At 42.6% G+C, this 121,571-nt stretch overlaps 3 protein-coding genes and 1 long non-coding RNA gene across 6 annotated transcripts; 2 read left to right on the top strand and 2 right to left on the bottom strand.

Moving 5' to 3' along the window:
* The first annotated feature begins 3,481 nt into the window (after positions 1 to 3,481).
* Positions 3,482 to 8,532, top strand: NANS (N-acetylneuraminate synthase). The gene is made up of 4 exons (XM_057414279.1): positions 3,482 to 3,705; positions 3,971 to 4,125; positions 5,180 to 5,446; positions 6,597 to 8,532. The coding sequence occupies exons 1-4, from the start codon at positions 3,606 to 3,608 to the stop codon at positions 6,804 to 6,806; spliced, it is 732 nt and encodes a 243-aa protein (XP_057270262.1). The 5' UTR covers positions 3,482 to 3,605; the 3' UTR covers positions 6,807 to 8,532.
* On the bottom strand, positions 8,030 to 13,629 carry TRIM14 (tripartite motif containing 14). The gene is given in 9 exon segments (XM_057414276.1): positions 8,030 to 8,216; positions 9,008 to 9,072; positions 9,074 to 9,176; positions 9,178 to 9,366; positions 9,368 to 9,507; positions 11,490 to 11,717; positions 12,627 to 12,681; positions 12,683 to 12,711; positions 13,504 to 13,629. Coding segments are annotated over 9 exon segments (1,122 nt in total).
* Positions 13,630 to 20,042: 6,413 nt separating this feature from the next.
* On the bottom strand, positions 20,043 to 102,580 carry RNF38 (ring finger protein 38). Of its 3 annotated transcripts, none has more exons than XM_057414266.1 (12): positions 102,067 to 102,580; positions 66,373 to 66,443; positions 48,769 to 48,962; positions 42,998 to 43,211; positions 41,369 to 41,536; positions 37,296 to 37,466; positions 35,353 to 35,514; positions 32,631 to 32,737; positions 31,219 to 31,303; positions 29,619 to 29,740; positions 28,059 to 28,158; positions 20,043 to 23,514 (listed from the first exon to the last, which is right to left on the bottom strand). In XM_057414266.1, the coding sequence occupies exons 1-12, from the start codon at positions 102,578 to 102,580 to the stop codon at positions 23,452 to 23,454; spliced, it is 1,971 nt and encodes a 656-aa protein (XP_057270249.1). In that variant the 3' UTR covers positions 20,043 to 23,451. The 3 variants fall into 3 exon arrangements, with proteins under 3 accessions (XP_057270249.1, XP_057270250.1, XP_057270251.1); XM_057414267.1 differs by lacking the exon at positions 102,067 to 102,580 and adding an exon at positions 68,828 to 68,844; XM_057414268.1 differs by lacking the exons at positions 66,373 to 66,443; positions 102,067 to 102,580 and adding an exon at positions 49,277 to 49,295.
* A 2,694-nt stretch (positions 102,581 to 105,274) lies between these two features.
* Positions 105,275 to 106,023, top strand: LOC130601887 (uncharacterized). The gene is made up of 2 exons (XR_008972759.1): positions 105,275 to 105,484; positions 105,827 to 106,023. It is a non-coding gene; the product is annotated as an uncharacterized LOC130601887 (long non-coding RNA).
* The last annotated feature ends 15,548 nt before the right edge of the window (positions 106,024 to 121,571 follow it).

Raw genomic sequence — 121,571 nt, 5'->3', positions numbered from 1 at the left:
CTGTGATACTGTAACTTCATTTGCCAGCTCCTTCAGGACCCACGGATGGATTTCATCAGGTCCCATGGACTTGTGCGCATTCAGGTTCTTAAGATGGTCTCAAACCTGAACCTCTCCTACAGTGAGCCTAAGATCTTCATTCTCACAGTCTCTTCATCTGTCTTTCAAGACCTGGGTGGTGTGCTCAGACCATTTGCCAGTGAAGACTGAGGCACTAAGAACCTCAGCCTTCTCCAAATCCATGGTAGCCAATTCTCCTGACAGCTTCCAGAGAGGGTCCATGTTGCCTTAGTCTGTCTTTTATTTGCTGCATACCTATAGAATCCCTTCCTGTTATTTTTCACATCCCTAGCCAAGTTTAATTCTAATTGGGCCTTAGCTTTCCTAACTTGGTCCCTCACATCCTTGACCACATCCCTGTGTTCTTCCCAGTCCACCTGTCCTTGCTTCCACCTTTTGTAAGCTGCTTTTTTCCCCTCTAAGTTTCCTCAGCAGCTCCTTATCCATCCACGGAGGTCTCCTGGCCCTCCTGACACACTTGTCGGGATGCAACACTCCTGAGCTTGTAGCAGGTGATCCTTAAATATCAACCAACAGTCTTGGGCCCCTCTGCCCTCTAGGGCTATATCCCATGGAACCTTACTAAGCAGGTACCTGAAGAGGGCAAATTCTGCTCTCTTGAAGTCCAGGGCACTGAGCTTGCTGCACGCTCTTCTTACTGGCCTGAGCATCTCAGACTTGACCATCTCATGATAGCTACAACCAAGGCTGCCCTGGAGTGTCACATTTCCAACAAGCCCATCCCTGTTGGTGAGCACAAGGTCGAGCATGGTACCTCTCCTTGTCGGCTCCTCTATTACTTGCAGAAGGAAGCTCTCTTCCACACAATTGAGGAACCTCCTGGATTGCTTGTGCCGGGCCGTACTGTCCCTCCAACAGATATCAGGGTGGTTGAAGTCCCCCATGAAGACAGGGGCCTGTGAGCGTGAGGCTGTTCCTATCTGTTTAGAGTGCTTCATCCACAGAGTCCTCTTGATCAGGTGGTCTGTAACAGATCTCCACAGTAATGTCCCCCATTGCTGTTCTCCCCCTGACCCTGATCCACAAACTCTCTGTTGACTGATCACCTGTCCCCAGAGAGAGTTCCATACTTTCCAGCCTATCACTGACATAAATAGCAACTCCCCCTTCCCGTCTGCCTGGCAGGTCTTTTCTAAAGAGCCTGTAAACTTCCATTCCAACACTCCAATCATGGCAGCCGTCCCACCATGTTTCTGTGGTGCCAATGATATATCCCTGTAGGGGTGGGTGCACACATCTCTAACTCCTCTTGTTTATTCCCCATACTACAGGCATTTGTATAGAGGCATCTGAGCCGAGCTCCAGATGAAGCCAGCTCATTGGCTGGAGCAGTTGATATATCTTTGCATCACTCTTGAGTGTTTATTACAGGTGGTGGCAACTGACTGGAAGTGTTGGGGTGGAATGATGCTCCCCTCCCCTATTACATGTAATTTAAACCTTTCTTGACCAGCCTGGCAAGCCTCCTGCTAAAGCAGTGTGCCCACCAGCTCCACCAGCCCCCAGTAGACCTGGCCTACTAAATTGAGTCCCATGTTCTAGATACCCAACCCCCTAACTATGGCACCACTGTTCTAACCATTTACTAACCTGGCCAATCCTCCTAGCCTTTTTAAGGTCCTCCCCTTTGTCCTGGATGATTGATGAAAAGACAGTCTGAGATCCAGAGCCCCTAACCACCTCTCCCAGGGCTCTGTAGTCCTTAATGTTCTCTGGGCTACTGCTATCTATGTCACTAGCACCCACATGGACCACGAAGTGGGTAATAGTCAGTGGGACTTCCTAGACCAGGCAGCCTCTCTGCAACATCCCTGATCCAAGCCCCTGGAAGGCAACACACCTCCCTTGAGACTGGGTCAGGCCATCATATGGGTGCCTCTGTGCCTTTCAAAGTAGAGTCCCCTACTAGTATGACCCGCCACTTTTTCCTGGCAGCACCAGTAGAGATCTTTACCAGACCATCAGCCAGTTGTTCATGTGGTGAGTGTGTTTCCTCATTAGCCCCCTGCAGAACTGTGAAGTGATTCTGGGTGGGGACAACAGATTTAGGAGGAAGCCCCTTAATGTTAGTTGTCCTCTTCCTCTTTGTGTGTGTTGTGGGTTTTTTTTTTGTTGTTTTTTGTTTGTTTGTTTTTGTTTTTTGTTTTTGTTTGTTACTAGTTCCTATCTTCCCGGGTTAATGCCCTCCTTCTTTCCTGCATGAGCTACAGTGGACGCTTGAGGCCCCTGCACAGTTGGGCCTGGAGCAAGCATTCCTGCTTCCTCTCAGCTTCCCCGACATCTTGCAGCCTGTTGACAGCGTCCCTCAGCTCAGTCCCTGCTGCAGGAGGACCTCCACCAGGGCGCACCGAGCGCAGCCCTGCCCATTGCGCACCCTCCCCTCCCCAGACCAGTGCAGGCACTCTCTACACCCCGAGCTCTGCGCTGCAGCCTCCCCTTTCATCGACTGGCTGGTGCCGCCGTCGCCACTGCCAGGGAAGCCACAGCACAGCTCCCAAAGCGAGAGCGGGCCGAGCTCCGGGCCCTGACGGTAGCGCTCCCTGCTCCTCCCCCCCACCCTGCCCACGCCCACTGCCGCGCCCCGCTCTCCCTGGCCGGGTTTTCCCCGCTCAGGGCGGGGCCGTCCCTCCTGGCTCCGCCCCCTGTGAGTCCCTGCTCTCCTCAGCGCAGCTGCGGCTCCTGGCAAGGCGTGGCGAGGGCTCGAGGCTGCCTCGGTGGCTGTCCGCGGTCAGAGCTGAGGCGCCTCCACGCTGAGCTGCCGCGCCCTGCAGGGTTGAAGGCTGCTCTCTGGGTCATTTTGTATTTCCGTTTCTGGGGCACTGTTTTCCAGGTGCTTATTCAATATACTCACACAGTTTTTCAGAGCGACAGATCTAGTCAGGAAAACTTCTGTTTGTGGTATAGTAATTCTGTCCTGCAGGAAGTATGTGTCAAGAAGACTGCTTGTGTGACTGAAGTGTTTTTTTTTATTCAGCAGGGAAGGTCCCATCTGCGGGTAGTTGCTGTCTCTGGTAGTACCAAAAAGGAAATGCCATGGCCCACAAGCTCATTTTGAAGCTAGAGAAGCAGTGGAGCTCACCTGAGCTAGGCAGCTGTACCTACAGCTTGACCAGCTATGGCTGGGAGACCAGAGAGCCTGGCTGGAGACAGGGATCCCAGTCAAAAACCTGTGTGACATTTGCTTTTGGAAGTAGAGGTTTGAAAGAAAGCACTTTGGTAATACTTCACCTGGAGGGAAATGAGAAACTAACCTCCTTGGAATAGTAAATATTACTCCAGGAGCTACTTGGGATATATACATGTGTGTTTGTGTGTATATATATATAGGTATACACACATACATATGTGTGTGTGTATATATACATATATATATATGACCTACTAAATTTGGTCATCTAAATTTGGTCAAAACTAGATTTGGTTTTGCTGTTTTGAAGGGTTGTTTGTAACCCAGCATGGTAGTTCTTCAATTTTGATCCAGCTGAAGTGGTGAGTTGAAATGCAGTGATGTCTTTTCCTTGCAGATGGCTGTGGAATTTTTACATGAACTGAATGTTCCATTTTTCAAAGTAGGATCAGGAGATACAAACAATTTTCCCTATTTGGAGAAGACTGCAAAGAAAGGTATGCATTTTCTTTTGAGCTGCCCCAGTGTGCCCCAGTAGATCAGTTATTAGATATTTCCTCCAGCTGATTTGGGGAAAAAAGTCTAAAAATTCCTTTAGAGGAAAATCCCCCTCAGACTCAGGGAGGCAGGGGGAGGGGGAAAGATTCACCCAGCTTTCTTTCCTCGTTTAACTGAATTAATTTACCTCAAAATTTTAATTTAATCTTATATAGCTTTCTGACAGACCTAGGACAAAACATGTACATATTTTCTAATGGGTAGGTCGCCCAATGGTGATTTCCAGCGGGATGCAGTCAATGAACACAATGCACCAGGTTTATGAGATTGTGAAGCCCCTCAATCCAAACTTCTGCTTCCTGCAGTGCACCAGTGCATACCCGCTTCAGCCAGAGGATGTCAACCTCCGCGTTATATCGGTCAGTGAGTAACCCAGAGTGTGCCCTGTGCACGGTACCACTTTTACTGAGATCTGGATCTTAGGCATGCTGGAATTTGCCTCTTAGAAGTTAGAAAGATGTGTCATTTTCCTGTAATTCATGCAAGTGCTGAAGTAAAGATACCCACTGGATCCTTTTTTAGCAGAACTCAGCTTTGAGGAACATTATAAAGGATATTACCTGGAGTATTCACAACTAAACAGAAAAATATGACATATGGTTATGTCATATGACAGGTCAGCTGCTGGCAGTGCAAAGAAAAATTATGTAGACTGTTACCATTAAGAAGGTGCATGGAATTGAGAACATAATTTTAAACAGGGAGCTAGAACAGAAAACTCTGTTAAAAATTCTTCGTGTGAGTATCAAAGTAATGAAGAAAATGGATTAGGCCCATGTATAGTTTCCTTGGCTGAAAATATTTCTTGGATATGCCCAATAAAAATGCAAGGAAATTTTCCAAAATTGGCCAGTGTTCAAGCACTTGCCTGTCTTTATACACATATAGTCTGTTATTTTTTAGTAGAATTTTTAGTGACTGCATTTAGTTGACTTTATGATTGAGTGACTGTCCCTTATGCATGGGTGAAAGGATTGCTTCAGATTTTAAATATGTGGTTGAAGGAGTCTGCTTTGGCTACAGGTTAAGTGTAACCGGTCCACGGGTTTGTGGATGAAAATAGAGCACTACTCTGTCAGTGTAACTGACAGTGATGAAAGTTACATTTTGAGCCTTTCAGGACCTGGAGGAGTACAACTGAATTAAAAGGAAAAGCATAAGCGAAGTTGTAGAATAAAACACACCATCTTTTCCTTGTCAGCACTGAATTCTTAGTGAAATTCTTAGAACATGATGGTCAGTAATGCAGTGTGACATGTTGAATGCAAGAAAGATCAATTTTCAGCATAACCAACTGCTTGGTTTGTGGCACAGTAATTTGCCATGGTTTTTATTGCAGTTATCGCTGTTAAATTTGCTTTGTCTTTGAAATTGCTACCTTGGTAATTCAGATCAACTCTGTCACAATTCAAGGCCTATCAGTCAGCTTTTCCTGATATCCCCATTGGCTACTCGGGGCATGAAACTGGCATCGCCATTTCGGTGGCAGCAGTTGCGTTGGGAGCTAAAGTGGTGGAACGCCATGTGACTCTGGACAAAACATGGAAAGGAAGTGACCACCAGGCATCCCTGGAGCCAAACGAATTGGCAGAGATGGTGAAAGCCATTCGTACTGTGGAAAAAGCAATGGGATCTCCAGTCAAACAGCTACTGCCTTGTGAAATGGCTTGCAATGAAAAGGTAAGTTTTGATTTGTTTCATGTATAGCTGGAACTTACTTAGACCTGTGGTTAATAAGTCTGTATTCAGAAAAGCAGCTTGCTAATGATTTATTGCAGCAGTGTTTCTGCCTCTGCAATCAGAAATCTCTGCTCTGCACCAGCAGCTTGCACAGTGCTTACGTTGAATCACTGAAGTTGGTGCAGACGTGTCATTTTCTAATGAGTGTTTCTGCTAGTCATGAACTATTTTAATCAAAGCATAATGTGGTCAGTTTTCATTGTAATGGAGTTCTGTGTCTGTCATCCAGTAGTTAACTTAGTTGGGTAGAATCATGGAGTCATTTATGCTGGAAGAGATGTTTTGAGATCATTGAGTCCAACCATTGCCTCAAGACTGCTAAGACCACCACTAAACCACGTCACCTCTACATCTAAATACCTCCAGGGACCGTGATTCCACCACTGCCCTGGACAGCCTGTTCCAGAACCTGACCACCCTTTCAGGGAAGAAATTGTTCCTAACATCCAGTCTAAACTTCCCTTGGCACAGCTTGTAGCCATTTCCTCTTGTCATATCATGTGTTCCTTGGGAGTTGAGACCAGCCACCTCCTGGCTGCATCCTCCTTTCAGATTGTTGTACAGTGATAAGGTCCCCCCTGAGCCTTCTCCAAACTAAACACCCCCAGTTCCCTCAGCCATCCCCCATCACACTTGTGCTCCAGGCCCTTCACCAGCTCTGTTGCCCTTCTTTGGACCCACTCCAGCACCTCAATATCTCTCTTGTAATGAAGGGCCCAGAACTGAACACAGGATTCAACGTGCAGCCTCACCAGTGCCCAGTACAAAGTACTTGGTAATAGTCATATTGGGTCTCTGTGACTGTGTATGAGCTGCTGTTACACTAAGCTAGAATACTAGTTAGTCTAATGAGATTCCCTCCACTCTGATTCTGAAAAATTCCAGTGATCCATTATCTGATTTCAGAAAGAGAGCCTAGTTACAGTGAGGTTACCACTCAGCCTTCATTTGGAATAGGAGTTAATGAGGAGGGCAGTTCTATACAACTTCTTCCCAAGTAACTGCAGTATATTCCTTAGCCTTTTTTGCTATACTAAGCCTAGGAATGTGCTTGACTTATTTTTTAATCTTCTGTTTTCCTCCCCTGTAGCTGGGAAAATCCATTGTGGCGAAAGTAGCAATTCCTGAAGGTGCAGTACTCACACTTGACATGCTGACAGTGAAAGTGGGAGAGCCCAGGGGATTTCCCCCAGAAGCAATCTTTGATCTGGTGGGCCAGAAAGTTAAAACAAATATCGAAGAAGACGAAACCATCACTGAGCATGCAGTGGAAAATCACATCAAAAAAGTAAAGTGCTAAATCAGAGCACTCTATTCTGTATTTCATCATATATATTTAAGTATAGCAGCATGGTAGATTAGAAGGAGTGTAATTATGAGGATTGAAGCAGGTTAGAATTTTCAGGTTCTCAAGTTTCTGAAGCAAATGGAGATAAATTACAAAGGGCAATTTTATTAGAAATTGTATAACATTGCGTCTAGAAAATACTGTGCTCCACCTTTCTCCATTCCTCTTAACCTAGGTTAATTTGGAGGTTTGCCACATGTAACACCACAGTCTGCTACTGTCTAGCTTCCTGTTCTGGTAAGAACACAGTAAACCATGGTAGTTTTGTCTGCAGTTTGAGTTGTTCTAACTCTGTACCTTCTGGTGTTCCTCTCTATTTCTTCCTCAGCCTGTGATAGCAGCATGCTAGTTGGAGTTGAATGGAGATAGATGAAAGTTTACATATGCTGAGACAGTGCAGCCTCATGGATTTTCCTTAAGCCTTAAGATAAAAAAGTCTTGAGATAAAGTTGTGGGTTGCAGGAATCTGAACACTGGGGATAATGAGCTCCTTGAGAAAGCTGTGTTCTTAAGAGACAGTACCCAGAAAGGAGGCAAACAGAATACGTAGAAAGGTCCCATTTAAGGGGCAAGGAAAGAGCCTTTTTGTAGTTTTCATGAACTGAAAGGCATGAGGACAAGCAGACAGATTAAGGAGGGAAGAGTAGATCCAAGATGGATCAGTGGAAATAAACTTATTGTACGCTTCAGAAACATGTCAGAAGCATCTGTTGTGAACTGAGTGAAGCCTGGAATCTTCAAATCAATTTGGATACCTCTGGGGATACTATGTTGGGGCAGCTTCTCTGGTAGGAAGCCAAAGGCTGATGAAGATTCAGCAGCTCCTTTCCTGGACTAAGCCAATACATTGGGTTGGCTTCTTTCCCCTGAGCCTGATTTTATAGGCAGCTGAAGCTGGATGCTTGACCAGATTACATAACTGAGCTTCAGCTTGTGGTCAGTGCAGCTGTTGTGTTCTCTGTGTCTGCAGCACAGCTGCTTTCTTTTCAAGTATGAAGTGCAGTCCTACTTCTGTCAGCTTGCTGCTCTTCCCTTTGTCCGGGAAGGAGCCCTGTGACAGCAGTTGAATCTCTCAGCACTTTTAGTACAGAGATGCTTTGGTGTAATTCATCTCCATTTTTCTTTAGTGGAATCGTTTACCTAGTGATGGCTATTTGGAACTTGCTACCTCTTGGTCATGAGTCGATGAAGTGTCTTGAGTTTGGTGGTGGTGTTTCTGTGCCTGTGAGCTGTTGACTTTCAAGATGTTTACCCTTCTGCAATTCCGAGGAAGCTGTGTTTGCATCTTTAAACTGGGAAGCAGGGATCCTTTGAGTCATGTGCTTGACCATATGTGAGCTCTGACTGATGCAGTATGCTTGCCTTACATTAAGAAAACTGCTCAATTGTTAAATGATTCTTTGTTTGTTTCAAATTGGAAAAATAAATTTACCTTCTAAAACAAGGTACTGTTTCTGTGTTTCAGCCTATGGTCAGACCTTGCCTTTGCCAGCACCAGTACCATGGTTTCAAGGTCTTTAATATTTGAATACTGTCAGGATTAACTGACTTGCTTCAAGCAGCAGGGGTTCTTCACTCCAGCAGGGCTGGTCCTAGAGCCTGCTGTAAATGTAGACAGAAATGTCCAGGAACTTTAATAATGTACTGGGGAAAAAAATAAACTACCCCTGTACAGAAACTTGGAGCTGTCTCCTTTTATGTGAGCATACCCCTGTGCAGTTGCAGTTAAAGAGCCTTTGCAAATAGGACACACAAATAAATGAATCACTGACCTAGTGTTTTAATTGCCCCTGTGAGTCCTCCAGGCATCTCATCTTCTCTTGGGCATGGTACATGATTTCCTCATGCTTCTGCTCTGTGCAGGAAGCACAGGGCTATTCAGAGGCCCAGTTCAGGGTCTCTGTCGCAGGACCAGCTAGCTAATGGCTATTGAGCGGGGCTGCAGAAGCTCCTACTTCAGCTTTATGTGAAGGGACCATTCCAACAGTTGGTGCCAGTCTTTGATTTTTATGAGATGATATTTAATTATGAGCTAATTCGCTCAGTGCACTTATTATCCAAATCTGACCTTGTCAGCTGTAACAATATGCAATAATATTGTTACATTACTTATACAATATGTTACTATATACAGACTTGAAGCCTGAACTGACCTAACTGCAGATCCTTCCCAGAGCCTCAGGACTGGGTACGTGAGTTCTGTGAAGCTGCAAGGGAAAGGTGTTCAGGTGAGCCATGCCATCACTGACATTGTAGAATGAAAGGATTCCTGCTTCATAATCCAGAAAAACACCAGTGTGATTGGGATCATCTCCGATGGGGAGGGATTCTCTCCCCCTAGTGAAATGCCCAGTATGCAAACTCAAAGTTCTTAAGGCACGAGGATGCTCTGTTCCAGCCGCATTGGCAGGTTTTGGAGTCTCCTTTCCTGTCAATGGAAGGGTAGGCTGCACCAGCCCGCCCTCCTGCTCCAATGTGGAGCAGGTCCACTTCCCAGTAATGGCTCCCAGAGGAAGGCATCCCTGCTTAGCACTTGCCATAACTTACTGAATCTCTGGGGACCACAAAGATAGGACAACTTCCTCCAGTTACAGCTTACTGTCATCAGACAGTCATCAGGCAGTTACAGCGTCAGGTGAAGGCTGTCATGCTCCTAACTGCACAAAACCAGGAGAAAAAGAAATCTCTCATGAAACTGAACAAGTTTGAAATGACAGTCACACAGGACAGGTCAAAAAGCTACAGGACTTTGAAAGAGATTTTTCTTTGAAGATGCTGTCCTACAACTTCAATATTGAATTGCCACATGTCTCACACAGGTTTTCCTTTCCTATACCTCAATAGTTTACTGTGATGTCATATGCTTTCTGTTTTCATGTTACAGAAATAACCCCAACATGATTTGGCAGCCTTAAACAGCCCCCTTCACTCTTTCTGTCAAGTCTGATAAAACCAGTGTCGGATACTTAAAGGACATAGGTTTAATAAGGTGTCGTGGTTTAAATAAGGACATCTATTTTTTCTTGTAAGTGAAATATACAAGACACGACAGAGAGGATCCCCACCAGAACCCACACACCACAGAGCAAGGGCAGCTCCACCACTAAGCAAAGACCGTAACAGGCAAGTCTCGCTGTGTTCAGTCCGCCTATTAGCTCGTTAGACTGCACATTAGCTCCTCCTGCCGGGAGAGCAGGGGCTATGTCCGACAAGAACCTAGCGGCTGCGGTTGAGGCAGGGTCTGCCAGCACACTGCAGGATGGAAATGAGATTAACCCATTGGCTAGGACCCTTTGGGGAAATCCCAACAGTGGAAAAATAAAACCGCTTAAAAGCAATCTAAAGAATAAAATTCCAACCTCACACACACAATCTCTCCAAATCCAGGAAGAGCTGTTTCCTGTGTGTAGGTACATTGCTAGCACACACACAGAATGCTAAGGCCGCTCACAGCAATGTGTCGTGGTTTAAAACCAGGCAGAGGGCTCCTTCACTCACTTCTCCCTCCCCCCCCCCTTGCCCTCCCTCTACTCCCAGAGGGATGGAGAGGAGAACTGAAAAGAATGCAACTCCCACGGGTTGAGATAAGAGCAGTTCAGTAACTAAGGTATAACACAAATCACTACTGCTACCACCAATAATAATAATGATAAAGGAAATAACAAGGGAAGAGAATACAACACCTCAGCACCAGCTGACCGATAACTCACCCCCCCCAGCCTGACCAAGCACTGACCGATACCTCCTCCAACCCTGCAGTCTCCCAGCCCTTCCGGCTAACTCCCAGTTACATCCTGGGCATGACGTGCTGTGGTATGGAACACCTCTTTGGTTAGTTTGGGTCAGGTGTCCTGTCTCTGCTTCCTCCTGGCTTCCCCTCCTCCCTGGCAGAGCATGAGGCTCACAAAGTCCTTGGCCAAACCAAAACATCATTGTTATCAGCTCTGTTCCCGAGCTGAAAGTCAAAACACAGCACTGCACCAGCTACCAAGAAGGAGAAAAATGACTGCTACTGCTGAACCCAGGACACAATGGAAACTTCCAAGTCTGCTACAGTGCAAGGATGTGAAAATGTACCACAGGCCTCCCCATGAAGAATGGGATCCTTTGGCTTCTGTCAGGGCATAAGCACATGGCCACACACCCTTCCCAAAAAGGGTGAATGTCATTATCAAAGAGAAACTGACATTTCCCTGTAGGCAAAAGGAAAAGCACTGCCCCCTCCACTAAAATCATGGCTATTGCTCAGGGTGATTAGGATCTCTTTCTGTTAAAGAAATCAGACAATTTAGGCTTCCTCCTGCTGTTTCCAAGTGGGTTGCCCTTCCTCAGACCTTCGTATTACACTGCAAAAAGGAAGACCTAATACAGGTCCTCAAGATTGAAAGACTCATGTGACTCTCTTCCATGTATGTTTAAAATTATTATGAATTTCATACAGACCTGGAATCAATGCTATAGCAGGAACACCTCACAGCTCAAAAATCAGGAAACGAACTGGTTCACCAAAATACCAACAGAAAGAACATTAAAAAGCAGTGAGAAAGACGCTACTTACATTCAGAAGGATCTACAGAGAAGGTGACTAGAACAGTTTACTTTGAGAATAAGAGGTAGAAAGAGACCATACAATACCACCTCCAGCAACTGAATAGGATCAGCATGCTGCTGTATTTGTCTGGTCCGATGTGAGAAGGCCTCTAGGGCTGCAAGCTTCTCCTGACAGGCCTCCAGCTGCTGTTCATGTGTTTCCAGGGCTTGCTCAGACTTTACATCAATGAAGTGTGCCAGACTTCCTTCTTCCCAAAGAAGTAACTGGAGCTCAGTTACTGACAGCTGTCTTTTGCTCATAGTGGCATGTGCCTATAGATGAAGCAGAAAAGCATCCTTCCATACTCAACAGACTATAACCATTTCAGGCATTTATCTCCCAGGCTTTCAATGTTATGTTTTGGTTGGATTTTACTGATTTGAAAGATCTCTTGAGAAACAGGTGCTTGCCCTTTAAGGGAGTGCTGCCAGGATTTACCTGGTGATGTCCTGGATGGAAAAGCTCGAGGGCAGGTTCCAAGATGTTTAGCTATGCAGAAAATGCTGTGTTCAGCCAGAACGTAACAGGGTCGGGTATTAACTGCTAAAAGCAGCAGACCTGGTCCTTCAGCACTAACAATTTGCCTTCTTTTAAAGCAAGCTATTGAGAGGGAAGGTGTAGAAAAACTTCCAAAATAAAGTAACATCAAAGCATAATGTCCTAAACTTCTGAAGAGTTCCCACCAGTTCTGACCAATTTTCTGTAACAGAGATCCTTAGAGATCTTCCTTAAAGCAAAAGCCATTTCATGATCTATAAATGGTGGAGCTTAGCATACCTTCCCATTCTTAAGACAGAATCAACAGAGCTGTGGTGTTTACTCAAATCTGAAGCCACACTATTCACTAATGCAGTTCAGTGCAATGCAGCTTACATCACAGAAGCTGAAATAACATCCATAGCTGGGGCTATTTACTATTCATCACTATTTATTATTATTCATCACCCAAAAAAATTCCGACATTGTTCTTCCAGAGGTGTTTGGCTAATCAGGGTGTGAGAGCCAGGCTTCTGGAGACTCTGTTCCTCTTCTCTCCTTTTGATAGCAATATGTGGTGATGAATACAGGGAATACACTCTTTTCCTGAGAAGCAGTAGCTCTCTGGGTCTTTGAATAGCTATAGAGAAAACAAAATGTCTCTCCTTGGAAAATGACCAGTGGAAAAGCAAACCACGCTTTACCTTCAGATCACCCTGCTCTATGCTCCTTCTGTTACCAGCTTCTTGCTCTGTTTGCTAGATCCTTCAAGCAAAATGCCATGAGCTCCTACACAGCAACAAAATGAAATCAAAATGAAATAAAATAGTTTCCTGACAACACCTGTAAAAAACAGATGTCAGTATCCAGCTGGCTTTCCATACAGAGAAGTATGTCACTGAAACATTCAGTTTATGAGGGCTGTTAAGGCCAGTAGTGATGAACAGGAGGATTTTCACACTTCATCTGCTCCTGGTGGTTAAACTGTTAACATTCAGAAAGCTGTGCAAATTAGTACCACCTTCATAAGGAACAGGGAACCCTATGATGAAAACAACAAAGACCCAGGCAATGCTGCCCCATGCCCTCCGTGCATTAATGTTACAACAGAGCCTCCCAGTAAATACGAGATAAGCCAGCTCCAGAGCTGTAGCTGTTGCCAGTGTCCTGTTCTGCAGCTGGGACCCAGTCCAGAGCATCTGCATGCACAGGTACCAGCTTACTGCAGCAAAGACTGACAAATACCACAAAGCAAAAACCAAATCTTTCTTTTTTGCTTGTAAAACACATCATGTCAAGCACTCACTCCCTCATGACACTGGCAAATACTTATGCCAGCCCCAAGCATTTCTGGCTAAGCATTACTTTCCTTTCAGAGGTAAATGAAAGAACTGCTTCCTACCAGTTGAGACACTGTGTCTGCAGCACTGGCAAGCCACCCATGTCATTCACCATGAGGAACCAGCTCCAGAAACATGCCTTTAGGGATCGCCTACATGCCCCAACTCCTTCAAGTGAAAATGCTGTACAGGCAAGGATTTCTAAGAGATGAGACTCCAGTCAGGCTCACAGGACACATACCAAGTACACAGCATGCTGACCCCATGTCCTGCATTCAGGAGCACAGAGGGTGTCCTTCCAGTTGATTTTATTCACTCTTGGACCCAGGCATGAGCAGGCTGATGAACCTTGCACAATGGTTCTCATCTTCTTAAGCATCCACAGCTAGCATTTGCTGAAAGCACCAGGGAAGACTGTCACATGCTGCCTGGCTGGTGTCACATCACTGGGGCGACACAGAGTAACTGCTCACAGCAAACAGAATCATTGGTCAAAATACCACCTATTGGGCTACTTTTGGTAGTTTGTGCTGAAATCTCTGCAGCACTAAGCCAGTAGATGTCAGCAGATCTCTTAGAAACAGCGTCAGAGAGGACACAAGTTTCTAAATCCCGCTCACTTCCTATTTTGGTCAGCAGCAGCATCTGCTCCCCTGTTCAACAGCCCCCCAGGCAATCAGCATTAACCCTTTGCAGAGGGATCATGCAGGGAAGCACTACTTTATTCTGAGTCAAGCAAACTTTCAGGAATCTTTTGTATGTGTCTGTATATTTCCTGTAATCTAGTTTTATGTAGATTAGAAAAAACATGTTATTAGTGCTACATCAGTTCAATTTTCATGTTCAAGTTTGATTTTCCTGAAAAACAATATAATTTTGAAGGTCCTAATTCTGCTGGTACTGGAGGTATTTTGTGTTCTAGCTTTTCCATTAAGTAAATGAAAGCAGGAATTCTTCTGTGGCTCAATTGCTCACTATTTCATTTAAAAATATGGGAAATCATTCTAGGCTATCAGAAATGTATTGGTGCATAGGTTTCTTACTAATTTTACTAAGTAAGATAAACTCTCAAACGTCTACCTTTCAAACTGCTTTCTGCAACATCATGGAAAGATAGCGTGTGTTATAAAAGAGAATTAGGACATTATGAAAACTTTGTATTTCTTGTAGTGTTTCTGAGTTGGTTGCCTACTAGCAGACTCCTTCAACACACATATTTTAAAACACTGAAAATCAAAGTATCTCTGACAAATAGGGATGAAGAAAAGCAAAGGCAATCCATTCTTTTTACGCCACAATTGTTAATACTGATGATAGACCTTGGGCTGCCCAGTCCTCTGAGTCAGATGACCAAGACTGCAGGAACAGTGACTTTCCATTTGCGGGCACTGTACAGAACCAGTTTATACCGGCTGAATGCTCACAATCCATGTGGCCTGATGGGATTCATCCCAGAGCGCTGGAGGAACTGGTGGATGTTACAGCGGAACCCTTCTCCATCATCTGCCAAAGGTCTTGGGAGTCTGGGGAGGTCTCTGCTAATTTGAAGTTGGCCAGTGTTACTCCAATTTACAGCAAGGGCATGAAGAAAGGCATAGGAAACAACAGACCTGTTAGTCTGACCTCAGTACCTGGAGAAATTATGGAAGAGATCATACTGGGTGCTGTTCAAAGGCATTTAAAGGACAATGCAATCCCCAGGCACAGTCAGCATGGGCTCACAGTGGGAAAGTCCTTCTTAATTAACTTGATACCCCTCTACAATAAGGTCACCCATGTAGGGGATGAAGGGAAGGTGGTGGCTGTAGTTGTTCTGGATTTCAGTAAGGCTTTTCATCCTGTCCCTCAGAGCATCCTTCTGGGAAGCTGTCCAGCTGTGGGATGAGCAGACTCATGGTGGACTGGCTGAAGGTCAGGGCCTGAAGGATTGTAGTAAATGGGGCTACATGTGGCTGGCCACTGGTCACCAGTGGTGTTCCTCAGGGCTCAGTTCTAGGGCCAGTGCTGTCCCAAGTTTGTATCAACAGTCTGGAGTTGCACATACTGTTAGCAAGTTTGCTGATGATACTAACAGAGGTGCTGTTGGCTCTCTCTCAGTATAAGGGGCCTTGCAGCAGGGATCTAGATAGATTGGAGCATTCGGCAATGAATGAATGGGATGAAATTTAACAGGTCCAAATTCTGGATTCTGCACCTGGGACAGAGGAGCACTGGACACAAGTATAAATTGGGGGAATGGTTCAAACTGCATCAGAGGAGATTCAGACATTAGGAAACATTTCTTTACAGAGAGGATTGTCAAACACTGGAACAGGCTCCCTAGAGAGGCGGTGGATACCCCAAACCTGTCAGTGTTGAAGAGGCATTTGGACAATGCCCTTAACAACAATGCTTTGACTTTTGGTCAGCCCTGAACTGGTCAGGCAGTTGGACTAGGTGAACCATGTGGCAGAAAGGCAGAGCTGTCTGCACACTGTAGAGTCACAAGCAGACAACTTGGCAGCAGTACTGTCCTTAGCTGTGTCTGTGCTGTGCACTCATTGCCACAACTGCCAGGAAACTGGTTCAGCTCAGCAATAACCAGTGACCCTGCCACTGCTGAGGGGCAGCACTGTCTTGAGATGGGGGAAGGCATAGGGGAGAAAGGATGAGGGCATGCAGAACTCACTGTACTGCTGACAGTTTTGTGCTACGGTCCTAAAACTAGATCAAAATGCAAGCATATCTTTCCATTTCTCCTTTCTGTAGAGCCACCTACCCAATAGTCCATGAACTGACAGTAGAAATTCAAGCAACCAAGCTGTCATATGTCAGCAACAGACCATCTGTTTCTGACGCTCTTGCTGAGATTTGCCTTCTCAAGGGGGATGCAAAACCCATCAGAAGCAAAGTTATGCACTCACTTTGGAGAGATAACTCCCAAATCCCACTTCTGAGGCAATCCCCGGAAAGGCAGGCTTTGGTACACATGGATTCCTAAGAAATACCCTCCTTAATCAGCATGAGCAAATCTTGTGTGTACTCCAGGTTTCTGATACCCTGGGAAAGATTTACAAGGCATATAATGAGTTCTTTTCTTAACAGATTAGGACAGATAATACCTCTTGCTTCAGGCATGGAGTTCTTGCAAAAATCACTTCTGCCTGCTGCCACGGAATGAGCACTGTGTACAGTTCTGGTGTCCCCAACATGAGAACAACATAGAGCTGTTTAAGCAAATCAAGGGAAGGCCAGGAGGATGATTCCAGTATGAAGACAGGCAATAAACACCGTGACAGACCGCAAAACATGCCCCTTCCGCAGTACAAACCATACAGTTTGTACACATAGTACATGGTGAGTTTAGATTAATTCTGTTTCCAGAAATAGCAGTTTTCTGTTGCTGGGAAGACTGCCTAATCCAGCAGAGCTCACAGGAATTGGATTTGGCTGCTGCCTGTGATTAACCTGGTGCCCAGAATCTCGCACAGGCCGGTGCTGCACTACAGAAGTTGTTTGCAGCACACACACATTTGCTGGAGTTGTCAGCGAACAGCATCCAGAGAGAAAGGGACAAAATCCTGGTACAGAGGCAGCAGGTAAGCTGATGTCAGCTTCACTTGGGCTCATCTTTTAAACTAGTTCTGCAGGGCTCAGTTTTATGGCCAGTCCTCTTTAATGTTTATATAGATTATCTGGATGCAAGAGTCATGGAATCACAGAACCAACTAGGCCGGAAAAGACCTTTGAGATCAAGTCCAACCATTCCCCAGCACTGCCAAGGCCACCACTAAACCATGTCACTGAGGGCCTCATCTACATGGTTTTTGAACACTTCCAGGGACAGCAATTCCACCACTGCCATGGGCAACCTTTTCCAGTGCCTGACCACCCTTTGAGGAAAGGAACTGTCCCTAATACCCAGTTTAAACCTCCCCTGGAGGCCATTTCTTCCTCTCCTATCACTTGTTACCTGGGAGAAGAGACCACCCAACCAGTTTTCTATCCATCTAATTCTCCACTCATCCAACCTGGATGTAATGTTGTAGCAAACAGTGCTGAAAGCCTTGCCACAGTGGGGACAAAAGGCACCTCCATTCTCCCTCCAGGCATAAATCCAGCTGCTTTGTCACAAAAAAAGCATGGTAGAGGCAGACACAGTCTGCATGATTTACGTTTGGTAAATACATGACAACAGCACCTCCTCTTTGATGTGCAAAGAAATATGCGTTTGGAGGAGTTGCTCCATAACCTTCCCAAAGTGAGCATGACCAACCTGTAGTTTCTTTGAGCATCAATCCAGTATTTTCTGAAGGCTGGTGGAAGGTTTGACATTCTCCAGCTGTTTGGGACCTCTCCCAGTCTGTGAGATTTCTAATTTGACAGGGAGCTGTTTAACAAAAGGCACCCTCAGATGCAGCACATCTGGTCCAACAGATGGGTTGTTGTGGTGGAGAAAAGAGTAACATGAAAAGTCAGCTCTGTTTGGCAGTCTGAATACCTTGCTCTTACTTGGATTTCCCTGGAAATTGGCAGCACTGCATTTTGACTGTCCATATTTGAGATCATTCCAGAAAGAAGCTCTCAACATAAAATCCCACTGCTCTGTTCAGGGGAAAGAGGAGGAGGACTTCTTTGAAGACTTTGATATTGTACCAAAATCTGAACATTTTCCTGAGACCTCATTAAGGCCAACTCTTTGCAATCACAGGAAACAATGTCACATAAACCCTTTCATAAAGGAATTTAAGTTCTTAAAAGAGCTTCTTAATCTCACTATTCTAGCTGGAAAGCTGTTTGGGACATTTTTTCTAATTTGTCTCCTAAGCATACACACACACACACACACATAACTTGCATCCATTTGCTTTTGGACAGACACTGTTCCTTAGCTTACAGCACTCTTCTCCCTCTTTAATGTCCAGTCTCAATAATTAATACATAATGATTTTTCTCTGTCAGTATTTATTCTGTTGAACTGGAGCACAAGATTGTAGCTTTGGCTACATGTATGTTGGGTTCCCTATTGCTCATAGCATACAAGCTTCCCCCCAGTCTCAGTTTGCATTACTTGGCTGCAGATGGCCAGTACTGTGCATGTAATACTGAATACATACCATGACTAGGTAGACCTTGAAAATACACAGAAGATAGACACAGAATTTATGTGACATTTGCAGATCATCAGTATTTGCATGTTTGCTCTATACCTTATATTTACCCCACAAGAATCACCAGGATATGTCAAACACACATTTAAGTTCACTGCTAACCAGGAGGAGCTGTGGTACCCCTTGAGAGTAGAAAGGCCTTACAGATTGACCTGGGTAGACCATAGAGCTGGGCAATCACTAACCATAGGCAATTTAACAAGGGAAAGTGCCAGTTCTCCCCCTGGGATGGGGTAATCCTGGTTATACACAAAAACTGGGAAGTGTGAGCCTGGAAAGCAGCCCCATGGAAAGAGATCTGGGGTTTGGGTTGATGGCAAGTTGAATGTGAGTCATCAGTGTGCCCTGGCAGCCAAAAGGGCAGCTGTACCCTGGGGTGCATCAAGCACAGCACAGCTAGCTGGTTGGTGGAGGTGACTGGCCACCCTGCATGGCACTAGTGTGGCCTCATCTCAAGTTCTGGGTACAGCTCTGGGTGCCTCAATAGAAGGACATCAAGGGCAAGACTTCCAAGAAGCGGCTGAGGTCACTTGGTCTGTTCAGCGTAGAGAAGGCTAAGGGGTGACCTCATGGCAGTCTACAGCTTCCTCAAGAGGAGCAGCAGAGGAGCAGCTGCTGATCTGCTCTCTCTGATGACCAGTGATAGGACACAAGGAAACAGAAGGAAACAGCATCCAGGGGAAGTTCAGAGTGGAAATGAGGTACAGATTCTTTACTGAGAGGGTGGTTGGTCACTGGAACAGGATCCCTAGGGAAGTGGTCCTGGCACCAAACCCGTCAGAATTCAAGGAGCATCTGAACATTCTCAGCCATATGGCTTAGTTTTAGGTAGTCCTGAGAGAAGCAGAGAGTTGGGACTCAGTGAACCTTATAGGTCAATTCCAACTTGAGCTATTCTAAACTATTCACCACGAAGCCGTGCTCTGCCCTCAGGGCCTTGCCGGTATCAGGTGTAACCAGTCACCAGGCCTGTCATGTTTCATCATTGTCACTGAGGCCCTACAAGCATCACCGACACCAGTGGATCTTCAAATGGGTCTGAGCACCACCATCACCTGCTGTTGAGGAAGCTGTATAAATGAAAATCTTTTAAATAACTACATTCGTCAACATAATTTACATAATCTCATTGAAACCAAAACCAAACTTCTTGTTTCATCACCAGCTTTGTGTGGCCCTGGCTAATGAAACTTCCTACAATTCGGTTTCATCCTCTGCTCAGGATGCCTTTTTAACCATTGTTATGGCATTGCAAAGTGTAACCTGTGCATCTTCAGCTGAAAAGACAGCCAAATAGTAAGTCTAAGGAGTGCCTCAATTCCTGCACGTTTCCTTTTGACTAGTAATATCTTCAGAAAGCTGATGGTTTAGGCAAGACTTCGAGTTCTAGTTTTTTCACAGTTTCAAGAGTATGGCACGTTATATGGTTTTCTTATGATCTCCCAAAGAGGATTAAAAAGGTCTGTCCTGCACTATGATTAAGGTGGCAGAACTTCCCTGTCACGTGTCTGTGGCCAATACCTGGAGTTGTGCGATCATGCACAGACAATGAGAGCGAAGAGAGGAAATACCTCTCACTGTGCCATGACAGTGCATCTCTTCCTAAGAGAAAGAACAGGACAGAGCTGTGTAAGTGTACGTCATACATTTATTACTGAACAACTCTCTCAACTCCGAAATTGGGCACAGGGATTAAAAATAATTCATTGCACTACCTAGTAAAGCATTACTAGTAACTCTCATAAAAAATGTACAAATTTTGTTAAAAATTTATCAAGCCTTCAAATGATTTGGTTACAGATATTTATAATACATTTAAAACTACATGTTAAATGACACAACAGCATATGATTTAAAGAAAACACTTGACAAAATACTATTCCAACAAAACCCATAAGCTATCATTATCATTAGCAAATCTGAAATACACATAGGAAAATGAGGTAACAACGTACCAAAGGAAAACAACACAGCTTTTACAAAGGCCCAAAGATAACTCAGTCAAAAATGTGTTGTCTACAGTTAAAAAAGTTGGTAAATCTCATCCCAAGAATTACACAACGCAGTAACACTGTGAAATCACATTCAGGAGCCTGTACAAAATGGCATACAACAAAAAGGCTTTATTTTTTTTTTTGTAAAGCCACAAAATGAGACATTGGAATTATCTGTAGGCCTTGATATCTACCAGAATGTCAAACTGGCAGTTTATGAAACAAAAACAACCCCACAGCAGTGACAACGTGATAAAGCAAACATGTTACAGTTTTTCTCGTTTTCATTGGGAAGAAAGAGCCAGCTGATGGCAGAAAGGCAACAAACACCAGAACAGTGTTGCTGAGTTTGGGGGCTGCCAGGCACGGTGTCAGGCTGTGGCACTGCACACAGATGTGCGCAGCACCTAGATGCGCACCCCCCTCCCTCAGCAGCAGGAGGACGCGGCCGTCGCTTCCTGCGCTGTCCTGAACATCCCCATGTGCTGCCGCTCGCACACACCAGCCACAAGAACCAAGTCCACAAGCATCTGCAGGAGTCCCACACAAACCACAGGACCCTTCCAGGAGAGATGAGCCATGAGAGGGCAATGATTTATTTCAGGGCTTTACCAGCTTGGACCCTCCATCTCCCACCACCTCACAGGGTTTTAATGGGGAACGAGGGACATCACACACCAGGATTTCTCCAATTCCAGAGAGAGGACCACTTTCCTTTGGCCACAGAAAAATGTGTCGTGTTCATCTGTATCTAGCTTAGAACAAGTGGCCTCTTTCCATGCTTTGAACTGACTACCAAGCACAGTCGTGATATGCTGAAATCTGTACACACAGAACTTCCTCTTTTGTGGTTCTATAAAAAAGCCCAAGTTTTGTAAGACATATGTGGCTTATGCTTCTTAAACAACACAATTTTATATTTGTTAAAAAAATAAATTCTATTACATGTAATTTAACCTGCTATGTGTTACTGTGAAAAGCCTGTTCTTTAACTCCACTGCAGTAGGGGAGAAATTCTAATACTCTGAAGTTCACGTAACAGTGTTTTTATTTATTCAGTGTTTTTAAGTATGGACAGGTTTGGAAAGACTCATTGGTTCTGAGAACTACCTGCTAACTAAACAGAAGGAAGAGCATCTGAAACAGGGCAAAATTGTGCTTTCGCTTTATCTGCACCAAGAGCCGTGGCTGGTCTGTAGAATCTTCAAAGAGGGATATCAGCATGGAGAAAATCCAATGCTGTTTGAATTATAACGAATACTAAAGCATAGCAGCATAAAAAAGCATAAGAAATGATTAAGAATGGATGTAAAGCTGAGTCTGGTAGCAAGATGCAGCCATACTGCTGATTGTGCCGCTTGCAGTGTTGCAACCCAAGCAATGACGCTATATTTAGGAGAAGAATTTTGTCATTAAAAGTGCATCCTTTGAGTAGGTATGGTACAGGCAGACCTAAATGTTTTGCTAGAACATATTGATGATGTTCACAGTCTGAATGTTATAAAGGAAGCTCTTATGTTTTTCTGCAATAGCCCAAAAAAGGATTATTCAGAGCACCTGAACAGAAGTTAGCACCTCCTGTTCCACAGCACTGTTCTAGAAGGTGCTGTTCCAATTTTCTCCTACAGCGGAGTGCTTTGGAAACTTGATTGCAAAAATAAAGGGAAGTCCTTCTTCACAGTACACTCACTCATCATGAAATAAGGGCAGGAAGCAGCATCATGGCAACTGAATTCTGCAACTAGTGACCAAAACCCATCTTCTTCTGTGGTACAATGAAGGAAGTAAGAATTTCTGCTTCTCTGAGAAAATGCTAAAAAAGTTTTATTTTATTCACAAAGCTGCAGAAATAAAACTCTAACCTTTTACAAGTTATTTTAGTTGTATACAAACTCCCTTGTAAATTGCAATGAATGTATGCGATTAAAGCCAATGTTTATAAGCTAAAAGATTATGTTCTTAGCAAGTACAATGGCCAAAAGTGAAGAGCTGTTGCATAAGACCCTCAGTCCTTTCTGCTTCCTTTCATGGAGGAAGCACGTAACTGGCAAACCCAGCTGGAAAAATTTAAAAAGACAAAAGCATTAATATTCATTTTAGCAACTGAAGGTATTAATATTGCTAAATGATTTGTGCGATATTGCAACTTTATATTGATAAAATAACTTGTAAATAAGCTGTTTAAAAATCCAAACTTTTAAACGTACACTAATAACCCCAAGGTCACTCATGTATGAACAATCACTGCGCTCTTTAGTGGTACACATTTAAAGCCTCCAATGAAGGGGAAGCATAACAGCTGTTGGAGTAGTAGGTAGAAAGGTCTTTATACCTGTAAGTACATTGGAGAGGAAATACTAAATGTCTGTAATTGCTGCACCCATCGCACTCAGTGTGCAACTGCAAACACAAGGAAAGGAACCAGTGTACAGTACTAGTACTGTTTAAATAACACACAAGATTATACATTGCAGCATAATTATTACTACACACATACGTTCTCAGTACATGCTGGTATATAGGTTCTCAGACACACGTGCACACTCAGTCACAAGCATGTGCCACGCACCCTCTCACAAGCAAACACACATTCGCACCATCCATTCCCACTCACAGTATCTGAAGGCTCTATATAAGGTAGATTGCTATATGGTCTGGAGCTACCACTTTTTCTTTTTTTTTTTCATACAAAAGTACATGCTAAAAGATCACATCCACAGTAATCTTGCAGCAACACTCGGAATGATCACACAAAAACCAGGGAATGTTAGTGCACACACAAAAGTAAGCTAAAAAACCCAACCAACCAACCAAACCCAAAAATAAAAATCTTTGGAGTTCCACTCACTCTGTTAGTATAACAATCCCATAACTGTGAAGACTAGTTATAAGCTTTATAATTGATTAAGTCACACAGTGCAAAGTAAGGTCCATCAACCCTTTTGTGTAAAGGGCAGGATGGAAGCCATATGGGTAAGTTCAATAGATAGTTCGTATATACACGTGACAGGAACACCCAAACCAGGTTTGTGCTCTTAAGATTGGTCATTCTGAATCACGGTGCACTTCCGAAGCATCAGCTCTACAAATCGGGCAGGTCCGATTTGCCTGCGAAAGCAGAAACAGAAGACAGTTTACTGCACCGGCACACACTGTTGAGGTGATCTGTACATGACACTGACATCTGCGAGCACTGAAAAGCTACTCAAGAGTATGTAAAACAAAAGCATAATTAAGGTATGATGAAGTTTGCCAATTCAGAATTATGAGTACAAATAAAAGTGCCTTTTATCTTTAAAGTTAAAGCAAAAGAGCAAATGAGGCTTCATGTAAGTGATGGTGAGTTTATTCATGCAGATTCTTAGTTACAGTATATTGCAATCAGGTGGCTGCAACTCAGAAGATTACTATGTCCTGCAGAGAAACCCATCAAAACCAGACTTGGGGTGCAAATCAATGTCATATATAAGGGTGTCACACTGTCACAAGCTCTACTGATCAAGGATCACATCTCTTTGTACCCTACTCATTCAGTTATTCTCATAGAAACACACCACATAGACTTGGTCAAAACTGAAAGACCAGGGGCAAAGTGAAAGGGTTTTGGTAAAGAGAAAGGGAAGGGGAAGGAGGAGGAGAGAGAAGACAACCTGACGGAACAGGTATTCAGATAATACACACCATGAGGCCTAAACTGAGCAAAGCACTCACTGAAAATACATCCTGTGACCCCTTTACTTTTATAGCTTCCTTAAAATGATAAGGAAAACAAGAAGTAGCATTCCTTAAGCTACAGGGAAAGTATTTCTGCCTTTTCATTCCCCTTTTCAAATAAAGGCTAATTTCATTTTATCAAATGGTGAGAAAAAGCCCTAAATAAATATGTAACATATTTGATAAAACATTTCCTTAGTGAAGGGCTGAGTGAAGAGAACTACTCCCTGTCCCAAATCCCTTATTTTTATAGTTCCCAGAACTGCAGGACTAACCACTGTCAACTCCATTTTTTTCCAACATGGCCAAAGTTTTCAGTGAAGATACAAGTGAGAGCATCAGAAATGTGGCTCTGCAGGCCAGAGTTCAGAAACCACTGTCACAAACCTCAAACCCAAACAATAAATTCCAATAAAAGTAACATGTTATTACTGAAAACCATTATTTAATGATGCCAGTTAAAATAAGGATGTATTTTTTGCTGTCAATTACTACTGTTATTATTGTTTTACAGTTTATATTGTAGTTATTACTTCATATTTTCTGTAAAGCATGAACTCGAGAATCAATTCAAAATTCTTTTCTGGCTCTTTCACTAGCAGTTCTGAAATTACTTGAGGATGATGCCATTCCTTGGTGACCACTTTGTGTTCACATTATCCCCAATATAATGCAGCTAATACAGTTTTTCAACTAGAAAGGCATATTCTTCAAAATTCAATGGAGTAATGAATCAAGAGGTATTTGCTTAGATAAATAATAAAGTATCTACCACTTGTAGCATGAAACAGAGCATTCAGTAGGAGTAATGTCCTGCCAGAAATAAATCCACTGTGCCAGGGTAAAACAACAGACACTGCAGCACTGCCTGTTGAATAACTTCTCAAGAACCTACATGAACACTAGGTTTAAATATAGCTGCATTCTGGTGCCTTTCATGGAATATATTTCCTTTTCCTGGCATTTAACATGACTCTTTGGTGCAAAAAGAGGAATGAGATGGACATAATACTGTTATCTGACCTTCTAACTAGCTATTCTGCCAGGCAACTTGACTTTTATACTGCAAGAAGAGAGCTGCACAATGAATTAACCCAGTTAATTATAAAACGTGGCTCAAGTGAACCATATTTACAATAACGAATCTGTAGGGCTACTAGAATGCTCTAAAAAGCATTGCACTACTTTGGTGTTACTGTCTTTTTCACATATATATGTACAGCACTTCCTAAAAGAATGTGAAATACAAAGGCAAGTTGTCTTTGTTCTCTGGTTTTAAACCCTCAGGGTGATGACAGGTCAAGTTATCAAGCTGTCCTTTTGAATGACTAAACCTTACTTTACAAAAAACAGATTTCTGGTGTATTTATAGTTAATTAAAGGATTTAGGATACTAACAACCAAAGGCTGTGAAATTTAACAGCTGATGGTACTTTGAAAAGCAAAGGGATAACCTCCCTCATGTTCATTTTGTTTCCTCCACTGTATTACATCTTCTCTCACAAGTCTTTACCCTTGCTTTAGGAAAGCATAAATTAAAGTGAGCAATGCACTGTGGAAGAGTATCTTCTCTCAGTTCTCACATTACCCAAGCAGGTGGTACTGTTCACAGGGCAGATCAAACTTTTTATGCATCAACAAGCCACACACTTAATTGTAAGCAAGTTTAGACATAAGATGTAACTAAAATAGGCTGGTGTTATAAGTAATTTGTTATAATCTGCAAAGCAAAATAATCTTTATTTCTATACATCACCTTCGTACCAATGTAGCGAACCCATACATTGTAAATATATTGCCTCAGCAATCTTACACTACAATGCTTTAATCTTGTCTAGCTTACCTTGCATCCAGCTCTGGTACAAATGTTGCCAAGGCAGGCAGTTTTAGATGGGTATAATTGCACCCATTTAGGTTTAGATTGTGTATTATTAAATTCGTTGCTCCACCTAGCTGACACTAATAGTAACAGTCTTTCATAGAATCACAGACTGGTTTGGGTTGGAAGGGATCTTAAAGCTCACCCAGTTCCAACCACCTGCCATGGGCAGGGACACCTTCCACTACACCATACTGCTCCAAGCCCCATCCAACCTGGCCTTGAACACTGCCAGGGATGGGGCAGCCACAGCTTCTCTGGGCAAGCTGTGCCAGGGCCCCACCACCCTCTCATGGAAGAACTTCTGCCAAGAGCTCATCTCAATCTCCCCTCTGTCAGGTTAACACCATTCCTCCTTGTCTTGTCCCTACAGCCCCCTGTCAAAAGCCCCTCTTCAACTTTATTATTATTTATTATTGTTGGCCCCTGTAGGTATCGGGAACTGTTCTAAGACCTCCCCAGAGCCTTCTCCAAGCTGAACAAGCCCAGCTCTCACAGCATCTCTGTGGTCTCTTCTGGACTCACTCCAACAGCTTCATGTCCCTCTTGCGTTGCTGGTCCAGAGCTGGATGCAGGAGTGCAGGGGGCGGTCTCCCCAGCATGCAGCAGAGGGGGAGAATCCCCTCTGTCGACCTGCTGCTCAATCTCTGGGGATGCTGCCCAGCACATGGTGGGGTTCTGGGCTCAAGCACACACAGAAGCCGAGTCATGGGGAACCTCTCACTGACCAACACACCCAAGTCCTTCTCCTCAGGGCTACTCCATTCAGTTTGCCCCATCCTGTGTTTGTGCTTGTGACTGCCCTGACCCAGGGGCAGGACCTTGCACTTGGCCTTGTTGAACTTCCTTCTGCCCTCTGTAAGCCTCTTTTTTTATGATGCATTTTCCTCAGCAGCTCTTTGTTCCTTCACGCAAGACTCCTGGTGTTCTTGCCCAACTTCCTCTTTCTCAGGATACATTGATCCTGAGCTTGGAGGACATGATTCTTGAATACCCACTTTCTCGGGCTCCTCTTCCATTTTATATCCCAGTCTTTAAAATCCTTCTCATATTTCTTGATATCTTGTTAGCCAAAAGGATGCTGTCAATATTGGTGTTTTTTTTTTCATTCCCTGTATATTTTAGCGTATGCCCAAGATATGTGTTTTCTGGCTTTTATGAAGCCATAAAGGCAAGCATTTTTCTAAAACAATAAACACTGTTTGTCATTCTCTAGGGACTGTATCCTGTATTAACACAGGATCACCGCAGTTGCAAATGTTTACACAACAAACTACACACAGATTAAACTAAAGCTAAACACAGTAAAATACCAAAAAAAGATGATGCAAGATGAGAATCAATACCTTGCTGAGTAGATCTAGCTAATGAAGCTTGTAGAGATATCTATGTACCATCATGAATGTAACTGTATTTCCTGTTCTTCGTACCTTCTGTGCTGTTGCTGTTTCCTATCTCCTCCTGCTTGGTTGCCCTGGCTCTAGATCTTTTCCACTCAAACTCTCTTGGAAGGTTATGTCATAGTTTTGTAATGCTGTAATTTCTATTTGTATAAATTACATTTCTATACATATGTATATATGCATAACACATACACACATAACACATTTGCCCCAGCATGTAACATTAATAACAAAATGGAGGAGGAAGGTATTAGTGTTCATTTTATGATTCTTGCTATGCAGAACATGTAGAACAGTTTCTGTGATGATGGTGGCTCTAATTCGTAATTCCTATACTATGTTATTGTTCTGTTTTCAAGGCTTCCTTAATTTCAAATATTACCTGAATTCAATTATTGCTTTGTGCAAACAGAAAACAAAAAGATCAAAGAAAATCATTCTCTTCATATTCATTCTTCCTTGAGCCAAAAATTATAAAGAAGCACTCTTTACCAATTGTTATAAAAAGATCATAAGTAGACAGTGCTTCCACTCTGTTGGCATTTCTAGCCTAAGCATCGGAAAACTGAATCAAGATAAAGTGTAACAGCAAAATACCCTCCTTTGAACATAAAATTCCGGTCCCATAGGGATTTATTTGTCTATTTTTTCCTTACCTTCAGCCATTTATCAACACACTTGGCATGGAATTCGTGGTTACAGGGTAGGACTCGAAGTAGCTGCCTTGACTCAAAATCACACATGCACACCACACACCTAAAATAGACAACAAAGTTCAAATGTATCTTGTGAGAACAATGAATGTATGTTCCACAAAACCTTACAGGTATTGCAACATGGGTAGCTAGTTACCCGCATCTGTGGTTAACGAAGTGTAGTGACAATCTAAACTGAGAATTGCTTTATTCTATTTCCCTTCCTTCCCCTGTGCTTTTGAATCACAAATCAAATATTCCTGCTCAGAAGAGCACACAACAACCAACAGAACAGACATGTAATCAAAATTCAAACGGCAGAGATAATGATCTATAAAGTTCACTCCCTACTGATACTAGTAAGTCACACTGAGAGTCACTGAAACTGGAAAATGAAACTGGGCCCCTCACTACAAGAGAGACACTGAGGTGCTGTATCGAGAAGGGCAACGGAGCTGGTGAACAGCCTGGAGCACAAGTCTGATGAGGAACAGCTGAGGGAACTGGGGGGGGTTTAGTCTGGGGAAGAAAAGGCTCAGAGGGGACATTATCACCCTCTACAACTGCCTGAAAGGAGGATGGAAACAGGAGGCTGCTGGTCTCTTCTCCCAAGGAACAAGTGACAGAACAGAAGGAAATGGCCTCAAGGTGCACCAGGGGAGGTTTAGACTGGATACTAGGAACAATTTCTTCCCCAAAAGGATGTTCAGGCATTGGAGCAGGCTGCCGAGGGCAGTAGTGGAATCACCGTTCCTGGAAGTGTTCACAAACCGTGTAGATAAGGCCCTCAAGTGACATGATTTAGTGGTGACCTTGGCAGTGCTGGGGAATGGTTGGACTTGATGATCTTAAAGGTCTTTTCCAACCTAAACAATTCTATGATTCTATTTTAACATACGCTAATTTCCAGGTGACATGTCTAGTATGCTGAACAGAAACTCTAACACCTGTATTTTATTTTAAATCCCAAGGAACTAAACTGAAACACAGCTAATAATGTGAGACTATATAGAGGTTTTAAAGTAAGGCTAAATAGTATTTGATCTGAAAGCAATCCAAGAGAAAAAATATTAAACTGCTTACTAACAGAGAATCATAGAATCACAGAATTGTTACGGCTGGAAAGGACCTTAAGATCATCCAGTTCCAACACCCTGTCCCAGGTAGGAACACATTCCACTAGACCAGGTTGCTCTAAGCCCCATCCAGCCTGGTGTTGAACATTGCTAGGGATGGGGAAGCCACAGCTTCCCTGGGCAACCTGTGCCAGGGCCTCACCACCCTCACAGAGAAGAACTTCTTCCTTATATCTAACCTGAACGTCCCCTGTTTAAGTCTGAACCCATTCTCCCTTGTCCTACCACTACAGTCCCCGATGAGAGTCCCTTTCCAGCATCCGTGTAGGCCCCCTTCGATACTGGAAGGCTGCCTGTAAAGCCCTTCTGGCTTAGCTGAGGCTGCAAAATAAAGAAAACATAGCCACCTGAATTATAGACCTTTGAAAGAGATGAATGTACTTACAAAGTCTGTTCTGACTGGTGGTTGTTTGGATTGAACCTGTAGGATGGAAGCTGTTCAATATCTGCCTTTGTCAATCCCCGTGGTTTGGCTTCTCCCAGACGTTCTGCCAAATTCAGAAGGGCCTGCAAAACACAGAAAATGCACATTTAAACATCTGCTGCTTAGACAGGCTCTGGTCTTACTCCAGCCGGAGCTGCCTCATGACCTCAGCTGGTAGCAAAGAACAGCCGTCTATCAAGAAATGTCAAGAACCTTACTTCTCCTCTACAACTCAAGCCCCATGGAAAGTCTTTCAGCCATCCAAACTGTGTAAGATGTTCTCTTTGTGATTTCATAACCTCCAGGACTCAAATTCCAATTAACACTGTGGCTGCAAGCACAGCTTGGGAAATGCTTTGGTTCTGAAGCACCCCCCACCCTGCTATGAAATTAATTGTGCTGATAACCAGAAAAAATGAGCACATTTTCTTCCTAAGAATATATGAGTCTGGTCTTGTGACAGAAACAAAGAATTTAATGTGACAGGTTCCGATTCCCACTTTGTGTCTTGGGCTACTGAAATGAAATAGGGACATTTTATCCTGAATCTGGAAAACAAATACATGCCATCAAACTTTAAGCACTTTTTTTTACTTTATGTTCATTGTCTATAAGCCAATCATTGCTACCAAAAGCCTCTTATGTAAATAATTTGCACTCTGTCATGTATGTAACTTGCACTCCTTCACAAGGGACCTAGGAAAAATATCATAAATGTGATGGAGAACAAGGCACAGAAAAGTTAAAAGATTTGGTGAAAACTGCAGATGGTAGTGATCACAAACAGATTCCTACTGCTGACAAACCTAAGGTCCCAATCCTTAGAAATAAGATGCTGCTGCTTCTGAGCTAGCACAGAAGTTATTACAGAAGTGCTCATCATTAAACTGAAAATGTGCAACTACACAAAGCTCTTAACGGGAATAAAGAGATGCAAAATTAAGGGTTGGTGACAACTGTTCAAAGAGGAATCCAATAGAATCCAATAGACTCAGAACCAGCAAAGACACAACAGCTGTAACTGCCCCATAATTACAGAGGATATTGAAGAGGGTTCTACATCTATAGATGTGAATCAGTGTACCCTTCTGAGGGACAAGAAGGAAAGGCATTAAGGCAGTTTTGCAAACACTGTATTTAGATTAATCAATCTATAACATCGACACCATTCTGTATTAATACTATTATGTAAAGTTACACACTTAAAATCAGTAACTTACCCTGTTCTTTTGAAAGTGTTTCACTTCTGTTTGGTATTTAAAATCAACTAAGACTTAAAAGTAGAAGAGTAGCATGTAGTACATAAAAGCTGAGCAGTTTGAGGATTGCTAGCCCGGAATGGTAAATTCTGGGAAAGAGCAACAGGCGAAAAATAAAGCTAAGCACTTCTAACACCCAGTATTGCAAAAAAAACTGAAAGGATTTTTTTTGATTTTGTTTTTACAGTCACTATACTTACTGGAAAGACAAAAGTAGAATTAAAAGCAAAATATAATAATATTTTATGTATTGCTTTAGTCAACATTGTTTCATTAAAGGTAGCTGTAGTTTGCACACCAACCTCATAGTTTTCTACCTCTCCATCTTCCACATCCAACTCAAAGCTGAAAGCTGGTCCAACCGCAGGTGGCACTGGAAGCACTGATCTACCATGAGAGCAAACAATCAAAAGATTCAGCACCTTGCTGAAGGAATGCACAGAAACATCTGGCAGAGGTAAGGTTACCTTACTGATCCCTCTCAAATCAGCAAGTTCTTAGAAACGGTAAAAATGTTAAGTTTGATGCGAATAATAGACAAGCAAGAGTCAAAGAAAAAGCTAATTCTGCCACTTTTTGATACTGGGAGTGCTGCCTTTTTAATTGAATATATGTTCCAGATGATACTTCTAACCAGGCTCAGAGTTATTACAAAACACTAACCTCTTGATTATAACACATTAAGGAGAGCTAAACCTGCCGTTCTGGCTTTAAATATATTTTATTTCTTTAAGTGGATAAAATACCAACAAAGAAAAGGAATTCTAAGTTTACTTAGCTCTTCAATACAAAAGCCCTGCAACTTCTGTAAGCCTAAAAACACACAATGAAGATAAATAGCATATACTACTGGACCAACTTCCATACTGAAGGCAAGCACAAATTCAACTCACACGCTTCTGGTTAAAGCAGGATTTCTTCAGAAAGAGAGGCTAGAGATATATTTTCCTGTGTTATTTTATTTTAATCTTATTTTTATTCAACGAGTGTTTCTACCACTGAGGATAGTACTGTGGGTCAAAATTTAATGCACAGACATACAAATCACAAATTCACAGCACTAAAATACACTAAAATCCCACTGAACTCATCAGGAATTACTGTGCCACAACATTTCATACTTATTTCCAGAACAGAAGAGAGTAATACGTATCATGTTATATACCCAAATCTCTCCCTTCCCCCTCTTCCCCTCCCCACCCCAAGAGTCTACCATAACACACTATGATTAATTCCTAAATGCTAACTGTCCTGAAATTTTTCCAGGAATGGCTAATCGGAGGTAAAGCAGAAATTCAACAGCTCTAAAAGATCAGCAGTTTAGCCTAACTGGAACACATCATAGAAAGCTTTCAGCCTTGTATTTCATAATTAAGAAGCAAACCAAAAGATTTATTTTGTAAGTGAAGGATCCTAGGACTTTATCCTACAGTCTAACCATGCCTCTGTAATAAGAGTATCAAAGAACAAAGTTTTGAAATGTGCTGAAGATTGTACAAAGAGTTCAGAAACAAAGAGGCTGGTGTGCCTCAAAAAAGGGTGAATGTTATTCGAAACAGGCTGAAGAGCTATATAGAAATGGAAGTTTTCCTCCTTTGTGGGACAGCTGAACTTTGCCTGCTTCTGGTAGAGTCCAACCATAGAACATCCCAAGACTTGTTGGAAGTCAAGTGACTTAATAGCCTACATGGAAGCAAATATACTTTGAACTTACAGCACGTAAGGTAATAGGCTGGGATGGTAAGGATGTGGTGGTACTGGCTGCTGTGTTCGGTATCTGCTGCGTCCTGTGAGCCTTCGAGGCATGAACGGTGGGTAAGGCTGCAAGAAAGAAGACAATAATCTTCAAATGGAACCTATGAAACTGGAACTTGTGTCCAGTTCTGGGCTTGCCAGAACACAACAGACATGGACATACTAAGGAGGGTTTAACAAAGGGTGACTAAGATGGGACCGGAGCATCTCATGTATGAGAGCTGCAACTGTTCAGCCTGGTGAAGACAAGGTTCAGGGGGATCTCATCGATGTGTACAAATAACTGAAGGGAGGGTGCAAAGAAGACAGAGCCAGGCTCTTCAGTGGTGCTCAGTGACAAGACCAGAGGCAATGGACACAAACTGAAACACAGGAGGCTCTGTCTGAACATCAGGAAACATTTGCTGCCCACTGAGTGGTGGAGTCTCCTTCCTTGGAGACCTTCAAAAGTTGCCTTGGGCAACCAGCTTTACCTGACCCTGCTTGAGTAGGGAGGTTGGACCAGATGACCTTCAGAGGTCCCTTCCAACCTCAACCAGTCTTTGAGTCTGTGATTCAACATTTTGTTTTCCTAATCACGAAATAAAATGAAACTTGAATACTGAAATCCACTTCAATAAAGCATTATTAAAAAAATCCAGCCTCTGCTCAAATACTAAAGAATCTCAGCCTCAGTTTGAAACAACGCTCACAAAACATACAATCATGCCATTCCATATGAAAAAGTGGTAATTCACAAACCCTAGCTAGCTCTTGTGTGACAGTCCACATGCAGGATGATTTGGGAAACAGGGCTTGAACTGCTGACTCCCTTCTAAATATAAAAGCCCAGGTTTTAGATCTGGTGCTGTTCCACAGACTTGTGCATGAGTGGCTGAGTAAATAAGCCTTTAAGAAGATTTTCAAAAAACCTCTTAAAAAAAACAAACCAACCCCTTAAGTGTTATGCAGTGGTGTATATTTACATTTATGTTACAGAAGGGCTGAAGCCTTTCAAGTATACGACGAGAGTTTAATCAGTACAATTTCTGCAGCTGGCCAACACCTAAAGAGACACTCAAGGCTAAAGCTTCAATGTACTATTTCCATGGATAAATCAGTGCTTTTTTTGCCATATTTATTTTTATTTGCATGCTAAGCTCTTTACCTGTAAATTGAAGTTTTCATTGTAAGTGCTCAGAATTCCTTGCATTACCTACTAACATGGGGACATGAATGGCTAAAAAATTTACACTTGAATTCCACTGTATTTCCCCAGGAATATCCAAAATACCATTTTTTTTTATAATTTTTAAAACTGAAATTCATGTACACTCATATCAAACTATATTTGAAGGCCTTGAGACTTTGGGGTTTTTTGAAACAAAGGACACTAGAAGTCTACTAACATGCACTTCTTCCGTGTTTGAAATCTAAGAAAATGCAAAAGCCCAACACCACCAAATGACTAGCCTAAACCCTCCCTTAATGTTATAATGGAAATATTAGTAATAGGTAGCCCATGTCATACATAAAATTTACATATGAATATAAACACACTGCAAAAAAGCATGGGTCATCTTCTTAAAAGCAAGGTCACAAACTAGACATATCAATTTTACTGCTTTTATGGATTCTGCAATCCAAAACCAGAAACTGTTGTATTCACTGAGTGAAGAGGAATCAGAAATGCAGCCATCCTACCATAATTTTAATAAAAATACAATTTCATAAAGATTCAGGATTGCTTTATAAAAGACCACGATTACTGGTAATACACCTCTATTCTACTCCCTAGTGATAAACAAACCACAGCTGAAGCATCAGGGAGGACAAATGCTACATAATCTGCAAAAAATGGTATTGTGCTCTTTATCTACTTTAAAGACTGAACCTGGAAATCAAGAAAGCCTCACACCAACCAAAATGTTTGTGATCAGACTGTAATTCATCTAGAAAAAATGCTGAATAAAACACAAGCCTTTATGAAAGTTCTTAAGTGCTTTTGTCTCCAGAGTGGCTCACAACGACTGAAAACTTCACTGAAAATCTGTACACCTTTAGTTTAACAGTGAGCTAAGTATTTAACGGTGGAGACTTATCTGAACCTTTATGAGGGCTGCAGCAAGCATCTAAGCAGGTTCAGTGATTTCAAAAACACTTAATTAAAGAGAAGTTATCTATATATCCTGTAGCCACGGGGCTTAAAATTTCATTCTCACTTAGAATTTTAAATCACAATATGCCTTAAAACCTTTTGTTAACTTTATGCACTGGTCAACTTAATGCAGTCTACATTACGGAAGCACTCTGTACCAAACACTTTGAAGAAGAGCGATTTCTAAAGCATTCTGGATTCTCTGACTTGTGGAAACACAACATACAATGAACAATTAGCTAGAAGTGACAGCAGCTTTTCTAAACTCCACTAATTAGTTTCTGCAGTAGAAATCCTGGTCTGTGTGGCAACATGGAATGCTTTCTAAATAACTGCTATGACACTCTGCAGGTAATATTATCAGTAATCATGTCCTGGTGTCATTAAGTTACCTTTGACTTGATTAAAACTGCTTATGCTACGCAGCTATAGCCAATAACAGAATACACTGCAAGAAATGCCACTTTTGAACATAATGTACCATAGAATAAACATCGTGTCAATGCAGAATGAACAATAATGTAACTCAGAAAACAATACTTACAACACCAAATGACACCTCCTGGTGTAAGGGATCATGGGTTAGGAATTGGAGAGGAGCTGAAGGAGGCAATGTTGGTGGATGGGCCGAAGGAGGGTATGTAAAACCTCCTACAGGAAGATGTTCTCCAAGCAGTTCCACTTCATTTTCTATCCTTTGAAGTGGCTAAAAGAAAAAAAAAGAGAGGCTTTCTTGCAATAAGGAAGATGCATTTTTCCTGAGTAAAAAACTGCAATCCTAGATGTATACTCTGAGCTGCTGTGGTCAATATTATAAGGCAACAAATAAATAAATGAAATTTACAGGTATAATTGTACTCAGTTTCACATAGTAACTCTGTGAATAATTCCTGTGTCATTAACACTACCAAAAAGCAAAGATAACACTACATTTGATGTAAATTCACCTTTTTGAGCTAGCCATGCTTATAGGCCAGGAATTTATACAAGCTAGCAAATACAGGAGTGGCTGTAATTTCCTGTGTCTTGTATTTTTCAGGAAAAATATTTGCTCTCCTTCTTGCCAGTCTGCTCTCACTGTACAACCGTGTGAGAGAAAAAAATAAACAGCCATAGACAAGAACTGAAAATGTGCCAAAAAATCTGAAAAGTGGAGAGGAAACATGGCAGGTCCAGTGGATTAAACTGCTGATGATATTGAACAATCAAGCAAAGGCTTTCCTAGGAGGATCATGCAAGCAGTCCTATCAAGGACATGCAGTCCAGAGGTTTCAGAAGTGTGAGATTCCAGTTCAGTATTGTAATCTAGTCAACTACAGTACATCAGTCAGGCCCAAAAGCACTCAAGAAATAACCACGAATTATCAATGTTTCATTAATATACCTTTCTCTTCCTGACTGATTTCCACCATTTCAAGAAATTCAGCTAAGAAAGCCTAACCAAAGGAATATTCCGTTTCCCTGCCATGCAAATCAAGCTTTAAACACAAGGTACTCTTAAACCATTAAGACACAAGTGTTTTGACAGAGCTAGAAGTTGACAGGCAAGCCTAGTCAGTAACCTAAGTAAGCAACCCAAGCTAAAAGCTGAGTTAAACCCCATGCATTTTCTAAAAGAAAGCCTTATAAAGATTACCACTGAAAACTATATTTTTCCAGCTGTTCTCACATCATCACAACACAGTGATTATCACCCTAAAAACACCTGAGGCACGGCATGGAGAAGTCTCAGCAGTGTCTGTAAATGACAAAGAAGCTGTTTTCTATTTCTTAGTGAAATACTGGCATCTTCTAGTCAAGAGGAGCAAATAAATGGACATGAGTATACAGATAACTTCACAGCAAGAGCTGTAGGCCACAACTGAAAGTCTGATCACCCCAAAATCCAACACAGAGTCACATTTTCTCATATTTGTCTTTATCACTAAGCCAAGTCTGCTTAAGCGAAGGCATCACTAACTCTCGTAAGTGGAAAAAGAGAAAAAAAACAAACCCAAAACAACAAAAAGGGAAAGGGATACTGAAGGCTTTTTAATGTCTGGACAACACAAGGTCATAATGTTCTAGGAAAAGCACTGATAATTTAAAAATTAACTAAGAATACAGAAAAAGCATGTAATGAATGCAACATTCTGTGCTTCCATCTCTCTCTGCTAAGCTTTTCTCTGAGACCACCACTGCACTACACGACCTCCTCTGGGCTCTCTTCTGCTTCCTGGGAAAGAAATACTCAAAGGAATGGTTGGTGAAGCAAATATATATCCTTTTAATAGAAGTAAACGCCTATGGAGAAACAGCTGATGAAATCTGCACAGAAACACTGTGAACTTTAAAACTGTTTTTCCATCTTCACACCAAGTCGTTACAGACTTCCTAAGGATGCACAGGTACAAAACCCCATTACTTTAAACAAAATCCTTCTGTTTCCTCACCCAGGTATTGAGTCCTACCAGTTGTACAGAGAGGTGGGTAAGAAGCTTTACTTACCGACCGTGACTGCTGTGCTTGAAAAGGAACAAACTGTCCTGGAGGAGGCAAGTGAGGAGGGTGGTGTGGAGAGATGTGAGGAGGATGCAATAGGAATGGGTCGCTAGAAATGAGGGGTGGAAATGCTGCATATGGTACAGGTAGGTGCTGGACTGAGCATGCCTGAAGCATCTGAAATAAAATGAAAACAACATATTTTTGTCTCTAGCACAAACATCCCCTATAGAACATTCTTTATTCTGTAAAGATATCACTAAAACAAAGCAGTTCTCTTGCCTCCCTGGAAAAGCCTCCACTGCATACTTAAATAGTAACTCATTCAAATACCCAGTGACTACTGCAGAACAGACTCTGGAAGTACCAAAATGTGACATCTGCTAGATGCAAAGTAACTGCCCCTTCTCAGAAGGTACAGTGGGAATTACGGTTTTCAATACTCCCAAGATTACAGAGACTTGTAAGTGATGAGCAGATACATTTGTCCTAGCTAATGTTATTTTCCTCATGTATTACCTTCAAGATGACATGCCGAAGCAATGGCCTTGCAACCATGTTAAGCTCTTTACGGAGCCAAGAGACTCCCAGCTGCCAAGACTGTGCTTTTAAAGCTCTGTTGCCCCACACACTAAAAGTAATTCCTAGGATCTGCTCAGTTCTGCACTTTGAGGTGAGTCCCATGATCTGAAGGCAGCTCCCTAAGTGACAGTCCTTTTTCTCTCCTCTTTGACATTCCTCACACAAAAGAAACTTTGGGCACTGAAGTCTGAACACTAAATGAACGCACTGCAAGGGAGCAGAAATGTGCTTTGTGGAAGTGTTCGGTTTTACTTCCAACTCTAGATACGGAGGAGCAAGAAAAACAGCATTCGCTTTTTCTTGCTTTTTGATCCATCATCAGCATGTCAGGCATTAATAAGACACCTGTTATCAAAACTTATGAAGAAAGAAAACCCAGCACTGACCTGCCATTTTTTCTTTTTAGTCATGTCACACAAAATATGTCGTGCATACTGACTGTAATGGCATAAAATGGTAGAGACATAGTTTAAAATCAGATTAAAGTAGTAGAGGTGGAACCATCACCTCAATTTACTGTGAATCAAACATAAATCCTTACATGCACTGAAAGAGTTGCAGGTTAATTTGATCTGACTACTGTTGTTTCTTAGATACTTCACCCTCAGTTACTAAGTCATTTTTTTAAAAAAGAAACACAACAGGCAAGTGCTTCTGTTATTAAAACACATTTTTTATTGTATTTAATTAACTGAACTTTTCTCTGAAATTGTTGAAGATGAAGTTGCAGGTAGAACACCACATAGTGTTCTTTAAAACAGAAGGCACTCTGAGGAACATATAAAAATATGTTGCATCCCAAGATTCTGTATGGTGAAGATGATCACCATAGCTCAAATATATGTTTGGAATGACCTGTGCTATGGCCATGGCACTTTTTAAGTTTGAGCAAATGAGACTGCATTATCTTTGAAGTGTAAAAAGATGAAAACTCCTTGTTTATTCATTCAGGCTTTTGAAAAACTTGTGCTGTTTGAACATATGCTTCCAAGAAGTGTTAAAACTGACAAAGGTATATCATGAACGACATTTGTTTATTTTATAGTTACATATGCAGTGAGAGAGACATATATTGTTGAAGTAACAAACATATACTGGGAAGTTCACAGATGAAACTGGTGAGGAGGTTGACATGCTGGAGGACAGGGCTGCCTTTCAGATGGACTTCTACAGGCTGGAGAAACTGTTTGACAGGAACCATGTGAAGTTCAAAGGCAAATGTGAAGTCTGGCACTGGAAGAGAATAACTCCATGGAGCAGGACATTTTGAGAGTGGTTGGTGAGCAGATTTGCAGGAATATAGGTTGAGTTCTCGTGCACATGTCAGTACAAGAACACAAGAGCCACAGCATACTCCTGCAGGCCTGCTGTGTGCTGAGCGGCATTACCAGCAATGTTGAGTGGTGGGTCCAATGAAGTGATTCCACACCTCCACTGAGACCTTGTGAAACTGTATCTCAAGTCCTGAGTTCAGTTTTGGCCTCTCCAGTGACAAAGAAAGACACTGACATACTGAAATAAGTCCACTGAAACAGCAGCATGATGCCCACAAACTTGGAGCACACTGCATAAAAGAGGCTGCAGAACTCATTTGTTCTGCTTTAGAAAAATAAGCAAAGACTTTACCATTGCCTTCAGCTATTTCATGAAAGCAGATATGCATAACCTGACTACCTCAGAGAAGGATGAAGGACCAGTGCAACCAAGCTGCAGCAAAGAAAATTCAACCAGATACACAAAAGAAAATCTTCACCACAAGGATAATCCAACACTGGAGCTGAGGCTTTAGAGGGGTTGTGAGTTCTCCTCTCAACAGGTGACCTTCAGAGCCCCTCCTAACTTACACTATTCATCAATTCTGTGACGTAACAGAAGAAAGCATAGAGTCTGCCTGCTGATCCTACATAAACTCAACCTTAATTCTCTATAATCACTTGTACAGTATCCAGTCTCTTAACACACTTGATTAACTGTTGTACATTCAGTCCAAACAACCTGGTTAGAGCTTTACTCCTGTGTATTGAATATTAAAGGACAGCTGTATTGCTGAATTCTAAAACATTTTATGAATTACACAGGTAATATACCTGTTCAAAGCAGGGGGTAAGATTATTAGTGTCTGTTGTTTGTATTTCTCTAAGACCCAGAGTAATTTTAGCTTTTTCTCTGCTGTTACTTTTTAGGACATGTCGCCCTTTTTCCTTTCTGAATTCATTATGCAAGTACTGTTCTAATCTCTGTGTAGCCAGTCTGAGATTGCTTTGCTTCACTAACACCACCACTGAACAGAAGAAAACTGTTGTCTCTCTTCATTCTGTCTCAGCGGCACACATTGACTCATGTAACAGATCTTCTTGCATTTGAAAAGTAAGGGGAAATATTGCCCACAAATACTCCAGACTGGCCAGCAGTATGATGCAGACCTTGTTGTCTGCAATAGACATTGGAGGGTATAAATGACACTCATGTGGATAAATACCTCCCAGACAAGACGAATGCACATTACACTCACTCTTCAACGAGCAGCTTACAGAAATAGGTGATCCCATCAATGGTTCTGTTACAATGTCACAGGCTTGTTCATGCCCTCAGGTCACAAAACATGCAACAGGAAAACTTCACTGCTGGCAAACACATAGCTGGCAGAGATGAGTGTTTGTATCAACACTGTAAACAGTGACTGGCACTATATATAGTATTTATGTATGATATTACAGATTTATGTTAGAAAAAGGAGGGGGAGAGGGGAAGCAAGCCTTCCAGTAGGTTCTGCAACTTTCATTTGTACTGCTGAAACTTCTCAAGGTACACTCTTCATCTCTGTGCCTGGTACCCCTTAATGGTGACATTTCCACAGAATGGTAGCATCAGAATGCTATGACCTGGAAAGAGGTTACCTCTGAGTTGATACATAAAAAATCCTGAGAAAACACTTCAAATTATCTCAAATTTAAATACGGCAAGTTAGTGAGTTAAGGCACTATATTTTGTTCAAGAGAAGCACAGAGACACATCATTATTAAAGAAAATTTTAAATTTTAATTCATTTTATGGGAGCATTTTGAGTAACAGAAGAGCCCTTCTCATCTTTAAAGTCATATCTTTCAGGATCTTACTACTTCTCAGAAGAAAACTGACTTTTGAATATCAGACCTTTTTGTATATACCCAATTCCTGAACAAGGTCTGTAAGGTAAGATTTTTTTCTAGGTAAGCTGCCTAATATAAACCTTAGAATCCTTCCTCTTACTATCTGAAAGAACGCAGAATAGCTGCTGCTAAGAAGTCATTTCATAAACTACCATTTAGTTTGAATTAAAAACATCAGGACTCTATCCTATAAACAGTCATACTGTATAAACACAGTGGGCAAGTACCATATGCTTACCAGCTCTAAGGTCACCACAATTTACCACAGGGGGACAAAATGGCTATTTCCAAGACAATTAAAGCCCCACAAAGGTCTAAGATTAAACATAATAACAGAGACCCACTTACTGGGGGAGGCACACTGCAAACTGGAAGGTGCTGCCCACTGAAAACAACTGAGCAGCCTGGGACCTGCTGCGTGCTGCAGGCTGGGATGTGCTGGCCTGTGCAAAGAGGTATCCCATGTGGAGCCACAGTGGTCACTGTGTACGAGACAGGAACTGTGCCCTGATGGATCTGCAGCAACAGGAAAAAAATTTTTCACGACTTACTGTAAACTCTTAACAGTGTTGTACAGCATACAGTGCAATGCGGGGTGCCATTCTGAAACGTAATAATAAAAAATGACCTCTCAAAATACCCTGAGGTATAAAACATCACCATGGAAGACCTCAGTTAGTCTAGAAACACTATCTGACCATGGATGGTGCCTGGAAGTTAGAGGAGGTGGGATGGAAAAACAGTTTATCCAGCCTGGTTGTGATGTGATCTTGCTGCATAAAGGAAGAACACAATTTGAATTTTTGAGATGCTGCAGCAGTAAAATCATTCACCAACATGTAAGGCTGTGAGATGGCTTGAATGGAGTCAGCTTCAAACCTTGCACTTGGTCCCAAACACAAATGCTTCCCTACTGAGATATGCTCTGCATGCATAATCAAACACACCTGCACTGAACGCAAACCAGCTTTTAAGCAGGGCTGTTGAAGTCACATTCCAAGCACACGCAGTTTGGGAAGTGGATGTCCAGATAACCAGCTCTAGTTCCCAGATCATGACTGTGTAGCAACTAATGTACTTTTGCTGCTGCTGATTTGATGATTTAACAAACAACAAAGGTTACCTCAACAGAATCAAGGAATCAACTAGGTTGGAAAAGACTTTTAAGATCATTTAAGTCCAATCATTAACCTAACACTGCCAAGTCCACCACTAAACCATGACACTAAGGGCCACATCTGCACATCTTAAATTCCTCCAGGGATGATGATTCCACCAGTTCTGGGGCAGCCTGTTCCAACAGCTGACAGCCCTTCGGTGAGGAAAATGAAGAAATACCTTCCTGATATCCAGTCTAAAACTCCCGTGGCACAGCTTGAGGCTGTTTCTTCTTGTCCTATCCCTTGTTCCTTGGGAGAAGAGACCAGCCACCTCCTGGCTCCATCTTCCTTTCAGGCAGTTGTAGAGAGCGATAAAGTTCCCCCCTGAGCCTTCTCTTCTCTAGAGTAAACCCCCCCAGTTCCCTCAGCTGTTCCTCTTCAGACTTGTGCTTCAGGCCCTTCACAAGCCTGCTGCCCTTCCCTGTACCTGCTCCAGCACCTCTTGTAGTGAGGAGCACAAAACTTCTATTACAGGTTTTCCATTTCAGAATTTTATGCCAACTGCTGTTGCAGAGAGAAACTGATTATTTTCTGGACCAACCACATATCTCATTTTTCACGGAATTTAAGGAGGAGTTGATTAGGCTTGGACAGCTAACTTAGTTATGCAACAATATTATCGTGAGCTTTGCTATTGTGTAGACAACCCATTATATGCATCAGAAATTTTACTTCTAAATATTGCATTTTAGCCATTTAAACACTACTAAGCTAAGGAAAGGTATTTCATGTGAAATGGAATACATTCTTAACTATTTTATCACACCTTTATTGCATTAACGTAGCTTCAGAAACCTCTGTTCTCTGAAACGCTCACCTGATCATGAATGTCAACCATCACTGCATTCTGCTGTGGTGGGTGAGCTGCTGGGTGCAACAGACGAGGAGATACATTCGGTGGACGAAAGGCTCGAGGCTCTTCTATTGCCTGCTGCTGCCCATAAGAGAGATGGTGATAGTTTTCATCCTGGCTAATGGAATTATGTCTAGACAAACGATCCCTCCTTGTTCTCTGACGTCGAACTGGAGGACTGGAAATGCATTAAAAAAATTAGAGATTATATAAATGACACAAATCCTTCTTAATAACTAAAACCACAAGAGTAGTTGTTTTTTTTTTTACACTGAAGAATTTTACTGAACAGGTTTATTAGATTGGAATAAAACTTCTTAATGGCAAAACTACTAAAAGCCTTAGAGATGACACTTTTTTTCAGCATAGAGGTGCTTAATGGAGTAGCTTAATGCTGTAAATGACATCAGCAGGACAACTTTTACAAAAATATTAACCTGTTTAAAAAAAAAAAGGGCACTTGAATTGACAAAACATGTGCTCAAAAGTCAAGACGACAAAATTTTAAGACATTTCTGTGAATTCAGTCTAGGTGAAAAGCCTTCATTACATGATCGCAGAATTCCAGAGGGTCCTTGCTCCACCTAGGGCATAGAATGGTTGCTCATTTAGTGATGGTGACAAAGCAGCAGACTGAAGAAACAAATCCATTTTCGAGCTGTCACTGGTCATTCCTCATGTAGTTCTGTCCAGATGATCCCGGGAAATTGTGACTGTGGTAATCTTTCGGAGTGGAGAGCAGTCACATAGATGGATTTAGACCAGAGCATCCACTTCTGAGCAACTGATCTATAGGTATAGGATTTAATTATATATTCTATTATGATGTATATAATTGTGTGTATCTTCTGAGCAGAGCTGCTGCTATCTTAAGCTTAGACTCCTGAGACCAGCAGCTCAGGTTCAACACTCAGAATAATGATGCACACAAAAGTACCAAACTCACTATGAGATGTTCTGATCAAGTCAGGTCTCAGTTATTTGGAAAGGGGAAGAACTGAAAGCACAAAAACCATCCTCCATTACTTTCAATACAAGCCTTCCCATCTCCACAACACATATAATACAGGTCCCAGAGGCAACAGCCAACTAAAGAAAGCTACATAGGACAAATGGTTTTACACTTTTGTAACAGGCTGGAGGAACCAAACTACACTGAAGAAAGGAGGGAGGAAGAAGAAAGGAAGGAGGACAAGTATTTGGAGATGTGATCTTGTCTTCTCCAACAGTATGTGGAAGAGAAAACAGCAGTTTTCACTCTTACTATTCCCATAACTATTACAAAAACCCAAACCAAACCAAACCCCTGAAACCTGTTGGTAAATTCCAGACATTCTTAAGGCCAACTTTCATGCTGCGTTGAACAGATACCCTCTGTGGAAGGGGGAGCATATTACTAGCTATTCAGATGCTACTCTGGCTACATGATAAGATGTCTCAAGCCACTGTTCTGCTCTATTTCACAGGGATCTATCTTATGCCATTACTGCCTGAGAACTGAAAAAATGCTCATTCACAGCAGGTCAGACAGAAGGCATAACATCAGACTGACACAGGCCATTCTTAAAATAAACAAACAACAAATGTACAGTCTTTTTATCTTCACGAATTACCATGAACATACAAGCTGTGCTTTCTTCTAAGCACCAAAAAGGCATATTTAACCTTACTAACGTACTTGCTTTAATCTCAGTCTACTTTCCCACACTTTTTCTTACACTCTCCATCTCTGTACTACTGATACACCTGCTACCTTCTCGTTAAACTGGTATGTAAGTTTTCTAACCACACAGCTATTAATGCAAAAAGATGTTCTACTTTTTTGAGTATTAAGGTTGCTTTAAAGTTGCTATTTCCTGCTATGAAACAGGAATGCTCTGAATACTTTAACATAAAATGTCTATGCAAGGACTTTTGTTTGGAAAAGCTGCAGGGATAGAGGGAAGTTGCAAAAAACAGACCCAATGCTTTGTAAGAACAGAAGTTCTCTAACTGCCCCTAGCACTTAGACCAAGTAGCTTCTCATAAAACTATTCCTACTGCTGTCTTTCCTCAAAGTCTGGCTTTACTTTTCTATGAACCCCCAATGATGAGGAAGCAGCCAGCAAAAGCTGGGATTACTTCTGGAGTGAGAGAAGTGAGACGGATCCTCTTGAAAAAAGGAAGTGTTTGTTTTTGTGCTTTTGGGATGTGTTTCTTTGTGGTTTTTTTTTGTTTTGGTTTGATTTTTTTTTGTTATTGTTTGCTTGTTTTTCCCTTGCAGAATTACAAAGAAACTACTTTTAATTCAGAAAAATTCAGAGCATCCAGATACATAGCTCTACAAGCTTCTCAAATGATTGGAAACTACTCCAGTAGAATTGTCAAGACATGGGACTAAAAATATTACTTAACATCAGTAAGTAACTTGTGCTTGAAGTCCTTAATACCCACAAAAACCATAGCTTCCAATTTTACACGCACAGTACAAACTTGGTAAATGATTGGTTAAAACAAAGACAGGATGGAAGTGGTGGAAAACTGCAGGCATTCCTACCCTGAGGCAAGAAGAGCCATCTAAAGGTACCCAGAACTGCAGTTAGTGTTTGCACATCTTAGCATTTCCTGACAAGGGTCATTTCTTTACAGCAACATAGTCTTACAAGTCCTTTAGTTCAGAATTACATTCAAGACAAGGAAGAAAGGAAGCACAGAAAAAGGTGAGGCACAGCAATAGCACAGATTTCCCCATTTCACAATGACTAATAAAGGTAAGTTGGAAGGGCCTCCTCTGTTTCATACAGGCATGCATTATGTTTTTACATTCATAATTTATCTGTATCGTAAGTAGTTGGACAAAAATAACATTATTTCTGCAAATTCATACCAGAAGCCTACTTTTCTAAACACAGTGTTTATATGCTTAAAAAGAATCTGAAAAAAAAAATCCCACAATGAATTTGGGCACTCTTTTGCTAGCCACAGTACAAACCCCCTAACACAAAAGAGATAATGTCTGAGTAGTAACCCAGACAATGAAAAAAATCCAGATGATAAAAACCAGCACAGCCTGTGATGACCAACAGGAGTGAACTGGCAGGACAACAGTTAATGCTGGTGACGGTGGGTCAGCGTGATGTCCACACCACATAACACTGCAGAGCTTTTCTTTGCACGTGCCCTAGTCTGTTCCCTTGAGCTGAATGACCATTTACAACTGGAGTGCACCTTTCATCTTACCTTCATCTGAGAAACTCTAAGACCAGTCTGTGATCGAAGGAGAGAAAACAAGGCAGAGAAAAGGGGAAACTGGCTTCAAAAGCACATGCATAACCTCATCTAAAGCATTAACAACAGATGGACTCACAATGATCTCAAGGAATCACGATCTGCTCCATGAGAATCATTATTAGTTTTTATATGGCCCCAGAGCATTCTAAGACTCAAAAAGACTCCTGGAAAATGAGAGTCACATATGTGTTGTTTGCCTTATCGATCTTGTTTCAGGAGAGGAGACTGGCTGCAGTACTATCCTGGAACTGATCTAGAGCCAACTCAGATGCGACAGTGCAACCAAGCTAAATACATGCTCTGATAAAGCACAGGGGAACATTAATCTTCTGCACATCTCATTCTTTTCCTCCATCCCACAGTACATCTGAACTGTCGAGATTCAGCTGCTTGGCATTTACCTTGTTATGCACTATATTCACTCTGCAGGAGACATTAATGAACATTGCAAAGAAATTTAGGTAGGCTGGCTGGACATCAAAAGAAGTCAAATACAGCAAGTTCTAGGCATCTCAGTTCAAACCATTTTAAGGTTAAAACTACTGTGGATTAAATTTAGTTTGCCAATGACACCAAGCTGTGTGGTTCGGTTGATACGCTGGAGGGAAGGAATGCCATCCAGAGGGACCTCGACACGCTTGTAAGGTGGGCTGATGCCAACCTTATGAAGTTTAACCATGACAAGTGCAAGGTCCTATACCCGGGTCAGAGCAATCCCAGGCACAGCTACAGGTTGGGCAGGGGGGTGTTGGTTGATGAGAAAATGAACATGAGCTGGCTTCAGGGTGCGCTCGCAGCCCAGAAAGCCAACTGTATCCTGGGCTGCATCAAAAGCAGCGTGACCAGCGGGTTGAAGAAGGTGATCCTGCCCCTCTACTCTGCTCTCATGAGACCTCACTTGCAAGTATTACATGCAGTTCTGGTGTCTTCAACATAAAAAGGACCTGGAACTGTTGAAACAAGCCCAGAGGAGGCCACGAGGATGGTCAGGGGACTGGAGCACCCCCCGTATGAAGACGGGCTGAGAAAGCTGGGGCTGTTCAGCCTGGAGAAGAGAAGGCTGCGTGGAGACCTCATAGCAGCCGTCCAGTATCTGAAGGGGGCCTATAGGGGGATGCTGGGGAGGGATTCTTCATCAGGTACTGTAGTGACAGGACAAGGGGTAACGGGTTAAAACTTAAATGGGAAGTTCAGATTGGATATAAGGAGGAAATTCTTTACTGTGAGGGTGGTGAGGCACTAGAATGGGCTGCCCAGGGAAGGCTGTGAATGCTCCATCCCTGGTGGTGTTCAAGGCCAGGCTGGACAGAGCTTTGGGTGGCACGGTTTAGTGTGAGATGTTCCTGCCCATGGCAGGGGGGTTGGAACTTAATGATCTTAAGGTCATTTCCAACCCTAACTATTCTAGGATTCTATAAATGCCCCTGCAGAGCATCCCTAAACTGCACAGAAGGCCTGATCTTCTGTCTTCACAATAACCCTGCAAGTTCACAATTTAACCTCTTTCTGATGTCTGACAAGCTGCTTCAAGAGCTGTGTATTTTGAATGCCACTCACTGAAAGGTTTCATACTCATGGACTTGAAGCAAAGATAAAAAACCAGCAAGTTTTAAGGTCTCTTGCCTCAAAACCATCCTGACTGATCATGGTTGACAAATCTGATTTGGAGGATCAGAAGAAAACCAGTTATATATTTCTTAGGTCTAGCATTTCATATTCATGAAGCAGACACTTTAATTTTGTACAGACCAAGCCACAATATTTCTTTGAAGCAAATCAGAGAGATGGTGTGTTTGATTAGATGACCCAGCATTTTTGAGGCAGAATATGAGGCAATGAAAACTTGTGTTTTGGGTTACTAGTTTAATCAGAATAGTAAAGAAGTCTGTTGTTTTAAGCTTTCCTATACTATCAGCCGTCGAGGCACCAGTTCACCCTGGCCATCCACGTCCACTGGAACTTCTTCGATAACCTCTGTTTAGAGAGGTTATTGAAAGCCACAGGCTAAAACCAGCATGAAAATCTAACTCCTATTATATGTATGTGAATCACTCACCCCAGAAATGACACTGTGTTAACCTCCCCCCAGCACCCCTCATTTTTGTTTAGATTGTTCGTATATGTGGGAACAATTGTGAGTGCAGTGAGAATCACAGTACTGCATCAACAGCTCTGAATCTCTTTAGAAGTACCTGATGAGAAAGTTTTTTCTTGTACTTTTCTAAAGTGCAGAGTGAATCAGGCTCATGATTAAAAATGTTAATGACCACCTCCTTCCTGGAGTTGACTACTCACACCAATCACACTTCCAGTAACTTTTCAGCTACAACTAACAACTTACAGTTCAAAGAAGTGTTAATGTGTTTACCACGTTTGATTTAGTCAGTGATGGCTGAAATACACCTCCCTTGAGCTGAAATCAGGAAGAGTAGGAAACTGTCCCCCAATCTACACAGTTTGCTTACCTCCTCCTGTTTCGTGCCGGTGTGTTGCATCGTTCCCCTGAGAAGTGGTGTTGGCTGGGCCGAGCCAAAGGCGGCTGCCTGTTTGGTGCCATCTCCCATGGTCGCATTGGTGGTGATGGAGCTGGTGATGTTGCTGAATAGTCAAAGACTGAATGGGAAAGGCGCTGTCGCTTTGGACTGGGACTGTCTTCACTCTATGCCAGTTAAAAACAAACAAAACAAAACCAAAACCCACCTCCAGATGAGTGAATTACACTCCACATTTCAGTATTGCTTTGCAGCTAGCATCACGAGTGACTTACTGAAGACTGCACTAAAGCACCACAAAACTGAACACTCTCAAGAAGTTGCCTATTTATTATCTTTATAACACAACTTGGTGATGGCTCCCTAACCCCTAAGAGGATTACTACTAAATCATATTTTAGCAGCATTAAAAGATAAAAATTCTAACATCCATACAAAACTATGTAAGAGAGGAGAGTAACATGAAGAAAATAAGGCATACCCTATTTTACATCCTCTTCTACCATGGCATTTATAGGCTACAGAAGCATGAAAAAAATATAGAGTCTTCAAAACAGTGCAATCCGTACATGTCAGTGAGCAGATGCCATGCAGATCTTGCATTCTGTATTGCTTCCCTCTCCTTTCAGGTCTGTACTTAAGAGAGTTCATACAGACATCTGTATTTATTTTACAGAGTTAAAATAGTACTGCAGCCTATTTTAACTCTGCTATCTCAGTACAGTGGTGTTTCATGCTTCTACTTATTCATCATTAAAAGTACTTACACATAACCTGAAAATAAAATAATGACCGATCTGTGGCTAAGTCTGTGTACCTCACTAGAATTCTGTCGGCACTGGACAGTGCCTGAAGTTTTAGGTGCTAGTAATATGAGTAATGGCCATAGGTCTCAGCTCTTTTGTCCTGCATATCTTCACAACTGCCCTCACCACCGAAATTTCTCACAGGTTCCACATCTGGGCTTTTGCTTATATGGACGACTTCCTCCTCTACCACCCAAGCTCTAGGTACCTTGCTAGAGTTAGCCACACTGTCTGCAATTTTCTTCAAGCAGTAGGAGTCCGTATCAACTATGGTAAACACACTCCTTCTCCTGTTCATGAAATCAAGTATCTGGGTTATCTGATTAAAGACAGAACTGTAGGAATTCCAGAAGATCAACAGATGAAGACTCATCAAGTAATCAAGAAGATCCAATTAAGATCTCCTTCATGTCATATTCTCAGTTGGTTCTGAACACAACCACCTCTCCCCTTCACTACTGAATCCTCAAATAGAGCTGTCATTCTTCTCAAAAGATCCTGACTCTGAATCCAGCAGCAAATGCAATAAATGTCCCTGCCCTTCAACCCACTATTCTGTCAAAATTATCACACACCATGCTGTTAACAAGCATAAATGTAAATACAGAACAATAAAAGTTCTACCCAATTCACCAACTGAACACACAAGAACTAAAAGCAACACAGGAACCTCCACAGTGGATCCACCCTCAAGTCCAAACATCACAGACTTCTATGACAGAAAACTCCAGCAGCAAGCCAAATCACGGTATTCTCCTACTCTCCAACATGTCCACTCAACCCCCCATTTCCATTTCAGCCCACCACAGCACTATTTCAATTAACCAAAATGACCCCAGACATCTGATGCACAGAAAAATGAACTTGTCTGCAATGGCTTTATGTTCCTAACCTGTCCTCTCAGGGCCCAATAACACACAGGTTGTTAAAGATGCTATTTCAGATTTACTTGTAGACCAGTCTATGGACATCTTCTGATTGTTGGCTCTGCAGGGGCTGATCATCTTCTGAATACTCTCAGTTGCTTCTTGGTAAGTTACCACTCACATACATATAATTGTCAATTTTCTTTCCAAAGCAAGCATGCTCTTCTTTACCACCTGAAAGTTTTGTGCAGGTGTTTAACTGAAAAAGATACATTTCTTCTCTCTCGACCTGTGGCCATTTTAACTAAATTCCAGTCCTTTTCAAATACTTTAACACAAACTGTAGTTTTCCCCTATTATACCTTATCTCAAGGAATCACTAGTAAAGCTTCCTTCCCACTTCCTGTGCACCTCCTCACTGGCAAAGCACCAGTGACTGAAAAGTCCTTGATCAGGGTAAGCATTACGTAGCAGGAACTAAAACATTGCTGTGTTACCAGCATTGTTCTCAGACTAAATCTGTAACACAGCATTGCACCAGCTACTAGGAAGGAGAAAAATAACTGTTACATCTACCCTGCAGCCCACAAAGACCTTTATAATATAAGTAAGGAACAGAAAAGGGTAAAAAAGAAGCAGCAACCCCAACAAAAGCATAAAGTAAGCAGGGGTGTCCATTTTTAATTCTACATCTAATCAGAGAGATGTAGAACTATCAACATGTTTTTAAGGAAACAGGCTGACAATGGATGCATCTGCTTGTGGCTCAATCTCTTTTGAACTCCTTGACTAACTGCACTGGGACATTTTAGAGGAAAATAGTTCAAAATGAATGTGTGCACACGGGGGTTCCGCAAAGTACATACCCAGCCAAAGCGCGACTTTTCCCTCAGGTGTTCAGCACCACAAAACCGGTGGAAGAGATCTCTGACAAGTGCCATGAGAGCAAAACTACTGTGAAAGTATGAGTTTTGTGAGATTTCAGAGAATTTCACCAGCGGACAAATCATAAGGGCACTGTGCAACATTTGTTCTGCCATTCAGATGTGCTTAGCTCTGCTATTCAGAGCTGCTTATTTAATCTGTTTCACTGATGTGACAGAATGAGTTAGAGAGAAGGATGATTTATGGCACAAGTTGGAGCTTTCAGGATGGGAGTTTTTATATCCTGATGATTCAAGTCCACTCAAAGAGAAACATAAGTCATAAACCCACAGCTAAATAAGGTATGCTGGGGTCTTGGAAGTGCACAAGGAAAAGTCAAACAGGAAGAAAACACCAGGTTTAGGGAAGCTGGCATTAAATGAAACACCAATGTAACAAAAGGTACACTGCTGTCTTGCCACATTCCACAGCTGTCTTGGACTGGGGATCTTCCACTGCTACTGCCCCAATTTAAATCTGACACCTTTCACTCCCTGCCCTAATACGCCCTGCCCTGAAGAAAACAGTGTACTTTGGAGAAGCAGTTCTTGAATAATTTTTCCCTTTTGTTCGTGTGGAGTGCACCATTTCAAAGACAGTGGAGATGCAAACTGCTAAGCAGTTAGCCTTTACCATCACTCCAAATCCCTCACACAGCTATTGCAAACCCCATAATAAGCGTAATTGCCCTCTGCAGTAAGCAACACTACTTTTACCCAAAATTGTTTCCCATTATAAAGCAAATAAAGATAAAATAATTTTTGAAAATGCATGTAAGTATAGATTTAAAATGTAATTATGTCTTTTTTTTGTACTGAAAAAGAAGTAACCTGAAACTAAGCCAGATTTATCTGCAAACAATGTGAAAAAAAACAACACAAACCTAAACTCAAGTAAGATTTGGTGATTTATCTTTGTTTTTATTAAGAAACCAATTTGCATGTGATGATTCTAGCAAGGTAATACTAGAATGTGGGAAAGCAGAGGGAGCTAATGAGAGACATAACTTGTAGAACTTAAGATTTGTTTTCATGTCATTTTCAACAAGCATGTTCAACAAACATGGAGTATCTACTACTGCCAGTATAATTTTGCAATCTATGTTATATTGGTCATTAAGTTCAGTAGTTTATTCGTGGAGTATGATACTTCCAGCAATGACAGCAGCTCCACAAATCTCCAAACCACTCTATTTGCGTCTTGCTAATATTCAAAACATTCTCTGGGATTACTGCTGCTTATCACAGCTATTGTGCCATGTATTTTTCTCCTGCCCAGCAAACAGCAAGAGTAGAATGTCTGGCACCTATCAAGATTATTGTATGGAGCTTTTAATAAACAAGGTAAAAGCCTTATTTTAGGTATTAATTCAACAAAAAGAGCACGATGAACAGAAACTTAGATTACTTCATCTTTAAAGGCAACTATGTCAGAACAAAGGCATTAGATTGCTGCTAGTAAAAGAAGCAACTTACGCCAAGAAGCTAAAACCTACAATCTCATCCCCAAATGTCATCCTGTCACAAGCATCTCCAGTATTCTGCCCCGTTTTCATCTGTATGCTGTAGAAACTCTCACAGCGTAATGGCAACAAAGGTGATTAAACAGTATGCCTGCTTGTAAAATACCCTTTAAATGAAACATACTAATAATTAGAAATGGTTTGTTAAACCTCTGTATATTTCTTTCATTTGCGAAAGACTAAATATTTTCACCAACACAACACCCTTTGAGGTGTTTCTTTTCCATTCTCCCTTTCCAATCAAATTATAAAGACTGCATACACTGAAACAAGGAGGCACAAAAGTACAAAATGTAATCAGTTCTAAGTAATGTTAAGTTTGGTGGCTTTGTAATGGAAAATAACTGTGGTGCTTGAAGGTAACTGACAGAGTTTCAGGACCTCAGTACAAAAGGTGTGAGAAAAGCAGAATAGAAGGACAGGACCTGGGGATGGGGAGTATGTGGGACTAGCAGATGTCCAGGGTGGGCACAGATAAACTAACTGATAAGTAAAAGGACAGGATGATTGCTATGCTTGAGGTGTTAATAAACCCATTAAGCTGGTGTAAGCATCTACTCGGGAGTATCCCGGACTAGCCGATGTCCAGGATGAGAGCAGTTTAACTGATAAGCAGAAGGCCAGGATGATTGCTATGTCTGTAATGTTAATTAAGCTTGTTGGGAAAAGTAAACGACCCTTAAAGACCACCATATTTTTGTATGCATGCCGGAAACTTTTTGGAAAATGATCTCATATGCACAGTGACCATATAAGGATGACCTGTACAGCAATTCGGGGACACACGTTAGGAGGAGCTATCCCCCGTGTCTCCCAGCGTCGCAATAAAGAATACCTGCTTGTCAACTTGAAACTGCTGGCAAATTTGTTCCTGGAGTTTTCTCCAAATCAACACAGACACACACACACAGATGACCAACCAACACAGAAGGGAATTATTACCAAAACAATTGCTGACCATATCTGAAAGTCACTCTTCTCTCCAACCCTTTTTGCACGTTTTCACTTAATGGTCCTGGCAAACACAAGACGAAACTACTCCATACCCTGTTGTGGTTTAAGTCCAGCTGGTAAGTTAGCACCACACAGCTGCTTGCTCAGCCCCTTCTACTCCCTCCCCAGGCTGGGATAAAGAGGAGAATCGGAAGAACATAAACCCCACAGAGATGAGAATAGTCCAATAACTAAACTACTACTACTAATGAGGTAAATAACAAGGGGAGAGAATATAAAACTAAAAAGTGAAAGGAAAAAAAAACCAACAATCAACACAAGTGATGCACAATACCGTTGCTTACCACCTGCTGACCAATACTCAGACCGACTTGAGCAGCGATCTGGGCCTTCCGGGTGACTCCCCCCCATATACTGGGCATGATGCGCTGTGGTATGGAATACCCCTTTAGCTAGTTTGGGTCAGGTGTCCTGTCTCTGCTCCCTCCTGGCTTCTTGTGCGCCTCCTCACTCACAGAGGATGAGAGACTGAAAAGTCCTTGCTCAGGGTAAGTGCTACTGAGCAAGAACCAAACCTTACCAGTGTGTTATCAGCATTTTTTCTCAGACTAAATTCGTAACACAGCACTGCACAGCTACTAGGGAGGAGAAAAATAACTATTACAGCTGCACCTGGGAGATACCCTCAATTTCAAATGTAGGGGACAAACTACATCTACCCACAGTCCACAAAGACCTTTATAAGTAAACTAATACTCAGAGAGAATTTTCAAGCATAGCCTTTTCCTTAGATTTTTTTACACAGTAAGCACAGTCTGATGGATATACCTCACATAACCCTGCCAGGGTGACTGGAAATCTGCAGCTGCATGTTTCCTCTTCATGAACACATACAACTGCATGAAAAGGCAATTATTTTTCCCAAGAAACATGACATTAATAAACATTTTCAAATGTTACTATAGGTATATCTAACGGACTAGTAAACAGAGCATTTTACACACTGCACCTGCAAGCAATCTATACAGTTCCAACAACAGCGATCTGATTTCCACTCCACTAAAGCTCTGATCATACCTACAATAGCAGCACATTCCTGGGCTGAACAGTTGCATCCAAATGCAGTGGCTTATTCACAGGCCAGGACTAAGCTCAGTTTAAGTACGTAATACAGCTCAGGTCTAGTAAGGTCTGGAAGAGCTGTGCCCCAGGACACTAGAACCAAGACAAAAGTCACTATGCGACTGGATGGAGTTATCAAGGCCCAGAGAATCTTCTTAAGTCTCATGCCATCTCACCCCAGAAACCAGCAGAGGAAGAAGTCTAACTTAGGTCTGACATTACAAGATAGAGTTTACAGGTCTCTGGTAAAGAGAGAAGCAGCTATTCCCACTGAGGAAAACAAACCACCTCAACTGTTATATACTGTAATAAACAAATCCTCACTGAGCAGTCAGGATGTAAAAATGTACACACAAAAAAAATGTACATGCAATTATAAATTAATGCAGGATGGGTATCGCAGACAGAGCTCTGGTCTCTACTGTAATCTGTGTATCAGAGAAATGGGAGCACAATCAAGCTGCAGAGAATACTGGAGCCTGGTTTCCAAACACGTTTTATTTCCACTGAAAGAATGGCAGCAGGGTATTTCCACAGTTACTGCACATGAATGCTCCTGTTAAAGTCCTCTACATAAAACTCAGGAGTGGTTAATGGTTGGACTTGATGATCTTAAAGGTCTCTTCTAACCTAAATAACTCTATGAAAGAGAGAAAATTTACACAGTATTTGGTAAAAGGAACACAATTTGTAAAATAAGAACAGCACTACCAATGGCATAAAGAGGATGCAAGTCCATTTAATTTTTGGGTTTCAGAGATACAATGGTATGTATCAATTAAACTGCTTCTGTACCTAACCACTGTACCAAACCCACTTACCAGTAGCTTTTCCGAGCTGTCCCTAATTCACTGATGTTCAATGGGATTAATTCATTATTTACTGATGGCAAGCACAATGGACAATGTTGCTCTTCAGCGACCAGAACTGACAATGAATCCTCCAGACAACATGTTTTTGCAAAAAACCTGAGGCATGTGATTGCGAACTGCATACCAATAGCATACGCCATATTCCATCAAAGGTACCTCTTCATTTTATTTATGATCAGAACACACTAATAACCTGAACACTGAATTTGCTGTTTATTTGGCATCAGGCTGACAAGCCATTCCCAAGGTCTTCTCTGTGTTAGTTCCTTCTGACATGCAAGTGTTTAGGATATGCAAGAAACAACATTTACTAAACCTAAACTGTTCAAGTTTCCCACAGTAAGTATTTTCAACAATCTTAAGAATTTGATTGTTAGGCAACAATTTCTTGTAAAAAATGCTGGAATACTTCCTTTGCTGCATGTGAATTTAAAACACAGAAAACCATTAAAAGGGTGTAAAAATCTCAGTATCCTATCTGGCACACTCATCAGCAAAAAGAAAACGAGCAAACTGTGTTTAGTAGTACTACACCTTCCTCATTTTCAAGTTCTACTGCTCATACAAAAAGGTCAGGGCAAGCCACAATGCATGTATAATATTTGAAACATTTCATTTCCTAAAACTGAAGTGAGTTTAAGAATCAAGGAAACACCCTGTCATCTCGAAGTTATTCAAATAGAATCTGAGCACTACTTGCTACTGCTTACAGCATTTGCTGCATGCAAACAAGAATCCGCTGAAATGTGAAAAGAATTTTAAATAATTTTTTATAAAAATGAAAGCCATTTCAATGCCGCTAAATTATTTAAAAAAAAAGGAAAAAAAAAAGATGGTATTTATTTTTATATTGCATCAAGGTGTTTTTTCCAGATACTGATCATTACCTCTCATAATCCAAACACCAAATGAACTTCAATAAGGGAAAAACCCCTCAGCTATACCACCCTCTTTATTAAAGAACAAAGTTGTTGTAAAACTAATAATTTTATTTTAGAATCCCAATTTATGGACTGAATTTTGAACTGAACTTTGTCTGTGGTGTGGGTGATAGTAAATGAAAAGAGCACTGTTCCTGCAGCTGTTTTCTGCAGTTGACATGCTCTGTGGTAGTAAGCAAAACCTGTCACATAGGTTTAGTGTATTTTTAAGCCTTCTTACTTAAACAAAAGTTATGCAACAAATAGTACTAGTATCCAATCAATTTTTTTTTTTCTATTCTCAATTTATCATTTCCTACCACTTCAAGTTGCCTGCCAAGATCTGAGTTAAAGCGTCCATGTTTTGACACCAATACCCCTAACACAACACAGAAAATACCATTTCAGGTGATGGTGCCAACAGTCCTGAATTCCTGTTTTGGTATGTAAATAGAACAGAAGATTAAGTTTTAAATTAAAATCATGCTTTTCTGTTTATAGAAAACGGGCTAATTTCCCTATATACAAGGCTGAAACACATTAAATTCAGCACATGTACCATTCAAATATGTTCATCACTATGAAGAAATTACTTCAAATGTCATAAAATATACTAAAATACTGATATACTTACAATGATGCCAGGGCAAGAGGAAACAGGTGACATCAAGACAAGGTGTTCAGATAAATCCAGACTTCAAAGAAATCAATTTTTCAATTTTGTTCTTTCAGCTGATGGGGCAAAGAATCTCAAGAGAAGTCCAGCCCAACGCTGTCTTCATGCCAAAGTATTCTCTACATACAGTTTCCATGTACAGTGTGTATCCACTATTGATTTTTTCATTTAGGCATGTGAAACTAAAATACCAGTACATCAACACAGACAGGGTAATTAAGACAGCTATAAAACAAACTGCACTCCACTTAAAAGAATTTTTTCCCCACATTAGACTACGTATGTGTGCATACAAGCATGCACACAGGCTTGGGGAAGAGAGGCTGCAGGGCAGCTCAGTGGAAAAGGACCTGGGGGATGCTGACTGATGGAGCTGAACATGAGCCAGCTTGTGCTCAGACATTCTAGGTGGCCAACAGCATCATGCCTGTATCAGCAACAGTGTGGCCAGCAGGACCCCGGGCAGTGATCATCCCCCTGTAAGGGTGAGGCTGCACCTCAAATCCTGTATTCAGTTCTGGGCCTCTCACTACAAGACATTGAAGTGCTGGAGCAGGTCTAGAGAAGGGCAATGGAGCTGGTAAAGGGCCCGGAGCACTAAGAACGGCTGAGGGAACTGGGGGGGTTTAGTCTGGAGAAGAGAAGGCTCGGGGGGACCTTACAGCTCTCTACAACTATCTGAAAGGAAGAAGGAAGCAGGAGGTTGCTGGCCTCTTCTTCCAAGGAACAAACAACACGACAAGAGGAAACTGCTTCAAGCTGTGCCAGGGGAGGTTTATGCTAGATTAGGGACAATTTCTTCCCCAAAAGGGTGGTCAGGCACTGGAACAGGCTGCCCACAGCAGTGGTGGAATCACCATCCCTGGTAGTGTTCATAAACCATGTAGACAAGGTCCTTAGTGACATGGTTTAGTGGTGGCCTTGGCACTGCTGCGGTAATGGCTAGACTTCATTATTTTAATGGTCTTTGCCTACCTAAATGATTCTGTGATTCTTTTTTAAGCTCATTACATTTAGACTATGCTCTACATATTACAGAGTAATTGTTTTACATCTACACAGGCCATTTCATTTTTAGCAACAGTTCATATAAGTTTAGGAGAAATCCATCTCCTGAAGCTCTTACAAAAACTGCGAGACAGAGCATCTGTGCTCAGAAGCACCCTAAGATATGCTCTCATCCTGGTTCACACAGTGATTTAACTCTTACTGCCGTGTGAAATAACAGTCTGGCCACTTCTGTCAGGAACCAACAGACCTGGGAGGGCAGAGCACAAGGCAAAGGTAAGAGGCCCTGCAGAGAAAACAGGGCTGAGTTAACACAATTGCTGAATTTGTTCAGGACAGAGGTGTTCAGATTTTGAAGACAGGAACAAAATTGCAAGATTGATGAAAGGGCTTCCTAAACAGAAAGCAAGTAAAAGACAGTGCATGTAGTGCCACTCACACGAAGCATCACACTTCTGAAGTTGTGGGAATTACAGAAAGCAATGTTATTGCAAATGAATCGGGAAGGAAGCAGACCTATTTGAAATGTGCTTACAGAGGACCAGGAACTGTGGACATTGAAGAGATAAATATCCTATTTTCCTTATAGGGAAATAGTAAAGGCACAAGTCATTTTATAGCTGGAGCGCCTACAGATGACACTCAGTGAGGCAGATTTATGCTGTGCAACTATTTTTCTACCAGATGAGGCACTGTTCCACTGCAATCAAACTGGTTGGTCAGCAACGGGCAAAATACTCAAGGTGCAAAAGGATTTCCTTTCCTTCTTTTCCCTTTCCAAGGTTTTTATAGAGCTGCTGCTATTAGCATTTTACTGCTGCTAACACCAAAAAAGCCCTGACTTTTGATATTTTAACAAACAGAAATCAGTAGACAGCACCAAAAAGCAAAGGAAGTTTCCTTGACCTTTCAAGAGCTGAATACAAGAGGAACCTGCACACTTCACTCAAGTGCAGCTAAAGAGTAAAACCCATGAAAACCACCCTGTCAAATCAGAGACCTAGATAAGCGTTGCCCACAAGAGAATTTAAATAAGATGTATTAGATTATTTGATACAGCTGCTTACATAGAAAAGGAAACCATGAGCTGTATCTCCATGTGAAACAGTTGTCAAATGTGTATCTTTCCAGAAGTTTCAATAATCAATCCTCCACAGTTTAAAATCCCTCTGACTAAAAACAGGAAAAAAGGAAATTTCACATCATACCTGCAGCCTTATTTCCACCTTTCAAATCCCTCAGGGGCATGGGGTGGTGAAGCTACACCCAAGGATGAAGTAAGAAAACCTTTAGAAGCCTAAGAATTGCTCTGTACAAGCTCTCATTAGATTCACTAGCAAGTTAACCCATGTAAGCTTCCACGGAAAAACATGTATGACAGCTTTAAAATTCAACATGAATATTTAAGTTTGAATTCAACACAAGCCCTGAAGAAGTAACTTATCTTCCTAACTGGACCATTTTTTTTAAATTCTAGTAACAATTTGCACAGAAACCATACAATTCTCCCAGACATTACAGTATCACAGTCTGCTAGAGATTGGAAGGGACTTCAAAAAATCATCTAGTCCAATCCCCCTGCCGGAGCAGGAACACCTAGATAATGTTACACAGGAATGTGTCCAGGCGGGTTTTGAACGAAGAAGGGACTGATGAAGAGTGACAGGACAAGGGATAATGGGTTCAAACTTAAACAGGGGAAGTTCAGGTTAGATATAAGGAAGAAGTTCTTTACTGTGAAGAGTGGTGAGGCACTGGCACAGGTTGCCCAGAGAAGCTGTGGCTGCCCCATCCCCGTCAGTTTTCAAAGCCAGGTTGGACGGGACTGGGAGCGACCTGGTCTAGTGGAAGGTGTCCCTGCCCATGGCAGGGGATTGGAACTGGATGAGCTTAAGGTTTTTTTCAACCCAAACCAGTCTGTGATTCTATATTTAGTTAAGTTGATGAACAAACACCACAAATTACAAGAGCACTGATGTCACTGCCACTCATATCAGCTTCATTACCAAAAGTGTTTTCAACTTGCAACTTTAATTTAGCATTTATATTTTTGTGAATGAGATACAAATCAAATAAATTTTAACCTGCTCTGTAATTCAGAAATGACAAAGTAAGTTTCACACAGGAGGATTTTGAGACCCCCAGTTTATAAGCCTTTTTTATTTATATAGCACTTCTTGCAATTGTGACTTAACATGGACTATCCCCTGCCAGCAATTCCCTGGAAAACTTCTTCACATTGCTATTCTATGTATGCATAAGGTCTTTTTTCCCCTAGAGATCTGGTGGTTAAGGAAGACCAGTAACATTATCAAACCTCACCAGCCATTAAATCTATCATGACACCTATTTGCTCTCCCTTCTTATACCCAATTTTTAACAACCGCACTCTCTCTTACACATCAGTACCCAGAAACAGGAATATTTATGCAAGAATAAGAATTAACTCATATATAGTGAAAGATACTAACAGAATACCCTGAACACGTTTGCTAAAATCAATGTTTCATAGAATAGCATAACAGACTGATTTAGGTTGGGACAGTAAAGCTCACTCAGTTCTAACCCCCTGCCATAGGCAGGGACACCTTCCACTAGACCAGACTGCACCAAGCCCCGTCCAACCTGGCCTTGAACACTTCCAGAGATGGGGATGGGGCAGCCACAGCTTCTCTGGGCAACCTGTGCCAGCGCCTCATCACCCTCACAGGGAGAAGCTTCCTTAAGTCCAACCCGTTTCAGTTTGAACACATCACCCCTTGTCCTGTCACTACAGTCTGCAGTTGGCTCTAAGTCTACCTCTGCCCGCAACCCATTAACCGATTTTAACAGGACCAAACGCTCACGTCCTCAAATCAAGGTCTCACCTACCCCTGGCCGCCACCGGGCGCACGGTCCTCTCGCCCCTCAGCTTCATCAACGGCCCCCCGGCAGAGCCAGTTACGGCGGGAAGCCTGGACTGCGCAGGCGCCAGTTCAGCCCACTTTTGGTTTCGGTTTGCTGTGGCTGCTGTTGGGCGCGTTCTGCCAGCGCCCACAGGGAACGGATCGGCACGGAGCGGAGCGAATGGCAGCAGATCGTGGGGATGCAGCACACACCGACCGAGAGGGAGCGAGCCAGCGAGGGAACACGGTCCACGGGGTGGCCGCGTTTCGGCAGCACACGCTGCCGCCACCGGCAAGGGGTAGTGGGGTGGGGATTGGAGGGGACCCGAAGCCTCCCAGCAGAGGCCGTGTACCGGCTCTGGGCGTTCCTGATGCGCACAAACGGCGACACTGAGAAAAAACGATCAATAGAACCCACAGGAGCAACGTCCACCGGCGAAACGTGATGAGCTCCTGCTGCGAGTGCCTCCGGGAGGCTGGTGATGGAGGAGCTCAGTGAACACGGGGAGGTATCTCGGAACCGGTTCGCTCGAGCTACTCCTTAAGTAAGACAGAATTACAGAATCAACTGGGTTAATCATGAAATCCAACCTTTTCCCAGCACTGCCAAGGCCACCACTAACATATCACTAAGGACCTCATCTACACGGTGTGTGAACGCTTCCAGGAACGGTGATTCCACCGCTGCCCTAGGCAGCCTGCTCCAATGCCTGACCATCCTTTCAGGGAAGAAATTGTTCCTAACATCCAGTCTAAACCTCCCCGGCACAGCCTGAGGCTGTTTCCTCTTGTCCTATCATGTGTTCCTTGGGAGAAGAGATCAGCAACCTCCTGGCTCCATTCTCCTTTCAGGCAGTTGTAGAGAGCGATAAAGTGCCCCTTGAGCCTTCTCCAGACTGAACACCCCCAGTTCCCTCAACCGTTCCTCATCACACTTGTGCTGCGGGCCATTCACCAGCTCCATTGCCCTTCTCTGAGCCTGCTCCAGCAGGTCAATGTCTCTCTTGTAGTGAGGGGCTCAGAACTGAACACAGGAGTCAAGGTGCACCCCCACCAGGGCCATGCAATGCATTGGAGGTATCACCACCCCAACTATTTTCATGTTTTAAACCTATCTCCACTCCCTGTACTTCAGTCTAATTAATGTTTCCCCAAATCTGATACAGGAAAACAACAACTGTTGTTGATCAGTGGTCGGCCAGGCTGGACAGGGCTTGGAGCAACCTGGTCTAGTGGAAGGTGTCCTTGCCCATGGCAGGGGTTTGGAACTGGATGACCTTTAAGGTCCATTCCAACCCAAACCGTAATTCCATGATAGAAAGAATTCATGCTCTAAAAGAGACAATTCACCAGGCATGAAAGTAGTGGAAAATCACTAAAATATATCCTTGCATCTGCCAGCTGTGAAATGAAAATGAAAAAAAGCATATATAATGCTGCTCTGAAAGAATGGGCAGAATTAACTGAAACTAAGGGGTGGGAAGATGAGGTACACCAAGAGGAATTAGTGCTGTCCTAACTGGACATGAAGATCTTTTTCCAGTTTTGAAACTGGATGGGGCAAAGAAACTACTATAGCCATTTTTCAATGTGGTGTACATCACACAAGGTTCATTTAGTCTTCACATACAAATAAGCATGATGGACCTTAAAATACCTGAATTCCTGAATCATTTTGAGTTCAGCTGTGGGTGAGTCCGCTAGACTTATCCCACCTGACCCTACACCATCTGAAGAGAAAAACAAAGTGTATTTCTTTTTCTTTTTTTTTTTTAATGTTTAGGATTAAACTTGTAAAATACTCCCCCTCTTGTGAAAAAAAAAAAACAAAAACAACAAAAACCAAACAACCCAAACAAAGAAAAATACCAGGGTTGGCAGCCTTCTGCATTATAGACTGAAGACTGGATGTCCATCAAGACACGGAGAAGAACATAAGCTTAAAACCAAGATGTTACTGAAGAGATGGAAGATGACTGGGAAACTTAAAGCTTAGATATAGTGAATCAAAACAGGTAGTTCTGTATTTAGGTCTTAAGTAGCAAGCAAAATGAAATTCCCTACATATTATAAGAAAGTGAATCTAACAGGAGTAATACCAGAAAAGTAAAATGAATGAAATTAAAAAGGAGTAAAGCAAGATAAATATTTGGAAATAATAGTAATAATTAAAACAAAAAGAAAAAAAATCCAGTGGATTGCTTCCATGATGCTTTTATTTTTTCATTATTGCTGGGCTGTCAGTTTGGTTTTTAACTGCGTGAAAAATAAGGAATAGATAATTTGATAAGACCTCTGAAAAGAGATGTGCCAAGACTAGTTATGAGTTGCATCTTTGGAGTTTCTTTTCAAGTTGCGCTAGCATCCTTTAATGGGAGTACGATACTGGTGAAACGATCACCCAAAGGACAAAAAGTATTTTTAAAGCTAAATAAACTGAGTAAGATTGAAAGGCTCTGCAGCGTAATACACCTGCACCTATCTCTCTATTTAACATTAGTAGGAAACTATTGCTCAGGCATTAAAGCAAAATAATATTCCAAGGAAATATATTTCCTTGTTACAAATACCTTTCTTCTAAATGCCGTGCTCCATAAAGAAATTTACTCAGTTCTGTTATTTAATATTTTAAGAATGACAACTCCAATTTAAGTATTTAATTAATTTAAAAATAATAGGTATTAAACATATACATGCTTATACTTTAAAGAAAAATAAAATAAAAGTAAAAGTGAAAAAAAGGGTCCCCAGAGTAATGCACTGAGGCTTAAAGGTTGCCACCTCCAAAGCAACAGTTATTTAAAGATGTATGTCTGTCACAGTCACTTTGCAACACAAAGTAAAATGGGAAATGTACTCTGCATCTGAGCTAAACTAGATCTTCTTACGAAACAAGAGGCAAAACACTGCTTTCAATGCTACAAAATGAAACAGGTACTTAGTAGTACCAATGTAGCTCTCAATGCCACACATTTTTTTATTACAGTAAGGCTGCACGCGAAAAACCTTACAATTTCATTTCCTGCTGGTGTCACTGGACATGAATTCAAGATTCTCATGTACCAAGTCAACAAAATCAAGTAATTGAGGAGGAAGCCTGGAAACTGTTTTCATTCAGGTTACAGCATTCCTTTACCATGTGTGATGTAGAACTTCTCATGCTGCCGCCCAGGAAACAAAGACTGGGCTTGTGGAGAATTTACTGTACATGCAGATTGCCAGTCAAATACTATAAGTTTTCTAGGATGTAGAAATGACTATCCATTACAGAGATTATCTCTGTAATACAAGAACTGGTTACACATGTTCAAGCACAGTTATTTCACTGAAATATGCGTATTTACCAATCAAAGATGTGTCGAACTATTTAGAAGGCACATTTTTCATGTTTCTAGAATGAATACAAAAAAGTCCAATTAATAAGAATTTTAACATAAATTAAATCCTGCATTTTATCTTGAAGTAATATTCCTACCAAAATCAGCAATACCAATGAGAAAAATTATTTTCTCTTCTAAAATTTAAGCCAAGTAATTTTAACCACCCCTGCTTAATCCCTCCTCCCAAACCTATGAAGAATCTAAAAAATGCAATTTCCAAACTTAAAACCGTTTTAATTGCTCCAGTATGAATAAAACTAAGGGAAGACAATCAGCCTAACATAGAGGTGATCTTCCATGTAATGACAGGAAAGGAAAAGCATTACAATGGAATGCCAGTGCGAAGCTGGTGTACAGGATGGTTCTGAAACGGAATTTCCCCCACCTGCTCCTCACCCAAGAACATTCCAGGGACAGAGTGCACAAGGAGCAAAAACGAAAGTGACAAACACCCCTGAAAACTGTTAACCAGTTAATCAACTGGAAACTTAAAATAGTTTTGACATGTTCTAGGCAGCCTGTTTGACCAATATCTGTAGGTTAGACTAGGCCTCAAATCTAAGATGGCACCTAAAAATTTAAAAAAAAAAAAACAAGGGGGGGGGGGGGGGGATTGGTAAAAAAGAGTGTGAGAGGGCAAAAAACACAAAACAATAGAGCAGTAAAAGAAACTTGTACTGAAAACAAATCTAGCACTAGTACAAGCTGGAACAACTATAAAATTAACTTACTCCAGAATTTCAAAAGACAAGGCTTTGCACACTTATCAAGGTGCTGCCATGCAGGTTGCGTTCCCAAGAAAGGTCATTTAAAATTTGACTCATACATGCCTTTTTAGAGGCATGTCAAGCCCAAAAGTTTAATACAAAGTGTCATACTTGTAAATAGTGTAATATATGTTGAATTAATGTTAATCAATTTGCATTATTTATGGACAGTAAAGCTTAAGGTAAAACCATCAACAATAACAGGAACATGAAAGCATGTCTCACATGCAGTTCAGCATCAGACCTTTTCGTCTCTGTATGCCACACTTAATGCCATTGATCCAAGTATCACTGAACATCCAATATCCAGCACTCTACTAACCCAACACAAACTAATCTGAGAATGTGTCACAGAAAAGGTTAGGGGAACACTTGCACACCACTACGCAGGCTGGTGTTTTAGGGCTGCAGCACCAAACAGAAGCTTCCTGGCTGTAAAACCTGACATTCCCAACTCCAAAACAGGAAAATACAGCTGCTGCAAAGAGGCTTTGAGCACTTAGGTAGCCTCTGTCTCTGAAGCTAGAAGTCACTAGACATCCTGCCTTACTTAAAAAGCAGAAAAAAAAAAAAAATTAAAATCACTGTTCTTTATTAACTGAGGTTGTCAGTATGGCACATCACAATGTTTAGAACAGCAAAGGATACAAGCAGAAAGAACAATACAGTACTAGAAGAAAAATTTCTCCTTAGCTGACTAAAAGATTGTCCTGAGTAAAATATATCTCTTACTAGGTTAGAGATAGTTCAAACAGTAACTCTGAAAACTGACTACTACATCTACAAAACAAACAGTCTTTGTATAGTAAAAGCAACACATAAAGAAACCCTAATGGATACGCATCTTGTGAAGGAAACATACATGTAATCCTCACCTTGTCACTGTCATCATTACAAATGTGATCTTGATGGATTGAGTGGCACTGAAACGATGTACCAATGCTACCTACAAAAGAGGGGGGGAGGGGAAAAAAAACATTAAAATAACCCCAATTCCCACGAACACACACACAAAAAAAAGACCAATTTAGCAAACATTGTTTTTTTTCCACACAGAAGAGAGATTTAGTTGCCAAACAGCTACATCTGCCAAGTCATGCACTGAATTCGGAGACTAAGACGAGACGTGTTGCGCAGTGTGCTGTTTTTACATTTATTTTTTCTAAACATTTAAACAGAATAGAATTAGAACAAGTTCATCAATCCAAAATAAATATATGCAGTGAAGTACATATGAATACATATAAATAAGGAGAAACTGCACACATCATGTTTAGGTGGTATAGTCCTGTACCAGATCCGTGTAGCCCTGGTTAGCCACAAAAGAGCAGTCTCTTTCCAGTGATACGTTAAGAGTGAGTGGAAAAATCCAAGGTCAATGTAGAGAAGTTTTAATTATATCTGATGTGTCTGTATTGTAATTTCTGCCTGCTTAAGGCCTTTCCACGGGTTTTGGTTTTTTTTGGGGTTTTGTTGTGGTTTTTTTTTTCCTAGGGAAAGAAGAACAGCACACCTCTAAAAAGGTTTGAGACTTTGTCCAAGGAGGGAGATGAACTAAAGTTTGAGTGGATCCATGCAGTTTCCCAAACACATTTACAGAACTCTCAATCCTACTGTAAAGTTTTATTTAATGTGCTGTTTCCTTGCTCAAAGTATAGGAGTGGGGTAACTGCTATGGTTGAATTTGTGCTTCCCTAAGATGACTTCTTGCAAATATTGAGCAAATCAACTTTTAAAAAGCAAGAAGAAAAGAAGAGTCTCATTTGTAAAGCTACACCATTTCATGATTTTTCCTTACAGAAGATCTACCTAGAACTTCTCTCCACAGTTTCTTGTGGTCCTTCTGTTATAATTTTGAAATGAACTGCATAAATTTGCTTCTTTGTGACTTAACCACTACAGGAAAAAAGTTGCCATAGCAGCCATTGACTGTGGCTCTATTGGCTTGAACAGCAGCAGAACTTGTTATGCTGTGTATTTTTGTAGGAAGGGAGAGCAAAGATGTATCACTACACAGTTGAAGTTTCAAGTTGAAAAGTTTAAAGATGGAAAAGAAAAAAAGGTCCAGTTTAAGACTGTTCAAAACATGCAAAGTTCCCTTCCCATTTCATTTAGGCTTATACAAAACACAAGTATTTTCACTAGGAACACTCCATGAGCTTTCTGGAAATTGGAACTGATTGCACCCCAAGGTGAGCTAAAAAAACCCAAAGAGAACAGGATGTTAAGGATAAGGCTTGACAACTTTCTGCCCATTACTCCTGAGGCAGCACTACTGTAAAATATGCCTTGGATTAGTCCAAGACAAAAAAAGATAGGCATCAAATAATGAAAATAACAAAATACTGTCAAATTATGACAGTATTTTATACATATAAACTTGTTTTGGGCATCTGTGTATTTAGATAATGAAAGAAATTTCCAGATGTTGTACAGAACCTATACCTAACCTCAACATTACATAAAACTTTTTCTCCACCAAATTAAACCACAAATGTGGAACTTACAGGCTACATCGTAGGCTCTACAGACAGGCTTTTCAAGAACAGCAATCACATACACAATCACAATAATAAGCTGGCTTTGATCTAGCTATAGTGAATAACCAGCTGCAATAGTACAGCTTTCAGTTAATCACACAAGGTAGGACCCCTGAGCAGCCCATGAGGTTTTGTGTTGCCATAGCTTCAATTCCAACAATATCCACATTACCAAGAGAAAAATGTAGCTTGGATTTTATCGGCATGTTTCAATCACACTTGACTGTTCTATAAAAACAGAACCACAGACAACCAAATGCAGTTAGCAGAAGATAGTACTTTCTTTTGATTTGATTTGATCCTTTTAAACAGGGTATTGCATGGTCTTCATACCATTTTCATTTAACTTCTGGTCAGCTACTAATACCCTATAGTACAATGGCAAGATGTAAGACATAACCCCTGAGCTGCAAAAATGAAGATTTTACTACACACATCCTGACTACCCTGAAGCAGTTGCCTGACTGATCTCACCAGCAACCTCACCAAAAGCAGTCTTGGAAAAGGGTTTCTTGGAAAGACAGCGCTTGAATAAGTCCAGCAGAGGTATGAGTTTTGGGACACTGACACAGGCTATTACCAGCTAAAGGCTCTGCTCCACAGCGGTGCAATCTGTAACACTGAGTTGTGCATCCAGGAAATCCTGTACCATTTGCCTGAGTTTTTAGATTTGATTTTTTAAAAGTACACTTTTCAGTAATTGAGTTACCATGTTTTTAAAGCATTTCCTTTACGAGAAACAGGTTACACGGAGACAAACCTGAAGAAAGGTAAAACACCTCTCACCCACCTGCAAGGAAGATCAACAGACAGAATCCTGAAGATTAAAACCAAAGATTGAATCGCCAGTTCTCAACTGTGGTTTACCAGGAAAACGATGCTGGAGGACTGAAAGGAACTATAACTATAAGCCAATTTACACTGCCCTGACTGTTGAGAGTGGATAAAAATTTGGTCAAACTACCTCTGAATTCTTTTGCATTAGAAATACAAACTGAACTGCTTACTCCAGGAACTGTCCACAGAATGGCCGTCACAGTAGTGATGGAAATAGAATAGGTATTACATTACCTAGATAGAATACATCTATGTACTATTGTTTTTCCTGTGATTGCAAATAATAAGCTTGTATAATGAGCTTATGATGTTTCCTTACCTCATAGAGGAAAACAGCTTTGGCCTGGCTATTGCCTTTCTCCTTCTGCATTAAATTTATATCTTTTCTAGTGAAAAGTGGGAACAACTAAACCTTGGGTGGATTCATAACCCACAGGCTCAACTACAGCCTCATCCCCTTCATAGCAGTCTTACACATGGAGAGGGCATTGCTTTGGTAACCAACCAGCTTCACTGGGCAGAAGGTCCAGATTCTGAAAGGGTTTGCATATTTTTAAGTGAAGCATTTATCTGTGTGGAAATCTGAGTCACTCCGAACACTGAAGTGCTGATGGATCCATTTGAACGTCCATCAGGAACATTCTTTCCCATGTACCCTAGATTTGCAGCTAAAGCCAGGAATCAAATAAAACTGCTGAAGATTTTTCCTCAACTAACAATGCAGTATTACTGGATAACCAAAGGCTTTCAATGAGCATATTAAGTTTTTTTGCCAAATTATTAAATAATTTCCATGCCAAGATTGATATGCATAATCTATACTAACCAGAATGCCTACAGCAAATAATCACAGTCAGGCTTGGAATACAATGAACATCCCTTCCAACATTTAAAGAATTATTGAAATTAAAAGTGTTACAGAATTCATGCTGGCTTTTACAAATTCTGTTTATATGCACTGTAAAAAATTACTGCATGAGAAACACTTTTGGAACATTCTTCAACATTCAACTTTGCTGCTTTAATAAAAATAAATATTGAAACACACCAAAAGTCAGTCATTACTGTTAGCTCTTTTCATCTCTAACATCACTCAATTCTATTTTGGATTCCACACAAGTGCAAAACTAGTATTTTAAAATTTGTATTTTTGTATCTTTACAGCACACATACAAAAGTAAGGAATGTTTTCCATAAGCTTACTGACATCTGTGTGCTCTGCTTACAGGGGATCAGTTTCTCCTGCTCATTCAAGGAGCAGTTCAGCAAGAAGTCACCCAGGGAAAAACTTTACAGCAGCAAAAAACCGTCAAGGAATCTGATTAACACAGAAATGCTATTACACCCATAAACACAGTACCACTGTTTTACTGGAACTCCCAGTATTCAAAATATCAAACAGATAAAGTGTAACTGATAGGACTGCACAGCAAAATGTGCTAGCAGGTTGTGAAGTCTGGTTCATACTAGTAAGACACAAGCAGAGAAAAAACAACTACATAAAGCAGTAAGGTCAAAAACCACTGTGTCAAATAAGCTATTTAATCATGGGGAAGTCACTTTCTATCCTGAGGAAAAACACTATTATCTGAGACTAAGCAGCAGCACCTTCCTGAAGTGATACTAAACAGAAGTTCTAAGCTGTTACTATAACACAATTCTAAGAAAATGCTGCCTTAATGATGCATGCATTAACAGGTATTTAATATCCCCTTTCCCACTACAGCATCTTAGATTTCAGTCAAGGCCTACATTAAAATAGAAATTTAAAAGCCATTTCTTCAATTTGGATACAATATGACACTGTTTATAACATCATTCCCACTTACTTTGCCACTCCAGAGTAAATCTTCTATCGTGTTTAATACACATTAATATACACTAATTAATGTACATCAATATACACTGTTTATAAACAGAAGTTGTTCAAAGATAGGTTTGATTAAAGGATAGAGGTAGAATATTCCCCTCTGTTATTTTCCCTATCCTTCTGCCTCTGATGAACTGCGTTTATAAAAATCACACTGTTCTTGGGTATCTCATGTAAGTGTGAAACACGGAAAACAACCAGTAAATAGACACTAGAGACCATTTAGGAACTTTGCAACTACAAGCCCTGTGCCACAAGACTGCTCAAACAGTCCCAGGGAAATTCACATGGTTTACATTCAATAGGGCACAAGCCAATTTCAAAGAATCACAGACTGGTTTGGTTTGGAAGGGACATTAAAGGTCATCCAGTTCCAATCACCTGCCATGGGCCGGGCCACCTTCCACTAGAGCAGGCTACTCCAAGCCCAGTTCAACCTAGCCTTGAACACTGCCAGAGATGGGGCAGTCACAGCCTCTCCACAATATCCACAACTGGACAACTTGTTGCAGTGTTTCTCTGCCTCCATCTTAAAAACTTTCTGCCTTACATTCCTAAATCTACCCTATTTCAGGTTAAACCATTACCCCTTATCCTGCCATTACAGGCCTTGGTAAAGAGCCTCTATTCATCTGCCTTAAAACCCCCTTCGAATATTGAAAGAGCACAAGAAGGTCTCCCTGGAGCCTTCTCTTCCCCAGGCTGAATAAGCCCAGCTCTCTCTGCCTGTCTCCAGAGCAGAGCTGCTCCAGCCCTCACAGCACCTCCGCGGCCTCCTCTGGACTCGCTCCAACAGCTCTACATCCCTCTTGTGAGGTTGCCCCAGACACAGGACATGCGGGGGTTCTGGGCTCAAGCACGCACTGTGGGTCATGGGGAGCTTCTCCTCACCCAGCACCCCTGTTAAGGTCCTTCTGGATGGCGTCCATTCCTGCAAGCCTATCAGTCAACTGCACCGCTCAGCTAGGTGCCATCCACAAACTTGCTCAGGATGCACTCAATCCTCCTATGTCACTGTTGAAGATATTAAATAGTACTGGTCCCAGTACGGACCCAGGAGGGACACCACTCTTTACTGATTTCCATATGGGCACTGAGCTCTTTGGACATGGCCACCCGGCCAGTTCCTTATCCCTCTAACAGGCTATCCACCGTATCTGAATCTCACCAATTTAGAAGTAAGAATGTTGTGTGACCTCTGGACATCAAACCATTGACTGAAACTCTTTGGATGTAGTCATTAAGTCAACTCCTTATCCACTGAATAGTCCATCAAGCACATATGTCTCCAATTTAGAGGCAAGGATGACGTGTGGGACCGTATCAGAGGCCTTACAGTCAAGGCAGATGACATCAGTTGCTCCTCCCTTATCCACCAACACAACTGGTCCATTGTAGAAGGCCACAAGATTAGTTAGGCATGATTTGCGCTCAGTGAAGACATGCTGGCTGTCTCTAATCACCTTCCTGTCTTCCATACGATCTAACATAGCTTCCTGGAGGATCTGTTCCATGATCTTACTGGGATGATGGGTCAGTAGTTCCAAGGTCCTTCTTTTTATCCTTTTTAAAAGGGTATTTGCAAAAGGAAGCCAAGAAAGAGAAGTGCCCATGGGATTACTGATAAAAAATACTTGAATCTGAACAATCTCAACTGCTCCCTGGACATACAAGAAATGCCTCCTAACAAATATGACAACCTTTGTGTAGGTAAGGGAGTAATTTTCAAAAAACCTGCTCACTCCCACAACCAGTTCATGTTTCTTAAAGGGTGATGTACCTACACATTTTGCAGACAACTTCAATGCTGCTGGGGACAAGCTCGACAGATTCCCAAGAGCTGATTCTCAGTGGCAGTTTGGTACTTGAACCAAATGAACAGCAGAAGAATCAGTTCCTCCTGTCTGAGCAGTCATTCTCCTGAGATCTTCTCTTGTAACAAAATCATTCGGAGCTTATTTTCTGAAGAACTGACATCAACTTAAATTGCTACTTGAAACATGCTACCTCTGCTGCTACACAATAAAACCTTTCTTCCTCTTAGCTGTTGTACTACAGGACTCTTACGAGACTTAGCTACACAGAGACAGAGGTTGATACTGTAAGACAGAGATTAAAGACAAACATTTCATTTTCTGTTCTCCTCTCCTTTGCTGTGCAGTAAGATTCAGAGCCCTACTGGAAATATCTCTGATACATATTAAAAGGAATTAATAATATATTAACAAACTAACAGGATCCTAATTTTTTGCATTAAAACTGCAAGACACTGACATTATTGCAAACGCACTCTGAAGAGCATCTTCAGTTCACGATGTCTGGCTCCGGCGACAGCTCTGCTTGGGGTCAGCTGCACAGTCTCCTCCAGGAAGTTCAGTATCTACCAGAAAGAAGAAAACTTTCTTCCTGTTCTTGTCATCTTACAAAAGGAGGCTAACAGCAATACCATAAGCCCAAAGATACCCAAATACAGTTACTTAATAGCATATGCAAATAGTTACAGGAGGAAAGAAAAGTATTTCAATAACTCAAGGCTGACTTTTGATGAAAGTAAATAAATCCTACAAAAAATTAACCTGGCAACAACAAGAATCTTTAAGTCTTATTAGAACTGAGATTTTATCATCAGTTGTGCGGGAGCTGAAGCAAGAGATACAGAAAAAAACAGGACAACTACATCAAAATTCAGGTATGAGCAGATCAGAGCTCAAGGATACCCTTCATGCTGCTCTATTTCCATCCTTACTGGACTTTGTAGTCCAAGATTTGGCTGTCTTGAGTTTCTGAGCCTTCTGAATGTAAATTATCTTTTAAAAGCTACCTGAAATTTCAAGCCATTTATTTTTCTCTATTAGTAAACAGACTATCAAACTGATTTTCTTGAAATTCATCTCCTGAGAATCACATTCAGACTCTGAAAAAGCAATGATTGCTTATGCAAACTGCCTAGCAACTTCTTTTTGGATGAAATGGCTTAAATTGCCTGTCACCATTACAATATAAACTTTTCATCATTACAACAGAAAACAGGCACAGAAGCACAACTTTAAAATGTTAAACTTTAAACTGTGGCTTGTTGACTGCTCCCTATTCCTGTATAGCATCACCCACCAAACCACCAAACCCAGCACTAGTTTGCACAAATACTTTTTTTTTCTTGTTTGAAATAAAAGCATTAAAGCTCCCACACAGCCCAGCCTGGAAAAGAGAAGGCTTCAGTGGTAAAAAACACTGCTGATGCTGTCTGACTCACGCAGCCTTTAACGCAGATAGGAAACAACAATCATTTACAATCAACTTTTTCCACTTTTGTACTTTTATCAAGAAACAGTGAAATCCTGGAACCAGAATTTTAAATACATCTCAAGTTTATTTTACTTTTTATTTTCCCTGCATGTTCAATCTACCCATAAAGCAAAAGGTAACCATGGGGCACTGTCTGTGGAACTGACCTGTAGATACCTATTTGAAATGGGATCAATTCTGAAGGCATGGTTAAAGGTGTACAATCAAGCCATCTCTAGGAAATTATTATCTCCAACACAAGACAAATGGAGCTATTGGAGTAAGTCCAGAGGAGGCCACAGAAATGCTGTGAGGGCTGGAGCAGCTCTGCTATGGAGACAGTCTGAAAGCTGGGCTTGTTCAGCCTGGAGAAGAGAAGGCTCCTTAAGGGGAGACCTTAGAGCAGTTCCAGAGCCTAAAGGGGCTACAAGAAAGCTGGAGAGGGGCTTTTGACAAGGGTCTGTAGGGACAGGACAAGGGACAGAAAATGAAGCAGCTGCAAAATGCTTCCTTCACAAGACGTGTAGCACAGGGTTTGTCTGTTAATGTTCCCAGGGTCGTTCCCCTTGGCACTACAAACAAACCAAAACATGTAGTAAAATTAGGATTATTAAGGCTTATACTGGACAGATTCATTACACACTAGGCTGCTACCAAACAATTGAACTAAAATCCTAATTGTATCACAGCAAGCTCCTTTTTTTTCTCTTTTTAAATGTTTGTGTGTAACTATACCCACCTGTACAATAGCTTGTAAAATCTGGGGGCCTGCCTGGGGGCAGAGCACAGTGTGACACTAATTATAACTTTATTACTTTGCCCATCAGCTTTGAAAGGACATGACAACGTATATAAACATCTTAAAAAACAAAACAAAACAAAACAAAACAAAACCATACACAATACTTTGCTTCAAAAGCAAACCTGGGTTAAAGATGACTTTTATACATGAGACTGAAGAGGCTTTACTGGCAAATATACTTTCGCCAACATAAATTGACTCAGTGCTGGGGACTTCTTTTCCTGGTCCTACCAGTGAATTCACACTAGCTACACTCTGTCAGACAACACCCCTACAACTCCCTACAGAAAGGTCTTGTTGATAGTCCTGTTCCAGCTATTTGTCCACAACCTTGACTTTAAGCTTCACACGAGGTCCACCTGCACTGCTATGAAACTGCAGCAGCCAGGAAGCAAAACTAGAATTAGACAAAAAGCCTAGAGCTACAACTGTCTAGTAAATGCCTGCTGAATGGGCCTCTGTCCAAAACACCCTGTCCCAAAGTCACTGACAAATAGAGACTTCCTGTCAATCACCCGCCTGGATCACTGGGGTCATTGTGCAATGTCTGCAGCAGGAGCTGCCAAAGCTACAACTCCCATCTTTTCCAGCTATAACAAACTCTATGTGCACACTCTGTGTCTGTGTGTTTACACGGAAGCATTAAAGTGTATTAAAATGGGTATAAAGTAAATTCCCAAGATACTCTCTTGATATCAGTTTTACTCTCAGTTAACAGTAAGCATGCAAGTAGAACTTTAATGCTGTGTACATACAAGGGAAATAAATTAGATCACATTACTGAATTAATAACCCAGCAGTTATACAAACAAAAACATAGCTGTAGGAACCGCAAACACTAGCCAAATCCACAAAACCTTCACTACCTGGGCTCATTCACATCAAAATGAAATACTGTTTTTAAATTAAAACAGAAACAAAGAAACCAAACAGTAATATTTTCCTGGGCCCTGGCCAGGAATGCCAAGATCTATTGCCTGCAGTGTATTTTCACCACAAAGTAATAAATTCTGCCATGGATCAGGTTATAGTGGAAGCAGAAATTTTTAACCATAGTGCTAGTAATGGGAACAGCTTTAAACAGGCTTCACAAAACTATTAATTCCATTTTGAGTTTAGTAAACATTTTTCCTCTGCTCCTTTTCTTGAACAGTCGGGGAAAAAAAACAAAACAAACCAAACCCCAAATCTCTAAACACCAAAAATAACAAACAACCCCCAAAAACTAAAACAACTTAGAAAAATTTTGGGGAGGGAGGTATCAGTGGATTTGAAGGGCAGAAGGTAGCCAGTGTGAATGGATGCAGGATACCATGCTTTCCACTTATCTCTTTGCACAGTAACATTACCAAAAGCACTATTTTTTTTCAGTTAAATCACTTTTTAACTCACATCATCTGCAATTGGAAAGGGAGATTTTGTCCTATAGTTACATGAAGAATTGGCAGTAGAAAGTAAAGTACTCAGAGTGACAGGAAAATGAGGCACTTAAGGAGCTGAAGGGGCACCTGTCTGAAGTGCATGTGCACCTCCCTGATGTTAGGTACTGGAGAGAGGAACCTGGGGTGGTGCACAGCTGAGCAGTTCTGCTATTAACTAGCAGGAAAGTACTAATCAAGGGTATCAAAATCACTGGCAACCTTGGTCAGTGACTATAACATCAGGGAGATCAAGGCCCTGATGGCAGAGAAGGCGGCAAGGATTAGAGGATGGGCCACGGGTTTTAAGACAGCCAGGTTCAATGAGCGGTAGGTGAGACCACTGAAAGCTCCAGTGAAGGGTCACAAGAAAGCTGAGTTCTTCAAGGACAATCTCCATGCACGGGAACAGCTCAGCCCAATACTCAGGACATAAAGCAGAACTGAGAGCAGCCCAGCCACGAAAGGAACTCATGGTGGAACTTCACTGCAAAAGGGCAGCAAAAAAGTGGAAGCAAGATGAGGCTACAAAGGAGGAATTTATAAACACTGCTTGGGCATGCAGGAAAGGCAAGCTCAGCTACAGTAGGACCTGCAAGCATGAGGATAACAAGAAGAGCTTTTACTGCTACATTAACAGTAAACGACTGAACAAGCAAAATGTGGACAACTACTTAATGGAATATGTGACCCAGTGACAAGAGAAACAGATGAGGAAGAGGTACTCAATGTCTTTGCTTTGTGTTTCACCAGCAAGGTCATCTAATGTCTGTTCTTAAGGACCGGGTGCAAGAAGGGAAAGGATGGCTGTTAGCTGATGATGATGTAGTCAGAAACGGCTTAACAGAACTTGACCCATGCAAGTCCATGGGATCAAAACTACTGCATCCACAAGTACTGAGATAGGCAGTGCCACAGTAAGGATGCCTAATCTCACATCTGAAGTACTGTGCAGATAAGGAAGGTCCACGATGACTACGAGAAAGCAAATGTTGCACCAATCTAAACAAGCCAAAAGGATAGTTTGGGGAACTGGAGGATGGATGGTCAGCCTCACTTCCATCCTAAGTGTAATCGTGGGAAAAGAGTTCTCTTTGAGCATGTTTCTGAACTTACAAGGGGAAAGGTGACTGTACATCCAACATTTGCTACTGCAGTCCTCACTCTACTACTAGTCAGCTGTAAAAAAGTTAGTATGAGACCTCACAAGCGTACCTGTACCTGTGGGTAAAAGAAATGAAGAAACTCACAAATGGAGGGATGAGAGAGGAAGATGAAGGGGAGTCAAAAGCACATTCCTCTAAATTGGAAACTCCCATTTAAAGAGCTGGCAATGAAAGCAAAACTCTAGATCATAAAGCTTACATCCAAACAGGACACTTATTTTAAGCAAATCCAATAGAATAACAATGACACAAATAAGAAATGTCCAGGAAAGACTAGTTTCAGAGATACAAGTATTACCACAAGCCTAAAAACAAGAACAACAGAAAAATCTCCATTACAAGGTCAGATAAATCTCACGTATTTAGAAAAGAAAACACTCTTTTAATTGTTTCCTAGGATTTAAGGAGTGGTGGTTTCTGAGTGATTGCTTTTGGTTTGGTTTGTTGTTTCTTCATTTGTTTTATATGTCCCTGAAAGATCCATTATTAGTGTCCATATGATCAGTTCTACTGGCATTACCTCCTCTTCCTATCTCAAATGTGCTGTACCTTTCCCTTTCCTTCTGCCCCACTTTTGGAATAATCAACTCTACATTAAGGCACAGGTATTCCCACCACTCCATTCCTTCCTCCCTGATGAAATGAACTCCAGCAATGACCAGCTAACATAGTAGAAGAGTAAAACCTTCATGAGTATCTGCTAGGCAGCTGTGTTTCTAACCCCAACTTTGGCAAGAGAATTGTACCTACTGGTAACTGGAAGGTCTTTTCTTTCTGCCAAAACCTGAGCATCTTTCTGACCATGACGCCCTGAAGGGCAGTATGAATGAAAGAGCTCCTTCAACCCAGGAAATCAAAACAATTAATGCTGCATTACTTGTTCTTAGCCAGTCAAGCTTACAAGCTGTATGGACTGTGTGCCCCATGGCCAGCAGGCAAGTCAGCAGCACAGAGTCTATATGGGCACAGTAGAGCAAACCCACAACCATCCGACTTCCGCTAGGGAGGTAAAAATTCAGGTGGCTGTCAAAAGTCAACATTTGCTCCTGTAGTCCTCACTTTACTGCTAGTCAGCCGTAAAAAAGTTAATACAGGACTTCACAAGTGTACCTGTTCCTGTGGGTGAAAAAAGAGACAGCTACAGTTTTTGTAGTTTCCCTTCAATGGTGAAGAATTAGAAGATAATTAAAATAAATTCTTACGCAACATTCACAGAAGAGAGAAAAACAGGCATATGACAAAGACCTACCTACTTGTCTAAACAATATAGAAAAATAACAGCAATATTTGAAGGATAAACATAAATAATAAGGCCTTTGCCTGCTTCTTTAAGTGGCAATTATGAAATTAAAATAAAACTACAGTAGGTACTTCCAGTTAATTTTCTATGGATGTGTAACAGGGATTTAGCTACACTGTGGCATTCACTTAAGATGCTTCCCTGAGAAGGCAGAAAAATTGTTTGAAATTAAGAATGTCAGTGGACATTTTTTATTTGTTTCTTTTTTAAATGTTGTGCACTTTGAAGTCAGCAATACCTATAAAAATGCACGCCAGTCAGCTAAGCCACAGAAAACCAGTCAAGGAGTCTTTATACTGAGGACTACCTCCATTACAGCACAGGGTGCCAGCTGTAGGTGCACTACCACATCACTCACCACCCTTAAACCATCATCCGAGCATCCTTGCCAGGCAGGCTCTGCAGTCACAGCTGACATGTCGCCAGCCGCAGCCTGGCAGCTCTAAGACAAGCAGCCAGGCAAAAGGTTTCTGCCTCATCCCCTCCTGCACAAGGACAGATTAATCACTCAGCACTTCCAAAAAGCTCTAGGAAGGCAGTGGCAAATGCTGCCAATCCAATGGGAAGTGCTGCCAATCTAGAGGCCACCTCTGCGGTTCTCCCACTCCAGCCCCTCCCAGGTTTCCCTGTGCTGTCACATTTCTGCCCACACTCCTTACAAGACAACCTTGCAATCAAGTTTTTAATACCAAGCACTTGTCACACTCCATTACTGAAACAAGAATTCACATACACACAAGCTGCTGTTACCAAAGTACTACATTAAAACTGAAACCAAGACAGCAGTTAAAGCTTTTTTAGTTTTTAAGGTGGTTTTCAATAGTATTAACACAACAGGCAGCACAAATAACCTAACTGCATAGAAGGTTTTTGGTCTGTACAAATACTAACAAAGCTGACTTCACTTGTACTTTGTATGACATCCTGTGTGTCCCTTGGACGGGAGGAATAGACAAGTTTCAAACAGAAAATCTGAAAACTCAAAAATCAGGACAGAATCTAGTCACATAAAAGGCAGAGACATAAATCAACTTAGTCTGCTGCAGAAATTTATAAGGGAAACATGTCACAGAGTAGTAAGCTTAGATAATAATTTGAAAGTCAGTGATTAGACAAGAACTGCCTCTGAAGATTTAGGGAAGACAAATGAGCAGAAAAAGCAAAAGGTTGAGGGGTGTAACATAAGTTATGCAGGGCAACATTGCAGAAGTTCTAAAAGAAATTATCCAGGAGGAACATCACTGATACAGGAGGCATTGGAAAAATCACAGTGTATCTGCTATGAAGATTGTAACAATTCTATTATTAACAAAATAACAAAAATTGTAACAAATTCTAACAATTTATGGGATAATCGCACACCATGGTATTTAACCTGCAGTTTCCTGCAAGGTGCTTTAAAAGTTAATCCTTTACAGGGACAAGCAGCTTCCGGTACTGCTCACAGGAGAAAAACAGCAGAAAAGGTCAGGTAATTGCCTGAACACTGAGGAATGTTCATTAAAGAGTCTTTTCTTGCCCAGAAACAAGAAACAGAAAAGCTGTCCAGTGTCTGTATGGCTATAGCAAAAATTAAACGACTGCACAGAAGTTTCTGGAGCATTCCTGGAAGCTCGCCCTTTGAACATGCAGTGCCTCCATACCACACATACTGTTTTAGCTGCTCTATTTCCTTTCTTAACTCCAAATGTGCCAGAATTCTTTGCTACTGCAACTAGATCTGCTATCCCACCCCAAACTAGTAGCAAAATGTCCATTTCTCTTACTGCAGTGATTTTAAAATTATTTCTTTCACTCATCTTTCTTTCAGCCTGAGGACTACTGAGTATCAGAGGCATATGGCCAAATAAAACAAGATCGATAACACAAAGTTAAACATCCAGCCAGTAATCTAGGCCAACAAGCATGGTAATGGCAATCCACATCTCATTGAAAACCTTCTCATACTAGAAAGCATTAATGCTGTCCAGTCAGGACACTTCAGCTACTCCATCAAGCAGGTGGACATGTATCATTTCTTGGGTTGGACAGCAAGCAAGTGCCGTGTATCAGAAGTTTGGAATGCCAGTGAAAGCTTATTTGGGAAACAGTAATGTGGTTACCACACTGATTTAAGTACAGCAACTCCCCAGAGTCTATCCTTTTGCTTTTGCTCTTCCCACCTGCTCAACTGCAAACGCAAGATACGAATTCTGGTCTCCAGCACTTTCACTGCTGCAAAAGCCCTCAAGGGCTCAGTCCATCAACCTTCTTCTGTGACACTGTCCCAGTGAGGAGCCACTATATTCAGAGGAACATTGTCAGCAGAACATGGTTTACTCTGCCACTGAAAAGCAAAGTTCTTGGAGCAGGGGCACTGACCACAGTGTTCCGCTACCACCTTCAGTTACATTCAGGAGATTTTCCTCAATAGCACTGTTTAAACCTTATCCAAGAAATGTGCACAGCTCTCAGGATAATTAAGGCATGAAGAGGATTCTTTTGTTCTCTGTTTAAAAGACAAACAAAACAGACGTGAGACATACTTTTTGGTATTGCTAATTTCAAGGAAGCAGCAAGCTGATTTAGTTAGTGGCCAGAACCTAAACTTATCAAGCACATGCAAGAACACAAGCTAAAATGGGAATACAGCAAACAGCTGGAAGCACTCCTTTCAGCAGAACAATAGGTTTGTGCAGGCAGTTTAAGATCTTCTCATTTCCACCCAACTCTAGTGAATTACAGCTTTGTACACTCTGCCTTGAAAACAAGATTATCTCTCCAAGAATGATACGGGCAAGAGATGATCCCAGCAGCAGAACAGAGCAGACATTACCAGAAAACAGGGGAAGGAGATTCATAAATCATTCTGAAGAAGCAGAGAGGGTTACTATAAAAGCTTCCTAATTATTCACAGCAATTAAAATCCAGGCTATTGATAAGAAATTAATTACCATTTTAAAGAGGGAAAATGGTTTAAGTAATTTCTTAAGCATCCAGAGAAGGGCAACGGAGCTGGTAAAAGGCCTGATGAGGAACAGCTGAGGGAACTGGGGGTGTTTATGTCTGGAGAAGAGAAGGCGCAGGGGGCCCTTACTGCTCTCTACAACTACCAGAAAGGAAGATGGAACCAGGAAGTGGCTGGTCTCTTCTCCCAAGGAGCAAGCAATAGGACAAGAGGAAACAGCCCTCAAGCTGTGCCAGGGAAGGTTTAGACTGGATATTAGGGACAATTTCTTCCCTGAAAGGGTGGTCAGCCATTGGAACAGGCTGTCCAGGGCAGTGGTGGAACCACGATTCCTGGAAGTGTTCACAGTGTAGATGGGTCCTAAGTGACATGGTTTAGTGGTGGACTTGGCAGCCCTGGGGGAATGGTTGGACTGATGATCATGAAGGTCTTTTCCAACCTGATTTGATTCTGTGATTCTATAAATAAAATCAGAAAGAGGGACAAAGTATACCTTCAAGTAGATAAAAAGGGGAGCAAGAAGAGAGAATCATGAGTGAAGTCAGAGGGAGCTGCCTTCGCTGCGGACCTCTATTCCTCTCCCCAGGGCATCCCTGGAACATCTCTGGGAGATGCAGCACACTGCCAGCAGAGCATATGAGGGAGACATGACCCAGCCAGCTCCATGGAGATGTGCAACGTGCTGAATGAAGTGTAGGCAGAACTGCCTGACTAAGGAGTGCCCATCCTCATCTGTCTAGCACAGCTCTGCAATATTAGACAAAGGAATCCTCATTTCAGATCAGCAAAAGACATGACCTGGGGTCAAATGAAAGATAAATAGAACTTATGAATTATGACATGTTTAACAACAGCAAATGGCAAATAAAGTGAGGTGAAATTCAGTGCCAGTAACTGCAAAAGATCCCAGACAAGGAGAAAAATAATCCCAACTACACCTGTGGACCAAGAGCTTCCTTTTGCTTCCTCACCTTTAAATGGAAATGGTCTCTGTAATTCTTCTGATACAATTAGCAGAAAAGAGCTACAGAACAAGGATGAAAAGTCCATACACTTGGGGTTTGCTAGTACCTTAAAACTGCAATCTTAAGAGCCTGTAATTAGAGTTACAGAATTGTGATAAAGTAGAGCAGGGGCAAGGGAAGACAATATACAGACCTGGACACTTTGGCATAGAAATTAGGCGACTGAGTGAATATCACGAGTGTCACAGAGAAGGTGCACAAAGAGACATTACTCACTGCCTCAAAAAAAAGTCTAGTCCACTAAACACCATGTACCTGATAGAGCTTCCAGCTCAGAAAGTCCCTGACCATGACTTCCTGAAGCCTGGGCAATACAATGGGAAGAATTACTTGGTTTATGTCCCACTCAAACCCCATTCAAGAGTAGCAACAGTGTCCTGGGTTCAGCAGCAGCAGTCATGTTTCTCCTTCGTGGTAGCTGGTGCAGTGCTGTGTTTTGACTTCCAGCCTGGGAACAGTGTTGGTGAAGCCGATGTTTTCGGTTGTTGCTAAGTGATGTTTACCCTGACCAAGGACTTTGTGAGGCTCATGCTCTGCCAGGGAGGAGGGGAAGCAGAGACTGACCCAGGCTAGCCAAAGAGGTATTCCATACCACAGCACGTCATGCCCGGAGTGGGGGGTAACTGGGAGTTACCCGGAAGGACACGGGCTTCCGGGTGGGACTGTTTCTTGGCCGGTGGTATTGTATTCTCTTCCCTTGTTATTTTCCCTTATCATTGCTGTCGTTGGTAGTAGCGGTGGTGATTTGTGTTGTACATTGGTTGCTGGACTGTTCTTGTCTCAACCCGTAGGAGTTGCACTCTTTCGATCCTCCTCCCCGTTCCTCCGGGAGCAGGGAAGGGGAGAGCCCCGGGGTGGGGGGGGGGCCTCGACTGCTATCAGCCTGGCACCACTCACTGGGAGTGAGTGAACAAGTTACCTGACTGGGTTTAAACCACGACAAACGGGTACAATCTAGACTGACCTAGGACTCACCCATTATCTAACAATATGAGAACAGTTTGTCCCAAGATCACCCTTCAGCTTCCACAAACATCCCTCCAGGCTTTTAAGTCCAGCTGTACTAGACTAGGTTTTGGAAGGCAGTTCAGTACTTTTGTGTGGCCTCAGTAAGCTGCAAGGCCAAACAGGAACATCCCCTGCAGGACCAACAGCAGACCCTCTCTCAGCATACGAAACCCATCAGCACATCAGCAGTCCCTGTGTGTCTCACTGGGCACAGGCAGTCTCGCACTGCCCCAGCAGTCCTACTGCAGACTGGCAAGCACCTGAACGGGACAAAAGAAACATCCTGACACGAGGTCAGATACTTTATCTATATGACATATGATCTATATGACATTTTCCCCCCAAAGCTGAAAGCAGTCCTGCTTCATTACTGCCCTGGGTTCAGCAGTAGCAGTCATTTTTTCTCCTTCTTAGTAGCTGGCACAGTGCTGTGGTTTTGACTTTTGGCCTGGGAACAGTGCTGATAGCACCGATGTTTTTAGTTACTGCTCAAATGTTTGGTCTGGCCAAGGACTTTGAGCTCTGCCAGGGAGCAGGGGAAGCTGGGAGGAAGCAGAGACAGGACACCTGACCCAAACTGACCAAAGAAGTAATCCATACCACAGCATGTCATGCCCAGGATATAACTGAGAGTTACCTGGAAGGGCTGGTGAACTGCGGGGTTGGACTAGGTATCGGTTGGTGCTAGGTAGGGCAGGGGCGGGGTGAGTTATCAGTTGGCTGGTGGTGAGGTGTTGTATTCTCTTCCCTTGTTATTTCCTTTATCATTATTCTTATTGGTGGTAGCAGTAGTGATTTGTGTTATAACTTAGTTACTAAACTGTTCTTATCTCAACCCGTGGGAGTTGCATTCTTTTCGATTCTCCTCTCCGTCCCTTCAGGAGTAGGGGGAGGGAGGAATGGGGGGAGTGAGTGAACAAGCTGTGTGGCTGGGTTTAAACTATGACAATTACCAATTTTTGTTTTGCACTACCCACTTGCAAAATACAGCCTCCCCAAGCACAACAGCAATGCAAGTTAAAAAGATTCTGTCCCATAAAGCAATAGAGCATGGCACTTTACTTGCCAGTTCAGAAGCCAGGTACCAAGCCTATGAACATGACCAAGGGTCCATCTGAGACTAAACATTAGGAAAAAAGGAACTGGAGAGAACACCTCCCAGTCATAAGCTCAATTTGGGGACTGTTTAATATTCAGAAAGAGTCCCACTTCTGCCCATATTGAGATCTTAGGACTTCAAAGTATCCTTTAACAAGAACCCAACACAAAGCAGCAACTAAAGTAAATGCTCTAAGTGCAGGCAATCTCTCAGAAGCCATAAAAGACTGGAAGACCCTACTTCATGCTCCTATATAGGACTATTGTCCTATGTCTAGACCTCCTTTCAAGAGCTACATTGAGAAAGAAAAGCACAATCCAGATTTTATAACTCAAGTACTATCAGCAGTCTGCTTCAAAAAGCTGTTTAATGTTAGCTCTCCGACAGCCAAATGACTAGGCTATGCTCTGGATTTCTAGACACAGATCCTCACTTGTCTAGCTGCCAGTGTTTTCTACATTATTTTCTTAACCAAAGCAGCAACTCTCCCATTTTTTAGAGGAAATTGTCTCTCTCCAATAATGGCAACTGTACTAGAGAGCTTATGAAATGAACTCTTAAGTTGAAAATAACTGTGATGGTAAAAAGTCTTTAATGAACAGTTCAGTGGGGGGGGTGGGGGGGTGGGGGTGTGAAGAACTGGAAGATGTTCTGCAGGACAGGGTTAACACAATTCTGTGAAATGATAATATGCTTTTGGGTAATTCAGCTTTTCTGCTTTTTACTTGGTAAGAAAGAGAAGCTAGCTAGTGTTCATTGTGTGCCTCAAATACTGTTTATATTTTATTTGCCTGTTTGTTATCAAACACAAAGCAAGAAGCACCAAACACGTTACTAAAACCGTCAGCACAGGAGGAAAGGGTTAGGGAGGAAGGATCAACCCCCCCCCCCCGTGAGAGGCCTCTTGCTTCAGTCTCCTGATTAGCGATGATTATCAAAAGTGCAGGTACGGAAATGAAGCTGTTCTTTGATTCATGAACAAACCAAACCACATAAACAAAAGTAAAGTTCAAAGAAGTATCTGCACATTGAGGCCACTGCAGCTGGGAGTTTTTTCATTCACTTTGCATCACCATAGAGCTGCAAGCAACAGAAAATAAAACCTTTTTCTCCCTGAAATACCAAATAATTTCTCTTTTTCTCCCCCTCCCATGTTCCCAGGTATGTATTCTTCATCATTATTGCTCTTTTTATCGTTATATCCACAAGTTTGCTTTTTAAACAGCCAGAAATATAAATAAATCAATGCCATCACTATTTATTTACTTTTACAAAGCACTTGTTTACTATGTGGGTCTGCCTGAAATTTAACCTGTATGGCCTAGTAGCCCCTTAAAGACTACAAAAATAAATTATTAACAGAACAGCATCAGCTCCCTTCACAGTGTCTACTTCAGGTGAAGACTAATTTATCTGCTCCTTAACTGCCAATTTCTTATGATTCTCTTTAAGAAATGACAAAGCCTTCTTCCAGTCAGAAGCTATTTACACAGAAACAGGGCTAGAAGAAAAAGCATGAGAGCTTTACCCAGAACACCAGCTTCACATTTGGGTGGGAATTGTATGACCTGGGGTGGTTGTACACCACAGGTTTTTGCTCTTTGCCTACTTTCTGCTATGCTTATAATCTCTGTTACTGACTGGATTCTTAGTTGTACTCTTTTCCCTCAAAAATACTATAGAAGATTAATGCTTTAGTAGCATACCATTCACATCATGCTCAGATCCCATATTTTAAAACGTACCATTGCTTTTTGTCTTATATATATATACACATATAAATACACATCTCATATATATACATATATGTGTATATATATACATATATATACACACACACACAAAAAGAGACAGATCATTCCTTAGTCCATGGACCAATCCCTATAAAGTTGCTGAATTCATCCAGTCCATGATGTCAGCCTCCGTCTCTTGTAACAGTCTTTCAGAGCAGGAGAGACGGTGTACAGTGTTGGATTGTTGCCTGCTGATAACACCACAGAACTTGTCTGGTCACTGCTGAGCTCATCTAGTTTCCTATTCCCGTTTCATTCTTTGTTGGGGTGATGATCAGAGGGAAGTCAGAGTCAGTTGATGGTGACGTGAGGACAGTTCTGCTGCTGCTGCTGGCTTTTCCTATGACTTTACTCTCCGCTGAAGATCATGACAGCTTATTTCTTCTTTTTAAAGCCCAGAGTGGTGGGGATGTGCATCCAGCTGATAGGCTATAAAAGTGTTATATACCAGGCAACAGCATATAATTGAGTTCATTGGCTGTTTTCCTCCCAGACTGAATCTCCTTGAGGTACACACAGGATTTCCCCATCTTCCCCCATCACCCACCAAGTATATCCAAATCCCTGAGCAAAAGCAATCCCACGAGTGGGTCTGCCTTTACCTGAAGCAGGAATAACCCAGACTGTCTTCCCCAGCAAATTCTTCATGTGCACCACAGGAACTTTATCCCCTTCTACAGTATGTAAAAGTTCTGACTGGGCTGGGCCAGCCCTGTTGGCAGATCCTCTGGTGTTGACCAACCAGGTGGCCTTTGGTAAGTGTGCATCCCAATGTTTGAAAGTCCCTCCACCCATTGCTCTCAGTGTAGTTTTTAACAGCCCATTGTACCATTTGATTTTCACAGGGGCTGGTGCATGGTAGGGGATGTGATATACCCACTCAATGCCATGCTCTTTGGCCCAAGTGTCTACAAGGTTATTCCGGAAATGAGTCCCATTGTCTGACTCAGTTCTCTCTGGGGTGCCGTGTCACCACAAAATCTGTTTCTCAAGGCCCAGGATGGTGTTCTGGGCAGTGGTGTGGGGCACAGCGTATGTTTCCAGCCATCTGGTGGTTGCTTCCACCATGGTAAGCACATGGCGCTTGCCTTGGCGGGTTGGAAGCAGTGTGATATAACCAGTCTACCAGGCCTCCCCATATCTGTACTTCAGCCACCGTCCTCCATACCAAAGAGGCTTTAACCATTCAGCTTGCTTAATTGCAGCACATGTTTCACAGTCATGAATAACGTGGGCAATAGTGTCCATTGTTAAATCCACCCCTCAATCCCGAGCCCACCTATATGTTGTATCTCTGCCTTGATGGCCTGAAGTGTCATGGGCTCACTAGGCCAAAAATAATTCACCTTTATGTTGCCAATCTAAGTCCATCTGAGCCACTTCAATCTTAGCCGCTTTATCCACTTGTTGGTTGTTCTGGTGTTCCTCAGTGGCCCGACTCTTGCGTACACGGGCATCTACACGGCGTACCTTCACCACCAGGTTCTGCACCCAGGCAGCAATATCTTGCCACAGTGCAGCAGCCCAACAACTTCTGCATTGCCAGTTGCTCTCCTTCCATTGCTGCAACCACTCCCAGAGGGCATTTGCCACCATCCATGAGTCAGTGTAGAGATAAAAGTACTGGCCACTTTTCAGCAATGTCCAAGGCCAGCAGGATTGCTTTCAACTCTGCGAACTGACTTGATTCACCCTCTCCTTCAGCAGTTTCTCCAACTTGTCACAGGGGACTCCATGCAGCTGCCTTCCATCTCCGACGCTTCCAAAGCACTGGAGGAGCCCACTGGACTAGATACTTGCCCATACTGTCACACACACCCTGCCACTCATGACCGTCCAGCCTTGGGGAAAATCTCCTGGTCCTCCTATATCATTATTTAACCCTAGACAAGACCTGAGCCAGACCCTGCTTAGCTTCTGAGATCAGATAAGATCAGGTGTTTTCAGGGTGGTCACACAGTAGGCAACTCATAGACAGCACATGCAGCAGCAAGCTGGCTCCCAGCAAGAGCAGCAGGATGCTTTCAAGGGCACTGAAAGAATATTCAGGATCTTTAACTCCTCCAGAATCTACTCCCACTGTAAACAGCCTGGTGGGGGAGCAGAGGGTGTGAGGGAACATCTCCTCCATAGGTTTACCCTCCGCAGGAAGGAAAAAGAAAGATGTATAATTGTTAAAAATTCCCATTACATGCCTCCCATACTACAGAGGTGATGACCACGCTGAGGATGCATACCAGCCCGGTTTCATGATCAATAAGTCTGTTGTATTACAAGTAATTACCATGAAATACAGTGAAACAATAACCTTAGCCCAGGCCCCAAAGCCAATAAACACTAAAACAGCAAATACTGGCTGTAAGTAAGATATGACATGCTGAAATTATGAGATCAACACAACTCCAAGAGCAAATAAATCAACATTGTGTTGAGTGATGATTAATCCAAAACAATGAATGCTTATCACAAATACGATTAGACACACTCTGGTCAGTCTGTTGTTATCTCAACCCTTTGTGCCCCACCACGTTGGGCACCACAAAGAACTGTCATGGTTTAAGCCCAGCCGGTAACCCAGAACCACACAGCCACTCGCTCACTCCCCCCACCCCTTCCTCCACTCGCTCCCAGAGGGATGAGGAGGGGAATCGAAAGTATGTAACTCCCACAGGTTGAGATAAGAACAGTCCAGTAACTCAGGTGTAACACAAACCACTGCTGCTACCACCAATAATAATAATGATAAGGGAAATAACAAGGGGAGAGAATACAATTGCTCACTACCTGCCGACTGATACCCAGCTTGACCCAAGCAGAGATCTGGGCCGTCTGGGTAACTCCCAGGTACTTCTTCATAACTGAACCCAGGTCAAAGTACATCAATGAGTATCTTTTATATTTTTTTATTTGTAGATATTTTACTCACATACCCTACAAGCTTAGGAAAAATTCACCCATTACTGAACAACGCATCTCAATTCATTTATCTGGCATCTTTTGAGAAAGCGTACCAAGTATGACAGCAAAGACAAGACCCAACGCCCCCTACACCTCTAAAAATGAAAAAAATAAAAACTAAAATTGAAATGCACACTTCTGCCTTTCAGAAGAAAACAGATCGCTTGTACATCAACCAGCAAGCAAATAAATTAGGAAGAAAGACCGAGGCAGAAATGTGACTTTGCATTCAGCACACCTTTAAATACAGCTATTAATGTTTTACCCAAAGCCATTGTCCTGGGTTCAGCAGTAGCAGTCATGTTTCTCCTTCTTGGTAGCTGGTGCAGTGCAGTGTTTTGACTTTCGGCCTGGGAACAGAACTGATAGCAATGTTTTGGTTTGGCCAAGGACTTTGTGAGCCTCATGTTCTGCCAGGGAGGAGGGGAAGCCAGGAGGAAGCAGAGACAGGACACCTGACCCAAACTGACCAAAGAGGTATTCCATACCACAGCATGTCATGCCCAGGATGTAACTGGGAGTTAGCCGGAAGGGCTGGGAGACTGCAGGGTTGGAGGAGGTATCGGTCGGAGCTTGGTCGGGCTTGGGGGGCGAGTTATCGGTCAGCTGGTGCTGAGGTGTTGTATTCTCTTCCCTTGTTATTTCCTTTGTCATTATTATTATTGGTGGTAGCAGTAGCGGTTTGTGTTATACCTTAGTTACTAAACTGTTCTTATCTCAACCCGTGGGAGTTGCATTCTTTTCGATTCTCCTCTCCATCCCTCCGGGAGCAGGGGGAGGGCAAGAAAGGGGGGGAAGTGAGCGAACGAGTTACCTGACTGGGTTTAAACCACGACAGTTCTTTTGGCACCCAGCGTGGGGCATGAAGGGTTGAGATAACGACAGATCTGTCCGGATTAATAGTCACTCATCACAATGACGATTTATTGGCTCTCAGAGTTGTTTCTCTTGATCTCACAGCTTCAGAATGTTGTAACTTACGTAGAGCCTGTATTTGCTGTGTTAGTGTTTATCAAGTGTGGGGCTTGGGCTAAGGTTTTTGTCTCACTGTGCTTTATGGCAATGGCTTGTAATACGGGCGGGCTCCAGCAGCAGGGCGGGACGGACGTGGCCGTGGACTTGTACCTGGCCGTCCGGCTGCTCTTCACCGTCCTGGCCCTCACCCTACTCTCCATCTTCGTGAGGCTGCGGGGAGCCGAGGGGGAGCGGCCCCGGGAGCCGGCGGCAGCCGAACCGGCCCGGGAGAGCGACCCCGGGCACCAAGCGGCGGCGGGAGCGGGGCCGGAGGCCGCGAGGGGACGGCTGCCGGTGGAGGAGGCCGGGGCGGTCGAGGAGAGGAAGGAAGCGGCTGCCGAGCAGCGGGAGAAGGCGGCGGAGGAGCCGAGCCCCGCGGAGGAGCCGAGCCCCGCGGAGGAGCTGAGCCCCGCGGAGGAGCCGAGCCTCGCGGCCGAGCCCAGCCCCGCGACGGCCGAGAGCATTCCCCGGAAGCCGCCCGCCGAGCCCCAGGAGGACGCAGGAGACCACGCAGCATTTCCCGGCAAGGCAGAGGAGGAAGAGCTGGACTCAGGAAAAGAGAAGCTGGTGGTGGAGAGCCGGCAAGCACAGCAGCTACACCAGCCCCAGTGACAAGTACAGCAGCATCGTTTGAGAGTTCTGAAGGCTCTGAATGGCCTTTGGGTATCCTTGGGACCTGCCTGCTGATTGTGATGGGGATCAGCATGTTGGCACACACACAGACTGTGTTCTACCCACAACCATTTTGTCTGATCTCAAAAGTTAAGCAGAGTCAGGTTTGGGTCTTGTCTGGGGTTAGACGAGGATATAGGGGGACCAAGAGGATTTCTCCAAGGCTGGATAGTCATGAGTGGCAGGGTGTGTGTGACAGTATGGGCAAGTATCTAGTCCACTGAGCCCCTCCTGTGCTTTGGAAGCATCGGTGATGGAAGGCAGCTGTATGGAGTCCCCAGCAACAAGCTGCAGAAACTGCTGAAGGGAACAGTGAATTATTTTAAGCCTGGTGGGCCCATGGCACTTCAGGCCATCAGAGCAGAGATGCAACACAGAGATGGACTCATGATCGAGGGGTGGACTTAGCAATGGACACTATTGTCCAGGTTATTCACAAGTGTGAACACTGCACACAGTCTCTCCTGCTCTGAAAGACTGTTACAAGAGATGGAGCTTGGCATCATGGACCAGATGGACACAGCAGCTTTATAGCTACTGGTCCGTGCACTAAGATAAGAGTGCACCGAGATAAGAGTGATGGTATATTGAAAATGTGGGATCTGAGCATGACGTGAATGGTATGGAATAAGGGGTGGATAATGTCCTGGGTTCAGCAGTAGCAGTCATGTTTCTCCTTGGTAGCTGGTGCAGTGCAGTGTTTTGACTTTCGGCCTGGGAACAGAACTGACAGCAATGTTTTGGTTTGGCCAAGGACTTTGTGAGCCTCATGTTCTGCCAGGGAGGAGGGGAAGCCAGGAGGAAGCAGAGACAGGACACCTGACCCAAACTGACCAAAGAGGTATTCCATACCACAGCATGTCATGCCCAGGATGTAACTGGGAGTTAGCCGGAAGGGCTGGGAGACTGCAGGGTTGGAGGAGGTATCGGTCGGAGCTTGGTCGGGCTTGGGGGGGCGAGTTATCGGTCAGCTGGTGGTGAGGTGTTGTATTCTCTTCCCTTGTTATTTCCTTTGTCATTATTATTATTGGTGGTAGCAGTAGTGATTTGTATTATACCTTAGTTACTAAACTGTTCTTATCTCAACCCGTGGGAGTTGCATTCTTTTCGATTCTCCTCTCCATCCCTCCGGGAGCAGGGGGAGGGCAAGAAAGGGGGGGAAGTGAGCGAACGAGTTACCTGACTGGGTTTAAACCACGACAGCCATTTATACACAAAACACCCATCACATAAAGTTTTCTGGGGAAGAAGCATGTTAAGATGATCATGTCAAAAAAATCAAGACTGGAACAAAATAAATCCCAAGACACGGGTGACTCCAGTGTGCCTAAGCAAACTGAGTTCTTACCACCACTTCCGACCATCTACAACTAACACAGTTCCACTGTTACTTCTCCATTTACTCTGCCTGCAGCAGGAACCCCCAGGGGTAATGTGCCCATGACAGTGTCAAAGAGAACTATACAGGTGGAGAGAGACTGCTGGAAGTAATACAATCTCCCTGCTCAGACCAGGCCAATATACAGCACCTTGACTGGCTAAGATTTGAATCTTTCCAAAGTTATAGATACCATAATGTCTCCAGGTCTTTGCTTCAGTGCTTGATCACCTCAAGAGTGAAAAAAATTTTTTCCTTGTATGTTCCAGCCTGAGCCATATTCACAGTCCATTGCTGTAACAGCACACAGGAGTCTGGCTCAATGTTTTCTGCATCCTCCCACAAGAGAAAGGAAGACAGCGCTGAGATCCCTCCAGAGCCCTCTCTTCACCAGGCTCTGCAACCAGTTTCCTCCACCTCTTCTCACAGGTGATGCACTCCAGCCCTTACATCATCCTGGTGTCCTTAAGGATGTCCTCAGTCCACTAAGTACCTCCCTTTCCAGCAGTGCTGCTCCCACCCATCCAGTCCCCAGCCCGATCTTTTGCACTTGGTCATCCTGCCCCAGTGCAAACCTGCCTGGGTCAGATGCCATCAGGTCCCCAGTTCTCTGGGATGTCAAGGTCCCCCTAATAGTAGAGCTGCACCCAGCATACCAACTGGTCCCCACATCACAGTGTTACCTGCAAACTAGATGGAGGATCACTATTCCACCAGAAACATGTTCAGTAACAGGAGGGGGTTTTGATGCTGACACCATCCCAGCCACTGTCATCACACTATCTTTACCACTTTCACAGCTCTTCCCCAATTCTTCATGTTCACTATGTCCTTTTTAAAGAAGCAGCCAAAACACAACAAATCACTGAAGCTGTTTTTCCTCAATGTTCAAGTTCTTTATTATTGATACTTTCTGTACCTCACTGCATAAAAGCAGGACCAGTAAGATTTAAATCCCATCCCCTCTTTTCTCCCCCCCTCCAAAGAAAATATCCATTTTTCCACACTAGGAGTTAACCAGCACATTATGAATTTACAGACTGGCTAAACATTTTCTCCTGAGAACTCCATTGCGGGTTTCAGGATGGAACTGACTCAACCGCTCAACCATCCTCATTCAGGATGACCAAATCTTCCCACCCTCACACTGATTTCAAATTACGAAGAGAAAAATAAATCCATGTAACATTTCATCAACCCAAAATTGTTGCAGGTTATTGGTTTAAAGAAGGATTTATAGACACAACTTCTATGACTCAGCATCATGGGTGACTGACCAGTTACAGCCAGCAAGTGGAAGATGCTACAGATACAAGAGACTGGTAGTGTTTTAAAAATGAATTTAATGAAAAAAAAAAAAAAGTAAAAAAAAAGAAAAGAATTCTGGATGTGTCTCCCTCAGTTTTTTCAGTCCAGCTCAACACACAGCCATGAAGAACATCAAATGTATCTTGGGTTCCACTTTCTTGAAATAGGCCGCTGCAGCACATACCACTGTGTTTGCTGCTTCACTTCTTCACAAGCACAGTCACAAATTTCTGTAAATTGAACACACTTCTTTGCCAAGCCTCCAAAAATCGTAAGGGATGTCTGAAACTGCTCACAAATCTAACCTGCATCCAACCCCCTAAATCAATTGCAAAAGCAGTTTTCAGATCATATCACACAAGCAGCAATCCTGCCCAAAAATGCACACAGACCACAAGGATCATAGACTCCCAGGGTTTCTGAGCCAAAACGCTCAACAAGCTACATCTGCACAGAAGTTCTCTCTAAAAGCTGTTGTTTGCTCCTGGTGCCATGTCAACTTACAAACAGGGAAAAAGTGATGCCATGTGGAAGATCTATATAGAAAGTCTTCACACACTAAAAATAGGCGTAGAGTATGTTTTTAAGGAGAATGAAAACATCACTTTAAAATGGCAACCTGTAGGCAGGGAAGAAAAGTCCATTGCAGTTCAGATCCTCCAGACACTGGCACATGCACCTCATGAAACCAGAAGTATCTATGCCTAAAACCCAAATCTTTGCGGCAAGAGCCCGAGCAGATAGTAAATATAAATCTCTAATGTTTCTACTTTGGAACCTGAACAAACACCATGTGCAAAGCAGAGAAACATAAAGAGCTGTGCTGAAAAAAAACATGCAGCAAATGTTTCCAAACTGTTATGCTGTATATATAGCATATAGCACTGCTCCACCTCTTCTCCAGCAGACCGAACTGTTCTATATACCAGCCATCCTTTGCGGTTTAATTGTCACTCCTCAGGCTCTCATACAAATAGAAGCCATGCAAATAAACACTGTGTATGGCTTTTAGCAATTTGTAAATAATTTTAGAGTAGTCCTCCTAACAGGCAGCTTTCCAGGTATGCATATTATGAAGCAATTTAATAAAATTCACAGAATTTGTACTTTATTCCTCAACATAAGGACTGGCAGAAAATATATCAGATAACTAACAACATTCCTCCCACTCTCCTTCCAAAAAAAATGTGCCCTGAAGCACAAATCAGTAGCATTGCTGGGAAAAGCCAAAATCCCTCATTCATAAGGGACAGAGAAAACAGTCATAAAAACACTTTCACAGGGTAAGCAATGCTCTTTTGATACTGGCTGCATACCCTGGTGCTACAGTTGTGTACCTTATACAGAAGAACAACAATTCAGTGAAAGACTTTTTCTGGGCAAGTTTTTCTGGTTGTCTGGATTTTAAGGGTTTGGGGTTTGGGGGAGGGGAAGGAAGGTGTGCTTGGTTTGGGGTTTCTTGTTTCGGTTTTGTTGTTTTCTAATTAAAGTGATGCAGTATGTCTCTTTTTAAGACTACCATTTGCCATTTGTGATTTTTCTCAGAAGCTGGTGACCAAGCCCAAGTGCCAAGAGCTTTGAGCCCTGAAATTCTAGTGTTTAATTGAAGGCTGGTTATTTTGACAGCCCATGTCCAAGAAAACCACACAAGCTGCTCAACAATGCAGCAAGCAACACAGAGTACTGGTGTGGATGGAGAACCCCAGTCATTACAACAGAAATGACAGAAACATTTTGACACACTTTACCACCAACAGACTGATCACAGATGTTAGTTTTTTATACATCATGGCTGCAAAGGGCTTGGCATGAGGGGGAAGATGTATCAGCTCAACCTAAACACGATGCCAGGGAAAAGCAACCACTGGAGCTGAGAGCTGGGAAGCCAGCTCCCAGCTGAGAGAAACCTAGGGAAGAGTGTTTTAAGAATGAATACTTGAAGCACATGCATGCAATTGAGAAGCTCAGGAAACAAAACCTCTGTACACTGTCCTTGCTTTAAACACTTCTGAAAACACCAATGAGTTAACTATTTCAAAACCCACTTTCTGCATCTTTCCCTGAATAAAGCAAAGTATGTATTCTCCATTCTACATTACACATCAAGTAATTTCCAGAAGGAAGCTTTAAGTCATCAGGGAACAGCAGCATTTTTCACCTCAAGAATGGGGAATTCTAACCACTGAGCATTTACTGTACTTTGCATACACAAAGAAGAAAAAAACAGTTTAGAACAAGCACAGAAAAATGCAACAAGAAGGTGTTAAAAACTATAAATAGCACAAAAAAAAAACAACAACAACCCACAATGAACCAAACAAAACGCGGAAAAACTAAAGTGGGAGAAAGCAGCACCATCATACTAGAATACTCATGCAAAGGTAGCTCCCACTGCAAACTTCACATAATGTTCTCTGACATTTTGGTACTCTACCTTCTCGTTAACCCACCCACATCTAGCATCACATTAACATGGACAACTCTGAAGTTTAGATGACACATCTCCCTCTCAACTTCAGCTATGCAGCAGATGCCATGCAAGAGACCACTCAGAATACCTGAAGCGCAAGAATTAAGCAAGAAAGCTGCAATGCTAGTGGTTCGAAAAAGATTCAAACCCAGTCTTTCTTGGAAAAAAACACCATAGGTCAAAGAGATCCTATGCACCTGTGGATTTCATTTTGCCAAGATAATTCGGAGGTGAAAAAAACCCTGCTGTATAAGCAGTAAAAACTAAACATAAAAAGTAAAGAAACAAAACCCACCACTTTTGAATTTGCAATATTTACAACCATGTTTACTAGTATTCTCTAAAGCAATTTCTCATTTTAACCTTTTTGTGACAAGGCAAACATACTTCTCACAATGTATTGAGAAGGGTGTTGACTTTTCAGTCCCTACACCCACCTGAAAGCACAGGTGAAGCAGTGAGAGCACAAAATCCACTGTGCTGCCTAACTTTTTTCTGCAGTAATTTCATCTTGGAAAGAAATACCTTAAGGCTCAAATAGCACATGTAATGCGGCTGAGATGCCAACTTGGGATGTATATGAAAATGCAAATGTTGTAACACTGCCATCAAATACAGAAAATCATGCAGGCTAAGAGGAAACTGTTAGGACATAAACAAAGCTAACACACACACAAACACATATAGATGTATTCCTGTAATCTTATGTGACATTCCTTTTCTTTGAACAGAGGCTGTACTGCATATTGAATCAATCACCTGTTACTAGTTACTTTAACTGAGATGAGATCATCAGCTTCAAAACCAGACAAACTCCAATCAAAAACTGTACCTGACGTCAGACCAAAACTGCTTTTCAGCTGCAATGCCTATGGAGTGACACCAGTAGAAAAATGTCAACATACACTCACCTCTAACACCTTTCCTCTTAGGGAAAATTAATCTCTATCCCATTTTTTAGGCAATTAACAACTTTGAGCAAGGCAGTAGCTAACAAAGGATGTGTGAGTTTTCCAACCAAATCAATTGCCAGCTATCTTACAGCTCTGTATTATGTTCTTCTGTGTAGCCCCCTAAACTCCGAGTCCTTCTGGCAGCTGAAGGGGCAGTTCCAGTAGGTTATCTTGAATCAACGCATACTAACAATACTCAGTGTCTTGATGGATTAGAACAAAAGGATAGTTCAGATTATTTCACAAGCAGATGTTGCAAAGCAGAGCATATGTTTCAAAACTGTATGCTTATCTCTGGTCTTCTTCCTATTATTAAACTGAAATTTGCACTGTAGAGACAATTTAAACTTTTTCATTCCTGTTCACATTTTACATTTGAAATATGCAAGTATATGCAAGGATAAAGATGCTCACACTGTAAGAACTAATTAAAATATCTGCACATCAGTTTCATTTAATTAAATTTCCTTAAAATATATTTATCTCAATCTTACATTACCTGTAAACCCTTACATCAGCATGGGGAAATACCAATGTCTGCTAGCATTCACTTCAGATAGTTGGTGGTTGCACTCAAAAAGGATACCTCCAAAGTAACTTCATACAATACATTTATGGCATAGAACAATTTCAGGCCATAATATTATTGTTTCCAGTTCATATAGGCACAAGTTAATTTAGCAAAGAAAGTCAAAGTGAAATAAAAGAATAGAGTGATAGATTAGTCACTGAGAATGACTTAAAGTGAATGTACATTATCTGAAAGTAATTGTTACAGAAGTACATTTGCATTCATTTCCCAAATTAATCCCATAAATATGCAACTCATATCTTTTCTAGCTAACTTCCTGAACGTATGTCTGCTAATATTAATTCCATTACTACAATCTATTCAGAGTACAACTAATTTAAGTATGAAACTAAGCCTTCTGTCTTCTTTTATAATTCAACACTACCAAAACCATCACACTAACATTATAACAAATTATTCTGAAATACTAAAGGTAATTACAATCTTCCGAGACAGATTAGTTCTACCCAACAAACACACACAGTAACAGGTTTACAATATTGTGGTAACTCTAACCAAGAAGCACCACCAGGCCACTTCTTTACTTAGGAACATCGTACTTTAATCAATTCAAATCAAGGTGCTACAACTAGTTTCCACTTTGGGTTGGTTACTTTTGTTTGCTTGTTTTTCATCTATCAAAACCAACTGCAATTCTTCAAAATCATCCATATGCTGAATGTGTTTCACTTGTTCTAAGAAGTTATCTTTCCATCTTACTTTATTTTACACGGTTATAAATCTGTGCAAGCATCACTGTGACATAAATCAGAGACCTTGCATCTAGCTCCAGGCACACCAGAATTAAGTATGACACTCACTGTAAGTGCTTTACAGTTTGAGAACAAACAAGACATACCACGCATAGGTAGTTTAAGTACACACAGCTGCTAAAGGCACAAAAGCTTACATGTGCTCATATGATCATACAGGGAGTTTTCTTACTTATATTTCAGCTGCTTAGTGTGTACAGCATTAGGCAGCATTACTATGAATTCAAACAGGTTTTTACTGCACTTAACACACTTGTACTGTCTTCACAAGAAAGTCCATCCCCTCACAGCCTGCAGTTGTGCATGTTTGAAAACTGGCACTGACCCTTTCATGAGCAGCTTCTCCAAACTGAACAACTTATGAGATGCCTACAGGTACCTGACTCACTAAGCACCTTCCATTACTCTTCCCCACAATGGTTTCTGATGGGACTCAGCCTCATGTGCATCTTACACAATAATCTTTAAGTCAATCCAACTAAAGGTTCTGTCACCTAAGAAGGGCAAGCAGTATTGTCTAAATTTAACAAAGTTAACTGGATGACATCCAAAAAGCTCATACGCATAAAAGAAAAGTTGCACCCGTCAACTATATGCATCACATCAGTACTGTTACGTACACACAGCTTTCAAAAGACATCTTTCCTTTCCAAATGCTGCAAAACCTAAGAATGTTAATGCAGACCTTACCAAAAAGGTGAAGCTGAAAAAGTCTACCTGTTTCCACTACAGACACATTTCTCTTTTACTAGCTGCCAACCTTGCCTCTAGGTGGGTTTCTCTTTTTCACAGAGAAAATGCATATACCCCAGTGAAAGCAAAGTACTTTATGGAAGGTGAATTGCCTCTTAAGATCAGGACCAATTTTCCTGAATGAAACGAAGAATTGGCTCTTCAGTCCAGCACTTTCTAGTCCACTAGAGAAAAATGCAAGAGATAACAGCAAAAAATAACAGCAACAGAGAAACAATAACAGAAAAAAAAAAGGGGGGGGGGGGGAGGGGGCTAAAAAAAGACAAACCAGCCATCAATAAATATTTTTCTGCTGGGGGGGAAATAGTAAACCTTCTCCTGCCTTTGCATATAAACTATAATAATTTCACTAATATCTAATGTTTCAAGACCAGACCACAGTACAGATTTGTATCAAAAAATATTAGGACTAGCAATAGGAGAGTATCACTTTCAAGAGCATGACCAAGAGGATGCTCAGCAAAAGAACCCAAGTTCAGCCCTGACACCAGCGTCCAGTGCAGTCTTTCTTACTCTGGTGGCAAATACTTGAATGAAACAGGTAGACTTTCACAAAATCAGAATAACCATCTTTGGAGAAAAACAAATACAATTCTCGTCCGCAATCTAGAAATCTCTTGTATTTGTCTGTAAATTATGACATTATCTCAAAATTAAAAGAACCAGAGATCATACTTCCTGAAGATACTTTCTATATTTTTGAGATCATGGCTGACAACAAACTACTGCTCATCTACTACAAATCTGCTACTGTGACTTAAGTATATCATACAACTTCATCAGTTAACTCGGGCATCTGCGAGGGATGTTTTGAGCAAACTGGTTCTGACTACACCAGTTACAATGTTAATGGTAAGAGCACAGAACTTTTAAGCATGGGATGGATATGTTCTAGGGAATACCAAAACTTCAGGACAAACCTTTTCCCTTTTTGCAGAATAAAAAGCTCATCATTTCCTAAGTAAGGTCCTTGCAGTAAGGTCCTTATGGTGAATTCACTGTATGATAAGTGTATATGAAAACTTCCTTTTTTCACCAAGATCATCCAGATCATGGGAGATAAAAAAGCTTTTATCTCCCAGCAGTAGCATACCAGGTCAATTTGTCTATCAGATTATTAAGAGCCTGGGAAGGTTAGGAGAAGGTTTAAGGCCATGCATTAGGATAACGTCATCACCTACACTCCAAGCAATTAAAAGGGAAAAAGCAAAAAAAAATTGAAATACAGTTTTATCAGGTAAAACCTCCACGTCTAGATGACATATACTGGAAGCATATTCTTCTCCTCTATATTTTATTTAGAAGGCCCAGACAGCAGGATAGGTAAGACTGATATTCCACTTGCGCTGCATGGTCACAGCATACAGCAAAAGCTATTTTTCAGCCATGTAATACAATTCAAAGGTAAAAATTCAAGTTCTTCCTCAACTTCCTACATGGCAATCAAAGATTTAATATGCTGCCAACCACAGATTTCAAGAGGGACTTGTCTATTAAACCTACTTCATTTCAGAACAAGATTTCCATCAGTATAAACACCAATGCTACAGACACCTGTAAATCATCCCAGTCAGTCCCCATGTCATGAGCACTACTCAAAATACGTTCTAAGGGAAGAATAATTTGATACCTTATTTCTCCACCCTCTAGGACCAGAGAATGTCTGGTTTTCTGTCATTCTCCCACATCACTTCCTAATTCCTGACTTCACACACACCCAAGAACCGTTTCCTGGCTGCAGTTCACAAAATGATGTTTAGGAAAACATCTAAAGGCCCTAGTCCCGAAACACCTAAGGCTCTCGTTTAAATTTCAGCATGTGGGAACCTCTCAAGCAGTCCCGAAGCAGTTCTGGCGTCTGACAATGAGCACATCAGCCAGGGCACTGCGACCCCAGTCCTTAAAACAAAAGCTCCACGACAGCAAAAAGAGAAAGCCCCTGGTTCAGAGAGTCTCCGGCTCAGGGAGACCCAGCTGAGGGCTACACCTGATAGGGAACTCAGGAACACGTGGGCCCCAAAAGCATCTACCGTGATTCCCACGGAGGCACCCCAACTTCCAAGGTACGTCGGAGCTCCGCACAGGAACCGGAGGTGACATGCCGCTGTGCAAGGGATTTCCGCAGGTACCGCAGACCGCTGCGAGCGGCAGCGCCTGGTTCAGGGACAGGGACCCCAAGAACCCCTTTCGGAAGCGCAGCCCCGCGGGCTGGCTGCAGGCCGGCGGCCGCTACACGAGGAAGAGGAGGACGGGCGAGGCTGGGCAGGCCCCGGCGCTGCCGAGGGCGCACCACGGGCCAGGCCTGAGGCGCGGCGGCACCGGCGGCGGGGCAGCGCTGGCGGCGGGGAGGGGACCCGAGGCGACACCCGCAGCTCCGCGCTTCACAACGCCGAGCCCGGCCGACCGGAGGCCTCGGCACCCCGCTGCTGACGGGCGACACGCGGCCTGTGGGCTGCTGCCCTGCGACCTGCCCAGCTCGGTCCCGCAGCTACCGGACCCCACCCGGGTATGGGTCACCCCGCGGCACAGCCGCGGTTCCGGACGCTGCCGAGGACAACTCGAAGACCCTTCAGCCCGGCGGCGGCGGACACCCGTGGCTGAACCACCCTCCCGGGCCCTTGGCGCTCACCTGGTGGTGGGCCCCTGGCGCCCGGGGCGGCGCGGGGTGTGCCGTGTCCGGCGGGGCTACCCCGGCCCTGGCTGCGCGCTCCTGGCTCTGGCGGGTTCGGCCCGTGAGGGAGCGACGGCGGGCAGAGCGCGGGGGGCGGCTGCAAGCGACTGGAGCCGCCGCTCATGGCGAGCCCGGAGAAGCCGAAGCGAGCACGGGTCTGGGGGGGCGGCAGGAGGAGGAAGGCGGCCGAGGGGAAGGCGGCTGCAGCGACCTCAGCAGCGGGGGAGGAGGCGGCGGAGGAAGCGGGGGGCGGCGGAGGGGAGGAGGAGAAGGCAGGCAGGAAGGGGGCGGTGGAAGAAGCCGCGCATCGGCGGTGGCAGCCCGCCTCACCGGGCTGTTGGAGGGGCTGCGGCCGCTCGCGGCCGATATCCCCGCCGCGCGGAGCGCCACCGCGGTGTCGCTGGCTGGCGGGGGACAGGCAGCGGGCGTCGGACTGAGCCCCGCGGGGCGCCGGGCGGGCGGCAACCTGCATCGCTTCTCTCTGCGGCGCCGGGGCCGGCTACAGCCCGCGGGGAGACATCGACAGCGCCTGGACCGGCAGTGGGAGTGGGCGCCGAGCCATCCCGGGCTAGACGCGACCGCAGCCCTCCGGCTCGCAGCCCAGGAGGCAGTCCTGCCCCGCCTGCTTCCTCCGCCCGGGCCCAGCGGGCGGGAGCGCTCAGCGCGAAGCCTCCCCCAGGCCGCTCTCCCCCCGCACACCGCTGCACGAAAGCAGCGGGACAGGGGCAGCCGGGGATCACGCCGCGATCGGCTGAGCCCCCGGGGCCCAGGGGTCCTCAGCCCGCCCCAGGCAGACCCAAACCGTACGCGCAGAGCCCGGAGTCGTTCTCGCGTTGCGCTGCCGGGGGATACGATGCGGGCCCTTGGCCGCTGGGGCCTCCCCACCTGCGCCGGGCGAAGCACCGCTGTGCTCCGATGCACCGACCGACCGCGGGAGTGGGCAAAGGCCGCGATCTTTTGGACTTGCGGGCGGCTGCAGGGACTCCGCCGGGGAGGGGTCGGGTGCTAGCAGAAAGTCGGAGCTGTCGATACACGCCTGAATTTGTCACGGGAATTGCGGTTTATGAGGTTGGTGTCAGGTAAGCGCTGTTCAAGCGAATCCATTGGCATGAGGAGGTGCGGGGAACGCGGCTAAGGGTTTCTCTCAAAGCAGTGGGAATGCCGCTGTGCGAGCGAGCGGCTCTGCTGGGGTGAAAGTTGCGCTAACCGAGCTGGGCCAGCAGGGTTTGGCTTTCGGGAAGAGCAAAACGGCAAGATCGATACATGCATCACCAAACAAAAACAAAACCAAACAACAACAACAAAAAAACCAACACGCTGCTTGGCAAGATCTGATAGCTGGGGGGAGGTGCTTGCTGTCATCGATAGAACGACAATCCTGCGAGATCGAAATGTGCAGATTGAGAATTCTTTCCGTATCGCACTGCACTTTCTCCTGTGCAATGCTGTGAGTGGAAAAGGTTTCTTCATATCTTGCCTTTGTCAGCATTACCCCGCTGTGCCACCCTTCCCCTCTTTCCTTCATGTCATTGATGGAGGCTTTCACCTGCGGTAGGACAAGGTGATCATGACCCCGCAGAGGCCAGCACCTTGAGGACTTATTTCTCACTGCCGACATGGTTCATTGTCCCAGCAATTACATCCCAGCTGCTCAAAGCCTTCCTAGACGTGTTTCCTTAAAGTCCACAGAATCAACCTCTCATGTCTCCAGCCCCAAACCAGGAAACAACTACAACAGCTCCTGCTTTGTGATGTGTTTGGTGGATGTTGGGTGACAGAAGCTCCCCATGGCCCACAGTGTGTGCTTGAACCCAGAACCCCCCTGTGTGCTGGGCTGCATCCCCAAAGTATGAGCAGCAGGTCAAGGGAGGGGATTCTCCCCCTCTACTGCTCTCTGGGGAGACACCCCCCCCCCCCGCAGTCCTGTGCCCAGCTCTGGTGCAACAACACGAGGGATTTGGAGCTGTTGGAGCGAGTCCAGAGGAGGCCACAGAGATGCTGTGAAGGCTGGAGCATCTCTGCTCTGGAGACAGGCTGAGAGAGCTGGGCTTGTTCAGCCTGGGGAAGAGAAGGCTCCAGAGAGATGTTAGTGCAGCTCCCAGTGCATAAAGGGGCCAACAAGAAAGCTGGAGAGGGGTTCTAGTTGAAACTAGATGAGCTTTAAAGGTAGCTTCCAACCCAGACCATTCTGTGGTTCTATTACAATCCTGTGGAACGCAAAGGTCTGAAGTTCTTTCTAGTCATGTCTTCTGTATCACCTTTCCAACGTGTCTGCAGGTCTTTCAGATTGCTGCTGTAGAGTAAGCACATGCAAGCATGAAAGCACATGCAGCTGCATGAAGATCCTGGCAATACACAGATGGCAGACGGATGAACAGAGTCACTGTTGCTTTGTGATCATTCATTTTTTACTTACTTCCTGGAGGGAAATTGCTTTAAAACTGCTCCCATACTGAAGTTACATCATGAGATTGCACTGTGGCACAGACTTCCTTTTTTTTTTTGTGAGACCTCCAAAACTTTGCATATTTGAATACTGGAGTATTTTATACTACAGGGAAAGGTGTGAAAATGGCATCAGTCCTTCAACTAAGACAATATTTTAATTTTTCTGCACCTTGATTGTCTTCCAGAAATAAAGAAAACATATTTCTGCAGGATGAAGCTACTTCAACTCTTAATACAGCATGCACTCCAGACTAAAGGCTGTCTGTCTGCTGCTGTGCAGACAGTTAACCTTGACAGTTCTGGTGCATTGTTCTTCATTTACTTCTGAAGCTGAGGAGTTCCATCTTCCTTTTGGTTCTAAATTTAAATAAAAATTAATTTTCAAGATAATATCATTAGAAGAATTAGATCCACCTGTCTTTTAACTCTAATAAGACAAGAAGAGGTGATGCCTTTAGCCTAATACCTTGTTAGGATAATTACCACCTTTGGCAAACCATCAAGCTTTTGGCCGTATGCAGAAAGCCTTCTTCAGGTATGCTTAAAGTCTTCAGGTACTAAAAGGCAAGGTTTTCTCTTTTTAAGGTTTAAAACAACTGGTATCTTAACTCATCTTCCGAACCAGAAACATACGGATGTCCAGAATTAAATTCATTGATGGTTTACATGAAACAGATCCAGGGAAAAGTTATAACAAGTGGGGTTTATCTTCCTCTCTTCTCCTTCCTTTCTCCTCTTTTTTTATTTATTTGCTTGTTTTTTCTTTTTTATCTACTGTGACATTTTGTTTTAAAGTTCATGAATTTGTAATACTGCAATGATCAGAAAGCTACTGCACTCAGAATTGTAGAGCTTTTTTCTTTTCAGGTGAATTCAGACCTCACTGTTTTGAGTCAGAATGATCACCACAAGAACATCTGACACTGATGTAAGCTCTTTTGCAGATCAGGACTGCTTGTTTCTTCAAACCTCATAACTAATTCTGCATAAAAAACAACACAGAATTTGAGTCTAGATTTCCATATCTACAAGCGGTCTGCCAGAATCAGAACCAGATTCTTGGTTGTTACTGTACTCCAGTGTTGAAAACAGTGATATTGGGTATATTGTTCCATTAAAAATAGAGTAAGTTAAACTCCCATTTCCAAGGCATCTCTTAAAAACTGGCAACAGCTGAAGTGTTTAATGTTTTGTGGTTTATGAGCCAGACTTTACAATGGGATGATTTTAACCCTGAATCCTTCATTACCTCTTGTTTTGTACCCCTCAGTGCTGCTGAAGTGCCTGATTATGAGAGGGACACATAGAAGAGATCTACTGGAAGCAAGACTGATGAGATGGCAGTTAGTTGGAAAAAAGGAGGGAGTTGTGTCAGATTTTTTAAAAGATGCCTCTCTTATCAGAAAGCAGATAAATGTACTTCAGAAGGCAAATAAACTGCAAATTTCTTGTACAGAAAAAAATGCATATCCAGCTTCCTGCAGACAGAAATCTGTTTTTTTAAGTAGTTGAGAAGCACATATGAAATCAGCAGTGTGTAAACCCCTTCTTGTTGAGTGCAGTACTTGTGGAGTATGAGATATTTCCACTGGCACTAACATCACAAGTGCTGCGTTTTCCATGTCTGCAGCTGTCTGCTGCTTACTGCAGGCACAGCCTAAGTTGCCATTTGTGAGTTGGAGGCCAGTCTTGTCAAATGCTGAGTTTCTGCTGTAAGAGTCACTGGCTTAGTATCTGGCTAAGGACTGATCTGCAGGGACTAGAGCAAGTCTGTCGTTGAAGCTGCCACTGGGACACCAAGTGATGGGACATCTTTACAGTGAGGGTGGTAAAACACAGGCACGGGTTGCCCAGAGAGGTGGTAGATGCACAATCTCTGGAAACATTCAAGGCCAGGCTGGATGTGGCTCTGGGCAACCTGATCTAGTTGAAGATGTCCCTGCTCATTGCAGGGTGGTTGGACTAGGTGACCTTTGAAGGCACCTTCCAACCTAAACTATTCTATGATACTATGATTGTGAACCTTATTGAAGAATGAGAAATGCAAAAGGCAGCATTTCAATACATGTTTCTATGATTGTAGACTGCTGGGGAGGGATTGGATCCATCTGTCTCATAGAGGCAGAAGAATCTTTGGCAGCAGGCTGGCCAATTTGGTGAGATGGGCTTTAAACTGAAGGACTTGGGGTGGTGGGGAGAGAGGGAGGGTGTCCAGAGCATCAATGCTCACACCGTTGCTTCCTCTTGGGTAATAGGTCTTGCTAACCAGTGCAGGGATAGATGTTACTTGATTGCCTCTGAAGATGAGGATTGTAAGGCTAACTGTATTAAGGGTGTTTATGGTGAATCTTACACCCTTTCTAAGGAACCTGATTGTGAAATTATAAATTAAGCACCTATTGCTTTTAGGAACTGCACAGAATATGCCCTGCGCAGCACTTTGAACACAAGCCTGTGCTGTCTGCTATAACTTTCAGGTGTATTAGACCGAGAGACCCCTCAACTGTATTCTGTCAACATGTGGAGACAATTATGCAGCCAAGTATGCAATATTTTTAAGTGTCCTGTGCCTTACCTAACTTCTCAGCAGTTCTCTCCGTGAAAAGCGCTATTTTGTAAAATTATTCCCAAAGCAAGATACTTCTTACAGCTTGATTAAAGAAGGTGCGAAAGGATGCTAAATTAGGGACTCCGTCACTGGCTGCCTTGCTTCAGATACAATGTGTATTGTAATCTCTTTTTGACTGAGGTGCATTTCCCTCCTGGCCAGCACAGCCCTTCTTTATCTCTCTCAGAATAGTAGATTCTCTGGATGAATTATGTTAAACCAGTGCCTCTTTGCCTGAGGCAGTTAAAGTTACTGTCAACATGTTGACCAAGTTATTGGTCTACTTTTCCACTGAGCCTTTTCAAAGCCACTCAGCTAAGCAGATGAATGAGACACATTGGAGGACTCCAGCTATTCAGTTAGTAACTGAACCAAAATGTCGTTTGTGATTTTACCAGCAGTTCTGGTGAACAGCGTTATTTGATAGACGCTGGTGTGGAAAGACATTAAACAGTTCTCATCCCTCAGATGATTGTTGGAAGTTTTGATTTACACCAGCCTAGAGTGAGTGATAGTGAAGGACGTGGTGTTACAACTTTATGACTACAGCTCTGCAGAACTGGGGAGGATGTGTGATTGTGGGAGGGGTTTTGTGTGTGAATGTATAATATATCTAGGCAGTGTGGAACAAATAAACATCAATAAGCATATACATCTTCGGGGACTCTGAAGGCAGATTGCCTGTTCCAGTGATGCATAAGATATCAAAAGAGAGTCCAGAATGGCTGCAGTGGGTGGAAAATTTTTTGTAAAGATAAAAGAGCATTGATGAAAACAAGGAGAGGTTGAGAGCTGTCTGTGAGGATTGATGAGGGGGAGGAGAACTCGGTGTTTCACCTTTCAACTAAGACATCAGCAAGGAAGAGGGAAACGCAAGGACTGGTGAATTCATGAGCCACAGTCTTGTGTGGGACAGGATCACAGCTGTGGTTCCCTATTTGGGAATTTGGGTGAAAACCTAACATCAGCCTAAAAATGACCAGCAGCACCTGCATTTCATTCCTTATGTCTGCCATACAATAGGAAAGATCTTTCCTGAACCCAGGAAAGAGGAAGGCCCTGAAACTCACTGTGACCATAGGTATGTGCAAGGATACTGGCTGGAAAGTCAGGGTGATGTGCCCAGGATGATATAAGAAGTATGTAGCCAAGGTAGAAGGAAGAGCCAAGTTCCCTAAGTCCCATCTAGTGTATGCTTGATAATGCCTTCCATTCTACAAGCCTCAGTGTACCTGGCTGCAGGTGTGAATGTCATAAGCTTGATACTGGGAAATGTCATAAGCTTGATATTGGGAAAAGATCTGGAATGAATCCAGACAGTCAGTGCTTCAAGAAGAGAAATTTTAGGAAATCTTCTATGGCTGGATCGAATAAGCCACAGCCTAGAGCTGCTGCTGTGTTGCTACCCTGAAGGTCAGGTAAATACAAGACTTCATGCTGGGTTTCCAGAAGTTTCCAGTCACAACCTGCACCCCCTACCCCAGTTCCTCTCTCCTACCATTCAGAATGATTTATGACATGGAGCAATATGGAGCCTGTGGTACTTGACAAGCACTCTTGCAAAGACCAAATCTCTCTCATGTATGACCCTAGCAAGCCAACTAAATTCCACCTCTGCGTCTGCTCCTCTGATCAAACCCATATAGCTTATTGGAGTTACATGTAAGACCATACGCAGTCCTGTCCCTTTTCTTGGAGGAGCTGCACAGCAAACCTGGCAATAATAGGGTGTATGCTTGCTATGTGTATACATGTACATATGCATAAACTTACACACATACATATGCATATACGCATATACCAATGCACACAGGAGCATATTTGGAGAAAACAAATTCTGGGTATACAGAAACTTCATGAAGTCTGAAAACTACTCTGTAAATATGATGGCAGTCCTTTTTTCTTAAAATGTGCTTTTGACTGTGAGCTGTCATGTTCACCCGTAACTGATCACAAATTCCACTCTACTTATTGCTGCTTTCTAGCTCCTCATTAAGGATGGCCTGAGCAGCCTAGTACTGTTCCCTGCAAAAATGCAGATTCCAAATCTGCGCTGCTGGCTGTCCTAATCCTAAGAACCCCAATGTTTTTCATCCTTTCAGCACACAAAAGAACACCAATCATGTGAGTGACTGCTGTTAGAGATTTCATTTTGAAGATGTGGCTGCTTATTCCCCCGCCTTCTCTTTTCCTCCATTCAGGCCAAGCAATGTAAGATTCTGATTTACTAATGAGAAATTGGAAGTCATTGAACAGCTGTCCTCACATGACATGTCTATAAGTCTTCCATTGTCAGAAGCAGGACTGCATTTTAGCTATCGGAACATTAGAGGAGTAAAGAAGACAACAGGAAAAGCTTTATGAAGAAAGTTTTAATTTATGTTTTGTTCATTCATGATGATTATAGATGAAAGATTATGAAAATACATTGCCTTGTGTTTAAATTAGCTTAAATGTATATAATGGCATATCATCACTTAAAGCCCAGCAAAAAGTTTACAATAAATCTTGAATGCATTAACGCTTACTCTGTAAAACATACAGACAGCACAATTAAAACCCCAGCCTCATTAGAATTCCAGCCTCTCATGGCCTTTCTGAGAGCAGAAGAAACTCTGTGTGTAACCGTAGGAAAGTATAAGTGCACTTGGAATTCGAAGTCACAACTAATCACTAGAAAATAATGGTTTCAGAGGAATGTATTCAGAACATGATTTAGAACAAGCAAGTTACTAATGCTGTAAACCACCTCTATTTCATCTGTAAAATATTTCTGTGAGTTTCTGTGCAGTAGATGGTGGGCTGCATGTGCCTGTTTTTGAATTAAGCGTAAAGACATTCTCACGGCAGCAAACTGTAGAAATGACACCAGCAGCATCACAGTGATTTTTGACAGTGATCCTGTATAGTATCACAGGTTCTACACCTGGGTCAGAGCAATCCCAGGCACAGCTACAGGTTGGGCAGAGAAGAGATTCAGAGCAGCCCTGCGGAGAAGGACTTGGGGGTGTTGGCTGATGAGAAAATGAACATGAGCAGGCAGTGTGCACTTGCAGCCCAGAAAGCCAACCGTATCCTGGGCTGCATCAAAAGGAACATGACCAGCAGGTCAAAGGAGGTGATCCTGCCCCGCTACTCTGCTCTTGTGAGACCTCACCGGGAGTATTGTGTGCAGTTCTGGTGTCCTCAACATAAAAAGGACATGGAACTGTTGGAACAAGTCCAGAGGAGAGCCACAAGGATGATCAGGGGACTGGAGCACCTCCCGTATGAAGACAGGCTGAAAAAGCTGAGGCCGTTCAGTCTGGAGAAGGGAAGGCTACGTGGAGACCTCATAGCAGCCTTCCAGTATCTGAAGGGGGCCTATAGGGATGCTGGGGAGGGACTCTTCATTAGAGACTGTAGTGATAGGACAAGGGATAATGGGTTAAAAATTAAACAAGGGAAGTTTAGATTAGATATAAGGACGAAGTTCTTTACTGTTAGGGTGGTGAGGCACTGGAATTGGTTGCCCAGGAAAGTTGTGAATGGTCCATCCCCTGCAGTGTTCAAGACCAGGTTGGACGAAGCCTTGGGTGACATAGTTTAGTGTGAGGTGTCCCTGCCCACAGCAGGAGGGTTGGAACCAGATGATCTTAAGGTCCTTTCCAACTCTAACTATTCTATGATTCTATGATTTACACCTATCAGTAATTTAGGGGCATAGTTTAAAATTTTTGTTGTCAATCAGATTGTCATTCATGGAGGAGAAGAAATTGCACTGGCAGAGTATCACTTACTAAGATGAAAACTTGTTTCATGCATTAAGCATAAGTGCTCACCTTCTAGAAGTAAATTTAAGATCAAAGACTACTTAATAATATATATATATATATATATATATATAAATTCAGACTTTCACTTTCCTCTTAAAATAAGGGCAAGGAGGAAAACAAATAGTTGATGTACTTTTAAGACAACACAAATTGACCTCATGTGGTTTATTCTGTTTTGACTTGTGCCTTGCTAGAAAGGTCCACAGATATCAGAACCCTGCTTAGCAAACAGCTGTTCCATTTATAAAGTCATCATAGCTACAGCTAAAGTAATACACCACAGGGCAGGCAGTAATCAAAAATTTGTGCTCATTCCAGGAAAAGGCAGTAAAATTTAATATGGATAAACAGATCTTGCTAATTTGTTATCAGGTTGGTGAATATTTGCCCTGCGATGGGATGATCATTTAGGCACAGCTTGCCTTCAAATTTGACAGCAAACAACTCTGAATACAAGAATAAAATTACAAACATATGCAAAGTAGAAATCTCAATAGAAAATGAAATGCATGAGTAAAATGATCAGGCCAAAAGGTGGTGGCATGGTAGCTCTTCCTGGCATCATCAAAATTAATGAAGAGGAAAATGCAGACAAACAGAGGTAAATTCAGACGCCATCAGAAAGAGCTGAGCTGTATGCATGGACATTGCTATTTCCTATACATAGCGATAAGCCAAAATCTGAAGTGTTTGCTTACAGAATTTACCCTCAGTGGACCGGCAGAGTAGGATAGCCTCCATCATGAGCACAAGCACCAAAATGTATCCTATTGCTTAGTTCTCATGTTTTGAATATAGGCACATCAGTTAAATTGATTTTCAGCCCTTCCTGTGCTTTGCAATTGATCCCAATTCACCTGCAAGCTGTCCTTGTCTGACTGGAAGGTGCTATGTGGATACCCCCTATTCTTCTGGCCCTGATTCTGGAACCCTTTGGGTGTACTGGCTTTGGCTGGGATGAAGTTGATTTTCTTCATCACAGTTCGTGTGTTGCTATGTTTTGTATTTGTGAGCAAAGTTGTTGATAATTGGTTTAGTTACTGCTGAGCAGTGCTTCCACAGCTCCAAGGCCCATGCTGTTTCTCATGTTTTTCCACCAGTGAGCAGGCTGGGAGTGCACAAGCAAGAAGCTGGGAGTGGGCACAACTGGGACAGATGACCTCAGCTGACCAAAGGGATATTCCATGTCATATGGCTTCATGCTCAGGACTGAAAGAAAGATGGGGGAAGAAGGAGGAGGGAACATTTGGAATCACAGTGTTTGTCTTCCCAAGTAACTGTCGTGTGTGATGGAGCTCTGCTTTTGTGGAGGTGGCTGAACACCTGCCTGGCCACAGGAAGTGATAAATTAATTCCTTGTTTTGTTTTGCTTGTGAGCAAGGCTTTTGCTTTACCTTTACCTGTTAAACTGTCTTTATCTCAACCCATGAGTTTTCTCACTTTAACCCTTCTGATTTTCTCCTACATCTCCCTGGGTGGGAGTGAGCAAGGGGCTGTGTAGGGTTTAGCTGCCTGATGGGGTTAACCCATAGCAATCTGCCAACAGTAAGCTCTGGCCATTGTATCTGAAGAGGGGGGTGTCTTTCAAATAAAACAGAAATTAAAAGCTGTTAGACATGGACATACACTTTTTTTCCTCATGTTGTTGATTTTAGCTTTTAAGGCAGCCCTGTGGTTTCGAAGCAGATACTGTGACTGTTGTCTGCTGCCAGTTGTGGAACCACAGTGACAGTTTGTCAAACCATTGGTCTCTGGTTCTTCAAGCAACTTCAGGGTGTTTTCCTGGGTAAAAAAAAACAGGTTCAAACTCCAAAGCAGCATCCTCTCTTGCTTCTCCTGGCGGAGAGTGGCACACGTTTGACATCTGCTTCACCCAGTCTTATTAGTTCAATTCCTTTGCCTGTGCAGGGGACCCTGAAGTCTAGCATGTGTGGCACAGTGATCTGCTGAACCTTTAGGCTCAGTATGAGACTTAAAGAAAGTTCCACAAGTAGCTTCATACACCTAATGGGATTGTCTACTCATGACTGACTGAGTGGGCTTTATAGCCTGTCATTACATTTGTTCAAAAGTAAAAGATTTAGCTGGAAATGCTTAATGCCTGCATGACTCAGGTATCAAAGTTCTGTTCCAGAAAAGTTGAGGGCCAGATCTTCAGAGGCAGATGTGTGCCAAGCTGTCATAGGTTTGAGCAGGAGTTAGGCACCACTGGCTCGGATTTCAAAAGTTGAATGCACAGCATTAAAATTAGACTTTTAGGTCTAATTTTTAACCCACAGGACTTTGTGAAATTCCATTTTCAAACTGAGAAAGTAATGTTCTCCTTTCCACAGCTATCTGTTAGTTTTCAGTATTTTAAAAAACTGTATACCCGTTTCAGCAAAAATATAGTTAAATGCTTACCATCACTAAGTCTTGCATTAATGAGCTCTAACAAATAGAACCAATAATGTTAATCAACATATGCAATGTTTTTAAACAGATTGAAAAGTCGAAGCATGATTAAACTGTTAGTAACAAAAGTCTTCAAAATAAACAGCGCTAAACTTTGGGAACAGGTCTTTAGCTCGTCATCTTCATTACAAGTACGGTCAGCCCATTACTGACCTTTCTTCTGTCCCTGCACAGAAGTACATTGGACTATACAATGGCCCTGTACATTCCTTTGGCAGCGTTCAGAAGCACGGTGTAGTACTCGCTGTCATCGTGAGATTATAGATGAGGTTTTTACCCATAGACCTTATCCATCTCACATGATGGACCTACTCTGGCTGTGAATAGTGGTTCCCCCCCGTCCCGTCCTCAGAGCCGCCACTGACAAACATGCAAGCATGTTTGTCAGTTTTGATCACAATTACATAAAACCTCACTTCCCTTGTTAAAAATACTAAGTATTTGGTGCAAAATATTTGCATCTTCTTAATCAGCCCAGATACTTTACAACTTCAATGAACACAGGATATCTTTGTGGCATTCAGCTACTCAACTGGCTGAGGAATCTGTGCAAAGCATTCTGCACTCCATCACCTACACACTTCTTACTAAGGATCAGCTTTGACTGCACTGATAGAATTTCCCTTGACACTAGGTGCATCCTATTTGCTATTTATTTCCTTTTCTGGCTTCTGCCATGTTTTATATACCTGATGGTGGTTACAGAAGGACACTGTGTGTGCTTGCCATTCCCAACACACAAAAAACTGTTGTGGATGCCTTGGTGGAGCTGTGCGTCTCCTCACATGGGATAGTTCAGTAAATGAAATGTTACTAAATGGGAGGCTGAATTTGAAATATTATCAAGCATATAGGTACTCCTATAGATAGGAGTATGTAAAGCCATCATACTTTCCACTATTGTGGTCAGACTTTACCCGAACCATTTAGCCCTTTATGGCTACATTTTCCTCATCAATAGAATAGAAATACATTAGCCTGTGAATTATACCTTACACAACTCTTTTGAAGCCTCACCATTATTTGTCTATGTGCTGCAGTAATAGAAACAAAGATGTTCAGTGTATGGCAATTCACAACAGCTTGTGGTTCATGATAAGTGCAACCAATCAGCACATCAAAGACTGGGCTAAACCACAAACTTGTTTAACACAGTATGCTCGGTAAGCTGAAGGTTTGCCTTGAGCAAAAACTAGTTGTGATTTGCCAGTGTTATACAGTAAATCAGTTCTTAGAATATATGTTGCCAATGCTGGTCTGTGTATTAGAGGTAGTACACAGAATGCAACAGCAAACTGCAAAGAGGGCTTAACGGTTGGAGCAGTGTTCTACCTGAGCCTAACATCAGCCACAAGACAGCATTCTGGAATGCTTCTTCACTTCATTAGCGGTTACAATTATTCTACTGTCAGTATTCAGTGAAAAAAAGTGGGATATTTTGGCTCAGATTTTAAACACCTGATTAACTTCAGAAGTATATTAAAATATTTCTCTGCCAATAGCTATATGGCAGTATTTTCACAGAAATTGTCTCAGTATAAAAGAACAACTGCAGCAAGTGCATATACAAAGTAGGCTTGCAGCAACACTTCTACCTTACTTAAAATTCAGGTCCAGCACAATGTGTTTCTCTGTCTCCTGAGATTCTTGGTGAAAAATGAAATGCAAGCTGGTAGTTGTCTTTATGAACTAATCCCCATTGTTCTTGTGTTCCCACTGCCGTTACGCTGTTTAACACTAGATGTGTGCACAGCAGTCAGCTAGACATGGCTGAAGGTCTAGTCCTTTTTTAAAAAGATATGAATGCTGCAGCATCTGTACCAACATTATAGACCTGGGTGAGCCATCTGCCATCTGTAATAACTCGGAAATTCTCAGTTATAATGGTCTCCCATGGCTGTTGTGTGCTTTGAAAGAAAAACATTGTGACACATTTTGCTCTCACATTAGGGATGGAGCGCCTTGCTAGACCATATTCTTCCTGTATGGGGGAAGAGCTGCAAATCACTTTCTTCTGGCAGCAATTGCGCTGTGCTCTGTAAGTGGAAAGCAATAAAGGCATGGAAACCATGGGTTTAAAGCCAGGCATATGCCCAACATGCATCAGGAATGTGTCTGAGCAGACACAGTGCCACAGTCAGCACTGGCATCCTTTCAGAATGCTGGGGCAGATGGTGTCACTCACAGGGAGTTTATGACTTTGCAGGAAAGCTTTCAGAATGCTCTGAGAACTGGACTGACATTGCCTTTGCATGGGACAGAAGTTCCCAGCTTCTGTGTCAGTGCATAGACCCCATGGCAGATGGATGCCCTGTTTCCCAAAGATGCGCTGGCCAGGACCTGCTTTGTCTTCAGCAGGCTGTGGAATCTCACCGTTTCCTGATGCTAGGCTCTAGGGTAGGTGGTCCTAACCAGAGTTTGTGGAATCACATTAGTGTCTACATTTTCCTGCTTCCACAATACTAAAGTGTAAAAAAGCCTGTTAGTATTTTCTCTTGTGTGCACTATACCTGCAAGTTGCCTCTGTTACTACATTGTTTTGCGATGATGGAAAGTTGTCACAGTGAAAAAGCCAGACTGTGAACTCAGTAAGTTTGAAAGCATACATCTCCCATTTGAAATATGAATTTATCTTTTTGTGAATATTGTGACCAAAAAAATTCTTTGCCTTTCTATGAGCTTGTCACTGATCCCCGTATCTGAATTCTGACCTGAGAAATTCCATTTACAGTAATTTTTCTGATTTAGGTCACCTAACTATAAGAAAGACGCTGTCATAGCTCTAGTGTCCTCCACAATTAATTAATAACTCATATGTAAGTCACGTCACAGAAACTTTTTGGACAAGAAAATCTTTACTTTCCAAAGGGAAAAGAAAAAGATGTCTACAAGTGAATCACATGCACCAAATGAATGAAGATCTTACTCCTTGAAAAGGAGACCTGGGGTTTCTTTCACCTAAAGGTTCACTTTAATGAAGTATCAGAACTTGGAATCTCCTCCTATGATGGCATAGCAACCATTAACACCTACTGGAGAAGCTGATTCTTTCTTTAAAGGTGCTCTAGTTCCACAGGTATGTTCATTTGCCTGCATCAATCATTTCTCTCCTGTATCAGTCAGAACCATTGCAGTCTACTTATCATTTACAGTGATAACATTTCCAGACTCTGGTTTCTTGTTTCTTCCTTGGTGGCTGCAACCCACACAGCAGAGCTCCCCTCTTTGTCTGAATCATTGTGTTCAAAGTACTTAGCGATATTTTCTAACCTCAGATACATGTGGGAATCTGGTGTGGGTCCTGTTAGCTGTTCCTGACTTTCTCCTGCTAATTGTTCTAGCACTGAAGCTGGAAAGCCATGCAGATGCTACCTTGTTAGCCCTTTAAGCATTTTTACCAAATATGACTATGTTCTTCATATGCACTGCCTGTAGAAATTTTGCCCTTAGCATTTCCTTGGAATTGAGGGTGACTGTCACTGTGACTAGGTTAACCATCTGTATGGTCCCAGTTTCTGCCTCAGAGCATCTAAGGGTAAAGCAGACAGCATTTGCTGTGGAGCAGTCTGCCACCAAGTAACTGCATTTACTGCTGTCATTGTAGGAGCAAGTGGTTTAAGCACTTCAGGTACTCCTTCAGCTGCAGGACACATACACACCCTTAGAAACACAGGCTTACCAAGATTTAACGTTTGGAGGCTAATATTGCCCACTCTGACCTACAGCCTCTGGTCTGTCCAGCATGTTTGAGAGAGCAGATTTTAGCATGGCAATTTGTAACTCCTCTTTTCTTTACTTTTCCCACCCCTCTGGCTGCTGGAGAGATGCCTGTCCCAGCACAGCCCCACAGTCACCTTGCTGTGTTGTAGGGTGTGTACAAGTATCCCTGTTCCTAACACTAAACTTTGAGTCATGTTCATGATGAGGACAAGGTTTGGTCCTTTTTCCCACCTAGATGTGATCAATTCTAGGGGTGTTAACAAGGTTTGCTTGGTTAGATGTCCTGGTTTCAGCTCGCATAGAGTTAATTTCTTCCTAGTAGCTGACACAATGCTGTGTTATGAATTTAATCTGAGAATAATGCTGATAATACACTGATGTTTTGGTTGTTGCTTAGTATCATTTACCCTAATCAGAGCTGTTCAGTCTCTTATGCTCTGCCATTGAGGAGGGGCACAAGGGAGCAGAGACAGGACACCTGACCCAAACTAGCCAAAGGGGTATTCCATACCACAGCACATCATGCTCAGTATAGAAACTGTGGGGGGAGTTACCCAGAAGGCCCATATCGGTGCTTGGGTCAGGCTGGGTATTGGTCGGTGAGTGGTGAGCAATTGTATTGTGCAGCACTTGGGTTTATTGGGTTGTTTTTTTTTCCTTTCCTCTTTTAGCTTTATATTCTCTTGTTATTTCATTGTTATTATATTATTATTTTTCTTATCATTGTTATTATTATCATTATATTGTCCTTTAGTTGTTGGACTGTTCTTGTATCAGCCTGCAGGTTTACATTCCTTGATTCTCCTTCTTATACCACCTGGGAAAGGAGGAAGGGGAAGGGTGAGCAAGCAGCTGTGTGTGCTGAGCTACTGGCTGGGTTTAAACCAGAACAGTAGGCTATCCTAAGTGATCTCTACAAATGTGGGCATTGGTTGTGGTATGGGCCTCCAATTTTGATTCTAAATACTTACTCCGATTTTCTAGCTGTGTACATTGTGTTTTATACAACTTTTTATCTTTTAGAATTGTTCTTTTCTCCCTTTCATGTTTTGTTCTTACGTGTCTCCTTCTACATTCTCCTCTACTGCTTGCAAGCAACTTCCTAACAGTCAACACAAGCCTGCTTTTGCCTTCCCTTTCCTTTCTTCAGCTTTTAAGAACTTTTCAATTTTTCAGGTTCATCCCAAATATCAGTGGTGTCAGTGCAATGTTTTCCTATCCATGAAAAATTCCACACAGGCTTTTTTCCATACCACTTTTTCAAATTCATCACCTAGCTTTTTCCAGCCTTTGTTACTATTCATAATGATGTGTACCCTCTTTAATGGAAGTTGTACTATCTGCAGCTGGCCTTTTCACTGCCCCTCCCGCAGAGCACAAGTCACCTCTATTAGGCCCTTTTTTCCGAATAGAACCTTAGTTCAGAAGTCCCAGAATTGCTGGAATGTTACCAACACAATAGATAACATTCATCCTCAGGACTAACATGTCCATGATGCCAATTACTGCAGTAATGCAGTACTCTCTGGCTAGGTTACTTTAGATATTCCCTAAGCTTCATGGGCACATTGCCCTATCCCATCTCCTTTCAGCAGCAGGAGTTTGTTAGTCAGTCGCAGTAGAAATATGCTGAAAGCACAGATGAGGGTGGGCACCCCTGTGAACCCTTCTGTGCTGTGGACACCCTCTCTTGCAGCAAGAGCCCTTGGTGCGATGTCAGACCCAGCATGCTCTGCAGTATGGAGCAAGTTGGGGCTCTGTCCTCAATTTGTATGTGAAATGTCACTAAAGCTTAATATCTTTCTTTCTTTTTTTATATAAACTAAATATAAATAGAAATTCTTGCTTCCCACATCCCAAGAGATATTCTTGCACATCCCTGGAGTTCATTTTGGTGCAAAGTGAGATTATGAGATTATGAGAATTATGAGAACTAATGTTCCCACTTTGGTTTACTTGTATATGACTTCGTGCAAACTCGGAAAGCTCTCCAATTAAACAAAAGATCTCAGATATCTTAGAATCTAAGCTTGATTGTTATAAAAAGTCATGCTATTGCTTGTGGATTAATTGGTCCTGTCTTGACTGGTGAAGTAACAACTCAGTTTGTGATTCAGCTGCAAAACCAGGACAGGACAATTGGAAGGGGTTTCTTATTGAGACTTTATTTCCAGATGTCTGATACTCTACTTGCTGGGTACCTAGTGTGTCTACTTTATCTAGTCTATCCCTCGATAAACTAATAATATGACTATTATATATATTAATAATATTTTAATAATTATATTATTAATAGTAATATTAATAATAGTAGTAATAATAAAGCTCATATCTGCTACAACTGTATGTAAATCCTAGTATTATTGTCTTAAATCTGAGTTTGTATTAATAGAAGGCTGACCTTCTGCTATTCTGTTTTCCCCAACAGGTGTAGAAATAAACCATTTCGGCCTGACCTGAATCCCCCAAATAAACTACATATTCATTCACTACCACACAGAATCTCAGATTTTAATGCCAGAGTGGAGTATGGTGCAGTAAAGGCTAACTTTTTGAAGAGAATCACAGGTGTCTCGCTAGAGAGATTCTGGTTTTGAAGTGACAAAGGTCTGGTGGCAACTTCAGTGTGTCAAGCCTTGATATGCATGCCATAGAATTCTATGGAAGGTAGTTCTCATTCCCTAAATGTACCATTAGGGACTGTTTCAAAGTCCATTAACATCAATGAGAAATTATTTGCATGAGACTATTTGCCAGTGCCTATATGACTCTGGCTTGCTTCAGTCCTATTAAATAGAAATTCATGCAGTAAACTCCTGTATTGTCCTGGTCAAAGCTTCTCCATCCAAACAGAATTTTGACAGGTATCACCGATTTCACAGAACACAGAGGTTCACACTTGGAGGGAAAACAAATTTGAGAGATCTTCTGGTGCTATTAAAGGGAACTGACAATAAAAATGTAGTGCTGCAGTATGGTCTTACTTCCCACACATTCCTCCACCTTTCTCCTTTCACCTTGAGTGTCATAAGATCCACCATCATATTGTTTTCCAGACGTATTTACAGTCTAAATTGGTATCTTCCCCCCACTTGTAAAAAGCAATAGACTGCTTGGTAATGTAGTACTGTTATTCCATGACCAGCCATAGAAAAGAGTTACTTTGGAGACACTCTTGGAGCAGCTTGTCAGGCTACAGACAAGGAATGGGGGTTGGGGTCAGTTCATCACATGTTACCTCTGCCACTCCTTTTTCCTCAGGGGAGGATTCCTTACTCTTCCCCTGCTCCAGCATGAGCAGCAAAAGGCTGCTCCAGAATGGGTCCCCCATGAATCGCAAGTCCTGCACCAAACCTGCTCCAGCATGGGCTTCCCTCCACAGGGCCACAGGTCCTGCCAGGAGCCTGCTCCAGCACAGGCTGCTCATGGGGTCACAGCCTCCTTCAGGCACATCCACCTGCTTCAGTAGGGGGTCTTCCGCGGGCTGCAGGTGGAGAACTGCTCCACCATGCACCTCCATGGGCTGCAGGTGGGTGATCAGGGGACTGGAGTACCTCGTGTATGAAGACAGGCTGAGAAAGCTGGGGCTGTTCAGCCTGGAGAAGAGAAGGCTGTGTGGAGACCTCATAGCAGCCTTCCAGTATCTGAAGGGGGCCTATAGGGATGCTGGGGAGGGACTCTTCATTAGAAACCACACTGACAGGACAAGGGGTAACGGGTTGAAACTTAAACAGGGGAAGTTTATATCGGATATAAGGGGGAAGTTCTTTACTGTAAGGGTGGTGAGGCACTGGAATGGGTTGCTCAGGGAAGTTGTGAATGCTCCATCCCTGGCGGTGTTCAAGGCCAGGTTGGACAGAGCCTTGGGTGGCATGGTTTATTGTGAGGTGTTCCTGCCCATGGCAGGGGGGTTGGAACTAGATGATCTTAAGGTCCTTTCCAACCCTAACTATTCTAGGGTTCTATGATCTGCTCCACCATTGACCTCCATGGGTTGCAGGTAGATATCTGCTCCTCTGTGGACCTCCACGGGCTGCAGGTGTATAACTGCTCCACCATGTACCTCCATGGACTGCCGGTGGATATCTGCTACATTGTGGATCTTCATGGGCTACGGGGGACATCCTGCCTCACTGTGGTCTGCACTGTGGGCTTCAGGGTATTATCTGCTCTGGTACCCAGACATTTCTCTTCTTCTTAGTTGCTGTTGTGCAGCAGCTGTTATCTTGTCTTTCCTGTTTATCACAGAGGTGCTACCACCATCGCTGATTGGCTCAGGTTTGGCCAGCGGTAGGTCTGTCTTGGTCATGGCTGGCGTTTGCTCCATTTGGCATTGGGGAAGCTTCGAGCAGCTTCTTATAGAAGCTGCCCCTGTAGCCCCTGTCATTCCGAAAACCTTGCCATGCAAACCCAAGTTA

The sequence above is a fragment of the Pezoporus wallicus genome, unplaced genomic scaffold, assembly GCF_028554395.1.
Source record: "Pezoporus wallicus isolate ANWC-B61680 ecotype Strahan unplaced genomic scaffold, APGP_CSIRO_Pwel_v1 contig_4830, whole genome shotgun sequence".
Lineage (NCBI taxonomy): Eukaryota > Metazoa > Chordata > Aves > Psittaciformes > Psittacidae > Pezoporus > Pezoporus wallicus.
This window is presented reverse-complemented; position numbering and strand designations above follow the sequence as displayed.

Excerpts from the sequence above, each read along its gene's own strand:
- NANS (XM_057414279.1), top strand. The coding sequence starts at position 3,606 with ATGGCTGTGGAATTTTTACATGAACTGAATGTTCCATTTTTCAAAGTA. Across the intron at positions 3,706-3,970 it reads GGAGAAGACTGCAAAGAAAG|GTCGCCCAATGGTGATTTCC; the intron begins GTATGCATTTTC and ends TCTAATGGGTAG. Across the intron at positions 5,447-6,596 it reads AAATGGCTTGCAATGAAAAG|CTGGGAAAATCCATTGTGGC; the intron begins GTAAGTTTTGAT and ends CCTCCCCTGTAG.
- RNF38 (XM_057414266.1), bottom strand. The coding sequence starts at position 102,580 with ATGCAGGTTGCCGCCCGCCCGGCGCCCCGCGGGGCTCAGTCCGACGCC. Across the intron at positions 66,444-102,066 it reads CGCCAGGGGCCCACCACCAG|GTAGCATTGGTACATCGTTT; the intron begins GTGAGCGCCAAG and ends CCTCTTTTGTAG. Across the intron at positions 31,304-32,630 it reads AGCCTATTACCTTACGTGCT|ATCAGTGCTTCCAGTGCCAC; the intron begins GTAAGTTCAAAG and ends CTCTCATGGTAG.